Source organism: Biomphalaria glabrata, chromosome 3 (genome assembly GCF_947242115.1).
Source record: "Biomphalaria glabrata chromosome 3, xgBioGlab47.1, whole genome shotgun sequence".
NCBI classification, from domain to species: domain Eukaryota; kingdom Metazoa; phylum Mollusca; class Gastropoda; family Planorbidae; genus Biomphalaria; species Biomphalaria glabrata.
In genome coordinates, this window is record NC_074713.1 from 33,497,003 (window position 1) to 33,641,181 (window position 144,179).

Below are 144,179 nucleotides of genomic sequence, written 5' to 3' on the forward strand. Positions count from 1 at the left end.
TATTCCCCTTTCGGAAAATGATCTGTTTGTGTTTAACTACAGAACAAAGCTAATTGCATATTTTCATGCCACAATGTTTTTGTTCCAAAACTAAAGTCAAATATATACTCTGATAAAGGTTTCTTTAATAGAATAATAACATACATAACAACAGACACGCGACAGTGTCAGAAACATAAATACAACGTAACACAACACATAGTTCATGTAGGAATGGTTTTATTTTTGTCTAATAAAAGGAAACCCGACAAAGAAATGTAATTTCTGTTTAATCTTTGAAGTCCATGTTTTTAGTATCAACAAGTAGGCTCTATACCTTAGCTATTTAATGAATCAGCATTTAGACAGGAGTATGTCCCAAGTATTTCAACAGTAATATAGGGTCTTGGAGGCTTATCTTTAGATGATTTAAGCAAAATAAGCAACATCCACTAATTGAATTGTAGTCAATTTTCAAGAATTTGCAATGAGGAATTATTGAATAGTATTTTTACTGCTCTTCCTATTTCTATCAGGTAGAGGACATGACTTGTCTATTCATTTGTTATGTACACCTGTCTATTTCTATCAGGTAGAGGACATGACTTGTCTATTCATTTGTTATGTACACCTGTCTATTTCTATCAGGTAGAGGACATGACTTGTCTATTCATTTGTTATGTACACCTGTCTATTTCTATCAGGTAGAGGACATGACTTGTCTATTTATTTGTTATGTACACCTGGTTGTTCTGTTTCCTTCTTTTGTACAAGTACAATAACTAGGTTAATAGTTTTATGAAATTAAATACGTATTCTATTCATGTATTGTAGATTCATCTTTTCCAGCAATAGTTTTATTTTTTAATGTAGATGTTTTAATTAGCAATCCACAACTTTAGAGCTAAAATGTAGATGGTTTGATTAGCATTCCACTACCTTGGAGTTAGACAATATACACATGATCACACAGGCTGACGCCTCTGACGGACAGCCATCTTGACACAGGTGAATGCATTGAGCTGCCAATTGTGTCTTGTTGTTGGCACGCTTGGCTGGAGGATAACATTTGTTGTCAATGCTGGCCCCACTTGTCAACGCGCAGTTCTCTGCACACAACTTGCCGTTGTAAATCTGCTTGCCGTAGATCTTGACGCAGCGGAAACACTCCATCAGGCATTCCTTGTACATAGGCAGATCCTCTAGCTCAGCAGCAGCAGACAGTGACGCCCATGACATGAGAGCTAAGCAGACGACAAACTTCATGTTTGAAATGTTCTGAAAATAAATTCAACAGCTTGTGAATTTGGATGAAAACAAACTATATTTAAATACTAGCCAGATATTACCCGCTGACAGCGGAACTTAATTTGTGTATCACTGATCAGTGGCGTCACTAGGGTGGGTGTCACCCGGTGCGGTCAGTTCAGGGTGTCACCCCCCCCCCTCAAAAATATTTCGTGTTTTTGTTTGTTTGTTGTACCATAATACTCATGATTGTTAATTAACTATATTAATTGATTGTTAAACAACTATAAATGACAATTTATCTAAAGTTCAATTTTTGCAACAATGCAACCTTAAGTAAATTACAATGTTTTTCTTTCTTTTCTGGACTTCAAACTTGAAAACATATCAACCTTTTATAATTAATGACTTTAACGATTTCATTTTTAATAAATGTGCCCGCTGTGAAAGTGTCGTCTGTTCATTGTCGAGTTATGCTTTTAGTAAAGAAAAAGTTAAATTAGCCACCACTTGGTCAATAGTTTAAAGGTAGGACTACTCTTATGTATCTTTGACCTTCTAGTACATCTTCCCCCTCAAAAAAATAAAGCAAAGAGAAGTAAAATAAAAGACATTCGGCAATAAATCTTAAGCTGCATCTCTAAAGAGCGAACAAATTATTTCCATTGAACCAAAAAATTTAGGCAAGAATCTTTTTCTGAAAAGATTGTTGACCATATAGATTAAGTGAATACACATCTAATAAATAGCTTTTTGGTTGGTTCTTAACATTTTCTGTACTCCTTTATGGCTCCATACACCGAAGCTGTATTTTTTTAATATCCCTGAGCTCGACATATCATAAATTCAAGCTACCCCCCCCCCTTTCTAGACATTTAATGTAACTAAGTCAATCTCACCAGCTCTTTTCTCCCTTAAAATCTTATAACTTTATGAATCTGATCAGTGTGCACTATGTCAGGTATGCTGTCAAACAAAATAAAAATGTGCTTAAAGTAATTTTAACTATTATAAATATATCCTTTACATGGTTTTCTAAAACATATATACACTTTTCAGTATTAGAGGTACACTTTCAGTTATGGGTTTTATTCACACAACATTTATATCATCTTATGGAAATTCTATATTCAATAAAGACTAAATAAATGAGAATTAGACAAGATCGACTCACAACCAGACACAACAGAATGAGACAACATATGTTCCCGAAACTTAAAGTCGGGACTAGTGAAAACTGTCCCTGCGGAGCATCACCAGAGAATGCTGACCATGCCCTTCCAAGCTGCATACTATATTAAGAGAAAATTTTTATTACACTGCATTATTTTATAGAACATAAACTATACGGAGAACTGGTCATGAAATCTCATATATTCTGATTTTTATAGAAACAATCTGTGCAATTTATCCTTCCATTGTTTTTCTTCTTTACATCAATCATAGCAACGACTTTCTTGTCAATTGTATTAGTAGCCGATGCCCTTGTTTTCCGATTTTCCTATGCTGTTGACTATTCTTCATGCGTCTTTGATGTTCCAATTTCGGACTTTATTTCCACCACTTATTAAGTGACTAATTTGTATTTCATTTCTATAGACTAAGTGGAAGATAGTTGACAACAAAAGACATACAATTTACTTGCTATGAAGTGACTACATCAGCCCCAATAGGAAGCATCAGAACCATTATTTCAACAACTGGCGAACTTTTCTTTTTGTGAAATAGGCACACGACACAAAACTATCACCTAACAAGAAAAAAGTATAAACAATACTTTAAAAACAAGGTTACAAAAGACAGTTTGTGTAGAAACACAAACTCAAAATCGGCCCCCGAAGTGGTCCACCCAGGCAGGCTTATATTTTAAGAAAGAACATCCGAATGAAATTATATCAAAGACAAATGAGAGATACGAATGGAGAAAGAAGGTTAACAGATCGTCTGTAGTGCCCCAACGATCCCGACGATCAAAGGATAGGTGAAAGTGAATATAAAGTTAGATGTGAACCTGGCCTAACTAGTTCCCCTTTCAGACCTTGTGGTCTATAGGGCAGATGATGTAAAGTTCATATGTTTTTGTGGCCTACGGTTAACGAGGGTGTCATGTAGCCAGCACAACGACCAACCGCCTTAACTTTAACCCAACTAATGTCAGGTACCCATTAGAGCTGAGTGGACTCAGGCGCCCAAAGATTCCAAAGTTGAAAATCCCAGTCTTCACCAGGATTCGAACCCGGGACCCCCGGTTTGGAAGCCAAGCGCTTTACCGCTCAATCTCTTATTCCAGAATTTGCAATAGGATAAAGTTCACAAGATTACTATTTGTTTTACAGTAGGTCTAACTTATAAATAACCTAAAATCTGTCTTAGCCATCTTTGTTGAGCCACATTTAGGCTTTTTCAATTTCGGCAGATTCACACTTTATTAATGGGGCCCAGCCACTAGTAACAATTTGTAACCTCTCTTGACTAGCTTTTGGAATTACATGCCTGTATTTCTCTTTAGATTTTATATCGAAAAGGACAATTTTATCGTCAAAATCATCTGTTGAGGGGTTTTAAAATAAAAAATCTCTGGAGTTTTCTTTGTTTTTTTTTAAATTCAAAACCCCATTTAGCTACGGTCATAGAATTTCGTGACTGTAGTTTGCTTTAAAATAATATTGAAGAGAGAGGTTTTCAACTCAAAACGCTCTGTAGGGGAATTTTAAACTCAAAACCAATTGAATGGGTTCTAAATTAAAAAATAAAAGCCATCTGGAGGAGGGGGATTTAAACTCACCCCCCCCCCCCATTAGCTTAGCTACGCTCAAAGAATTTTAGTGTGTAATTTGCTTCTTTTATATTGATGAGGTATTTTTTAGAATCAAAACCCTATGAATGGGGATTTAAACTCAAACCCCCCTTTGGCTACGCTCATAGCATTTTGAGTGCGTAATTTGCTTTTTTTTTTAAATATTGAAGAGGTATTTTTCAGCTTCGAACCCCGCTGGCAGGGGTTTTTAAACTCAAAACCCCTTTGGCTACGCTCATAGATTTTATAGTGTGTAATTTTCTTTTTTTATATTGAAGAGGTACTTTTTAGCTAGAAACCCCAATTGGAGGGGGTGCGGGTTAAACTCAAAAACCCCTTTGGCTACGCTCATAGAATTTTGAGTGTGTAATTTGCTTCTTTTATATTGATGAGGTATTTTTTAGAATCAAAACCCTATGAATGGGGATTTAAACTCAAACCCCCCTTTGGCTACGCTCATAGCATTTTGAGTGCGTAATTTGCTTTTTTTTTTAAATATTGAAGAGGTATTTTTCAGCTTCGAACCCCGCTGGCAGGGGTTTTTAAACTCAAAACCCCTTTGGCTACGCTCATAGATTTTATAGTGTGTAATTTTCTTTTTTTATATTGAAGAGGTACTTTTTAGCTAGAAACCCCAATTGGAGGGGGTGCCGGTTAAACTCAAAAACCCCTTTGGCTACGCTCATAGAATTTTGAGTGTGTAATTTGCTTTTTTTATATTGAGAGGGGGTTTATCGTAATTTTTGGAGGCGGTTTTAAAGTTAAAATCTTCCTTAGCTGTTTTCTTGGAATTTGGGGATTGTCGTTTGCATTTTTAAAAAAAGTTTTGTTGATAGAAGAGGGGGATTTAACTGCAAACCCCTGGTAGGAGGTTTTAAACTCAAAACCCCTGTAGGGGGTTTTAAACTCAAAACCCCTGGTAGGGGGTTTTAAAATCAAAACCCCTGGTAGGGGGTTTAAACTCAAAACCCCTGTAGGGGGTTTTAAACTCAAAACCCCTGGTAGAGGGTTTTTAACTCAAAACCCCTTCGGCTGTGCTGTGGTAAGTTATGATTTAGTATTAAAATCTCACCTAAACTAAACAAAATGAAAGCAAACAAGATTACAAAGAGAGTTTGTGTTGCCACACAAACTCAGAGGCGGTCCCCGTAGGAGACGGATCCCTCTAGGATCCGCATATTGGCTGGTCGACTGAGGATGGCATCGAGCAGGGTATGAAACCGAGACCGTAGAGATAATTAGTCCTGCGCGCTAACCGCACGACCAGGCAGTGCTCTTAATCTAATGACAAACTGGTTACAAACTAATAGCCTACTTTTGATAATATACCTACACATTACGGAATGACAACTACCGGATATGTACAATATGTCAGAAGAGCGATTTTAGATAATCTTTTGGTATTGAGCATTTTCATTTAAATGGAACTAGAATGAGGATGTAGATCTACCTAAATTAAACTACTAATTTAGCACTCTCAATATATCTATATCTACTAGATCTAGTTCTAAAATATATAATGGGGATAATGTAGAAGTAATTTAGACAAGATTTATATATAAACAAAAACCTAGATAATCAATTAATAGACTAATTGCAATATGAAATATTAAAATAGTAGATTAGTTTTAGTATTTTATAACATTGTAATATTGACATATTGACAATCTAGACTTTAGAAATAAAAATCTACACTTTAAGCCTAGAAATTAAAATTACAGATCTTGATCTAGTCTAAATCTTGGCTGTCTGGTAGTGCGGTTTGCGCGCTGGACTGTCGTTTGGATTCATCGATGGTCCCAGGTTCAAACCCTGCCCGCTCCCATCCACCGTCGTCCTACGGGAGGTTTGGACTACAACTCTGAAGGAACATCCGATACATGTAAAACAACAAACATTCTAAACTAGACCAAGAAATTCTAGATCTAGATTCTATAATGATTTTAATTAGAACTTAAATCTAAATTTAATTTTAATAAAAAAAAAATCTAGCTCGTGTAAGAAAAAACATCTAGATCTAGTGTAAAAAATCTAGCTCTAGTGTAAAAAAAAAACAAACTAGATCTAGTGTAAAAAAAACTAGATCTAGTGTAAAAAATCTAGATCTAAATCTAGCTACTATGTCTTTTAAAAATGCGAGTCACATTACGAGGTTTAATATTACTATACCGAGTTGTTTTAGCATTTCAAGAATTTATTCCATATGACGTCAAAGGAAAAAAATCCACTACGTCACACGGCCTAGTTAGACTAAAAAATATCATCTATACGAGCAGCCGGAGATCTTTTAGCATTTCATTTAAAGAATTAACTCCATATGACGTCAAAGGAAAAAAAATTCCATTACGTCACACGTCCTAGTTAGACTAAAAAATGTCATCTATACGAGCAGCTTCTCGAGAGATCATAGACATTGGTAAACCGAGTTTGTTCTTTTAGCATTGCATTTGATGGGCGGTACGTGACGTTTTGGCGACGCCGTTTTGGCCCCGCCGTTTTGGCGACGGGACGTTTTGGCGCGAGCCGTTTTGGCGGATTAAGGATTAAAGACGCTTTTTTTTTGTTTTGTCTGTCAGTGTGTCTGTCCGTAATGTTAATAACGAGAAAAAAAAAAGACTAAAAGCTATTGAAAATCTGATTAAAATTTAATTTCCCTTCCGAAACATCGCATTAGTTTTAAGTTTCTATAATAGATTGTTCCGGATGTTTATATATTTATAGTGAGAGAAAATAAGAATTCCAGATTAATCAAATGCCGTTAATTAAATTTGTGGGATGGTCTGTTATGAAAATTAGATGTACCATAGCCTTATGGAGATTTTTTCAAACCATACTTTGGTGTTAGGAAGTTGTTTTTCTTAAAAATCGTAGCATAATATTAACGATTATTAGAATATAAGTGTAATATTAGTCAATTATGCGATTTCAAACAATCATTTGACATAATTTATTTTTTATAAAACAATATCCGGAACAACTTTATAGTTAATGAAATATAAATAAGTATAGATATTTTTTATTTAGCATTTATATGCCATTTACATTAAAAACCAGAACAACGTTTAAGCATGGAAATAAAATCTAATATAAGTTAAAAGAGCAAACAATATTCATTGGCATGATTTGTTTTTCAAAAAACATTCGGAACAATTTATTATAGATACTTAAAATTATTGCAATATTTCTGAATGAAAAATTAAAGGTTAAATCAGATTTACAATTGCCTCTAGTGTTATTTGTTAATCTAATCATGACAAACAGACCGACCAACAGACAAAACGCAAAAAAATAATCTTCTTTTATTAGGATGGGGCACTAAACAAAAAATAAATAAAATCTGATTTTTTAAAAAAGTTTAAGGAATTGGTTTTGCAACTACTGCTGTTGCGACGTTACGCTACTGCACGAAAGTTGCTGCATTAAAAGTCCATTTTAAAAAAATGTGCGTGATATTTGCATTAAATGTAGGCCTATATTATTAGCCTTTATAAACAAACAGAAATGTTTTCTTTTAATTTTAGCAGCTAGTTGACCAGAAAAAAACATCCTTAACTATTATTTATATTTGTTGTAAACATTTGCTGTACATTTTATAAATATAATATCAGGTGACCGAGCCTCGCTCGGATGAATAATTTGTTAAGGAAGGATATATACCCGAAGTCATTTTGAGAATATTTTTGTACCAGGTGGCCGAACCTCGCTCTGTTAAATAATTTCGGAAGGTTATATACCCGAAGTCATTTTGGGAATATTCTTGTAATTACGAAAATGAACGATCGGATAAAGACTACTAATCTGAAGAGTTGTTTTAGTGTTCTGTTAGTTCTAATTGTAGGCCTAATTGTACATGTCGATTAAATTTAAAGTCTTTTAAGTCCTCCTACAGTCTAAACAAACTACAGCTCACGTCCGTCTTATAGTTTTACAATCTATCTTTTGCGTAAAACTATTGTAGGCTTACTATTATTGGCTTGGAAGAAAGTCTTTGCAATGTAACTTCTCTACGTTATAGGGTAAAACATGCACTTAGTGACAAAGTAAAATGGCGCATTTTTTCTTATTAGACTTAAATCATGGCATTAGTTTTCTAAAGAAACGTTTCCGTGGGGCACCTCTGTTACGCCAAACAATATGCTCGTTACCCATACGGGATACGTGCCCTGCCCAGCCTGACAGTCGGACTATAGGAAGTTCATACCGGCTTTTGCCATCCATCCATCCTTGTGGTACTATGGCCTGCTTTTACACATCCATCCATTCAGATCTCTCCTGGCCCTAACTCCAAGCTTTTTACCGAGGTTTATAGTTAAATCAAAAGAGGCTGCAGTGTACTCAAACTCGTTGACCGCTAGATGGATATCATGTTTAGTGTGAGCAAGTAAGGCGTAGAGAAGCTGTGTTATGACCAGTTCCTTTGTTTTGGTACAGGAGAGGTAGACACTGAAGCATGAACACATGGTAATAATTCACCAGCAAAATAATAATAATAATAAGGCTTGTCTTAGAGTCCGAAAATTAATGAGGATTGCAGCTGTGACCTACATATCTTGCCACATCCAGGGCAAGCATAACCATTGTCCGCGATGCTCGATTAAGATTTTCTTTTAGCGTCTGCGTCTGTCCTCGGCAGCAAATTTTCTTTTGGTCTCAAATGTGTATCCGCGGCCTTTGTATAGAGGGAATTCTTTAAGTCCGACAGTTACGCTGGACAGAGCAGTATCCTATATGGGAGACGAATCTTAGACGAACGCATGCCAAAGGCAGTGTTTTTTTTGGTGAGCTAAAAAGTGGTTGACGTAACACCGAAACCCTTAAAAGACCAGCTTATGGCGCAAACTTGACTTAGCTGACATAGAAGAGAGCACATGGTTGCATGCAACCTCAGAACGAGACAGCTGGAGGTCACCAGCAAAATAAACAACAAAGTAAAAGGTATCTACACCGCTCTACACAATTAAAGTGTAAACAACTTATTAAGCACTTAAAACACAAATATCAGGTGACCGAGCCTCGCTCGGATGAATAATTTGTTAAGGAAGGATATTTACCCGAAGTTATTTTGGGAATATTGTTGTAATTACGAAAATGAACTATCGGGTAAAGACTATCAATCCGAAGAGTTGCTTTTTAGTTCTTTCAGTTCTCAATGTAAGTGTACATGGCGATTAGAATAGAAAGTAGGCCTATAGAAAACCACAGCTCACGTCTTAACGTTTTACATTGCTTCTTTCATGTAGAACTATTGAGCTATTATAGGCTTGTAAGAAAGTCTTTGCAGTGTAACTTCTAAAATTGTTACTTTCTGACATTTAATATTGCAATTAATATATTCATTATGGCTCTGAGACATGGACACTTTACAGAAAAAACTAAGACTTCTTGAGTGCTTTCACCAAAGATGCTTGCGCTCCATCATGGACATACGGTGGCAGGACCGCACTACAAACAGCGATGTCCTTGCCAACGCCGGTATGGACAGTATAGGGGGACTTCTTATGGTCCAACAGTTGCACTGGGTAGGGCACGTATCCCGTATGGGAGACGAACGAATGCCAAGGCAGTCTTTATTGTGAGCTAAAAGGTGGTCGACGTGACAGAAGCGCTCCACGGAAATTCTTCAAAGACCAGCTTAGTCGTCAACTTTCCTTGGCTAACATAGAAGAGAGCACCTGGTTGCATGCGGCCTCCGAACGAGACAGCTGGATGTCTCTCACGAAGGCCGCGGGATACACATTTGAGACAAAAAGAAAATCTGCAGCCGAGAACAAACGCAGACGGCGAAAAGAAAATCTAAATCGGCCACCTGCGGACAATGGTTATGCTTGCTCTGGATGTGGCAAAATATGTAGGTCACAGTTGGGGCTGCACAGCAAAGGGAAATACTGCATTCCTCACTTATCTTCGGACTCGAATTTCATACCATTTTGCAAGAATATCGCTGTTTGTATTGTGGTCTTTGGTGAAGTCGTTCAAGAAGTCTTAGTTGCTTTTTATAAAGTACTCATATCTCAGATCCACATAGAGGGGTTGAGAGAATACTGGTTGAAACTGATTTTTGTAGACAGGCGAGCGATTTATTTCGCCACACTCTCGCTTGAATGCGTCCAAAAGCACGACTATCCATAATCACATATCAAACTCTCTTTAAAACAATGCGTCAATTGATACAATGCTTCCCAGATAATGTGAAGTTATCTACCACTTTAAGGGATGTCTATGGCAGTGATCTTTGGGCTGAGTAGGTTTTATTGGGTGACTTTTGGAACATGACTTCTGTTTTACCGAGGTTTATAGGTTAACAAATAAAAAAAAAGGCAGCAGCGTGATGAAAATTCGTTGACCGCGAGCTGGATATCATCAGGGCCAGCCCTAGGCCTATGTTGTCACAGTGGTGGACCCCGAAGGTTCAAAAGCTCCGCGCTAATTCTAGGTGTAAATTATTAAATTAAACCATTATAATTTATAATAGGGTTCCCGTGGTCTCCTTGTTTTCAAGGAGCTCCTGGAAATCTCCTCCTGAAACACATAAAAATGTCCTTAAAAAGACAAAATTGTCATTTTGGGGTGTCAATCAATATGGTAAACGCCAGTCCTACGCGTGATATAAAAAAACGGCATCGTCAGCTTTCATTTAATAAAAATGTAATGCAAATACGAATTTATTTTCTAATACAAAATCTTTATTTTCACTTATTATCCTTATCAATACCCTTACTGGTCCACGCGCAATCCTCATTTTTTTCACATAGGGCCCCGCAAATGTTAGGGCCGGCCCTGATTGTGCAAGTAAGGCATAAGCTGTGTTATGACCATTTCCTACGTTTTGGTATTGGACGGCAGACTTCGAAGCTTAAACACATTGCAATAATTCACCAGCAAAATAATAACAAAGTAAAAGCTACCTACGGGTGTAAGCAATTAAAGTGTAAACAACTTATAAAGCCTTTAAAACACAATAACTAATCATACATAAAGATATTTCATTATTTTTCTTCCATAGTTTCATAATGGATCAATGTAAATTAAGATGGTGCGCAAATGTTTAATTACGCCAATTGAATCATTAAAACTTTTTCTTGTTTGCGAAGAAATGTCTTAGTGTACTGCTGTGAGCCTAGTGACGTAAGCGGTGTCAAGTTTTTTTTCCTATTGACGTCATACAGAAAATTTCATTCATAAAACATTCTAGCCAAAATAAATTTTTCGATAATGAGAAATTTTCAAACCGATATAACGGTCGACCTTGAGTTTTCCCGATGTGGCCAATGAGTTGAGAATTTTTTTCTCACTATTATGCACATACCGTGAACTTTTAAAGAAAATCGTTAGAGCCGTTTTCGAAATAAAATTTATATATATATATAAATATAAATATATATACATACATACATACAAGAATTGCTCGCTTAAGAGTATAGGATAACTAATCATATATCGGCACATTTAATTTCATTACTTTTCTTTCATAGTTCTATAATAAATCAATCTACATTAAGATGGTGCGCAAATGTTTCATTAGGTCTATTGATTCTTTAGAACTCGTTATTGTTTGCAAAGAAATATTTTAGTGTACTGCGGTAAGCCTAGTGACGTAAGCAGCGTTTTTCCCGTTTACGTCATGGAAAATTTTCATTCATAAAACATTCTAGCCAAAACTAATTTTTCGATAATGAGGCATTTTCAAACCGATATAACGGTCGACCTCGAGTTTTCCCGATGTGGCCAATGAGTTGAGAATTTTTTTCTCACTATTATGCACATACCATGAACTTTTAAAGAAAATCGTTAGAGCCGTTTTCGAAATAAAATTTATATATATATATAAATATAAATATATATACATACATACATACATACATACAAGAATTGCTCGCTTAAGAGTATAATATCAGGTGACCGAGCCTCGCTCGGATGAATAATTTGTTAAGGAAGGATATTTACCCGAAGTTATTTTGGGAATATTGTTGTAATTACGAAAATGAACTATCGGGTAAAGACTATCAATCCGAAGAGTTGCTTTTTAGTTCTTTCAGTTCTCAATGTAAGTGTACATGGCGATTAGAATAGAAAGTAGGCCTATAGAAAACCACAGCTCACGTCTTAACGTTTTACATTGCTTCTTTCATGTAGAACTATTGAGCTATTATAGGCTTGTAAGAAAGTCTTTGCAGTGTAACTTCTAAAATTGTTACTTTCTGACATTTAATATTGCAATTAATATATTCATTATGGCTCTGAGACATGGACACTTTACAGAAAAAACTAAGACTTCTTGAGTGCTTTCACCAAAGATGCTTGCGCTCCATCATGGACATACGGTGGCAGGACCGCACTACAAACAGCGATGTCCTTGCCAACGCCGGTATGGACAGTATAGAGGGACTTCTTATGGTCCAACAGTTGCACTGGGTAGGGCACGTATCCCGTATGGGAGACGAACGAATGCCAAGGCAGTCTTTTTTGTGAGCTAAAAGGTGGTCGACGTGACAGAAGCGCTCCACGGAAATTCTTCAAAGACCAGCTTAGTCGTCAACTTTCCTTGGCTAACATAGAAGAGAGCACCTGGTTGCATGCGGCCTCCGAACGAGACAGCTGGATGTCTCTCACGAAGGCCGCGGGATACACATTTGAGACAAAAAGAAAATCTGCAGCCGAGAACAAACGCAGACGGCGAAAAGAAAATCTAAATCGGCCACCTGCGGACAATGGTTATGCTTGCTCTGGATGTGGCAAAATATGTAGGTCACAGTTGGGGCTGCACAGCAAAGGGAAATACTGCATTCCTCACTTATCTTCGGACTCGAATTTCATACCATTTTGCAAGAATATCGCTGTTTGTATTGTGGTCTTTGGTGAAGTCGTTCAAGAAGTCTTAGTTGCTTTTTATAAAGTACTCATGTCTCAGATCCACATAGATGGGTTGAGAGAATACTGGTTGAAACTGATTTTTGTAGACAGGCGAGCGATTTATTTCGCCACACTCTCGCTTGAATGCGTCCAAAAGCACGACTATCCATACATATCAAACTCTCTTTAAAACAATGCGTCAATTGATACAATGCTTCCCAGATAATGTGAAGTTATCTACCACTTTAAGGGATGTCTATGGCAGTGATCTTTGGGCTGAGTAGGTTTTATTGGGTGACTTTTGGAACATGACTTCTGTTTTACCGAGGTTTATAGGTTAACAAATAAAAAAAAAAGGCAGCAGCGTGATGAAAATTCGTTGACCGCGAGCTGGATATCATCAGGGCCAGCCCTAGGCCTATGTTGTCACAGTGGTGGACTCCGAAGGTTCAAAAGCTCCGCGCTAATTCTAGGTGTAAATTATTAAATTAAACCATTATAATTTATAATAGGGTTCCCGTGGTCTCCTTGTTTTCAAGGAGCTCCTGGAAATCTCCTCCTGAAACACATAAAAATGTCCTTAAAAAGACAAAATTGTCATTTTGGGGTGTCAATCAATATGGTAAACGCCAGTCCTACGCGTGATATAAAAAAACGGCATCGTAAGCTTTCATTTAATAAAAATGTAATGCAAATACGAATTTATTTTCTAATACAAAATCTTTATTTTCACTTATTATCCTTATCAATACCCTTACTGGTCCACGCGCAATCCTCATTTTTTTCACATAGGGCCCCGCAAATGTTAGGGCCGGCCCTGATTGTGCAAGTAAGGCATAAGCTGTGTTATGACCATTTCCTACGTTTTGGTATTGGACGGCAGACTTCGAAGCTTAAACACATTGCAATAATTCACCAGCAAAATAATAACAAAGTAAAAGCTACCTACGGGTGTAAGCAATTAAAGTGTAAACAACTTATAAAGCCTTTAAAACACAATAACTAATCATACATAAAGATATTTCATTATTTTTCTTCCATAGTTTCATAATGGATCAATGTAAATTAAGATGGTGCGCAAATGTTTAATTACGCCAATTGAATCATTAAAACTTTTTCTTGTTTGCGAAGAAATGTCTTAGTGTACTGATGTGAGCCTAGTGACGTAAGCGGTGTCAAGTTTTTTTTCCTATTGACGTCATATAGAAAATTTCATTCATAAAACATTCTAGCCAAAATAAATTTTTCGATAATGAGCCATTTTCAAACCGATATAACGGTCGACCTCGAGTTTTCCCGATGTGGCCAATGAGTTGAGATTTTTTTTCTCACTATTATGCACATACCGTGAACTTTTAAAGAAAATCGTTAGAGCCGTTTTCGAAATAAAATTTATATATATATATAAATATAAATATATATACATACATACATACATACATACAAGAATTGCTCGCTTAAGAGTATAGGATTTTTTTCTCACTATTATGCACATACCATGAACTTTTAAAGAAAATCGTTAGAGCCGTTTTCGAAATAAAATTTATATATATATATAAATATAAATATATATACATACATACATACATACATACAAGAATTGCTCGCTTAAGAGTATAGGATTTGACTTAGTGATACTGAAAATACACAAAAATTGTCCATCTTTGTTAGCATATTGTAACATTGCCTCCCTTACATTTACGTAATTGTTTTAGAAATGATGTATTTTTATGAAAAAATCGCTTGCATAATTAATTTTATAAATTAAACGGTTTGCTTTTAGAAAACCAAAAGTAGCCGTTGCACCTAAACTTTTCAAGCCGCATTTAATGATGAAATAATATTTTACATATCTCTTCTAGTTTTTGAGATCTGAGTGTGACAGACGGACAGACGGAAAGACAGACAGACGGACAGACGGACATTTTGCACAAACCTAATAGCGGCTTTTTCCCCTTACGAGGGCCGCTAAAAATCAGTCACTAAATTCCGTTCCAGTGTCACAATGTGTTGTTCTAAGCAGTGTCACAATCGACTGTTCTAAGCAGTGTCACAATGTGTTGTTCTAAGCAGTGTCACAATGTGTTGTTCTAAGCAGTGTCACAATGTGTTGTTCTAAGACGTGTCACAATGTGTTGTTCTAAGCAGTGTCACAATGGGCTGTTTTATGCTGTGTCACAATGGGCTGTTTTATGCTGTGTCACAATGGGCTGTTTTATGCTGTGTCACAATGGGCTGTTTTATGCTGTGTCACAATGGGCTGTTTTATGCTGTGTCACAATGGGCTGTTTTATGCTGTGTCACAATGGGCCGTTCTCCTCAGTCTCACAATATGCTGTTCTACGCATTGTCACAATGGGCTCGTTTATCAATTGAAACATCTTTATATTACAATCTGTTCGATACAATAGCGAGTTCCAATTGAAACCAATCTCTAAATGAAAACAAACTCCATTTTGAAAGTGTTTTAATTATTCATAAAAAAATATTTGAATCAATCCCGATCTGCTTCATTATTTGAATAATGTATATGACATAATTTATATCCATATACTTGCATACCAAGTAAATCATGACACCTGTATAGATCTAGAGGAAAGTTCACTTATAAACTACAATACCATCTTCTCGAGCTAAAAATTGGACTTATAATGGTTGAAATGTTAAGAATGAACAACTATACAACGATAGTCTTTTAAAAGACAAAAAAAAAAAAGCTACATTTTGGCTATTTGAAGTATTGAATCAATCCTGAGGGTTAGAAAATATTTGCATGAAGTATTGAATCAATCCTGAGGGTTAGAAAATATTTGCATGAAGTATTGAATCAATCCTGAGGGTTAGAAAATATTTGCATGAAGTATTGAATCAATCCTGAGGGTTAGAAAATATTTGCATAAAGTATTGAATCAATCCTGAGGGTTAGAAAATATTTGCATGAAGTATTGAATCAATCCTGAGGGTTAGAAAATATTTGCATGAAGTATTGAATCAATCCTGAGGGTTAGAAAATATTTGCATGAAGTATTGAATCAATCCTGAGGGTTAGAAAATATTTGCATGAAGTATTGAATCAATCCTGAGGGTTAGAAAATATTTGCATGAAGTATTGAATCAATCCTGAGGGTTAGAAAATATTTGCATGAAGTATTGAATCAATCCTGAGGGTTAGAAAATATTTGCATAAAGTATTGAATCAATCCTGAGGGTTAGAAAATATTTGCATGAAGTATTGAATCAATCCTGAGGCTTTGAACCCGTTTTGAAATCCCTAATGCTGAAAACAAACAATGCTACAGCCATGTCCCAGGATGCATTTCATTATGTCTGGTTCTGGTGTTTAGTTTGAAAATATTTATGTACCTGAACAGATTTTCATCTGGAATTGTTTTCAAGGATTATCCTTGTTCTTTCTATCTTGTTTTTTTCTTTCTGTTATCTTTTGGTCCTAACAAGATTCGAACCCAGGACCCAGGGTTCGGAAGCCAAGCGCTTCAACACTCAACTTGGGTCAATGCTGATGAGTTTTATAACTTGGTCAATGTTGATGAGTTTTATAACTTGGTCAATGCTGATGAGTTTTATAAATTGGTCAATGCTGATGAGTTTTATAACTTGGTCAATGCTGATGAGTTTTATAACTTGGTCAATGCTGATGAGTTTTATAACTTGGTCAATGCTGATGAGTTTTATAACTTGGTCAATGCTGATGAGTTTTATAACTTGGTCAATGCTGATGAGTTTTATAACTTGGTCAATGCTGATGAGTTTTATAACTTGGTCAATGCTGATGAGTTTTATAACTTGGTCAATGCTGATGAGTTTTATAACTTGGTCAATGCTGATGAGTTTTATAACTTGGTCAATGCTGATGAGTTTTATAACTTGGTCAATGCTGATGAGTTTTATAACTTGGTCAATGCTGATGAGTTTTATAACTTGGTCAATGCTGATGAGTTTTATAACTTGGTCAATGCTGATGAGTTTTGTAACTTGGTCAATGCTGATGGTTTTATAACTTGGTCAATGTTGATGAGTTTTATAACTTGGTCAATGTTGATGAAGGAGGCGCGGTGGCTAAGCGGTAAAGCGCTTGGCTTCCGAACCGGAGACCGGGGTTCGAATTTTGGTGAAGACTGGGAATTTCAATTTCGGGATCTTCGGGGGCCTCTGAGTACACCCAGCTCTAATGGTTACCTGACATAAGTTGGGGAAAAGTAAAGGCAGTTGGTCGTTGTGCTGGCCGCATGACACCCACGTGGGGAAAGGGGAACTTTTTTACAATGCTGATGAGTTGTACAACTTGGGTTGATGCTGATGAGTTTTATAATTCATACTAACTGGAAGCGGGCTCTTGTGGGCCCGTTGTTTGATAAGCAATGCAAATTTAAATTGTGTTTAAACAGTTACTAACATAAACACCAATAGTAATGAAACTAATCTTTTCGTTTATCGAAGTTATATGACAAACTTTGCAGAACTTTAGGTTAAAAAATCATGAAAATATCAGGAGTGGAATCTATGAATTTTTAACTCCGAATAACCACAATCCGATCTTTCTCCACACATAAATAATTGTCTGCGATGACTCAAGGCAGGAGCTCCTGTCTCCATGAACAAATTAATGAAACCTGTCGGTAACTTGCTCAGTAATCATTTATACGAGCTGTCTATTAAATATTTTTGTCCAATGTGTAAACGTGGTGAATGCAATGTGTGTCAAATGTTTATGTTTTCCTAAAAAAATACAAGGTGCGTCAAAAAATGCCTACACACTTAAAACTGTCATAGAGAATTTATTTCCGGTTCTACAATGCTAAATTTCTGGACATGAAAAGCTTAATGTCAAATTGGAAAAATTAATGTGAGTAATGTTTAAACTGGTGGCCTTCAGCATCAGTAATTGCAACATGGCGGACCTGCGTTTGAGTTTTGAAGAGCGGAAGCAGATAATTAAGTGGTACTGGAAGTTTGAGAATGTTGCTGCGGTACGAAGACAGTGGAGACGTGAGAATGGTACAGAACCACCTTCAAGGTTAACAATTACACGTCTACGAGACAAATTTGAAATTCATGGAACAGTGTGTGATGTGCATTAAGGTTGATCATGGCGACCTCGTACAGCTACAAGTGATGAGTCCACAACTGCGGTCTTGGAACTGTTTCAGCGTTCACCTCAAAACTCGTCAAGGCAAGCGTCACGTGAGAGTGATGTAAGTGCTAGTAGTGTGCTACGCATTGTGAGGAAAGGCAAGTTTCGTGTGTACACTCCAAGGCTGGTGCAACAGCTAAGTGACGACGATCCAGATTGAAGGTTAGAATTTTGTGAATGGGTTCAGGAGAGGGTGAGACGTGAACCGGGATTTATGTGTGGCATAATTTGGTCGGATTTATTTTTCCTATTGGACATTAAGCTTTCCATGTCCAGAAATTTAGCATTGTAGAACGAGACATACATCGTCTATGATAGTTCAAAGTGTGTATACATTTTTTTGACGCACCCTGTGTAAACGCTTTTTAAAAACTTGCGAGTAGATCGTACACCCAAGAATTTGTACATAAGTTTTAACAATATGTTTAATAATCTATCTATCTATCTATCTATCTATCTATCTATATATATATATATATATATATATATATATATATATATATATATATATATATATATATATAATTTATCTTCATGGCTCAGGAGTTTGGACATGCAAGAGAAGTAAAGGAAAGATAACTCTTTTATTTCTGCAAGTCGGAGGAACTAGAGTTACCCTAAGAAAACAAATGAAGGGGGGGGGGGAGAACAAGTAGTATTCACCCGTCACAAAATAGCAGGGCCGGACCGTTGTGACCAAGGAAGATCATTCTTTTTTTTTAATTTCTACCTCACGTAAATTTAGCGGCGAAAAAAGAGAGGGGGGGGGGTAGAACAAGTAATCTACTCTGTATTCGCCAGTCACTAAATAGCAGGGCCGGACTTAACCATTGTGGGGCCCTATGCGAAACGGAATTCGCGGTGCCAAGTTTGGGTAGGGATATGGATTATAAGTGAAAATTAAGATTTTATATTAGAAAATACATTCGTCTTTGCATTTATATTCATTCTTTACTACGTACAGAATTACTTTACGAGCCATGCATGTAGCAAAGTCATACAATATATCATAAAAATTTCCTACATAGATCATGCTTAATAGCAAGAATTACCAAAGGCTTCAATCTATCTTCGAGAATTGTTGACCTCAAGTAATTCTTCATTAGTTTGAGGCGCGAGAAGCCTCTTTCACCAGATTCCAAAATTACGGGATAATGTCGTTTTCCATATAGAATGAGACCCCAAAATGACAATTTTTGTCTATATATTTCAGGAGATTTGTATGAATTTTCTAAAGATTTTACAATTTCAGGAGATTTCCAGGAGCTCCTGGTAAATCACGCGGCCGCGGGAAATGTCTTTTAAGTTATGAAATGGTTTAATGTAATAGTTTATACACCTTGAATTAGCGCGGGTCCCATGAAAGTGCGGGTCCCACTGCGGTCGCATAGGTTGCAGTGGCCTAAGGCCGTATGCTACGCCGCCGGTAGACTAGTAGAAAATATTTTGAAAAATTATGAAGGTCAAACTGTCAAATTTCTAGGAAAATCGTGAAAGCCGTTTTCGAGATCCGTGACTAGGTTTTTCCTGAAATATTTTACTTTCCATCAGTTTGCAAACTGATAAAAGGAAATAAAAAACCAACCAACCAACCAACCAAACAACCAACCAACCAACCAACCAACAAACCAACCAACCAACCAACCAACCAACCAACCAACTAACCAACCAACCAACCAACCAACCAACCAACAAACCAACCAACCAACCAACCAACAAACCAACCAACAAACAAACCAACCAACCAACCAACCAACAAACCAACCAACCAACCAACAGCTCTAGCTTCCTCTATTTTGTACACCAGATACACCAAATGCATTGTTATTCCGCCATGTATGAAAATCTCCGACCTCAGTCTGTATCGTTCCTTTGGACCCAACAGCTGTGTGGAAGGAGGGACAACTGCTGTGTGAATAGAGGGGAACTTCTGTGTGGAAGGAGGGACAACTGCTGTGTGAATAGAGGGGAACTTCTGTGTGGAAGGAGGGACAACTGCTGTGTGAATAGAGGGGAACTTCTGTGTGGAAGGAGGGACAACTGCTGTGTGAATAGAGGGGAACTTCTGTGTGGAGGGAGGGTGAACTGATGTGTGAAGAAAGGGAAACTGCTGAGGTAGGAGGAACTTCTGTGTGAAGTAGTGGCAACTGCTGTGTGAATAGAGGGGAACTTCTGTGTGGAGGGAGGGGGAACTGCTGTGTGAAGAAAGGGAAACTGCTGTTTTGAGGGAGGAGGAACTTCTGTGTAAAGTAGTGGGAACTGCTGTGTGAATAGAGGGGAACTTCTGTGTGGAGGGAGGGGGAACTGATGTGTGAAGAAAGGGAAACTGCTGTTTTGAGGGAGGAGGAACTTCTGTGTGAAGTAGTGGGAACTGCTGTGTGAATAGAGGGGAACTTCTGTGTGGAGGGAGGGACAACTGCTGTGTGAAGAAAGGGAAACTGCTGTTTTGAGGGAGGAGGAACTTCTGTGTGAAGTAGTGGGAACTGCTGTGTGAATAGAGGGGAACTTCTGTGTGGAAGGAGGGACAACTGCTGTGTGAAGAAAGGGAAACTGCTGTTTTGAGGGAGGAGGAACTTCTGTGTGAAGTAGTGGGAACTGCTGTGTGAATAGAGGGGAACTTCTGTGTGGAGGGAGGGGGAACTGATGTGTGAAGAAAGGGAAACTGCTGTTTTGAGGGAGGAGGAACTTCTGTGTGAAGTAGTGGGAACTGCTGTGTGAATAGAGGGGAACTTCTGTGTGGAGGGAGGGGGAACTGATGTGTGAAGAAAGGGAAACTGCTGTTTTGAGGGAGGAGGAACTTCTGTGTGAAGTAGTGGGAACTGCTGTGTGAATAGAGGGGAACTTCTGTGTGGAGGGAGGGGGAACTGATGTGTGAAGAAAGGGAAACTGCTGTTTTGAGGGAGGAGGAACTTCTGTGTGAAGTAGTGGGAACTGCTGTGTGAATAGAGGGGAACTTCTGTGTGGAGGGAGGGGGAACTGATGTGTGAAGAGAGGGAAACTGCTGTTTTGAGAGAGGAGGAACTACTGAGTGAAGGGGAAACTGTAGTGTGAAGGGAGAGGAACTGCTGTGTGGAGGGAGGGGAAACTACTGTGTAAAGGGAGGGGGAACTGCTGTGTGAAGTGAGGGGGAACTGCTGTGTGGAGAGAGGGGGTACTACTCTGTGACGGACTGAAGGAGACCAATGATTTGAATGAAAAAACAAACAAACAAACAAATAACAGCGGATTTAATTTGAAAAAACACCAAAACAACTTGGGCTAGCGCCTCCTATTGGATAAACATACCGTAACCTTTGTACCTATATTTAGCTTGGTACTGAAAATGTTGATTTTAAGTTTTCGAAATTTAAATGCGACAGACGGACAGACATGCAAAACAATACTAATAGCGGCTTTTCATTGCGATGGTCGCTAAAAACAACAACACATACACAAAATGAATGCTAATTTTTTGTATTTCTGCCATGACAAACAAACTCATTGGATAGAGTAATCGTTCTTTTGTCTTGTTCTAATGCAATTTTTTAAATCCTGTTTATCGTCTACAGAGAGTTGTCGCCTCTTATCTGTCGTTTGACAACACTTGACACTTTTCATTCGTTCGTCAAAATGGCTTCCAGATTTTTCCATCAATTGTTCCCATTTTTTAAGTGACATCGCCTGCTACTGGCCAGCCTTGGGAAAAGGGAAGGGATGGGGTAGTCAAAGACACAATCTCTCTTTGTAACTTCACGGAAATTGAAAAGAAAAGAACAATCACATTCAAGAAATCCTTCACACATTTGTATCAACTTCCTCGTACACATTAGCACTGCTAGCTGTAATGTTGAACATATGGACTAAGTTAGTTGTAGTGTTCAACATATGTAGCACTGTTATCCGTAATGTTGAACATATGTAGCATATTTATACGTAATGTTGAACATATGTAGCATGTTAGTTGTAATGTTCAACATATGTAGCAAGTTATTGTAATGTTGAACATATTTCGCACTGTTAGCTATACTGCTAAAAATATGTTGAACAAAGTCCTGGTTACGCCCATGTATGTACTCAGAGTCACTAGCAGATCCAGGGGGAGGGGTTCCGAACCCTAACTTCATGTAAACTCTAACCTTATATTTAAACAAACAAACATCTATCTATCCATATATATATATATAATTCTCTTCTTCCCTAAACAGATCAAACAAGAAGTAAAGGAAAGATCACTCTTTTATTTCTGCGGATAGTCACCCACGAAAAAAAAAAACAAGAAGGTGGGGGGGGGGGGGGAGAACACGTTTTCACAGCTCGCTACGGATGGCTGCGCGCTGGACGGTCAAACCCTGCCCGCTCTCATCCCATGCGGGAGGTTTGGACTAGGAAGTAAACTATCGTCAACTCTGAAGGAACATCCGAAACATGTAAAACATTTTATAAACACCAAATAGCAGGGCCGGACTTAAGCATTGTGGGGCCCTATTCGAAACGGATTTCGCGGGGCCAAGTTTGGGTAGGGAAGCGGACAATAAGTCAAATTTAAGAGTTTGTATTAGAAAATAAATTCGTCTATGCATTTTATTCATTCTTTACTACGTACAGAATTACTTTACGAGCCTTGCGTGTAGCAAAGTCATACAGTATATCATAATAATTCTATTTCCCAAATAGATCCCGCTCAATAGCAAGAATTACCAAATGTTTCAATCTATCTTTGAGAATTGTTGACCTCAAGTAATTCTTCATTAGTTTGAGGCGCGAGAAGCTTCTTTCACCTGTTTACAAAATTACGGCTAATGCATAATGCCGTTTTTATGAATAGCACGTAGGATTGACGTTTTCCATATTGAATGACACCCCAAATTGACAATTTTTTTCTATGTATTTCCGTATTTAAGGACTTTTTCGTATATTTTGCAATTTCGGGAGATTTCCAGAAGCTCCTGGTAAATTGACAGGAGTGCGCGGGAAATCTTTTTTAAGTTATAAAATGGTTTAATTTAATAATTTATACACCTTGAATTAGTGCGGGTTCCATGAAAGTGCTGATCCTTCGGTCACATAGGTTGCAGTGGCCTAAGACCGGCCCTGCTAAAAAGCGGCGTACGCTATGCCGCCGGTCGACTAGTATATTTAATTCTCTTCTTCCCTCAACAGGTCAAACAAGAAGTAAAGGAAAAATTACTCTCTTATTTCTGCGGATAGTCCACGAGAAAACAAGAGTAGTATTCACATTATGGATGACTGGCTGCGCGCTTGACAGTCATTTAAATGTATCAAACTCTGCCCGCTCCCATCCCCCTTTGTCCAGCGGGAGGTTCGGACTAGGAACTAATCTAAGTAATTTACTAAATAGCAGGGCCGGACCGGATTTCGCGGGGCCAAGTTTGGGTAGGGAAGCGGATAATAAGTGAAATTGAAGAGTTTGTATTAGAAAATAAATTCGTTTATGCATTTTATTAATTCTTTACTACGTACAGAATTACTTTACGAGCCTTGCTTGTAGCAAAGTCATACAGTATATCATAATAATTCTGTTTCCTAAATAGATCACGCATAATAGCAAGAATTACCAAATGTTTCAATCTATCTTTGAGAATTGTTGACCTCAAGTAATACTTCATTAGTTTGAGGCGCGAGAAGCTTCTTTCACCAGATTACACAATTACGGCTAATGCATAATGCCGTTTTTATATTTCGCGCGTAGGATTGGCGTTTTCCATATTGAATGACACCCCAAAATGACAATTTTTGTCTATATATTTCCGAATATTTTAATGATTTTTTCGTATATTTTGTAATTTCGGGAGATTTCCAGGAGCTCCTGGTAAATCGACAGGAGGACGCGGGAAATCTGTTTTAAGTTATAATACGGTTTACACCTTGAATTAGAGCGGGTCCTATGAAAGTGCGGGGCCCCCTGCGGTCGCATAGGTTGCGGTGGCCGCCCTGCAAAATAGCGGCGTATGCTACGCCGCCGGTCGACTAGTATAAATAAATAAATAAATACAAATTTTAAGCAGTGTTTCTGAATCATCGGCAGGTAGTCAAAATGAACTCGGCCTATTCATAATAATTCGGTGTAGTTTAAGCAGTCTAAACATGAATTGAAAATGAGTTCTAGACCCAAAGTTATTTCTACATTAGAGAAATGTCATATTGTGAAAAGCTTGTGACTTGACCACTAGAACAAAAGTGTTTGGGCTCAATACTCTTCTCATTGGTTCTAATTATATTTTCAAGTTTCTTATGAATTCTAAAGTTTCCATTACAAAGTCTTTCTGGAAATAATTGCAACAAATTCTTGTCAGAAAATAAAAAATTGAAAAAAAAAAAAAACTGACGGTGGGAAAGAGGAGGAAGGGGTGGTGGAATGAAAATATTTTTTCCCGGTACGTGTCCCATTTCTAATTTATATTTAGTACTAATGATTGCCTTTGTCATTAGCGAGGGGACTTGATATAAAATGTATTAGATAGCTTATATAATTTATAGTAGTGACAGTTGTTTTGACACAGATTGTGTAACTTCTCAACTAAAATACGTCCGCTCCCCATCAAATATATTCTACAGCAGGGGTCTCAAACTCATATCAGCATGTGGGCCACAGTGGAAAGTAACAACCATTCAGCGGGCCACACCACAAAAAGAGAATTTTTTTTTACGTACACTACTGTCACTGCAGTAAAATGCTAAAATAAAATTTTTATAATAATTAATTACATTTAGTGTAGTTTATTACATGCACAGGCAATTTAGTTTACTAAAATAAGTTGACGTTGTCTCTGTCACTAATAAAAAAGCAGAAACTGTAGTTCTTCAGAAAATTAAAAAAAATAAATTTCTAGGCCTACTGCAGATGGCTCGTCACTCATGTTTCTTTCCACTCAACTGAGAGTGTTTGGCAGAGACCAGACCATCGACGTTAGGCCTGAAGTCGCATGTAGTAGCAAGCCGCAAGGTTGCTCTCAGATGTTCATCAGTCAGTCTTGATCGTAATGTTGTTTTGTTAATCTTCATTCTGAAAAAAAAAACTGTTCGCAAACGCACGTCTTCCCAAACATCTCTAGAATTCTAGCATCTGTGCAGAATAAGTTTGGAAACTTCTCTCTGGGAAGAAACTGGTAGAAATCTGGAACACCAACATCAGCGTATTTTTGCTTCTGAACAGTGTCACACTGCAGGTCCAGTAGTTCCATCTGGACTTCCTCTGAAACGTTTTCACGTTAACTGCGAACGGAGTGGCAACAAGGAAAAACTGTGTTTCGAGAGCAGTGAATTGCTGAAAGCGGTGTTCAAAATCTTCCAGTAGTCTGGAGAGGATGTCTACGTAGTCTTTCAGGCGCTGTGGTTCAACCTTAATGATCTGTAGAAAATCAAATGAGCCAGGTTTCCATCTGCTAGCTGAGTGACCCACAAAGTCAGCTTGCATCTGAATGATTTGATGCTGTCAAACATCACGGTAATAAGCTGCTTTGTGCCCTGTAGTTGTGAATTGAGTGCATTGAGATGTTGCGTGATGTCAGTAAGAAAGATCCGACAAAACATTGGGTCACTGAGCTGAGCTGCTATTTCCCGTCTCAGTTCAAAAAATCTCTGCAGCACTTTTCCACGACTCAACCATCTGACTTCCGTTTCTAAATCAGCTAGAAATGACACAAACTGTCTGTGGTTGAGACCCCGTGCAGGTATGAAGTTCACCGTCTTCACGACAACATCCTTCACGTTCTTCATTAATAGACTTTTGCCACAGAGTGCTTCTTGGTGCAGACTGCAGTGTATGGCTGCAAAATGTCCCGCCAAGCTGAGCTGATTCCGTTTCTCTACCATTAATTCAACAACACCAACCTTCTCTGAACACATTGCTAGTGCACCGTCCGTAGCCACTGAAAAAGTTTTTCCCACTGTAGCCCACACACCTGTCAATACAAGCTTCCAGTTCTTGAAACACGTCGGGTCCATTCGTCGTTCCTTTCATGGCTAGTAAGTCCAATAGCTCTTCAACAATGTTCAAGTTTTCGTCGACCCCATGAATGAATACAGCACAGTATGCGGTGTCTGTTACGCCAGTAGACTCGTTCAGTGCAATGGAATATGCTACAAAGTCTTTTGCAGCGGCAATCAGTTGCTATTGAACATTTGTCGCTGACTCGGTGATCCTGCTTGCAACTGTGTTCGCAGACAAACTTATGCCTTCGAAGAGTTTCTTTTTCTCGGGGCAGATAATTTCACACGCCTGTAGCATACACTCTTTTACAAACTGACCTTCAGTGAATGGTCGTGATGACTTTGCTATCATTTCGCTAACAAAAAAAGCTTGCCTTCACAGAATCTTCGCTTGCAGTAGACACACCTCATTTAATGATTTGTGCAGATGTAAATCATTTTACGGCTTATATGTGGTCATTGTAAATTTTATCTAATTTTTTCGAATTCACGGATGTGGCCGCGGGCCACTCAAAATTGTTTCATGTGGCCCGCTGGCCACGTGTTTGAGACCCCTGTTCTACAGTTATATTCTACAGTTATATTCTACAGTTATATTCTACAGTTATATTCTACAGTTATATTCTACAGATATTTGAATCACTTTGTTCACAAACTTTTGCACGCAAATTAAACCGCCTCGTAGATGCTATCGCGCCTCCACACCACGGAATCGGTAAGGGGGGAAGCGACATGATATAAAAATTGGTTACAATATACATAATTAGAATCGATTTATACGATCAGAAAATAGTTTTGAACACAAATTGTGTGATTTCTCTCACCTCCCACATGGATTAGCTAGTGCTTACACTATAGACTTGGAAGCATTAATAAACAATAGTCTAGACTAGAACTTTTGATTTTGTTAGAGAAACAGAATTGATATTGTGTATTAATAAATTGTATAAGTATTTTGTTATGAAAATTATATTCTGTATCGGTTGTCGTTCTTATGTTTACATGTGCTTCCAAACGGCCGAGAGGGAACAGTCTCATTACGAATGTTAGGGAGGAACAAAAAGTTATAGAAAATGAGTAGAACAGAGCTTGATATTGGCTGCCCCGTCCAAAGAGAATCAGAGTAGAACAGAGCTTGATATTGGCTGCCCCGTCCAAAGAGAATCAGAGTAGAACAGAGCTTGATATTGGCTGCCCCGTCCAAAGAGAATCAGAGTAGAACAGAGCTTGATATTGGCTGCCCCGTCCAAAGAGAATCAGAGTAGAACAGAGCTTGATATTGGCTGCCCCGTCCAAAGAGAATCAGAGTAGAACAGAGCTTGATATTGGCTGCCCCGTCCAAAGAGAATCAGAGTAGAACAGAGCTTGATATTGGCTGCCCCGTCCAAAGAGAATCAGAGTAGAACAGAGCTTGATATTGGCTGCCCCGTCCAAAGAGAATCAGAGTAGAACAGAGCTTGATATTGGCTGCCCCGTCCAAAGAGAATCAGAGTAGAACAGAGCTTGATATTGGCTGCCCCATCCAAAGCTCACTTCCCAGGAATCAACCGACTGACTCTATCATGCCTTAAGAAACCACCAGCACCACCGAAGACATAGCCAGACCGTCCGAAACTCAAGCAGATGAAACTACACAAACATACAATCTTAGAGTAAGGAGAACTAGGCCCAACTACAAAGTGTAAAAGCTCATCAGCTTACTAGAATTCTTTTTTTGTTTATTTTACTACTTTCATTTGGTTTTGTTGACTTGACTTTAATGTGATATTTGATCTATCATGATATATTTTAATAAGCTATTTGATTTACCATGTTATATCAACATGTTACATTATGTCATGCTATTCTACATTGTTTGTTTACTTGAATCTCTATTATTATTCTACACTTACTTAATTCTTTCATTGCTTATAATACTAGTTAGCATAATTTGCACCGGGGGTGAATGTTATAAAAATTATATTCTGTATCGGTTGTCGTTCTTATGTTTACATGTGCTTGTAACTCGTCATCGAGAATGTGTTCACGAAATGTGTGTTGTGTAGTCATACAGTGTATTAAAGCCATACTATACAGACATGGTTCTCGACTCTCTTATCTTTATGTTCATAACACTTATATACATAGGTATCATGTCACACATTAGATCTAGCAGTGCAGCTCATGATTTCTACAGAAGTTGTTGCGCAAACTCTTCATAAACGTCTCTTTATTTAACTCTTTACTAACTACATGCAGGCAGAGCCACTAGAAGCTGTTCAAAATAGAGCAAATTAAATGTATTGATGATTATATTTTGACAAATTAAAACGGTCAAACCAGAGCATTCACTGTGTTTAATTAGATAATATATATTTTCCCCAAAGATATACAGCAAACTGTAAAATTTCTAGGAAAATCGTTGCAGCCGTTTCATAGAACTATGTCCAGGTTCTTGAACCCATGAAGAGTTTGCAAGCTGATAAGAGGAATAGTTATAATAATAAAAAAGATTCATATGGAAACAAATAGGGTACAAATAAATGTGTTAGTTGGACATGATCAGTCAGTATTGTGACAGGCTGAAAGAATTGTTCAGGTGACATTTACAAACTCATGACAGACTAAATGTCACAAGGTCATCACATTCATCACGCTAATTAAGTAAGCAATCTTGTCACGTTGACCAACATAATGACAACTATTTAATTAGTTTTTCACCTCACACGTAGCAACAAAAATGTTCTTGAGATAGATACTGAGTTTGGAGAATATAAGAGACACCCAGAACGTCAAGTTTAGATTTGGTTCAGTTAAACATTATCTGTGGCAGGATGGGAGTAGAAATAGTTCAAATCTAACAGTGAATCTCAAGCCTTTATCAAATACTTTCACAGTGAATCTCAAGCCTTTATCAAATACTTTCACAGTGAATGTTATGTATTATCTATTTATCGTTAAAAAGTCTAACAGTGAATGCTATGTCTTTGCTATTTATAGTAAAACTCTAACAGTGAATGTTATGTATGTACTATTTATAGTAAAACTCCAACAGTGAATGTTATGTATCTACTATTTATAGTAAAACTCCAACAATGAATGTTATGTATTTACTATTTATAGTAAAACTCTAACAGTGAATGTTATGTATTTACTATTTATAGTAAAACTCTAACAGTGATTGTTATGTATTTACTATTTATAGTAAAACTCCAACAGTGAATGCTATGTATTAGCAATTTATCGTTAAAAAGTCTAACAGTGAATACTATGTCTTTGCTATTTATAGTAAAACTCCAACAGTGAATTTTATGTATTTACTATTTATAGTAAAACTCCAACAGTGAATGTTATGTATCTACTATTTATAGTAAAACTCCAACAATGAATGTTATGTATTTACTATTTATAGTAAAACTCCAACAGTGAATGTTATGTATTTATTATTTATAGTAAAACTCCAACAGTGAATGTTATGTATTAGCAATTTATCGTTACAAAGTCTAACAGTGAATACTATGTCTTTGCTATTTATAGTAAAACTCCAAGAGTGAATGTTATGTATTTACTATTTATAGTAAAACTCTAATAATGAATGTTATGTATTTACTATTTATAGTAAAAATCCAACAGTGAATGTTTTGTATTTACTATTTATAGTAAAACTCTAACAGTGAATGTTATGTCTTTGCTATTTATAGTAAAACTCTAATAGTGAATGTTATGTATTTACTATTTATAGTAAAACTACAACAGTGAATGTTATGTATTTACTATTTATAGTAAAACTCCAACAGTAAATGTTATGTATTAGCTATTTGTCGTTAAAAAAAGAATGTTGTGTCTTTGCTCCTATTTGTCAACACAACATCAACTCAGACAACTTGGTTGAAACGTGACTGGACAATGACAGTGTCCATAGCCTACAACCAAACTGACCGACTAGACTTTAGGTGGCAGCGTCCGATGACGTCCGAACAAAATATGACCTGGAATTGACCACTGGGTAGTTTTGACGAAATGTACGCACTACTGATTGGAGAATCCGCAACCAAAAAGGCACCGAGTCAAGATTATATCATCAAAGTCCAATGTATAATATTAGCTGACTAGTTGACTGGTTTAGTAGACTCAACTTGTTAATTAGTTTAATTGACTATCTAATTGACAGAATTAGTTGATTGGCTAAGTTAACTGAACTAGTTTACTAGTTTAGTTAACAACAAATTTGACTGGTTTAGTTGACTGAACTAGTGGAATGGTTTAGTTCAGTGATTCCCAAACTTTCGACCAATGTGTACCCCTTCTAGATGGTTCGTAACGATGAGTACCCTTTGCCCCCCCCCCACCCCCAAAGTAATTATTTTTATAACAATCCATATTTATTTTATTTGTTTTTAGGCCTACATACACAAAATAATAATAACTACATAACAATTATGTATTCAATTAGTGAGTTGTTTTTTTTTTTTTAGTAAAAAGAAGTTGTAACATCCCTATCCAGTTCCTGATCAATGTAGAAATGTGTTTTCCAATGTCAAATAGCGCCGTATGTGAGTTTGTACAAACTGAAAATAAACAGGGTTTAAAACGTACGCTATGTATTCTAATTTATAAAACGTATGCTATGTATTCTAATTTTTAAAACGTATGCTATGTATTCTAATTTATACATGAAATGATTCAAAAAATCATCCTAGTTCAACTATGCTCAAAGCGTACCCCCTTCAAACTCTTCCCGTATTCCTGTGGGTAAGCCGTACCCCTTTTTGGGAAACACTGATTTAGTTGACTGAAATAGCTTACTAGTATAAATGACTGAACTAGTTGATTGGTTTAATTGACTGGTTTAGTTGACTGGCCTGGTTAACTGAACTAGTTGACTGAAAAAGTTGACTTGTTTAGATAACTAAACAAGATGTCTCTCTCTATATTAGTTGACTCTGGGTTAGTTACTGAACTAGTTGACTGAAATAGTTGATTGTATTAGTTGACTGGTTTCGTTCATTGAACTAGTTGAACTAGTCTAGTTGACTTAAATTGTTTACTTGTTAAGAACACTAGTTTAGTCTGCAAGAGTTCAGTTTGATATCATAGATTTCACCATATCAAAATTGGTGCCACAAGTTATAAAGTGTAAATTCACAATATCCATATTTAAAGAGCTTAACTCACAACATCCGTGTTTAGTCAATCTATAAGTAACATTTTCATTGAGTAATGATGGAATATATTTCTATGAAGTGTTAACATGTCATAAGAGCTTGTGACTTAAGTTATATGATATATATATATATATACTAGACATATTTTACCCGCGACCCGCGGGTCTTTATTTGCGCATTACTGTCGATATAGTCAATGAGAGTGTTTTGTAAACAATTAAACGAAATAATAATGTAATAAGTAAAGCGAATGTGTCGATGTAAAAATAGTGTGAATGAAGCTATCAAATCAGAATAGCTAATAGGCTTAAATCCATTTTTCCAAATTAAAACATTTGCTTGTAAGCCTACATATATTTGATTAAAAATTGAGATGAATAGACTTAATTTTGTATGTTCATGTGTTAAAGTATAGAGTAGATCTTGAGGTAGACATAGATCTAAATCTACACTAATCTAGTTGCCTTTTATAGAGTTCATTCTGTGTTGCGCATGCGTGACCTTTTTTCATGAATGAATATAGGCCTATCTCAACACGGCTACGCAGCTTTATTTAGCGAACAGCGAACGAATGTATTAAAAATGCTTTAGAAAAACAAATTTGAATGTTAATTTGATTAAAATATGAAATGAGTGGACAATAATTAGTATGTTTATGTGTTAAAGCATAAAACTATCTTTGCGAAAAGAAGTTTTATTATCTTAGAGTTCAATAAGAGTTTTAGACCTAGGCCTAGGAATAGACTCAGTAGAGAGATGTGTTAATCACTGTTAATGTGTAACCATTTGGTAATGTCTAATGAAAGGATGTTCGACAGACTTTACCCGCGGCCTTCGGGTCTAAGTTTGTGTTTACTAATCTAGTGGATTGGATTTAGATGTATGTTAAACTTAACTAATGATCCTTTCAAGTTTTTTCTCTTTCGCTACGAAAATAAAATTAGGTTTGCGAAAATGGGATTACCAGAAGCCGATAAATTCATATCTATTACAAACGAAAAGAAATGTTAAATTTTGTTAAATGAATGGGATTATAAAGTGAACAATTAAACGAAATTATATTTAGTACGCGATTCATGAATGAATATAGATCTAGGCCTATCTCAACTCGGCTTCGCAGCTTTCGTAGGTGAATGTAGCTTTAGAAAACCAAATTTGAATGTTTATTTGATCAAAATATGAAATGAATGGACTTTAATTAATATGTTTATGTGTTAAAGTATAAAACTATCTGTGCGAAGAGAAGTTTTATCATCTTAGAGTTGAATTAGAGTTTTAGATCTAGGGATGGGATTATAAAGTAAACAATTAAACGAATTAATATTTAGTACGCGATTCATTACGGAATTGTCTAATGAAAGAATGTTCGTCAGGAAATCTGTAATCACAGATATAAGGAACTAATTAATGTAAAAAATGCTTTTGAAACACAAAATTGAAGGTTAATTTTATTATATAATGAAATCAATGGATCTTCTTTTGTATTTTCATGTGTCAAAGTAAAAAACTATCTGCGCAAAGGGTATTTCTTAAAATTAGATCTAGGTCTAAATCCTTTATATCTTTTCTCATGTCAACATTGTAGACATGGCCTAGATCCATAAAATACTATAGCTGTAATAGAGTCGGACAACTTTATTTTTTTTGAGGGTCTTAAGTTTGTTTTAGGGCTACAATACATACACTACGGTCTAAGTTGGTACCCAAGGAACATTCCTGCCTAGTTTTATCAAGATTGGTCAAGCGGTTTTGATGTCTATAAGTAACATACATACATACATACATACCCCTCACATTCTACTTTATAATATAGATATATATATTGTTATAAACCTGGTGAAGGCACAGATGGGGGTAGTGGTGTGTGTGTAGTCAGCCGACGCAAATCGCCCCAGGCCAGCGCTAGACGAGCGTTCAACCGTGACGAGTTACGACGATCGTCCGAGACGAGTATCAACATGATGGTTCGGGAAGGATCGACGCCGTGAACAGAGCTCAGGAGCGTCACGAGGGTTGTAGTCATCTGACACCCAGAATGGTCGAGCGACATTCTGTCCGGTTCTAGAAGGCCAGTAGGGACCCTATATAAAGAGCGAAGGTATCAGAGACGAGTCAGTCACAACTTCCCGATCTACAGTTCGTTACAACGGCTCAGTACAAGTCCGAGGCGAGACAGAGAGAGACCAGTGCAAGAGTTGATACGACGGAGAGATATTTGTACAGTCTTGTGTTACGTGCTGACAATTGTACAGTATTGGCTGTTATTTATTGACATTAAACTATTACGTTATTTTGAAGCCCAGAGTTGTCAAGTTCTTTAAGTTGGTGCTGTCTGGTGCAGTTTGCAGAGAGCCTGGATAGCGAGATTCGCAACAATATATATATATATATATATATATATATATATATATATATATATATATATATATATATATATATATATATATATATATATATATATATATATATTTAATATACTTAAATTTAATTTTACTTAGTGAAGATGTACAGCCACCCATTCTGACGAAAACTACAAATATATTTCGAAACATGAACCCAATGTCATGCATTTAAATACATATAGGACATTTTTTGGTGTCAGAAGTAGGGTTAATTGAAATTAAGTCAGTGATCTATTTGATTATTTTTTATTATTTTTTTCTTCACAAAGATTATGCACTTGTCTGGGTTGACTTAGACAATACATAATGTTGACTTAATGATCTTGAGGTGATAAGACAACACTAGCCATGCTGTTCACTAAATAAGCTTGGAATGTAGGCCTACACGACTTAGACAATAGATTCTGTTAACTAAATGAGCTTGGAATGTACACGACTTAGACAATACATTCTGTTGACTAAATGAGCTTGGATTGTACAAGACAACACTAGCCATGCTGTTGACTAGATGAGCTTGGATTGTACAAGACAACACTAGCCATGCTGTTGACTAAATGAGCTTGGATTGTACAAGACAACACTAGCCATGCTGTTGACTAGATGAGCTTGGATTGTACAAGACAACACTAGCCATGCTGTTGACTAGATGAGCTTGGATTGTACAAGACAACACTAGCCATGCTGTTGACTAGATGAGCTTGGATTGTACAAGACAACACTAGCCATGCTGTTGACTAGATTAGCTTGGATTGTACAAGACAACACTAGCCATGCTGTTGACTAGATGAGCTTGGATTGTACAAGACAACACTAGCCATGCTGTTGACTAGATGAGCTTGGATTGTAAAAGACAACACTAGCCATGCTGTTGACTAGATTAGCTTGGATTGTACAAGACAACACTAGCCATGCTGTTGACTAGATGAACTTGGAATGTACACGACTTAGACAATACATTCTGTTGACGAGATGAACTTGGAGTGTACAAGACAACACTAGCCATGCTGTTGACTAAATGAGCTTGGAATGTACACGACTTAGACAATACATTCTGTTGACGAGATGAACTTGGAGTGCGCCTGTCACCAGGGACAATAAACTCAGACTGTTGTTTTTTTTTCTCAAAAGAATGACGTTCTACATATTAAACCAACGAGTGGCCAGGTTTTGCTGACAATGTAGAAACTTGGATTTACTAGAATAGGACAAAACTAAACCCTATCAACTCTAAACAGAAGATATTTGAAAGTACTTTTTAACCAAGTCTCACATAGTAGTAGCTAATAAACATATTTTATTCAAGATGTGGTTAGATGTGGGGGGTCAGTGTGTAGGTGTGGAGTCAGCTTTGCATAAGTATGGTGCCCAGATGTGAATATTTTTGTAATCAGATGTGTATGATTGTGGTAGTCAGATATTTGTGGTGGTCAGATGTTTACATTTATTTGATGATCAGGTATCTATTAACTAATTGGTTAATTGTTTTTTTAGATGACTTAGGATTTGTTAGAAACAATGCATATTTTTAACTTGATCCAAGAATGGGGCAGTGGAAGAAATAACGTGTTCAAAAGTTGTACCAGACAGACAGACAGACAGAGGGAGTAGATAGGAAACGAGATGAGTTGAAAGAAGGCGGGATGGGAGGTGGTCACGTGACGTATGAGTTTCTTTGTCATTTTCTTGAGTATTAAGTACTATTCTAAGACGTTTCCCTTGGTCCCATTGATTACCTTCTCATGACTGGTCTAATTCTTCCATGACTTGATGATAAACTAGTCATTTTTTTTAGAGCCACAAAGATTCTTTTTTTATTTGGTCTGATTCTTCCATGACTTGATGATAAACTAGTCATTTTTTTTTACAGCCACAAACATTTTTAAAATTTGGTCTAATTCTTCCATGACTTGATGATAAACTAGTCATTTTTTTTTAGAGCCACAAAGATCCTTTTTTTCTCTCCAATGTAAATTAATTGCAGTGCAGATCTAATGCGCAGTTTCAGATTCATACATTAAAATTTCTGGTAGACTAGCCATGTATTACTTACTTCCCGCGGGTTGACTAGCGTTATACTGATATAGTCACTGGTATAGTGTATTAGAAACAATTTAACAAAATAATAATGTTAGAATTAAAGCGAATGCGTGAATATAAATTATTATGAATGGAGCTAAAAATAGGTAATCGACCTAATTATGAATTTTATAAGTTTTCTGTACGGCGCATGCGTGACCTTTCGGTAGTGTCTAATGACTAATGTAAGATGCGCGCGATATCGAGCTATTGGGCTAAGTCGCAGCTCTAGTGAACGAATGTATGTAAAAATGCTTTAGAAAAACAAATTTGAAGGTTGATTTGATTAAAATATGAAATGAATGGACTATATTTAGTATGTGCATGTGTTAAAGTATATAACTATCTTTGCGAAGAGTAGCTCTATCATCTTAGACTTTAATTAGATCTAGATGTAGGCTTCGAGAGATTTAAAATTCTACGCATGCGTAACCTTTCGGTCTTGTCTAATGAAAGAAGACCGCGATGAATGGGCTGTACGTCTAGACGTCTAAATTTGCAGATATAAGGATCGAATTTAAGTAAAAATACTTTTGAGACACAAATTTGAAGGCTAATTTTTTAAGTAATGTGTCAAAGTAAAAAACTATCTTTGCAAAGATCTACATGGAGCCTTCGCTCTGCGTTTGCGTGACTTTTCCGCCATGTCTCATGTTTACATGGCTATATGGCCTAGATCCATGAAATAGTAATACTTTCATAGGGTTGGGCAACTTTTTTTTTTCGAGGGTCTTAAGTTTGTTTTAGGGCTACTTTACATACGTTACTGTTTCAATTAGTAACCTGTCAACATTTATGACAAGTTTTATCAAGATTGGTCCAACGGTTTTGATTTCTATTTCTGATATACATACATACATAGGCCTATGCTTTACTTGATATTACTACTATCCCATACACAAACAAAGAAGATGAACATGACGGGGCTTCACTACGCTGATGATTGCGCCCTGCTAGCTCACAATGAACATGATCTCCAGAACGCGGTCAACGAATTTTCATACGCTGCCGCCTCTTTCGGTTTATCTATAAACCTCAGGAAAACAGAAATCATGTTCCAGAAGTCACCCCAATGAAACCTACTCAGCCCCAAGGAAAAGCGTAAACGGTTAGCCTCTTAACATGGTAGACCGCTTCACATATCTAGGTAGTATGGTGTCAAATGAAGCCTCACTTTCAAGGGAAGTTGACCGTCTGGCCAGGGCCAGTAGCGCTTTTGGACGCCTTCAAGCGAGAGTTTGGCGGAATAAATCGCTCCGCCTGCCTACAAAAATCAATGTTTACCAGGCGGTGGTTCTCTCAACCCTTCTATATGGATCTGAGACATGGACACTATACAGAAAGCAACTAAGACTACTTTTACGCTTTCACCAAAGATGCTTGCGCTCCATCATGGATATACGGTGGCAAGACCGCACTACAAACAGCGATGTCCTACGAACGCCGGTATGGACTGTATAGAGGGACCTCTTATGGTCCGACAGCTACGCTGGGCAGGGTACGTATCGCGTAAGGCAGTCTTTTTTGGTGAGCTAAAGGGTGGTCGACGTAAAAGAGACGCCCCACGGAAACGCTTCAAAGACCAGCTTAGGCGCTAACTTGCATTAACTGACATAGAAGAGAGCACCTGGTTGCATGCGGCATCAGAACGAGACAGCTGGAGGTCACTCACAAAGGCCGCGGGATACACATTTGAGACCAAAAGAAAATCCGCTGCCACTAGACATCCAGAACTTTGGAGTAGGGAGGGCGATTTTTTTCCTAACCCTAACACCCAGTAAAATTTCATCCCCTGACATCTACAGATCATTATTTATCAGTGAGGATCGGGGCGAAACCCCGACGCCAAAAGCGTTTTCTTGCATTCTTCACTGCAGTAACGCATTCTCCTGACATCTACAGATCATTATTTATCAGTGAGGATCGGGGCGAAACCCCGACGCCAAAAGCGTTTTCTTGCATTCTTCACTGCAGTAACGCATTCTCCTGACCTAAAGCTCATTATTCATCCTATTATAAAGGACCTTTTGAATAATGTTGAAAAATATTCTAATATACATTTATAGGCCCTTAATACATTGCAAATAAAACCGATTTGTTCCTTGAAAAGATAAGATACCCCACATATTTAGATTAAGGCTTTGAGGATTGCCGCCGAAAAAAAATTATTTGATAAATAATATTCAGTAAAATTCAAGCATAAATTGTGAGTCATAGTCCCAAATTTATTTAACTAGAAAAATATCAGATTGAGTAAAGGTTAAAAAGGCGAGTAGAAAAAGATGATCTGGGTTTAGAACTTACTCGTGACTCTTAGACTGAAACATTTCGTTTGAATTATAACTTTTTCAAAGCAGTCTTTCTTAAAATAATTAAGATAAATTCATGTGAAATTACATAAACTCTGTCTGGAAAGGGGCGGGGCGGTAGAATGAAGATGATTAATCCTCGCTCCTTTTTATAATTTCTGCTAATGATTGCATTTGGCATTAGAGAATAGAGGTGGGTTGACTCGATATAAGAATTGTATTCATAGTATGTATAAATTATATTAGTGACAGATTTTTTTATTTTGTAATTTCCTAACTATAATACAAAAAGAAAAAGTATTGGTTTGTCCGATGGGGGGAAGGTGATTGCATGTACCGCCCCTCCCACCTGGTACAACCCTTTTTCATTTTATATTTACTAATCATTAAGTTTGAGATTAGAGTGTGTGTGCGACATAATATACAAATGGGTTCACATATCAATACGTAGTTTATATTTTATAGATATTCGACTAATTTTGTTCAAATACTATGATTTCTCCATAAAAATAGGTGTGGGGAGGGTATTACATACAATCGCCCCCCCCCCCCTTTTACCCTACTGAATCGACCAAAACACCAGAAGGGGTGCGACATAATATAAAATTTATATATTAATTCAACTAATTGTGTTCACAAACTGTAACATAAAAGTATGACCGCCCCCCCCCCCCCCATAGGCCAACAGGGGAATTAAAATACCAATAACAAGTTTTAATCATATAGATATTTAATTTATTCTGATAGCAAGCTGTGAATTCTATAAATAAATTGAACCGCCCCACACTAGAAAGCTTATGGGGGGGGGGGGATGGATTTATGCCATCCCCCCCCCCCGACCCCACCATATCGGCCAACATACTAGAGGGGGGGGCGAAATAATCTAAAAATAGGTTGAAATATTAGTATATATTATTAACATAAGTAATAAATTTGTATACAAATTGTGTCAATTCCATACTCAAATTCGACCGCATCCCCCTTCGGGAGTGACGGCCAGGGGGGGGGGGGGGTTGGGTGGCGATCGCCCCTACCGCCCTCTGGATCCGCCAGTGTCCGCTGCTGAGGACAGACGCAGATGGCGAATAGAAAATCTAAATCGTTTACCTGCGGACAATGGTTATGCTTGCTATGTATGTGTCAAAATATGTAGGTCACAGGTGAGGCTGCGCAGCCAAGGGAAATGCCGCATTCCTCACTGATCTTCGGACTCATAGACAAGCCTTAATATAGATTTAAAACAAATGGTATCTACTTATATTCCTTCCTAATGAACCCCATGATCGTGGGATTGGGTTGGGGCCAATTGAACACCATAGCGGCACCTACCTTGTGAAATCCACTACAATAATTTGGTTTTTGTATGTTTGTAGTTAATTGAAAGCTTAGTAACACATAAAACATCAGGAGAATAGACCCAAGAGAGATCACTCTATCTTGGAAAACAAATAAAACTGCTTAATCGAATATTGTTATTTCCCTTTAATATTTTCTGATGCCGTGATGGTGGAAACTATATTTAGATTTCGCCAGGTTGGACACAATAGAGGGTGTTTGGGAGAGAGAGGGGGGGGGGAAGTTTTGTTGCAGTCCATACATTTAACAACTTCATTCTAGAATGTTCACACAATTATGTCTCTTTACATGACATCGGAAATGAATTAAGTTTCAGAAATGTGAGGAAAAATTAAAATTGATTCTAGCAGATGTTCATATTAACACATTTCATTCGGAGTTACTCTTGTATACACACACACACCTACACACACACACATATTGCAAAAAAAAATCTTTTTTTACCTCTGAGCAACGCCAATAAATATTTTGTTCCACAATATTTAGGAAATATTTTAAGGATTCAATAAAAAATACTTTGTTGTATTAACGCATGATCACGCCCATATTTTAATATTTTTTCATTAGTTTTTGGACATTTTTTTTGAGATGTTCCAACATGGCGGCCAGTCCTGAAATATCAAGTTTTGAGGTGTATCCGATGTACAGAAGTTTTAATAAACCATGGCATGTTTTAGATCGCACTTTTCAGATGCACACACAACAGTTACATTCGGTCTTGAGGTAAGTCTTTTGAATCCTAGAAGAGGTTCTTTCTAGAGTCTTTCTAGATACCAGTCCTTGCAGCTAGTAGAGAGACATTAGATACCAGTCGTTGCAGCTAGTAGAGAGACATTAGATACCAGTCGTTGCAGCTAGTAGAGAGACATTAGATACCAGTCGTTGCAGCTAGTAGAGAGACATTAGATACCAGTCGTTGCAGCTACTAGAGAGACATTAGATACCAGTCGTTGCAGCTAGTAGAGAGACATTAGATACCAGTCGTTGCAGCTAGTAGAGAGACATTAGATACCAGTCCTTGCAGCTAGTAGAGAGACATTAGATACCAGTCCTTGCAGCTAGTAGAGAGACATTAGATACCAGTCCTTGCAGCTAGCAGAGAGACATTAGATACCAGTCCTTGCAGCTAGTAGAGAGACATTAGATACCAGTCGTTGCAGCTAGTAGAGAGACATTAGATACCAGTCGTTGCAGCTAGTAGAGAGACATTAGATACCAGTCCTTGCAGCTAGTAGAGAGACATTAGATACCAGTCGTTGCAGCTAGTAGAGAGACATTAGATACCAGTCGTTGCAGCTAGTAGAGAGACATTAGATACCAGTCGTTGCAGCTAGTAGAGAGACATTAGATACCAGTCGTTGCAGCTAGTAGAGAGACATTAGATACCAGTCGTTGCAGCTAGTAGAGAGACATTAGATACCAGTCCTTGCAGCTAGTAGAGAGACATTAGATACCAGTCCTTGCAGCTAGTAGAGAGACATTATAGACCAGTCCTTGCAGCTAGTAGAGAGACATTAGAGACCAGTCGTTGCAGCTAGTAGAGAGACATTAGATACCAGTCATTGCAGCTAGTAGAGAGACATTAGATACCAGTCGTTGCAGCTAGTAGAGAGACATTAGAGACCAGTCGTTGCAGCTAGTAAAGAGACATTAGAGACCAGTCGTTGCAGCTACTAGAGAGACATTAGATACCAGTCGTTGCAGCTACTAGAGAGACATTAGATACCAGTCGTTGCAGCTAGTAGAGAGACATTAGATACCAGTCCTTGCAGCTAGTAGAGAGACATTAGATACCAGTCCTTGCAGCTACTAGAGAGACATTAGATACCAGTCGTTGCAGCTAGTAGAGAGACATTAGATACCAGTCCTTGCAGCTAGTAGAGAGACATTAGATACCAGTCGTTGCAGCTAGTAGAGAGACATTAGATACCAGTCGTTGCAGCTAGTAGAGAGACATTAGATACCAGTCGTTGCAGCTAGTAGAGAGACATTAGAGACCAGTCGTTGCAGCTAGTAGAGAGACATTAGATACCAGTCCTTGCAGCTAGTAGAGAGACATTAGATACCAGTCGTTGCAGCTAGTAGAGAGACATTAGATACCAGTCGTTGCAGCTAGTAGAGAGACATTAGATACCAGTCGTTGCAGCTAGTAGAGAGACATTAGAGACCAGTCGTTGCAGCTAGCAGAGAGACATTAGATACCAGTCGTTGCAGCTAGTAGAGAGACATTAGATACCAGTCGTTGCAGCTAGCAGAGAGACATTAGATACCAGTCGTTGCAGCTAGTAGAGAGACATTAGATACCAGTCGTTGCAGCTACTAGAGAGACATTAGATACCAGTCGTTGCAGCTAGTAGAGAGACATTAGAGACCAGTCCTTGCAGCTAGTAGAGAGACATTAGATACCAGTCGTTGCAGCTACTAGAGAGACATTAGATACCAGTCGTTGCAGCTAGTAGAGAGACATTAGAGACCAGTCCTTGCAGCTAGTAGAGAGACATTAGATACCAGTCGTTGCAGCTACTAGAGAGACATTAGATACCAGTTGTTGCAGCTAGTAGAGAGACATTAGATACCAGTCGTTGCAGCTAGTAGAGAGACATTAGATACCAGTCGTTGCAGCTAGTAGAGAGACATTAGATACCAGTCGTTGCAGCTAGTAGAGAGACATTAGAGACCAGTCCTTGCAGCTAGTAGAGAGACATTAGATACCAGTCGTTGCAGCTACTAGAGAGACATTAGATACCAGTCGTTGCAGCTAGTAGAGAGACATTAGATACCAGTCCTTGCAGCTAGTAGAGAGACATTAGATACCAGTCCTTGCAGCTAGCAGAGAGACATTAGATACCAGTCGTTGCAGCTAGTAGAGAGACATTAGATACCAGTCCTTGCAGCTAGTAGAGAGACATTAGATACCAGTCGTTGCAGCTAGTAGAGAGACATTAGATACCAGTCGTTGCAGCTAGTAGAGAGACATTAGATACCAGTCGTTGCAGCTAGAAGAGAGACATTAGAGACCAGTCGTTGCAGCTAGCAGAGAGACATTAGATACCAGTCGTTGCAGCTAGTAGAGAGACATTAGATACCAGTCGTTGCAGCTAGCAGAGAGACATTAGATACCAGTCCTTGCAGCTAGTAGAGAGACATTAGATACCAGTCGTTGCAGCTACTAGAGAGACATTAGATACCAGTCGTTGCAGCTAGTAGAGAGACATTAGATACCAGTCGTTGCAGCTAGTAGAGAGACATTAGATACCAGTCGTTGCAGCTAGTAGAGAGACATTAGATACCAGTCGTTGCAGCTAGTAGAGAGACATTAGATACCAGTCGTTGCAGCTAGTAGAGAGACATTAGATACCAGTCGTTGCAGCTAGTAGAGAGACATTAGATACCAGTCGTTGCAGCTAGTAGAGAGACATTAGATACCAGTCCTTGCAGCTACTAGAGAGACATTAGATACCAGTCCTTGCAGCTAGTAGAGAGACATTAGATACCAGTCGTTGCAGCTAGTAGAGAGACATTAGATACCAGTCGTTGCAGCTAGTAGAGAGACATTAGAGACCAGTCCTTGCAGCTACTAGAGAGACATTAGAGACCAGTCCTTGCAGCTAGTAGAGAGACATTAGATACCAGTCGTTGCAGCTACTAGAGAGACATTAGATACCAGTCGTAGCAGCTAGTAGAGAGACATTAGAGACCAGTCCTTGCAGCTAGTAGAGAGACATTAGATACCAGTCGTTGCAGCTACTAGAGAGACATTAGATAACAGTCGTTGCAGCTAGCAGAGAGACATTAGATACCAGTCGTTGCAGCTACTAGAGAGACATTAGATACCAGTCGTTGCAGCTACTAGAGAGACATTAGAGACCAGTCCTTGCAGCTAGTAGAGAGACATTAGATACCAGTCCTTGCAGCTACTAGAGAGACATTAGATACCAGTCCTTGCAGCTAGTAGAGAGACATTAGATACCAGTCGTTGCAGCTAGTAGAGAGACATTAGATACCAGTCCTTGCAGCTACTAGAGAGACATTAGATACCAGTCCTTGCAGCTAGTAGAGAGACATTAGATACCAGTCGTTGCAGCTAGTAGAGAGACATTAGATACCAGTCCTTGCAGCTAGTAGAGAGACATTAGATACCAGTCGTTGCAGCTAGTAGAGAGACATTAGATACCAGTCGTTGCAGCTAGTAGAGAGACATTAGATACCAGTCGTTGCAGCTAGTAGAGAGACATTAGATACCAGTCGTTGCAGCTAGTAGAGAGACATTAGATACCAGTCGTTGCAGCTAGTAGAGAGACATTAGATACCAGTCGTTGCAGCTAGCAGAGAGACATTAGATACCAGTCGTTGCAGCTAGTAGAGAGACATTAGATACCAGTCGTTGCAGCTACTAGAGAGACATTAGATACCAGTCGTTGCAGCTAGTAGAGAGACATTAGAGACCAGTCCTTGCAGCTAGTAGAGAGACATTAGATACCAGTCGTTGCAGCTACTAGAGAGACATTAGATACCAGTCGTTGCAGCTAGTAGAGAGACATTAGAGACCAGTCCTTGCAGCTATTAGAGAGACATTAGATACCAGTCGTTGCAGCTACTAGAGAGACATTAGATACCAGTCGTTGCAGCTAGTAGAGAGACATTAGATACCAGTCGTTGCAGCTAGTAGAGAGACATTAGATACCAGTCGTTGCAGCTAGTAGAGAGACATTAGATACCAGTCGTTGCAGCTAGTAGAGAGACATTAGATACCAGTCCTTGCAGCTAGTAGAGAGACATTAGATACCAGTCGTTGCAGCTACTAGAGAGACATTAGATACCAGTCGTTGCAGCTAGTAGAGAGACATTAGATACCAGTCCTTGCAGCTAGTAGAGAGACATTAGATACCAGTCCTTGCAGCTAGCAGAGAGACATTAGATACCAGTCGTTGCAGCTAGTAGAGAGACATTAGATACCAGTCCTTGCAGCTAGTAGAGAGACATTAGATACCAGTCGTTGCAGCTAGTAGAGAGACATTAGATACCAGTCGTTGCAGCTAGTAGAGAGACATTAGATACCAGTCGTTGCAGCTAGTAGAGAGACATTAGATACCAGTCGTTGCAGCTAGTAGAGAGACATTAGATACCAGTCCTTGCAGCTACTAGAGAGACATTAGATACCAGTCCTTGCAGCTAGTAGAGAGACATTAGATACCAGTCGTTGCAGCTAGTAGAGAGACATTAGATACCAGTCGTTGCAGCTAGTAGAGAGACATTAGAGACCAGTCCTTGCAGCTACTAGAGAGACATTAGAGACCAGTCCTTGCAGCTAGTAGAGAGACATTAGATACCAGTCGTTGCAGCTACTAGAGAGACATTAGAGACCAGTCCTGGCAGCTAGTAGAGAGACATTAGATACCAGTCCTTGCAGCTACTAGAGAGACATTAGATACCAGTCCTTGCAGCTAGTAGAGAGACATTAGATACCAGTCGTTGCAGCTAGTAGAGAGACATTAGATACCAGTCCTTGCAGCTACTAGAGAGACATTAGATACCAGTCCTTGCAGCTAGTAGAGAGACATTAGAGACCAGTCCTTGCAGCTAGTAGAGAGACATTAGATACCAGTCCTTGCAGCTAGTAGAGAGACATTAGATACCAGTCGTTGCAGCTACTAGAGAGACATTAGATACCATTCCTAGGGCTCTAAGCACTTCAATGTTAATAGTTTTGAAGCTCTTTTGCTTGTAACATGATTTTGTGTTCACTGTGGCGTCCTTGACTTTGTGTTCACTGTGGCGTCCTTGATTTTGTGTTCACTGTGGCGTCCTTGATTTTGTGTTCACTGTGGCGTCCTTGACTTTGTGTTCACTGTGGCGTCCTTGATTTTGTGTTCACTGTGGCGTCCTTGATTTTGTGTTCACTGTGGCGTCCTTGACTTTGTGTTCAATGTGGCGTCCTTGACTTTGATTTTGTTTATTATTTCAATTTCTTGGTTAGTTCTGTTTCTTGGTTTTCTTGTCAATACTTTGTAGAGAAATATTTGATGACCTACATTTTGTACGACGTCGCTCGACATGTCATCCAGGCTAAAGGTCAGGACATGTTTTTTTTAATTCCCAGTTTAGGAGGAAATGTTTTAGCTTTCCTCCCATCTTCAATCACTCACACCCTCTCTCAGCTTTTTTCAGTGCTTAACCCCCCCCTACCCCTCACTCTTTCTCTTTTGAAAAGTTTTTCTTGAAAGTTTTTACTTCATAAATCGAAGTGTATTTTTTTTTAAATTAAACTCTTGAGTTTCCAACTTTCCAAAAACTTCTCGTGTGACAGAAAAACAACAACATTTTCTTCAAGTTTTCGGAGATTTCACAAAGGGTTGGTTTTTTTTTGGTCACAATGTTTCTCAAGAAACTGTTACATCCCGAGACATGATTACACTTGTGTGTGTATGTGTCACTAATATACGTTTAGATCTCGAGAAATGATTACACTTGTGTGTGTATGTGTCACTAATATACGTTTAGATCTCGAGAAATGATTACACTTGTGTGTGTATGTGTCACTAATATACGTTTAGATCTCGAGAAATGATTACACTTGTGTGTGTATGTGTCACTAACAAATTTTTAGATCTCGAGACATGATTACACTTGTGTATGTGTGTGTGTCACTAAGAAATTGTTACATCTTGAGACATGATTACACTTGTGTATGTGTGTGTGTCACTAAGAAATTGTTACATCTTGAGACATGATTACACGTGTGTGTGTGTGTGTGTCACAAACTTTTAGATCTCGAGACATGATTACACTTGTGTATGTGTGTGTGTCACTAAGAAATTGTTACATCTTGAGACATGATTACACTTGTGTATGTGTGTGTGTCACTAAGAAATTGTTACATCTCGAGACATGATTACACGTGTGTGTGTGTGTGTGTGTCACTAAGAAATTGTTACATCTCGAGACATGATTACACGTGTGTGTGTGTGTGTGTGTCACTAAGAAATTGTTACATCTTGAGACATGATTACACTTGTGTATGTGTGTGTGTCACTAAAAAATTGTTACATCTCGAGACATGATTACACGTGTGTGTGTGTGTGTGTGTGTCACTAAGAAATTGTTACATCTCGAGACATGATTACACGTGTGTGTGTGTGTGTGTGTCACTAAGAAATTGTTACATCTCGAGACATGATTACACGTGTGTGTGTGTGTGTGTCACTAAGAAATTGTTACATCTCGAGACATGATTACACGTGTGTGTGTGTGTGTGTGTGTCACTAAGAAATTGTTACATCTCGAGACATGATTACACGTGTGTGTGTGTGTGTGTCACTAAGAAATTGTTACATCTCGAGACATGATTACACGTGTGTGTGTGTGTGTGTGTGTCACTAAGAAATTGTTACATCTTGAGACATGATTACACTTGTGTATGTGTGTGTGTCACTAAGAAATTGTTACATCTCGAGACATGATTACACGTGTGTGTGTGTGTGTGTGTCACTAAGAAATTGTTACATCTCGAGACATGATTACACGTGTGTGTGTGTGTGTGTGTCACTAAGAAATTGTTACATCTCGAGAAATGATTACACGTGTGTGTGTGTGTGTGTCACTAAGAAATTGTTACATCTCGAGACATGATTACACGTGTGTGTGTGTGTGTGTGTCCAGACATTATTGATTGTCTTGAAGTTCACCTTGTAATAATGAAATGAAATACTTTGTATCAGTCTAAGGGGACAACTCTGTTTGATCCACATTATCTGTTAGTCCGTGACACAGGGTCAAGTGTATCGATAATCTCCCCTGGTCCTTGGAGAACATCTCCCACTCTACTCATTAGTTTGACAAGGCCACTATATGCCGGACATAGCGGACATTGATAGTGACATAGCAGGAAGTCAATCAGTTGGTATAGACAATTCCGGCTGCAGTAATATAATCAATTTATCACTTGGTCTGTCTGTTGAAGTAACCATTATTCTACCACCTATCAGCTTTGTTAGCTACAAGAGATATTCAACATTCTACCATCTATCAGCTCTGTTAGCTAGATGATCATGATACATTTAATTCTCATACGAGACCATTCCAAAAATTTAATTAACGGTATTAGATGTATCTATAATACTCTTTTTCTCTCACTATATATAAAAACATCCGGAACAATCTGTTATGGATACTTACAACTATTGCGATGTAAATTAAAGGGAAATCAAATTTGCAATAGCTTTGAGTTGTTTTTATTTTCGATATTAACATGACGGACAGACAGACAGACAAAAGTCCCTGAGAGTGGTTTGTAAACAATTCAACGAAATAATAATGTTATAAGTAAAGCGAATGCGTAAATGTAAAAATAGTATGAATTGTGCTGTCAAAATAGATCTAGCTAAGCGACTTAAATCCATTTTTAGCGGCCCCCGAAAGGGGAAAAGACGCTATTAGTTTTGTGCGAAATGTCTGTCCGTCTGTCCGTCTGTCCGTCCGTCCCGTTTAGATCTCGTAAACTAGAAGAGATATTGAAAATCCGACTTCACAATATTTTAGACCATTCAAAGTTCTGATGCAACGGCTACTTTTTTTTTTCCTGAAAGCGAAAATTCTAATTTTTAAAATCAATTATGCAAGCAGTTTTTTTATTGAGAAAAAGCTAATTAGTATGCATTATATTGTTACGAATCTCACTATCCAGGCTCTCTGCAAACTGCACCATACACCACCAACCTAAAGAACTTGACAACTCAGGGCTCCAAAGTAACGTAACACTTTAATAGTTGAATAAATAACAGCCAATACTGTACAATTGGCAACACGTACACTGTACAAATATCTCTCCGATAACACCGTTCCGCCGTATCAACTCTTGCACTGGCCTCTCCGTCTCGTTCCGGGCTTGCACTGGGTTCAACAGTTCAGGACTGACTTCACACACTAGGCTCGTTGTGTCGGACTCGATCACAGACCAAGATCAAGACGCCAGCCGTCTCAACTGTACTTGACAGTACTCCGCACTGAACCGTCGTAATGCTCCGTACAGACCCACACCGCTGAACTGTGCTGTAGTCGACCGGACTGTAGTGAACCGGGCTCTGAACCCCTGCCGTGAACCTTGCTGTAATGAGCCCCTATTCTCGACCGTCTTGACGGCGACACCTCCGCTCTTATATAGGGTCCCTACTGGCCTTCTCGAACCGGACAGAACGCCGCTCGACGTTTCCAGGTGGTCAGATGACTACAACTCTCGTGACGCTCCTGAGCTCTGTTCACGAACCGCCGTCGATCCTTCCCGAACCGCCGTGTTGACACTCGACTCGGCTGACCATCGTAACTCGTCACGGTTGACCGCTCGTCTAGCGCTGGCCTGGGGCGATTCGCGTCGGCTGACTACAATCACACCACTACCCCCATCTGTGCCACCACCAGGTTTATAACAATATGTTAGACCTAATTTAAGACGAATAGTGATCTTATAAACATCATTTTTGTGCACATTTTTTTTTTTTGAGGATTCGAATACGAGATTGAGCCTTTTCAAAACAATTAACTTATTTAGTTCGAACCGAGGGTCCCGGGTTCGAATCCTGGTGAAGACTGGGATTTTCAACTTCTGAGTCTACCCAGCTCTAATGGGTACCTGACATTAGTTGGGGAAAAGCAAAGGCGGTTGGTCGTTGTGCTGGCTACATGACACCCTCGTTAACCGTAGGCCACAAAAACAGATGAACTTTACATCATCTGCCCTATAGACCACAAACTAGTTAGGCCAGGTTCACATCTAACTTTACATTCACTTTCACGTATCCTTTGATCTGCGGGACGGTTGGGGAACTACACAAGATCTGTTAACCTTCTTTCTCCATTCTTATCTCTCATTTGTCTTTGATATAATTTCATTCGGATGTTCTTTCTGATAATATAGAAGCCTACCTGGGTGGACCACTGGTCGTGCGGTTTGCGCGCTGGACTGTCGTTTGGATTTATCGACGATCGGAGGTTCAAACCCTGCCTGCTCCCATCCCCCGTCGTCCTGCGGGAGGTTTGGACTAGGAAGTAAACTATCTTCAACTCTGAAGGATTATCCGAATTATGTAAAACATTTTACTTCGGGGGCCGATTTTGAGTTTGTGTTTCCACACAAACTGTCTTTTGTAACCTTGTTTCAAATAAAAACATTTGCTTGTTGGCCTACATATATTTGATTAAAATGTGAAATGAATAGACTTCATTGTGTATATGTTCACGTGTTACAGTATACAGTAGATCTTGAGGTAGATATAGATCTAGATCTAGAGGAATCTAGAGTTAAATATTGCCTTGGATAGAGCTCATTTTGCACGTGCGCATGCGTGGCCTTTAAATGAGATGTACGCTAAGGAATGAAACTATTAGAATATATCTTAACACGGCCTCGCACCTTTAGGGCGAACGAATGCATGAAAAATGCTTTAGAAAAACACATTTGAATGTTAATTTGATTAAAATATGAAATGAATGGACTATAATTAGTATGTTATGTGTTTTAAGTTTAAAATATCTTTATGAAGAAAAGTTCTGTCATCTTTAAGTTGAATTAGAGTTTTTGACCTAGGAATAGAAAGATGTGTAACATCACGGTATTGTCTAATGAAAGAATGCTCATCAGGAATTCTACATTCGCAGATATAAGGAACGAATTTATGTAAAAAATGCTTTTGAAACACAAATGTGAAGGTTAATTTTATTAAATAATGAAATAAATGGACTACATTTTGCATTTTCATGTGTCAGAGGAAAAAACTATCTGCGCAAAGTGCAATTCTTAAAATTAGATCTAGATCCTTTCGATCTTTTCATGCAAATATGGTAAACATTGCCTAGATCGATGAAGTTATAATGCTTTCATAGAGCTGACAGCAATGGGGTCTGGGGGAGCACTGTGAGCTCCCCCATAAGCCCCGCCACCAAGCACTATTTCTGGTATTGAAAGCCTAAAACAATGCAAGCACTGAGGTATCTACACTGCATTCTTCTGCTATTAAAAAGTTTTATTTCAAAACCTGTGCTATTCTTACTGACTTAGATCCTCCCGCGCCGTTCGGCTCATTGGGCGACAATCTGTTTCCACAACAATCTGTCACTGGCAATGTCTGAAGCCTCTTCCCACCTGTCCTGAGGACCTCTATGAAAGTGTGACGTGAAGTTGTACTAGGATGTTCCTGTTTGCGATTTCCTCGTAATGGCCCCCATGTCATTGCAACTCTTATTATGCGTAATTCATTTTGTCGGAATACATGTCCCGCAAACCACATGCGACGCTCTGTCACAACCTTACCAAGGGTTCGACTCCCAGTTCGGCATAGGATTTCCTTGATTGAGACCCGATCTCTATAACTTAAGTACAACTGACTCCTAAAATCCGTCTTAGCCATCTTTGTTGAGCCACATTTAGTCTTTTTCAATTTCGGCAGATAACTATCCACTGCACTTTATTAATGGAGTCCATCCACTGGTATAAATTTTGCAACCTCTCTTGGCTACGCTCTTGGAATTAGGTGACTGTAGTTTGTTTTATCCTTAAAATCATCTGTTGTGGGGTTTTAAACTAAAAAAATCCCTGGAGTTTTTTTTTTAACAAATTCAAAATCCCATTTAGCTACGCTCATAGAATTTGGTGAATGTAATTTGCTTTAGAATAATATTGAAGAGGGGTTTTTCAACCTCAAAACTCTCTGTAGGGGGATTTTAAACTCAAAAACATCTGAAGTGGTTTTCAACTTAAAAAAAAAGGAGGAGGTTTAAACTCAAAACTCCCCTTGGCTGCGCTTAGGCAAGTGATGATTTACAATTAAAATCTCACCTAAAATAAACACAATCAAAGCTTAAAATCAGTCACTTAAGTCCGCCTCCCCCCCCCCCCCGCAGGGGGATAACGTTTCGGGGAGGGGTTGAACCCCAACCCCCCCGGTTACGCCCATGATATATATATATTATAAAGTAGAAAGTAAGGCGTATGTGTGTATGTGTGTTACGAATAGAAATCAAAACCGTTTGACCAATCTTGATATATATTGTTTTAATCATGGTGTTGACACAGATTGGTCACATTGCGAGGTAACGCCTCCGCTCTTATATACTGTGTGTGTTTTCAGCCTACGCAAATCGCCCCAGTCCAGCGCTAGACGAGAGGTCAACCGTGACCAGTGACAGTATACGTCAGTTCGGCAATGACCTGGGTGTAAATATTTCGCACGCAAGTCAAGGTAAAAGTGATCAACTGGAGTGGTCAAGCGACGTTCCATCAGGTTCGAGAAGGCCAGTGGAGACCGTATATAAGAGCGGAGGCGTTACCTCGCAATGTGACCAGTACGAGAAGAGAACCAGCACGGTGTGTGAAGTTAGTCCGGAGCAGAGACTAGGTTTTTGTAAAGACAGTGTTAAATGTTGTTGCCAATTGTGATGTATCTGAAATTAAACTGACTGATACTTTGGAGCCCTGAGTTGTGAGGTTCTTTAAGTTTGTTGTGACGTGTGGTGCAGTGAGAAGAGAGCCTGGATAGTAAGAGATTCGTAACTATATATATATATATATATATATATATATATATATATATATATATATATAATATCTTTAAATGAGTTCTAATAGAACTCAGTGCACTAGAGCCTATGAACCCTCGTGTTGTTACTAGCCCATTGTGAAGTAATGGATTTTTTTTTTACCTTTGACGTCATTGTGACAAGTCAAAAACTATTTGTCAGAGTCACTCAAATTTATCACAGCATTAATTATTATTTTTCATTATTTATTTATTTTATTTTAATTATTTCCCCATCCTACCCCTGAATTCTCTACCCGCCCCACCTTTTTCTCTCCAGGCTAGACCTTAGTCCACCACCTTGGAGAAAACTAGGCGAGTCCTTTCATTTATCTGCCCTTGATCGGGGAAAGATAATCACACTATCTCTTTTGTCTTATCCGCCGGATGTCTAACTGACGGTCGCGGTTGACACCACCTTGTGTGGAATGCAAGTCACCCCCCCCCCTTCTCCTACGTCTCTCTTTGATCTAGGAGATTACTCGAGTCAAAGTGCCTCTCGACATACCAATGTGTGACTCCCATCTCAAGTCTAATTCACCCACGTGTAAGATAATTCTTAGCCTAGGACATTTCCTGTTTCCGCCCACATTTTCCAGGCCTATATAAAGTAGATCCAAATCAAATCAGACCCTCTTATTTCTCATTGTCGTTGAGCTATCGAGTCTGGACTACTTCATACATTCTTTCTCCTAGAGGAATACCTGGTGCCTCCCTCAGGTGTCTGCCTATTTATTTGCTATCGAGAATCACCCTTTTATGTGCTTAGTGCTCGTCAGCACTGCACTTGCCTACTGAGATCTACTCAACTCTACCACTTGGCGCTATCGGCATTGCCCGCCTATTCGACAGCCCACCTGTCAACTTATTAGGTGAGACGTCCCTATAGACTCAGATCTGTGCGAGACGTCATAGCTACGCCAACCCTCTGCAACTCACTGGACAGATCCTGTCAACTACGCTGCCCACGGCAGATCAGCTCTGCCCGCAGTAACCTTGTGCCCACGGTAGCCGGCCACCCGCCCTACTGTGCCCACTACAGATATCAGAACTTTGGATTGGAACTCCACAAGAACTGAATCACCGGCGTCCCTCTATCCGCTAGAGCGCCACCTCCAGCTGCAGAACCTCAAGCCAGGACACAGCCAGCTGCGACATCAACAGGAAAACCAGCTAAGTCAGAGGACAAAGTGACATACTCTCTCATTAGGTGCAAGAGTGATGATTAAATCTAGTATTATTTAGAGATAGATGCAAACCCTCCCCCTTTTCATTCTTATATGTATATTTATGTAAATAAATATTCTTTATTTTTAACTTTTGTATCTATCTTTCATTGCTTGTCTCGTTGCGTGTCTGCTCCCGATTCATATGCTGATAGGTTGGTGTGTGATAGCTTTAAAAATAATCATCCCCTAGACATAAAACGCCCCAAACACACGTCACATTTCCCCACCTGTCACAGTCATATGAATGAAGTCTTTAATGTAATGATAAACAAAAATTCGGTGCACCATTGTCTATGAACCCTCGATAGGTGGCTCGTATTGATGAAGGCATTTTTAGTCTAACTAGGTGGTGTGACGTAGTGGATGTTTTCCTTTCACGTCGAATGAATTCTTCAAATAAAATGCTAAAAAACTCGATATAGCAATGTTTATTAAACCTCTTTATCTGACTCGCATTTTCAAAAGGCATGATAGCTATATTTAGATCTAATCTAATTTTGAAAAATAGATCTAGATTTTTAAAAATAGTAAATCTAGATTTCTTTTACTAGATCTGGATTTATATTTTAATTAAAATTGTTGTAGTGTCTAGATCTAGAATTTTTTAGGTCTAGTTTAGACTGATATAGACTAGATCAAGATATAGAATGTCAATTTCTAGACTTAAAGTGTAGATTTTGATTTCCAAACGTCTAGATCAATATTGCAATGCTATAATATACTGAAACTAATCTACTTTTTTAAAAATTTAATGTTGCATTCAGTCTATTGATAGATTCATCTAGGATTTTTTTTTCATTAATCTAATCTAAATTACATCTAAATTATTCCAAATTTATATTGTAGATCTAGTAGATATAGATCTTAAGAGTGCTAAATCAGAAGTTTAGTTTATGTAGTTCTACATCCTTATTCTAGTTCCGTAAAAGTTCCTTTTAAATGAAAATGTCAATAGCTCTGTTGATAGCCGTGCTGATACATCGAAGTACAAGCACGATATATCAATGTAGAAGGAAAACCTATATAGAAAATTTAAAGAAACTAAGGCAGAAAGAGTTTACAAAAAGTATATAAAAATTAAACACTTAACCCAAAAAGTAAGCAGACAGCTGCAGAGTGAATACATAAACAATGTAATATCTAAAGATAACAACAAAAACCTATGGTCATACATTAAGACTAAGAAAATGGAAACAAGAGGCATAGCGCCATTAAAAGATGAACATAACATAATACATAATGATAATGAAACTAAAGCAAACATCCTAAACAAATACTTTTGCATCAGCATTCTCAGCCCCAGGAGACAAAGACATATTACTGAATTTGAACCAAGTAGACAACATAGAAGATATAGTAGTACAAGAAAATGGAATTCAAAAACTATTAGCCAACATCAAACCAAATAAAGCGTCTGGACCTGATGGTATTCCAGCTAGATTACTCAAAGAACTAAGCAATGAGCTAGCCCCAGTGTTCAAAATACTCTTTCAGGCATCGCTTAACCAGGGCAGAGTACCAAAGGACTGGAAAGAAGCTAATGTCACCCCCTATTTAAAAAAAGGAGAAAAATTTGACCTAGAAAACTACAGACCAGTATCATTTACCAGCATCACATGTAAAATCCTAGAACATATAATATGTAGCAACATCATAAACCACTTAGACAAACATAATGTCCTCACCCCATACCAACATGGCTTTAGGAAATATAGATCATGTGAAACACAATAGGACTTATTGATGATTTTTCAAAAGGTTTAAATAATAGTGAACAAATAGTTACTATCTTACTAGATTTTTCCAAGGCTTTTGACAAAGTTCACCAACATAATTTGCTTAAAAAATTAAAATATTTCGGCATTAATGGTCCACTGCATCAGTGGATTAAAGATTTTCTGATAGGGAGAGAACAAACTGTAATAATAAATGGCTCTAAATCAACACCGATAACAGTAAACTCAGGTGTACCCCAAGGAACAGTCTTGGGTCCACTACTATTTTTAATTTACATAAATGAATTTACCAAATTGCATTAGTTCAGGAACAAAAGTCAGATTATTTGCATACGATTGCATAATATGCACAAGACACAGATATTTTACAAAGAGAATTAGATGAATTACAGAAATGGGAATCAAATTGGAGCATGTCTTTCCACCCAGAAAAATGTCAGTTGTTAAGAGTAACAAAAAAACTAAAACAAATTAATTCCACTTATCTTATTCATGGCAAACCAGTAACACAGACTAAAAACGCAAAATACCTAGGTGTTATAATAAATGAAAAACTGTCATGGAATCCACATATTGATGAAACTACAAAAAAATCAAACTAAGCATTAGGATTTATTAAAAGAAATTTCTATAAATCAAATAAGAACATAAAACTAAAATGTTATTTAACCTTGGTTAGGTCAATAATAGAATATGCATCCTCCGTTTGGGACCCCTCAACTCAAGAAAACATTAAGAAACTGGAACAGACACAAAATAGAGCAGTGAGATTCATAATAAACGAATATTCACATTTGACTAGAGTAACACCTTTAGTAAAATCACTAAATTTAGAAAGCCTTCAGGACAGAAGACTCAAACGTAAAGTAGCAATCATACATAAAACACTGAACCATAATCTTCAAATACAAAAACAAAATTTTATAAAATACTCTGAAAGACACAAAGATAAAGGCACATTCCTCGTCCCATATGCTAAGACAAATTTGTACAAATACTCCTTCTTCCCTAGTGCTATTAGAGCATGGAATGGGTTGCCTGAGCTAGCCAGGAAAACCAGTGACTTGGCAGAATTTAAGTCATTGGTTAATATGCATGACTAAATGCATGACGCGTAGGACGTAATCATCTTCTTTTTTGAAGTAACGTCTGTATTATATAAGATAAGAAGATAAGATTATCTAAAATCGCTCGTCTGACATATTGTACATATCCGGTAGAGATGACATGCCATAATGTGTAATATATCTCTTTATCAATAATAGGCTAATAGTTTGTAACCAGTTTGTTATTAAGTAAAGAGCAATGCCTGGTCGTGCGGTTAGAGTGCTGAACTAATTATCTCGACGGTCCCGGGTTGTTTGTTTGATTGTTTTACATGTTTTGGATGTTCCTTCAGAGTTGAAGATAGTTTACTTACTAGTCCAAACCTCCCGCAGGACGACGGGGGATGGTAGCGGGCAGGGTTTGAACCAAGGACCATCAATAAATCCGAAAGACAGTCCAGCGCGCAAACTGCACGACCAGGCAGGGTTATACCCTGCTCGCCGACTTCCTCCGTCGTCCAGCGAGAAGTTCATTATTTTTAAATTCAAACATTCCAAACATGAAAAACAGAAAAAAAATTTTTTGTAAAGGCAAATAAATCTTTGAAACATTATTACTTTTGACAATCAAAATTAAATATCGTCTTTAATATTCCTTGCGAATAGGCGGATCCGACAGGGATCCGACTCCGACGGGGACCGCCTCTGAGTTTGTGTAATTGTAATTTGTAATTTTGTTTGAGGCTTTGAATAAGAGATTGACCTTTTACAGAACGTATAGACCAATTAGATAAGTATTTTAAAACATCAGTTAGGCCTGGTTCACATCGAACTTCTTCTCTTCCACCTATTCCTTGGTCTGCTGGGGCACCACACAAGTTCTCCCAACCTTCTTTCTCCATTTTTCTCTGTCATTTGCTTTTGATAGAATTTTATTCTGATATTTTTTCTGAAAATGTTGAAACCTGCTTTTTACCTGCCTGGTTGGACCTCGGGAGCCGATTTGGAGTTTGTGTTCCCACACAAACTGTCTTTGTAACCTTGTTTTCGGAAGTCTTTTGCAGCCTAGAATATGTTCCCTCCCTTGCCAGCACAGCGCTAACTTAGTGGGGTCCAGTTTCCTGGACTTAAAACTAAAAAATGCATATTCTGTATTAGCCACAGTCCACTATCCTGTTACTCTTCTATTTAAAATTGTAGGTCAAATACCAATTCATTGCACTTTATTTCTGGAGCCCAGTTACTGGAAGATAAACAAATCAATTTGTAGAATGTTTTTTTTTTAAACTCAAATGACTATAGTTTTCATGGGCGGACTGACTATATGGGCATTTTGGCTAATGCCCGATATTGTCCGGTGGGACAACTACTAAATGGGTCATTTTGAAAGACAGTAAATCCCACAAACGATTTTGTAATTTGCTCTTTATGGTCCAATGTTAGTGTCAACCTACTCGGATAAAACTAGAACTGTACTTATACAATCAGTATCGAGTTTCCTAATGTTAAAGGAAAATATCGTAAAAAAAAAAGGTGGGTGTGTTAAACTCGAACCGTGGTTTTAAACCAGTCTCTAATGGTGTGGAAGTACACTGCACTAGTGGCTTGCTTATAGAGGTTCTGGGTTATTTTTTATTTTGTTTTGATTTACATAGTACATTTTTGTTTTCACCCAGAGTACCATCCGACATACCCTGTCGACAGCTTTCTTGAAGTCATAAAGACATGAAAAAGATTTTCTTGGTGTTGAAGGTATTTCTCGCAGACTATCCTTAGGTTTAGGATTTCTTTTGTTGTGCTGCCACGTCGTCTAATACCCGGCCCTTCTCCTGACTGACAGATCTTGTTGCAACTTTTTAATAGTGTATTTATCATTGTTTCTCCTCCAGCCTGTATATTTCATTAGGACTCCGACTGATTTTTACTTTTTAAGTGCTTTCACTGCTGATGCTACTTCCTAGCGAAGAATAGGATATTCGTCGATGTTGGATACTGCAGGTATTTTTTTTCTCTTGAGATTTCAAAGTATACAATTCTGAAAAGTATTCCGTCCATCTTATCACATTCAGTTAAGCGTCTATTGTTTTTGTCTTGTATTGTGTCAGTTCTTCCATGCTTTGAGGTAATGAGGTTCTTTACCTGTCGTTACACTTTTTTAGTGTCGTTCCTGTTTAGTTCCTGCTCAGTTTCTAGACACTTTAACTCTATCCACGTCTTCGTTGCTTCCTTCTTGATCCGTAGGTTGTGTCCCGAATGTTGACACTTCTGTAGTCTTCGTTCAATGGACACATAATGAGAGATACTTTTTCAAATCCATTGTCAAGCTCAAATTCGTAGGACTATTGTGATTCTTAAGATGTTCTCAAGGACTCGTAGGACTATTGTGATTCTTAAGATGTTCTCAAGGACTCGTAGGACTATTGGGATTCTTAAGATGTTCTCAAGGACTCGTAGGACTATTGTGATTCTTAAGATGTTCTCAAGGACTCGTAGGACTATTGTGATTCTTAACATGTTCTCAAGGACTCGTAGGACTATTGTGATTCTTAAGATGTTCTCAAGGACTCGTAGGACTATTGTGATTCTAAAGATGTTCTCAAGGACAAAGACGCCAGAGTTTAATAATGTGCAGACATTCTTTATGTCAGACATGTCAAAGTTTCTCAGGCTTAAGCACCGCGTATTCCCAACGCCACCATTGGTTAGAATGGTCACGTGCGCTCAAACTCCATCTTTGGATTTATTTCCTTGTTGAATATTTGAACAGGCAGTAAGAGATTACAAACAAAAAAAAAAAAGGAAAGTTCTCAAACCTTGAGGTGGATGTCTGTCAGTGCTGTATAGGTTGGAGACACACAAGACATTGAACTAAGATACATTGTATTGTTGTATAATAGAATAGTAGCATCTGTTTCTCATGTTTCCCTATCTTAGCCTTAGTCCTATATCGAAATCATCTGTTTCTCATGTTTCCCTATCTTAGCCTTAGTCCTATATCGAAATCATCTGTTTCTCATGTTTCCCTATCTTAGCCTTAGTCCTATATCGAAATCATCTGTTTCTCATGTTTCCCTATCTTAGCCTTAGTCCTATATCGAAATCATCTGTTTCTCATGTTTCCCTATCTTAGCCTTAGTCCTATATCGAAATCATCTGTTTCTCATGTTTCCCTATCTTAGCCTTAGTCCTATATCGAAATCATCTGTTTCTCATGTTTCCCTATCTTAGCCTTAGTCCTATATCGAAATCATCTGTTTCTCATGTTTCCCTATCTTAGCCTTAGTCCTATATCGAAATCATCTGTTTCTCATGTTTCCCTATCTTAGCCTTAGTCCTATATCGAAATCAGTTTTTTTGTTTTGTTGAAAGAAACTGGTGATTGTTCTGAACGTATTTCCCCCCCCCCATCTATACTATATAAGAAAGTCGCTTGTTGATTGATTCTCTCTGCACTATTTCTCCACTTGGGTTGGGCAAAACAAAAATAAAGAGAACTGATCCTGTTATTACTAACCGTGTGCATATAGAACAACTAAGCACCTTTCAGGACCGAAACGGCAAAGGTTAAAGTTTTAACGAAACATTTTTTCATTCGAAGTTTTGTTCAAATACGTTTTTTAAAAATAAAACTGACATACAAATGTTATACTGGCGACATTCTGATGACATACTTACGACATTCTGATGACATACTGACGACATTCTGATGACATACTGTCGACATTCTGATGACATACTTACGACATTCTGATGACATACTTACGACATTCTGATGACATACTTACGACATTCTGATGACATACTGACGACATTCTGATGACATACTGTCGACATTCTGATGACACACTGATGACAAAATGATGACAAACAGATGACATATTGATGACATTTTGACGACACACTGATGGCATAATGATGACATACTGATGTTATACTGACAAAATACTGATGTAATACTGACGACATACTGATAAAATACTAACGACATACTGAGGAAATACTGACGACATACTGATCAAATACTAACGACATACTGAGGAAATACTGACGACATACTGATCAAATACTAACGACATACTGAGGAAATACTGATGACATACTGAGGAAATACTAACGACATACTGACAAAATACTGATGACATACTGAGGAAATACTAACGACATACTGAGGAATACTGATACTGACATACTGATGACATACTGAAGACATACTGATGACATACTGATGACATACTGATGACATACTGACGACATACTGATGACATACTGATGACATACTGATAAAATACTGACGACATACTGATAAAATACTAACAACATACTGAGGAAATACTAACGACATACTGAGGAAATACTGATGACATACTGATGACATACTGATGACATACTGAGGAAATACTGACGACATACTGATGACATACTGAGAAAATATTGATGACATACTGATGACATATTGATGACATTTTGACGACACACTGATGACATACTGATGACATACTGACGACATACTGATGACCTACTGAGGAAATACTGACGACATACTGATGACATACTGAGGAAATACTGACGACATACTGATGACATACTGAGGAAATACTAACGACATACTGAGGAAATACTGACGACATACTGAGGAAATACTAACGACATACTGAGGAAATACTAATGACATACTGAGGAAAAACTGACGACATACTGAGGAAATACTAACGACATACTGAGGAAATACTGACGACATACTGAGGAAATACTAACGACATACTGAGGAAATACTGACGACATACTGAGGAAATACTAAAGGTGGAGTGTGAAGATGGGGGGGGGGTGAGTGTAAAGGTAGGGGGGAGTGTGAAGTTAGGGGGGGAGTGTGAAGGTAGGGGGGAGTGTGAAGTTAGGGGGGGAGTGTGAAGGTAGGGGGGAGTGTGAAGGTAGGGGGGGAGTGTGAAGTTAGGGGGGGAGTGTGAAGGTAGGGGGGGAGTGTGAAGGAGTGTGAATGTAGGGGGGAGTGTGAAGGTTGGGGGGGGGAAGTGTGAAGTTAGGGGGGAGTGTGAAGGTAGGGGGGAGTGTAAAGGTAGGGGGGGGAGTGTGAAGGTAGGGGGAGAGTGTGAAGGTAGGGGGGAGTGTGAAGTTAGGGGGGGAGTGTGAAGTTAGGGGGGGAGTGTGAAGGTAGGGGGGGAGTGTGAAGTTAGGGGGGGAGTGTGAAGGTAGGGGGAGTGTGAAGTTAGGGGGGGAGTGTGAAGGTAGGGGGGGAGTGTGAAGGTAGGGGGAGAGTGTGAAGGTAGGGGGGGAGTGTGAAGGTAGGGGGGGAGTGTGAAGTTAGGGGGGGAGTGTGAAGGTAGGGGGGAGTGTGAAGGTAGGGGGGAGTGTGAAGGTAGGGGGGGAGTGTGAAGGTAGGGGGGAGAGTGTGAAGGTAGGGGGGGAGTGTGAAGTTAGGGGGGAGAGTGTGAAGTTAGGGGGGGAGTGTGAAGGTAGGGGGGAGTGTGAAGGTAGGGGGGGAGTGTGAAGTAGGGGGGGAGTGTGAAGTTAGGGGGGGAGTGTGAAGTTAGGGGGGGAGTGTGAAGGTAGGGGGGGAGTGTGAAGGTAGGGGGAGAGTGTGAAGGTAGGGGGGGAGTGTGAAGGTAGGGGGGGGAGTGTGAAGGTAGGGGGGAGTGTGAAGGTAGGGGAGTGTGAAGTTAGGGGAGTGTGAAGGTAGGGGGGAGTGTGAAGTTAGGGGGGGAGTGTGAAGGTAGGGGGAGTGTGAAGTTAGGGGGGAGTGTGAAGTTAGGGGGGGAGTGTGAAGTTAGGGGGGAGTGTGAAGGTAGGGGGGAGTGTGAAGTTAGGGGGGGGAGTGTAAGGTAGGGGGGAGTGTGAAGGTAGGGGGAGAGTGTGAAGTTAGGGGGGAGTGTAAAGGTAGGGGGGGGAGTGTGAAGGTAGGGGGGAGAGTGTGAAGTTAGGGGGGAGTGTAAAGGTGAGGGGGGGGAGTGTGAAGGTAGGGGGAGAGTGTGAAGTTAGGGGGAGAGTGTAAGGTAGGGGGAGAGTGTAAGGTAGGGGGGGAGTGTGAAGGTAGGGGGGGAGTGTGAAGTTAGGGGGGAGTGTGAATGTAGGGGGGAGTGTGAAGGTTGGGGGGGTGGGGTGTGAAGTTAGGGGGGAGGTGTGAAGGTAGGGGGGAGTGTAAAGGTAGGGGGGGGGGAATGTGAAGGTAGGGGGGAGTGTGAAGTTAGGGGGGGGAGTGTGAAGTTAGGGGGGGAGTGTGAAGGTAGGGGGGGAATGTGAAGGTTGGGGGGAGTGTGAAGGTAGGGGGGGAGTGTGAAGGTTGGGGGGGGGGGAGTGTGAAGTTAGGGGGGGTTGTGTGAAGGTGGGGGGGTGTGTGAAGTTAGGGGGGGGAGTGTGAAGGTGGGGGGGTGTTGTGAGGTAGGGGGGTGTGTGAGGTTGGGGGGGGGTGTGTGATGTTGGGGGGGGGTGTGTGAGGTGGGGGGGTGGGTGATGGTTGGGGGGTGTGTGAGGTTGGGGGGGGGGAGTGTGTTGTTGGGGGGGGGTGTGAGGGTTGGGGGGGAGGGTGAGGTTGGGGGGGAGTGTGAGTTGGGGGGGGAGTGTGAGGGTGGGGGTGGGTGTGAAGGTTGGGGGGGGTGTGGAAGTTAGGGGGGGAGTGTGAAGTTAGGGGGGGTGTGTGTGGTAGGTAGGGGGGAGTGTGAAGGTAGGGTGGGGAGTGTAAGGTATATACAATTCACGGATCAATGTGGGATATCATTATAATGCGTGGGGTAAAAAAAAAAATTTTTGGGCGACAAAAGAAAACTTGAGTCTATCAAATATAAGAAACAGAACTTTCGGGTATATCTTGTATGGTCGTTTCAACTATTTGATAGTTCACCCTGTTATTTTTTAGCATATACTTGGAAAAGCTAAGCACATTTTGAATAATAATAATAATCTTTATTATCCGTAAGGAAATGTGTTTACATTTTGTGCATTACACCAAACAAAAAACATTATAACTATAGAAAACAAAATGTACATTCACACCAGTTTCACTCATAATTTACATGTGAAGGGTTTATTGGTTACTAGCCTATTATAAATATCACTAGGGTCGATTTAAATTTTTCCAAATCGATTTTTTTTTTTACATTTCCATTCGACTATTTTTTAAAAATCAGGTCTTATTGTGTTAACATTTTATTCATGTTATCCTACAAGTTATAGATCTAGATGTTCCCGAAAGAAATAATCAAAGACATTTTATAAAAGCGAATTCAATGCTGCATTTTTGTTTCAAGACTATGGAGTATCTGTCTGAACCCTGGAGCGTGCATGTGGGCAAAACTAGCAGAGCATGAGATGTAAAGTGTAGCAAGAGATGTAAAGTGTAGCATGAGATGTAAAGTGTAGCATGAGATGTAAAGTCCAGCATGAGATGTAAAGTCTAGCACGAGATGTAAAGTGTAGCAAGAGATGTAAAGTGTAGCACGAGATGTAAAGTCTAGCATGAGATGTAAAGTGTAGCAAGAGATGTAAAGTGTAGCATGGGATGTAAAGTGTAGCAAGAGATGTAAAGTCCAGCATGAGATGTAAAGTCCAGCATGAGATGTAAAGTGTAGCAAGAGATGTAAAGTGTAGCAAGAGATGTAAAGTGTAGCATGAGATGTAAAGTGTAGCAAGAGATGTAAAGTGTAGCAAGAGATGTAAAGTGTAGCAAGAGATGTAAAGTGTAGCGAGAGATGTAAAGTGTAGCATGAGATGTAAAGTGTAGCAAGAGATGTAAAGTGTAGCAAGAGATGTAAAGTGTAGCATGAGATGTAAAGTGTAGCATGAGATGTAAAGTCTAGCAAGAGATGTAAAGTCCAGCATGAGATGTAAAGTGTAGCACGAGATGTAAAGTCCAGCATGAGATGTAAAGTCTAGCATGAGATGTAAAGTCTAGCAAGAGATGTAAAGTGTAGCAAGAGATGTAAAGTGTAGCAAGAGATGTAAAAACCAGCATGAGATGTAAAGTCCAGCATGAGATGTAAAAAGTAGCAAGAGATGTAAAGTGTAGCAAGAGATGTAAAGTGTAGCAAGAGATGTAAAGTCTAGCAAGAGATGTAAAGTCTAGCAAGAGATGTAAAGTGTAGCAAGAGATGTAAAGTGTAGCAAGAGATGTAAAGTCTAGCAAGAGATGTAAAGTGTAGCAAGAGATGTAAAGTGTAGCAAGAGATGTAAAAACCAGCATGAGATGTAAAGTCCAGCATGAGATGTAAAAAGTAGCAAGAGATGTAAAGTGTAGCAAGAGATGTAAAGTGTAGCAAGAGATGTAAAGTCTAGCAAGAGATGTAAAGTCTAGCAAGAGATGTAAAGTGTAGCAAGAGATGTAAAGTCCAGCATGAGATGTAAAGTCCAGTATGAGATGTAAAGTGTAGCAAGAGATGTAAAGTGTAGCAAGAGATGTAAAGTGTAGCAAGAGATGTAAAGTCTAGCAAGAGATGTAAAGTGTAGCAAGAGATGTAAAGTGTAGCAAGAGATGTAAAGTCCAACATGAGATGTAAAGTCCAGCAAGAGATGTAAAGTCCAGCATGAGATGTAAAGTCTAGCATGAGATGTAAAGTCTAGCATGAGATGTAAAGTCTAGCAAGAGATGTAAAGTCCAGCATGAGATGTAAAGTCCAGCATGAGATGTAAAGTCTAGCATGAGATGTAAAGTCTAGCAAGAGATGTAAAGTCTAGCATTAGATGTAAAGTGTAGCAAGAGATGTAAAGTGTAGCAAGAGATGTAAAGTGTAGCAAGAGATGTAAAGTGTAGCATGAGATGTAAAATGTAGCAAGAGATGTAAAGTCTAGCAAGAGATGTAAAGTCTAGCAAGAGATGTAAAGTGTAGCAAGAGATGTAAAGTGTAGCAAGAGATGTAAAGTCTAGCAAGAGATGTAAAGTGTAGCAAGAGATGTAAAGTGTAGCAAGAGATGTAAAAACCAGCATGAGATGTAAAGTCCAGCATGAGATGTAAAAAGTAGCAAGAGATGTAAAGTGTAGCAAGAGATGTAAAGTGTAGCAAGAGATGTAAAGTCTAGCAAGAGATGTAAAGTCTAGCAAGAGATGTAAAGTGTAGCAAGAGATGTAAAGTGTAGCAAGAGATGTAAAGTCCAGCATGAGATGTAAAGTCCAGTATGAGATGTAAAGTGTAGCAAGAGATGTAAAGTGTAGCAAGAGATGTAAAGTGTAGCAAGAGATGTAAAGTCTAGCAAGAGATGTAAAGTGTAGCAAGAGATGTAAAGTCTAGCAAGAGATGTAAAGTCCAGCATGAGATGTAAAGTCCAGCAAGAGATGTAAAGTCCAGCATGAGATGTAAAGTCTAGCATGAGATGTAAAGTCTAGCATGAGATGTAAAGTCTAGCAAGAGATGTAAAGTCCAGCATGAGATGTAAAGTCCAGCATGAGATGTAAAGTCTAGCATGAGATGTAAAGTCTAGCAAGAGATGTAAAGTCTAGCATTAGATGTAAAGTGTAGCAAGAGATGTAAAGTGTAGCAAGAGATGTAAAGTCCAGCATGAGATTTAAAGTCCAGCATGAGATGTAAAGTCTAGCACGAGATGTAAAGTGTAGCAAGAGATGTAAAGTCTAGCACGAGATGTAAAGTGTAGCATGAGATGTAAAGTCTAGCACGAGATGTAAAGTGTAGCAAGAGATGTAAAGTCTAGCACGAGATGTAAAGTGTAGCAAGAGATGTAAAGTCCAGCATGAGATGTAAAGTCTAGCATGAGATGTAAAGTCTAGCATGAGATGTAAAGTGTAGCACGAGATGTAAAGTCTAGCAAGAGATGTAAAGTCTAGCAAGAGATGTAAAGTGTAGCAAGAGATGTAAAGTGTAGCAAGAGATGTAAAGTCTAGCATGAGATGTAAAGTGTAGCAAGAGATGTAAAGTGTAGCAAGAGATGTAAAGTGTAGCAAGAGATGTAAAGTCCAGCAAGAGATGTAAAGTCTAGCATGAGATGTAAAGTCCAGCAAGAGATGTAAAGTGTAGCAAGAGATGTAAAGTGTAGCAAGAGATGTAAAGTGTAGCATGAGATGTAAAATGTAGCAAGAGATGTAAAGTCCAGCATGAGATGTAAAGTGTAGCATGAGATGTAAAGTCTAGCATGAGATGTAAAGTCTAGCATGAGATGTAAAGTGTAGCAAGAGATATAAAGTGTAGCAAGAGATGTAAAGTCCAGCATGAGATGTAAAGTGTAGCATGAGATGTAAAGTCTAGCATGAGATGTAAAGTGTAGCAAGAGATGTAACGTGTAGCATGAGATGTAAAGTGTAGCAAGAGATGTAAAGTGTAGCAAGAGATGTAAAGTGTAGCAAGAGATGTAAAGTCCAGCATGAGATGTAAAGTGTAGCATGAGATGTAAAGTCTAGCAAGAGATGTAAAGTGTAGCATGAGATGTAAAGTGTAGCAAGAGATGTAAAGTGTAGCAAGAGATGTAAAGTGTAGCAAGAGATGTAAAGTGTAGCAAGAGATGTAAAGTGTATCAAGAGATGTAAAGTGTAGCATGAGATGTAAAGTCTAGCACGAGATGTAAAGTGTAGCAAGAGATGTAAAGTGTAGCAAGAGATGTAAAGTCTAGCATGAGATGTAAAGTATAGCAAGAGATGTAAAGTGTAGCAAGAGATGTAAAGTGTAGCAAGAGATGTAAAGTGTAGCATGAGATGTAAAGTCTAGCACGAGATGTAAAGTGTAGCAAGAGATGTAAAGTGTAGCAAGAGATGTAAAGTCTAGCATGAGATGTAAAGTATAGCAAGAGATGTAAAGTCTAGCATGAGATGTAAAGTCTAGCATGAGATGTAAAGTGTAGCATGAGATGTAAAGTGTAGCATGAGATGTAAAGTGTATCAAGAGATGTAAAGTGTAGCATGAGATGTAAAGTCTAGCACGAGATGTAAAGTGTAGCAAGAGATGTAAAGTGTAGCAAGAGATGTAAAGTCTAGCATGAGATGTAAAGTGTAGCAAGAGATGTAAAGTCTAGCATGAGATGTAAAGTCTAGCATGAGATGTAAAGTGTAGCATGAGATGTAAAGTGTAGCATGAGATGTAAAGTGTAGCAAGAGATGTAAAGTCTAGCATGAGATGTAAAGTCTAGCAAGAGATGTAAAGTGTAGCAAGAGATGTAAAGTGTAGCATGAGATGTAAAGTCCAGCATGAGATGTAAAGTCTAGCAAGAGATGTAAAGTCTAGCATGAGATGTAAAGTGTAGCAAGAGATGTAAATTCCAGCAAGAGATGTAAAGTCTAGCATGAGATGGAATTAAAGCTCTTTATTTTTCTAAGGGCTATTAGAAAGTTGATACTAAACTTCACTGGTCAAAAGTATGTGATGCAGATGGGGAACGAAGTTAAACTATGAGGGGCGTGATACTCAAAGTGACAAAAAAAAAAAAGGGGCAAGTTCTGGTGTAATGTTCGTTTTTGGATAAAAATTCAATTTTACCTTCAAAACTGAAATGCTTCTAGAACTCTCTGCGAGATCTCTTTATAGTTGTTGAGCAATGTGTTCTTTTGTGCGTTTTTTTTGTGCGTCTTTCCAGCAGTAATGAGACTGAGAGACAGAGACACCGTGAGACTGAGAGACAGAGACACCGTGAGACTGAGAGACAGAGACACCGTGAGACTGAGAGACAGAGACACCGTGAGACTGAGAGACAGAGACACCGGGAGACTTAGAGACAGAGACACCGTGAGACTGAGAGACAGAGACACCGTGAGACTGAGAGACAGAGACACCGTGAGACTGAGAGACAGAGACACCGGGAGACTTAGAGACAGAGACACCGTGAGACTGAGAGACAGAGACACCGGGAGACTGAGAGACACCGGGAGACTTAGAGACACTGGGAGACTGAGAGACAGAGACACCAGGAGACTGAGAGACAGAGACATTGGGAGACTGAGAGACAGAGACACCGGGAAATTGAGAGACAGAGACACCGTGAGACTGAGAGACAGAGACACCGGGAAACTGAGAGACAGAGACATCAGGACATTGTGTATGAGGATAGCGTGTGTTGTGTATGAGGATAGCGTGTGTTGTGTATGAGGATAGCGTGTGTTGTGTATGAGGATAGCGTGTGTTGTGTATGATGGATAGCATGTGTTGTGTATGAGGATAGCGTGTGTTGTGTATGAGGATAGCGTGTGTTGTGTATGAGGATAGCGTGTGTTGTGTGTGATGGATAGCGTGTGTTGTGTATGAGGATAGCGTGTGTTGTGTATGAGGATAGCGTGTGTTGTGTATGAAAATAGCGTGTGTTGTGCATGAGGATAGCGTGTGTTGTGTATGAGGATAGCGTGTGTTGTGTATGAGGATAGCGTGTGTTGTGTATGAGGATAGCGTGTGTTGTGTATGAGGATAGCGTGTGTTGTGTATGATGGATAGCATGTGTTGTGTATGAGGATAGCGTGTGTTGTGTATGAGGATAGCGTGTGTTGTGTATGAGGATAGCGTGTGTTGTGTGTGATGGATAGCGTGTGTTGTGTATGAGGATAGCGTGTGTTGTGTATGAGGATAGCGTGTGTTGTGTATGAAAATAGCGTGTGTTGTGTATGAGGATAGCGTGTGTTGTGTGTGATGGATAGCGTGTGTTGTGTATGAGGATAGCGTGTGTTGTGTGTGATGGATAGCATGTGTTGTGTATGAGGATAGCGTGTGTTGTGTATGAGGATAGCGTGTGTTGTGTATGAGGATAGCGTGTGTTGTGTATGAGGATAGCGTGTGTTGTGTGTGATGGATAGCGTGTGTTGTGTATGAGGATAGCGTGTGTTGTGTATGAGGATAGCGTGTGTTGTGTATGAAAATAGCGTGTGTTGTGTATGAGGATAGCGTGTGTTGTGTGTGATGGATAGCGTGTGTTGAGGGAGACATTCCGAAGCCTGGCAGAGCCTTGAATCTAACTCACCATCTTTCTTTAATTTTTTAAAGTCTTTTTAGATCTAGATCTCTGTCATAGTAGCGCTAGGCTGTCACTAGACTGTCACTAAACTGTCTCCAGATTGTCACTAGACTGTCATCAGACTGTCACAATGGTGTGTGACAGTCCAATTGAAGACAAAACTCGATTGTATTTTGTTCCTGAGTCTCACTTCTGTTTGAAGTTTTCTCCTGCAGTCAAATTTCTCTTGAATAAATCTCAATTTAATTATAGACCAACATCACTTGGATGTGACGTAATTAGGACTTCATGTAGAGGACAGAAGATTAAATTATCTCCTTCTACAAACTAGAATGGATTTAGCCTAGAGGCACACACACACACAAATGCTATACTGTTTCTTCTCGCATACAAGGGAGACAACCGCAAGTAGAAATATCTAGCGGTTATTCCCCTCAAATTAGATGTCTGTATGCAACAATTAACCTTACTTTACATGAATGTATCTAAAATAATTGCATTTAAGGATACATTTGCATAATTTCCATTTGAATTGTTTAAGGCCAATGAAAAGCACAGTGCACACCGGTATGTGAGAGACACGATGATTATCTCCACATCCGGAGACTGGCGACCTATCGAAGCATTGAAAGTGTTAAGTGTCAGCAAATGTTCGTTTCATTTTAGGTACCAAATATGTCGAAATATTTCTGTCTGATTCGTTACAGATTTTAGTCAGGCCGGATTTGGAGACATAGAGGCCTGTGGGCAAAGAGGAAACAGAGGCCCCTAATAATTTTTCCGTAAGGTCATACAAACATGTATTGCTAACAAAAAATTATTTCAACACAGAATGTAGTATTAACAAAGAATTTTGTAATTTGTTAAAGTCTAATTTATTAAAATAAATGAATGGGACTTAGCAATTTTTTTTCTCTATTACGGGGCCCCTCTCTGAGCTCCACCTGCTCTCCTAAGACTATGTGACAGTGTGATACTGTTGACTCCTAAGACTCTATGTGACAGTGTGATACTGTTGACTCCTAAGACTCTATGTGACAGTGTGATACTGTTGACTCCTAAGACTCTATGTGACAGTGTGATACTGTTGACTCCTAAGACTCTATATGACAGTGTGATACTGTTGACTCCTAAGACTCTATGTGAGAGTGTGATACTGTTGACTCCTAAGACTATGTGAGAGTGTGATACTGTTGACTCCTAAGACTCTATGTGATAGTGTGATACTGTTGACTCCTAAGACTCAATGTGACAGTGTGATACTGTTGACTCCTTAGACTATGTGACAGTGTGATACTGTTGACTCCTTAGACTATGTGACAGTGTGATACTGTTGACTCCTTAGACTATGTGAGAGTGGGATACTGTTGACTCCTTAGACTATGTGACAGTGTGATACTGTTGACAAGTACAAGTAGAACAAGTAACAACCATTTTCAGACAATTTCTGGCGAATCTGAATTTTAGTACTAGCGATTATTTGACTCGAAATGAATGAAAGATTTTTAAGAAAGGAACAACCCCAACCCATTCCCCTCCCAACACCACCACGAAAAAATCGAATGTTCAAGTTAAATAATAGGCCTTTGGACTTAGAAGACATATAATATGGTGCGCAAAAATGTTCTTTAAAAGTCTATTCTTATCTTATCTTATCTTATATAATACAGACGTTACTTCAAAAAAGAAGATGATTACGTCCTACGCGTCATGCATTTAGTCATGCATATTAACCAATGACTTAAATTCTGCCAAGTCACTGGTTTTCCTGGCTAGCTCAGGCAACCCATTCCATGCTCTAATAGCACTAGGGAAGAAGGAGTATTTGTACAAATTTGTCCTAGCATATGGGACGAGGAATGTGCCTTTATCTTTGTGTCTTTCAGAGTATTTTATTAAATTTTGTTTTTGTATTTGAAGATTATGGTTCAGTGTTTTATGTATTATTGCTACTTTACTTTTGAGCCTTCTGTCCTGAAGGCTTTCTAAATTTAGTGATTTTACTAAAGGTGTTACTCTAGTCAAATGTGAATATTCGTTTGTTATGAATCGCACTGCTCTATTTTGTGTCTGTTCTAGTTTCTTAATGTTTTCTTGAGTTGAGGGGTCCCAAACAGAGGATGCATATTCTATTATTGGCCTAACCAAGGTTAAATAACATTTTAGTTTTATGTTCTTATTTGATTTATAGAAATTTCTTTTAATAAATCCTAATGCTTAGTTTGATTTTTTTGTAGTTTCATCAATATGTGGATTCCATGACAGTTTTTCATTTATTATAACACCTAGGTATTTTGCGTTTTTAGTCTGTGTTACTGGTTTGCCATGAATAAGATAAGTGGAATTAATTTGTTTTAGTTTTTTTGTTACTCTTAACAACTGACATTTTTCTGGGTGGAAAGACATGCTCCAATTTGATTCCCATTTCTGTAATTCATCTAATTCTCTTTGTAAAATATCTGTGTCTTGTGTTGTTTTTATTGTTCTATATATTATGCAATCGTCTGCAAATAATCTGACTTTTTTTCCTGAAGTAATGCAATTTGGTAAATCATTTATGTAAATTAAAAATAGTAGTGGACCCAAGACTGTTCCTTGAGGTACACCTGAGTTTATTGTTATCGGTGTTGATTTAGAGCCATTTATTATTACAGTTTGTTCTCTCCCTATCAGAAAGTCTTTAATCCACTGATGCAGTGGACCATTAATGCCGAAATATTTTAATTTTTTAAGCAAACTATGGTGGTGAACTTTGTCAAAAGCCTTAGAAAAATCTAGTAAGATAGCATCTATTTGTTCACTATTATCTAAACCTTTTGAAAAATCATCAATTAGTCCTATTAGTTGTGTTTCACATGATCTATATTTCCTAAAGCCATGTTGGTATGGTGTGAGGACATTATGTTTGTCTAAGTGGTTTATGATGTTGCTACATATTATGTGTTCTAGGATATCTTATATAGTACAGACGTTACTTCTCCTTCGCGTCATGCATTTAGTCCTGCCTATTAACCAATGACCTAAAGAAATACATTCTATTTATTTCTGAAACACGTTGACCAGTGTAAGGTCAAGTTGGAAGATAATATTTCAAAAACAAAAGACAACAACTACGGTTAAACTATAATTTTACCAAAACTAGACATCAACTGTCAAATTTCTAATAAAATCGTTGGAGCTATTTTCAAGAGCCATGTCCAGATTCCAAGTTTTGCCGATGAATTTGCAAGCTGAATAGAGGACTTCTAATAACAGACTATTGTGAAGCATTCTATACACTTGATAGGAGGAAAACAAAGATATCTGGCCACATTCTATACACTTGATAGGAGGAAAACAAAGATATCTGGCCACATTCTATACACTTGATAGGAGGAAAACAAAGATATCTGGCCACATTCTATACACTTGATAGGAGGAAAACAAAGATATCTGGCCACATTCTATACACTTGATAGGAGGAAAACAAAGATATCTGGCCACATTCTATACACTTGATAGGAGGAAAACAAAGATATCTGGCCACATTCTATAAAGTGAAGTTTCACCTTTCAGACCTTGCAATCTTTGGGGGCAGATGATGGTAAGGTCATATGTTTCTGTGGCCAATGGTTAACGAGCGGGGTGTGGCCTGCACTACTGTCTTTACTTTCCCCAACTACAGTCAGGTAGAGAATTTAAAATCCCAGTTTTCACCAAGATTCGAACCCAGGATCCCAGGTTCAAAAGCCAAGCCCTCAACCACCCAGCTACATTCTACACAATCTAAGAAACTTGTTCCTCTGACACTTTGAAGTTTCTTGTTTCTGAATGTAATTCAATGAGTGAACATGGCCTGATGGGACACACATACACTGTCCTTGACCTGATGGGACACACATACACTGTCCTTGACCTGATGGGACACACATACACTGTCCTTGACCTGATGGGACACACATACACTGTCCTTGACATGATGGGACACAAATACACTGTCCTTGACCTGATGGGACACACATACACTGTCCTTGACCTGATGGGACACACATACACTGTCCTTGACCTGATGGGACACACATACACTGTCCTTGACCTGATGGGACACACATACACTGTCCTTGACCTGATGGGACACACATACACTGTCCTTGACATGATGGGACACAAATACACTGTCCTTGACCTGATGGGACACACATACACTGTCCTTGACATGATGGGACACACATACACTGTCCTTGACCTGATGGGACACACATACACTGTCCTTGACCTGATGGGACACACATACACTGTCCTTGACCTGATGGGACACACATACACTGTCCTTGACATGATGGGACACACATACACTGTCCTTGACATGATGGGACACACATACACTGTCCTTGACCTGATGGGACACACATACACTGTCCTTGACATGATGGGACACACAATGTCCTTGACCTGATCTGAGATACACAGTGTCATTGATCTGATTTCTAGATGCACTGACATTCCTTAACATTGGTCAGTATGGAAGAAAGTATTTGAGAATCTTCCTTGATATTCCTATGTTAAGTTATTTATGTGTGTGTGTGTGTGTTTCGCCAACATTTAGAACTATTGAACAAAACAGAAGAGACTCTATCAGCTCTATTGTTTGGAACAATTGAGATTAAGAGAATCAGAAAACTTTTCTCCAAACACGAAAAACATACAAAAAAATATTTTTTTAAAGACAAAACCTCCATTATAAAAAAAAATATAAAAAGTTAATAACAAAATAATTCGCTCATGCCGGGTATGGAACTCATACTTCGGAACCGTCAGGTTGCATCCTCCGCATCCAGGTCCCATGAAGTTCCGACTTGATTAGAGGTATTGTAAAAAAAAAGGAGGCGTGGGAGGTGCTAGTGTATGAAACATTGCTTTGAACATTTCAGTTCAAGTCCGTATGTACTATGTAGGGCTTTTGTGTGGACTAATTCATGAACTGCATCTCTTCAAAGAGAAACATTTGTGTCTGTTCAATGGTGTAATATATGACATCGAAATGGTGACACAAGTGCTTGCTAAATGTTGACATTTGTGTCTGCTAAATGTTGACATTTGTGTCTGCTAAATGTTGACATTTGTGTCTGCTAAATGTTGACATTTGTGTCTGCTAAATGTTGACATTTGTGTCTGCTAAATGTTGACATTTGTGTCTGCTAAATGCTGACATTTGTGTCTGCTAAATGTTGACATTTGTGTCTACTAAATGTTGACATTTGTGTCTGCTAAATGTTGACATTTGTGTCTGCTAAATGTTGACATTTGTGTCTGCTAAATGATGACATTTGTGTCTCTGAAATGTTGATATATGTCTACTAAATGTTGATTCAATAATTACATTCTCATTTATTTAATTTCACTTATACATATTTAAACTGAAAGTTCTTTGATTCTCTCTCTATATAAAGTCCTAGTTAATTTAAAAAAAAACCTCAGTGACAAAATTGTTGGGCACGTCTGTAGCCAGCACCAGATGCAGGAAGTGAGAAAAATTGTACTCAGGAGAATTTCAATTACCCACAAATGCATCAACTATCGATCGTCTTATAAAATCTGTTTTTTTTTATGCCACATTGTGTGCGCGTTATTTCAACGTCAATCTATTGATTGTTCCTACGATAAAGTCATGATTCTCAATCACTACATACATACACTGTACAACAGACCAAAATAATTTTATTTGCGTTATGAGGAGTTTTAAACTGTTTATGTGTAGGCCTACTACCCTTGACCTTCCTCTACATTTTCAAAGCAGCTTGACTCTTCAGACTTGGTCATCATAAAGTAGTTGTATGTTTGAATCCTCGCTCCAGTCACATAATCAATGACATTCAAGAGTGAGGACTTTCCATTTTTTTCTTTAAATACTGCAACTAGTATTGCCATGTTCTATAGAAACAATTGGGGTAGTAGAAGTTGAATGATTCCCTTATATACGTTGTGTAGGACGTCGCTTAAAAGTTTGAAAATAAAAATAGATCACTATAAAACTTTCATTTTTCATAAACACTTCGTTGGCATAGTGGTTAGTGTAGTGTCTTGAGGAGGCTTAAGCCATCGAATTCGAATTCAAGTCGTACAAATTCAAACAAATAATAGGTTTGAAGACATTTAAAAGCGATCACGGTAACATTGACAGGGATAACCCGTTCCCCCCCCCCAATCCCTTTCCAACTGGTCCAGACAAGTGATAGGATCATAGTGCAGTGAGAAAGTGATAGGATCATAGTGCAGTGAGAAAGTGATAGGATCACAGTGCAGTGAGAAAGTGATAGGATCATAGTGCAGTGAGAAAGTGATAGGATCATAGTGCAGTGAGAAAGTGATAGGATCATAGTGCAGTGAGAAAGTGATAGGATCATAGCGCAGTGAGAAAGTGATAGGATCATAGCGCAGCGAGAAAGTGATATGATCATAAATCAGTGAGAAAGTGATATGATCATAGCGCAGTGAGAAAATGATAGGATCATAGCGTAGTGAGAAAGTGATAGGACCATAGCGCAGTGAGAAAGTGATAGGACCATAGCGCAGTGAGAAAGTGACAGGATCATAGTGCAGTGAGAAAGTGATAGGATCATAGCGTAGTGAGAAAGTGATAGGACCATAGCGCAGTGAGAAAGTGATAGGATCATAGCGTATTGAGAAAGTGACAGGATCATAGAGTAGTGAGAGAGTGATAGGATCATAGCGCAGTGAGAAAGTGATAGGATCATAGAGTAGTGAGAGAGTGATAGGATCATAGCGCAGTGAGAAAGTGATAGGACCATAGCGCAGTGAGAAAGTGATAGGACCATAGCGCAGTGAGAAAGTGACAGGATCAAAGTGCAGTGAGAAAGTGATATGATCAGAGCGCATTGAGAAAGTGATAGGACCATAGCGCAGTGAGAAAGTGATAGGATCATAGCGCAGTGAGAAAGTGATAGGACCATAGCGCAGTGAGAAAGTGATAGGACCATAGCGCAGTGAGAAAGTGATAGGATCATAGCGTATTGAGAAAGTGATAGGATCAGAGCGCAGTGAGAAAGTGATAGGATCAGAGCGTATTGAGAAAGTGATAGGATCATAGCGCATTGAGAAAGTGATAGGATCAGAGCGCATTGAGAAAGTGATAGGATCATAGCGCAGTGAGAAAGTGATAGGATCATATTCATAGCGCAGTGAGAAAGTGATAGGACCATAGCGCAGTGAGAAAGTGATAGGATTATATTCATAGCGCAGTGAGAAAGTGATAGGACCATAGCGCAGTGAGAAAGTGATAGGATCATATTCATAGCGCAGTGAGAAAGTGATAGGATCATATTCATAGCGCAGTGAGAAAGTGATAGGACCATAGCGCAGTGAGAAAGTGATAGGATTATAGCGCAGTGAGAAAGTGATAGGATCATAGCGTATTGAGAAAGTGATAGGACCATAGCGCAGTGAGAAAGTGATAGGATCATAGCGCAGTGAGAAAGTGATAGGACCATAGCGCAGTGAGAAAGTGATAGGATTATAGCGCAGTGAGAAAGTGATAGGATTATAGCGCAGTGAGAAAGTGATAGGACCATAGCGCAGTGAGAAAGTGATAGGATTATAGCGCAGTGAGAAAGTGATAGGACCATAGCGCAGTGAGAAAGTGATAGGACCATAGCGCAGTGAGAAAGTGATAGGATTATAGCGCAGTGAGAAAGTGATAGGATCATAGCGTATTGAGAAAGTGATAGGACCATAGCGCAGTGAGAAAGTGATAGGACCATAGTGCAGTGAGAAAGTGATAGGACCATAGCGCAGTGAGAAAGTGATAGGACAATAGCGCAGTGAGAAAGTGATAGGACCATAGCGCAGTGAGAAAGTGATAGGATCATAGCGCAGTGAGAAAGATATAGGATCATAGTGCAGTGAGAAAGTGATAGGATCATAGTGCAGTGAGAAAGTGATAGGACCATAGCGCAGTGAGAAAGTGATAGGATCATAGCGCAGTGAGAAAGTGATAGGATCATAGCGCAGTGAGAAAGATATAGGATCATAGTGCAGTGAGAAAGTGATAGGATCATAGTGCAGTGAGAAAGTGATAGGATCATAGTGCAGTGAGAAAGTGATAGGATCATAGTGCAGTGAGAAAGTGATAGGATCATAGCGCAGTGAGAAAGTGATAGGATCATAGCGCAGCGAGAAAGTGATATGATCATAAAGCAGTGAGAAAATGATAGGATCATAGCGAAGTGAGAAAGTGATAGGATCATAGCGCAGTGAGAAAGTGATAGGATCATAGCGTATTGAGAAAGTGACAGGATCATAGAGTAGTGAGAGAGTGATAGGATCATAGAGTAGTGAGAGAGTGATAGGATCATAGCGCAGTGAGAAAGTGATAGGACCATAGCGCAGTGAGAAAGTGACAGGATCATAGTGCAGTGAGAAAGTGATATGATCAGAGCGCATTGAGAAAGTGATAGGACCATAGCGCAGTGAGAAAGTGATAGGATCATAGCGCAGTGAGAAAGTGATAGGACCATAGCGCAGTGAGAAAGTGATAGGACCATAGCGCAGTGAGAAAGTGATAGGATCATAGCGTATTGAGAAAGTGATAGGATCAGAGCGCAGTGAGAAAGTGATAGGATCATAGTGCAGTGAGAAAGTGATAGGATCATAGCGCAGTGAGAAAGTGATAGGATCATAGCGCAGCGAGAAAGTGATATGATCATAAAGCAGTGAGAAAATGATAGGATCATAGCGAAGTGAGAAAGTGATAGGACCATAGCGCAGTGAGAAAGTGATAGGATCATAGCGTATTGAGAAAGTGACAGGATCATAGAGTAGTGAGAGAGTGATAGGATCATAGAGTAGTGAGAGAGTGATAGGATCATAGCGCAGTGAGAAAGTGATAGGACCATAGCGCAGTGAGAAAGTGACAGGATCATAGTGCAGTGAGAAAGTGATATGATCAGAGCGCATTGAGAAAGTGATAGGACCATAGCGCATTGAGATAGTGATAGAATCATAGCGCAGTGAGAAAGTGATAGGACCATAGCGCAGTGAGAAAGTGATAGGACCATAGCGCAGTGAGAAAGTGATAGGATCATAGCGTATTGAGAAAGTGATAGGATCAGAGCGCAGTGAGAAAGTGATAGGATCAGAGCGTATTGAGAAAGTGATAGGATCATAGCGCATTGAGAAAGTAATAGGATCAGAGCGCATTGAGAAAGTGATAGGATCATAGCGCAGTGAGAAAGTGATAGGACCATAGCGCAGTGAGAAAGTGATAGGACCATAGCGCAGTGAGAAAGTGATAGGATTATATTCATAGCGCAGTGAGAAAGTGATAGGACCATAGCGCAGTGAGAAAGTGATAGGATCATATTCATAGCGCAGTGAGAAAGTGATAGGATCATATTCATAGCGCAGTGAGAAAGTGATAGGACCATAGCGCAGTGAGAAAGTGATAGGATTATAGCGCAGTGAGAAAGTGATAGGATCATAGCGTATTGAGAAAGTGATAGGACCATAGCGCAGTGAGAAAGTGATAGGACCATAGCGCAGTGAGAAAGTGATAGGATCATAGTGCATTGAGAAAGTGATAGGACCATAGCGCAGTGAGAAAGTGATAGGATCATAGCGCAGTGAGAAAGTGATAGGATCATAGTGCAGTGAGAAAGTGATAGGATCATAGTGCAGTGAGAAAGTGATAGGATCATAGTGCAGTGAGAAAGTGATAGGATCATAGCGCAGTGAGAAAGTGATAGGATCATAGCGCAGCGAGAAAGTGATATGATCATAAAGCAGTGAGAAAATGATAGGATCATAGCGAAGTGAGAAAGTGATAGGATCATAGCGCAGTGAGAAAGTGATAGGATCATAGCGTAGTGAGAAAGTGATAGGACCATAGCGCAGTGAGAAAGTGAAAGGATCATAGCGTATTGAGAAAGTGACAGGATCATAGAGTAGTGAGAGAGTGATAGGATCATAGAGTAGTGAGAGAGTGATAGGATCATAGCGCAGTGAGAAAGTGATAGGATCATAGAGTAGTGAGAGAGTGATAGGATCATAGCGCAGTGAGAAAGTGATAGGATCATAGAGTAGTGAGAGAGTGATAGGATCATAGCGCAGTGAGAAAGTGATAGGACCATAGCGCAGTGAGAAAGTGATAGGACCATAGCGCAGTGAGAAAGTGACAGGATCATAGTGCAGTGAGAAAGTGAAAGGATCATAGTGCAGTGAGAAAGTGATATGATCAGAGCGCATTGAGAAAGTGATAGGATCAGAGCGCAGTGAGAAAGTGATAGGATCAGAGCGCAGTGAGAAAGTGATAGGATCAGAGCGTATTGAGAAAGTGATAGGATCATAGCGCATTGAGAAAGTGATAGGATCAGAGCGCATTGAGAAAGTGATAGGATCATAGCGCAGTGAGAAAGTGATAGGACCATAGCGCAGTGAGAAAGTGATAGGACCATAGCGCAGTGAGAAAGTGATAGGATTATATTCATAGCGCAGTGAGAAAGTGATAGGACCATAGCGCAGTGAGAAAGTGATAGGATCATATTCATAGCGCAGTGAGAAAGTGATAGGATCATATTCATAGCGCAGTGAGAAAGTGATAGGACCATAGCGCAGTGAGAAAGTGATAGGATTATAGCGCAGTGAGAAAGTGATAGGATCATAGCGTATTGAGAAAGTGATAGGACCATAGCGCAGTGAGAAAGTGATAGGACCATAGCGCAGTGAGAAAGTGATAGGATCATAGTGCATTGAGAAAGTGATAGGACCATAGCGCAGTGAGAAAGTGATAGGACCATAGCGCAGTGAGAAAGTGATAGGATCATAGTGCATTGAGAAAGTGATAGGACCATAGCGCAGTGAGAAAGTGATAGGATCATAGTGCATTGAGAAAGTGATAGGACCATAGCGCAGTGAGAAAGTGATAGGATCATAGTGCATTGAGAAAGTGATAGGATCATAGTGCATTGAGAAAGTGATAGGATCATAGTGCATTGAGAAAGTGATAGGACCATAGCGCAGTGAGAAAGTGATAGGACCATAGCGCAGTGAAAAAGTGATAGGATCATAGTGCATTGAGAAAGTGATAGGACCATAGCGCAGTGAGAAAGTGATAGGATCATAGTGCATTGAGAAAGTGATAGGACCATAGCGCAGTGAGAAAGTGATAGGACCATAGCGCAGTGAGAAAGTGATAGGATCAGAGCGTATTGAGAAAGTGATAGGATCATAGCGTAGTGAGAAAGTGATAGGATCATAGCACATTGAGGAAGCTAAAAGCATAAACAAAGCGCTAAACAACAAACAATTAGTATCGCAAATTTATTATTAATAGTGTAATTCTACGAAAATTTCAATGACATGATTGATCCAAACTGATCCAAACTAATTGATACAATTACGCTTAAATTAAGTTTTGTTTTAGAGATTATATTTTATCTCGTACTGCCAAGATCTATGTATTAGGTATGCACTATTCATTGGTTCAACACTTCACACTTGTATCCAATGAGACATTAATAGGGGGGGGGGGGGGAAAGGAGGCATATAGTTCATTTTATCTCTGTGTTTTCAAAGCTAGAAAAAGTTTATTTTACCTTGGTGTTTTCAAAGCTACAAATAGTTCATTTTATCTCTGTGTTTTCAAAGCTAGAAAAAGTTCATTTTATCTCTGTGTTTTCAAAACTACAAATAGTTCATTTTATCTCTTTGTTTTCAAAGCTACAAATAGTTCATTTTATCTCTGTGTTTTCAAAGCTACAAAAAGTTCATTTTATCTCTGTGTTTTCAAAACTACAAATAGTTCATTTTATCTCTTTGTTTTCAAAACTACAAATAGTTCATTTTATCTCTGTGTTTTCAAAACTACAAATAGTTTATTTTACCTTGGTGTTTTCAAAGCTACAAATAGTTCATTTTATCTCTGTGTTTTCAAAGCTACAAATAGTTCATTTTATCTCTGTGTTTTCAAAGCTACAAATAGTTCATTTTATCTCTGTGTTTTAAAAGCTAGAAATAGTTCATTTTATCTCTGTGTTTTCAAAACTACAAATAGTTCACTTTATCTCTGTGTTTTCAAAACTACAAATAGTTCACTTATCTCTGTGTTTTAAAAGTTACAAATAGTTTATTTTACCTTGGTGTTTTCAAAGCTACAAATAGTTAATTTTATTTCTGTGTTTTCAAAGCTACAAATAGTTCATTTTATGTTTGTGTTTTCAAAGCAACAAATAGTTCATTTTATCTCTGTGTTTTCAAAACTACAAATAGTTCATTTTATCTCTTTGTTTTTAAAGCTACAAATAGTTCATTTTATCTCTGTGTTTTCAAAGCTAAAATAGTTCATTTTATCTCTGTGTTTTGAAAGCTACAAATAGTTTATTTTATCTTTGTGTTTTCAAAGCTACAAATAGTTCATTTTATCTCTGTGTTTTCAAAGCTACAAATAGTTCATTTTATCTCTGTGTTTTCAAAACTACAAATAGTTCATTTTATCTCTGTGTTTTTAAAACTACAAATAGTTTATTTTACCTTGGTGTTTTCAAAGCTTCAAATAGTTCATTTTATCTCTGTGTTTTTAAAGCTACAAATAGTTCATTTTATCTCATTGTTTTCAAAGCTACAAATAGTTCATTTTATCTCTGTGTTTTCAAACCTAAAAATAGTTCATTTTATCTTTGTGTTTTCAAAACTGCAAATAGTTCATTTTATCTCTGTGTTTTCAAAACTACAAATAGTTCATTTTCTCTCTGTGTTTTCAAAACTACAAATAGTTTATTTTACCTTGGTGTTTTCAAAGCTAGAAATAGTTCATTTTATCTCTGTGTTTTCAAAACTACAAATAGTTCACTTTATCTCTGTGTTTTCAAAACTACAAATAGTTTATTTTACCTTGGTGTTTTCAAAGCTACAAATAGTTAATTTTATCTCTGTGTTTTCAAAGCTAGAAATAGTTTATTTTATCTTTGTGTTTTCAAAGCAACAAATAGTTCATTTTATCTCTGTGCTTTCAAAGCTACAAATAGTTCATTTTATCTCTGTGTTTTCAAAGCTACAAATAGTTCATTTTATCTCTGTATTTTCAAAGCTAGAAATAGTTCATTTTATCTCTGTGTTTTCAAAACTACAAATAGTTAATTTTATCTCTGTGTTTTCAAAACTACAAATAGTTTATTTTACCTTGGTGTTTTCAAAGCTACAAATAGTTCATTTATCTCTGTTTTTTCAAAGCTAGAAATAGTTCATTTTATCTCTGTGTTTTCAAAACTACAAATAGTTCATTTTATCTCTGTGTTTTCAAAACTACAAATAGTTTATTTTACCTTGGTGTTTTCAAAGCTAGAAATAGTTCATTTTATCTCTGTGTTTTCAAAACTACAAATAGTTCATTTTATCTCTGTGTTTTCAAAGCTACAAATAGTTTATTTTATCTCTGTGTTTTCAAAGCTAGAAAAAGTTCATTTTATCTCTGTGTTTTCAAAACTACAAATAGTTCATTTTATCTCTGTGTTTTCAAAACTACAAATAGTTCTTTTTATCTCTGTTTTGAAAACTACAAATAGTTCATTTTATCTCTGTGTTTTCAAAACTACAAATAGTTTATTTTACCTTGGTGTTTTCAAAGCTAGAAATAGTTCATTTTATCTCTGTGTTTTCAAAATTACAAATAGTTCATTTTATCTCTGTGTTTTCAAAGCTACAAATAGTTTATTTTATGTCTGTGTTTTCAAAGCTAGAAAAAGTTCATTTTATCTCTGTGTTTTCAAAACTACAAATAGTTCATTTTATCTCTTTGTTTTCAAAGCTACAAATAGTTCATTTTATCTCTGTGTTTTCAAAGCTACAAATAGTTCATTTTATCTCTGTGTTTTCAAAGCTACAAATAGTTCATTTTATCTCTGTGTTTTCAAAGCTACAAATAGTTCATTTTATCTCTGTGTTTTCAAAACTACAAATAGTTCATTTTATCTCTGTGTTTTCAAAACTACAAATAGTTTATTTTACCTTGGTGTTTTCAAAGCTACAAATAGTTCATTTTATCTCTGTGTTTTCAAAACTGCAAATAGTTTATTTTATCTCTGTGTTTTTAAAGCTACAAATAGTTCATTTTATCTCTGTGTTTTCAAAACTACAACTAGTTTATTTTATCTCTGTGTTTTCAAAGCTAGCAATAGTTCATTTTATCTCGGTGTTTTCAAATTTACAAATTAATTTTAAATTATTATTTCTAAATAAAAACATGGAAAATGAAAGCAAAATAGAAACAGTCATAGGAACATGTATTGGACAACTATTCCAATGTTACCCAACAGATACACTGGTAGAATAAATCAATACAAGTAGGGAAGGTTTTTGTTTATCTTTGGAAAGTATGACTAGTTGGTGAACAGGGTAGAGAGACAGAGAGAAATAAATAGAGACACAGAGAAAGACAGACACACACACACACACAGACAGAAAGTGAGACAGAGACAGAAAGAGATACACAGAGAGATCGACAGAAAGTGAGTAGAGAGACAGAGAGAGACAAACTGAGAGAGAGAGGTAGAAATTGAGATTTCTCCGAAGGTCCTAAACAAAACTAGAATGATGGTCGAGAATGTTTAGCTAATTATGACGCTCTGATTGAGAAAATATTTAGTATTACAATTTTTGGGGTGAATAGCGAACTTAGAATTCTTAAAGACCATTGAGTTTGCCACTATTCATTAAGAGTGCTTACTTAAATGAACGATTAAGGATGTTCTCTTAGACCCGTCTGCTACATTTGTATGGAGAAAACTGAACGGACTGTTGATCAAAATACTAGAAACGTTGGCGCATTGTTTTCATTTCGAAAATTAAGTTCTTATAAAAAAGTAAACAACTCCAACTGTAAATACCATCTCAATATTTCTGCCCAGTTTATTGTTCACGTGGAAACTTGAAACCAAAGAAAATTTACAAGAAGGAGTTTCAAAAGAAAATAAATCAACCAGTGGCTAACAGGAAGTGTACCGGTGACTAACAGGAAGTGAACCAGTGACTAACAGGAAGTGAACCAGTGACTAACAGGAAGTGAAGCAATGACTACAAACGCAACATAAACTTAAAAGTGTTTGAACACTTACTTGAGCAGCTGATTGAAACACAGATTTACTTTCGTCTAGGTTTTTGTTGTTTCCAAAGAACTTCCAAGTCTGATCTGCTTCTGTTTGCAAAGAGTCTTGTGGCTATTTATTGGACCCTGTGGGTACGATCTAAAGCCACTAATAGCTTGGTTTTAATCTAATCTTGGGAAATGTTTTGGTTTAGTCTTTTAATGATGCCACTTTGTGCTGTCAAGTTAGAGAATCGAGTCACTATGACACTAAGATAGCACTACACTATTGAAGTGAGCCCTGGATTAGAGAGTAGCACAAAGTAGAAACTTAGTTGAAGGTTTCAAGAACAAATGTTTTGTCTGTCAGATTGTCCTCTCACGGGAGGGGAGCGGGCGAGGAAACTTAGCCACGTGACTTGATCTGGCATCTCGAATGACACTGCGAGCAGTGAGAAACGACATCATGTGACAACTGCCTGTGACACATACCCAGCAGGCTCCAGTACATAGTTTATATCTATAGATCCTACAATTCAATGTCTTTTATATCGACTGTAAACTGAAGTCTAAAGGAATCAGGTCTAGTTCAAAACAAACACAATATTCTGAGGCAGTTATGTCAATAACTTTTTGTTTTTTCATTTCTTGTAATATCTCAAGACAAATTACAGTCATTGATGTTTCTGTTGAGTTTTTGTTTTTATTCCTGTCATAATTAATTTTATTTTTATTTATAGCTTTCTTTCCGTCTATTGACATCTCATTGACAACGTGCTTTTGTTTCACTACTTGCATGTTTTGTTTCACTACGAGCATGTATTGTTTCACTACTTGCATGTTTTGTTTCACTACTTGCATGTTTTGTTTCACTACTTGCATGTTTTGTTTCACTACTTGCATGTTTTGTTTCACTACGAGCATGTATTGTTTCACTACTTGCATGTTTTGTTTCACTACGAGCATGTATTGTTTCACTACTTGCATGTTTTGTTTTACTACTTGCATGTTTTGTTTCACTACTTGCATGTTTTGTTTCACTACTTGCATGTTTTGTTTCACTACTTGCATGTATTGTTTCACTACTTGCATGTTTTGTTTCACTACTTGCATGTTTTGTTTCACTACTTGCATGTATTGTTTTACTACTTGCATGTTTTGTTTCACTACTTGCATGTTTTGTTTCACTACTTGCATGTTTTGTTTCACTACGAGCATGTATTGTTTCACTACTTGCATGTTTTGTTTCACTACTTGCATGTTTTGTTTCACTACGAGCATGTTTTGTTTCACTACTTGCATGTATTGTTTCACTACTTGCATGTTTTGTTTCACTACGAGCATGTATTGTTTTACTACTTGCATGTTTTGTTTCACTACTTGCATGTTTTGTTTCACTACTTGCATGTTTTGTTTCACTACGAGCATGTTTTGTTTCACTACGAGCATGTATTGTTTCACTACTTGCATGTTTTGTTTCACTACTTGCATGTTTTGTTTCACTACTTGCATGTTTTGTTTCACTACTTGCATGTATTGTTTCACTACTTGCATGTATTGTTTCACTACGTGCAAGTTTTGTTTCACTACTTGGATGTTTTGTTTCACTACGAGCATGTATTGTTTCACTACTTGCATGTTTTGTTTCACTACGAGCATGTTTTGTTTCACTACTTGCATGTTTTGTTTCACTACTTGCATGTATTGTTTCACTACTTGCATGTTTTGTTTCACTACGAGCATGTTTTGTTTCACTACTTGCATGTATTGTTTCACTACTTGCATGTTTTGTTTCACTACGAGCATGTATTGTTTTACTACTTGCATGTTTTGTTTCACTACTTGCATGTTTTGTTTCACTACTTGCATGTTTTGTTTCACTACGAGCATGTTTTGTTTCACTACGAGCATGTATTGTTTCACTACTTGCATGTTTTGTTTCACTACTTGCATGTTTTGTTTCACTACTTGCATGTATTGTTTCACTACTTGCATGTATTGTTTCACTACGTGCAAGTTTTGTTTCACTACTTGGATGTTTTGTTTCACTACGAGCATGTATTGTTTCACTACTTGCATGTTTTGTTTCACTACGAGCATGTTTTGTTTCACTACTTGCATGTTTTGTTTCACTACTTGCATGTATTGTTTCACTACTTGCATGTTTTGTTTCACTACGAGCATGTATTGTTTCACTACTTGCATGTATTGTTTCACTACTTGCATGTTTTGTTTCACTACTTGCATGTTTTGTTTCACTACTTGCATGTTTTGTTTCACTACGAGCATGTATTGTTTCACTATAGCATGTATTGTTTCACTACTTGCATGTTTTGTTTCACTACTTGCATGTTTTGTTTCACTACGAGCATGTTTTGTTTCACTACTTGCATGTTTTGTTTCACTACTTGCATGTTTTGTTTCACTACTTGCATGTTTTGTTTCACTACTTGCATGTTTTGTTTCACTACTTGCATGTATTGTTTCACTACTTGCATGTTTTGTTTCACTACTTGCATGTTTTGTTTCACTACTTGCACGTTTTGTTTCACTACGAGCATGTATTGTTTCACTACGTGCATGTTTTGTTTTACTACGAGCATATTTTGTTTCACTAAGTGCATGTTTTGTTTCACTACTTGCATGTTTTGTTTCAATACAAGCATGTTTTGTTTCACTAAGTGCATGTTTTGTTTCACTACGAGCATGTTTTGTTTCACTACGTGCATGTTTTGTTTCACTACGAGCATATTTTGTTTCACTAAGTGCATGTTTTGTTTCACTACTTGCATGTTTTGTTTCACTACGTGCATGTTTTGTTTCACTACGAGCATATTTTGTTTCACTAAGTGCATGTTTTGTTTCACTACTTGCATGTTTTGTTTCACTAATTGCATGTTTTGTTTCACTACGTGCATGTTTTGTTTCACTACGAGCATATTTTGTTTCACTACGAGCATGTTTTGTCTCACTACAAACCCGTTTTGTTTCACTTCGAGCATGTTTTGTTTCACTACGTGCATGTTTTGTTTCACTACGTGCATGGTTTGTTTCACTACAAACCCGTTTTGTTTCACTTCGAGCATGTTTTGTTTCACTAAGTGCATGTTTTGTTTCACTAAGTGCATGTTTTGTTTCACTACGTGCATGTTTTGTTTCACTAAGTGCATGTTTTGTTTCACTAAGTGCATGTTTTGTTTTACTAAGTGCATGTTTTGTTTCACTACGTGCATGTTTTGTTTCTATACGTGCATGTTTTGTTTCACTACGTGCATGGTTTGTTTCACTACTTGCATGTTTTGTTTCACTACTTGCATGTTTTGTTTCACTACTTTCATGTTTTGTTTCACTACGTGCATGTTTTGTTTTACCTAGACAGGAAGTCACTAGATGTGACATTAAGAATCAACAACTAGACAGGAAGTCACTAGATGTGACATTTAGAATCAACAACTAGACAGGAAGTCACTAGATGTGACATTTAGAATCAACACCTAGACAGGAAGTCACTAGATGTGACATTCAGAACCAACACCTAGACAGGAAGTCACTAGATGTGACATTCAGAACCAATACCTAGACAGGAAGTCACTAGATGTGACATTCAGAATGAACACCTAGGTAGGAGGTCACTAGATGTGACATTAAGAATGAACAACTTGACAGGAAGTCACTAGATGTGACATTCAGAACCAACACCTAGACAGGAAGTCACTAGATGTGACATGTGACATTCAGAACCAACACCTAGACAGGAAGTTACTAGATGTGACTTGTGACATTCATAATCAACACCTAGACAGGAAGTCACTAGATGTGACATTCATAATCAACACCTAGACAGGAAGTCACTAGATGTGACATTCAGAAAGATCACCTAGACAGGAAGTCACTAGATGTGACATTCAGAAAGAACATCTAGACAGGAAGTCACTAGATGTGACATTCAGAAAGAACATCTAGACAGGAAGGCCAAAGATATTTTAATCAATCAATACAACAACAATGTTATTACATCCTAAGGAATTCTTGAATTGCTTCATTTAGTTTATCTTTCTGTTTGTATCTGAGAGATGTCGCGGGGGAAATGTCGCGGGGGAGATGGAGTACATGATTTATTGCAAGCAGAGAGGCCTGGATTACTTACCATTTGACTTTCTTGTACATCTTGTAACAGAATTTGGTTTTAGTCATTGTGTGAATAGAACTTACTGAAGACACAATATGTAGAGACACAAGTTGTAGAGACACAATATGTAGAGACACAATATGTAGAGACACAAGTTGTAGAGACACAAGTTGTAGAGACACAAGTTGTTGAGACACAAGTTGTAGAGACACAATATGTAGAGACACAATATGTAGAGACACAAGTTGTAGAGACACAAGTTGTAGAGACATAGTTGTAGAGACACAAGTTGTTGAGACACAAGTTGTAGAGACACAAGTTGTAGAGACACAAGTTGTAGAGACACAAGTTGTAGAGACACAATATGTAGAGACACAATATGTAGAGACACAAGTTGTAGAGACACAATATGTAGAGACACAAGTTGTAGAGACAAAAGTTGTAGAGACACAAGTTGTTGAGACACAAGTTGTAGAGACACAAGTTGTAGAGACACAATATGTAGAGACACAATATGTAGAGACACAAGTTGTAGAGACACAAGTTGTAGAGACACAAGTTGTTGAGACACAAGTTGTAGAGACACAAGTTGTAGAGACACAAGTTGTTGAGACACAAGTTGTAGAGACACAAGTTCTACTTATTGAAAGGTGGACTACCTAACATTGTAGAGACACAAGTTGTAGAGACACAAGTTGTACTTATTGAAAGGTGGACTACCTAACATTGTAGAGACACAAGTTGTAGAGACACAATATGTAGAGACACAAGTTGTAGAGACACAAGTTGTAGAGACACAAGTTGTAGAGACACAATATGTAGAGACACAAGTTGTAGAGACACAAGTTGTAGAGACACAAGTTGTAGAGACACAAGTTGTAGAGACACAAGTTGTAGAGACACAAGTTGTAGAGACACAAGTTGTAGAGACACAAGTTGTTGAGACACAAGTTGTAGAGACACAAGTTGTAGAGACACAAGTTGTAGAGACACAAGTTGTTGAGACACAAGTTGTAGAGACACAAGTTGTAGAGACACAATATGTAGAGACACAATATGTAGAGACACAAGTTGTAGAGACACAAGTTGTAGAGACACAAGTTGTAGAGACACAAGTTGTACTTATTGAAAGGTGGACTACCTAACATAGGTTACTCCTGAAATCACTTTAAAAAAAAAGGTTTGTGGTATACGGTCGTCCCTGATGGCGAATATCAAAATGTGGGGGCGGAATGGAGCAAATCCTACAGTGGCCAATGTGCTAGTATTGATTGTTCTGGCCTGTTTATCCTCCACCGAGGATCGCATCGGTCTGGGGGCAGTGGCGTAGCAAGGTACCCGTGGGCCCGGGTTCAAGAATAAGATGAATGTAAAGGGAGACAAAACAATTGAGTCGTTTGATGTGTCGGTACATTTATTATCAGACATTACAATGCAAGTAGTGTACCATTGTATTTCTAAGTAACTCGTAGCAATGTCTATACGTTTGATTCAGTTAGAACTCGTCTTCAAAGTCAATGTTTGTACAATTTCTGAACAGAATAAAACGACTTTAAGATGTTTCAAATGAATAAAGAAATGTTTGATGAGTTCTACATTCAACACATTTGCATAGCTAAAATAGACCTCTAGGTGAAAACTTTTAAATATTGATACAAACTAGAATTAAATTCTACTTCCATTATTTAACAGAAAATAGATCAAACATTTTTCTGGCCAAGTAGAAAAGTTAGTAACCATAGCAACTATTTCTAAAATTTTGTCTGTTTCTCGTTCAATAGAGAGAACTCCAAATGAAAAGCCAATCTGCTCTATGCCATGGAAATTTTTACATTATTTTGAACAATCGAAATTCTGAAAATGACCAAGGCAGACGAGCCACGGCTAAGTTACAACCCCGGCAGAAAGTTAATAACCAACATTCAGGTAGGGACCCGTTATACCCTAGACGCGATAAACTCCACCTGACAAACACTATGCTGAAAACAAACTGATACAAACAAGGTGAGAAATAAGAAGCATGCTGTGACATGTTTAGAAAACAGGATGATCAAATGTAGCTGTCTATGATAAAAACAGCCAAATCTCATGTAGCTGTCTATGATAAAAACAGCCAAATCTCACGTAGCTGTCTAGGATAAAAAACAGCCAAATCTCACGTAGCTGTCTATGATAAAAACAGCAAAATCTCACGTAGCTGTCTAAGATAAAAACAGCCAAATCTCATGTAGCTGTCTATGATAAAAACAGCCAAATCTCATGTAGCTACCTATGATAAAAACAGTCCAATCTCATGTAGCTGTCTATGATAAAAACAGCCAAATCTCATGTAGCTGTCTATGATAAAAACAGCCAAATCTCATGTAGCTGTCTATGATAAAAACAGCCAAATCTCATGTAGCTGCATGTGATAAAAACAGCCAAATCTCATGTAGCTGTCTATGATAAAAACAGCCAAATCTCATGTAGCTGCATGTGATAAAAACAGCCAAATCTCATGTAGCTGTCTATGATAAAAACAGCCAAATCTCATGTAGCTGTCTATGATAAAAACAGCCAAATCTCATGTAGCTGTCTATGATAAAAACAGCCAAATCTCATGTAGCTGCATGTGATAAAAACAGCCAAATCTCATGTAGCTGTCTATGATAAAAACAGCCAAATCTCATGTAGCTGCATGTTATAAAAACAGCCAAATCTCATGTAGCTGTCTATGATAAAAACAGCCAAATCTCATGTAGCTGCATGTGATAAAAACAGCCAAATCTCATGTAGCTGTCTATGATAAAAACAGCCAAATCTCATGTAGCTACCTATGATAAAAACAGTCAAATCTCATGTAGCTGTCTATGATAAAAACAGCCAAATCTCATGTAGCTGCCTATGATAAAAACAGCCAAATCTCATGTAGCTGTGTATACTCAAAGAAAATAAACAGCCAAATCTCGTAAACAGACTTGTTATGACGTTATGGACGGCTTCTTTTAAGGATTGCATTCCTGGACAATACCCTATGGCAATATCATCTGGGTCAGGTGTGACTAGAGAATGGAGTCATCATACAACTCTTTGTCGTTTGTACTTGAAATGAAACTGGCCATTAACTGGGCATTAACTGGGCATTAACGCCTCAAACATCATGACAATATTTTATGTCCATGAGATCAATGAAGTAATTGTGAAACAATGAAATTGATAGTCCCGTGAAATATGTTGATTTTGAAAGCTGATTTTGAAAGTCTTCTCTTAAATCTTGAATTTTGATTTTTTTCTTCACAGTAATTAGTGGTAGTCGTATCAAATTCCCTAATCACACTCAGCAATGGTGTAGTATGACAAGACTGTATATCAACAGTATCAACTGTATCAACTGTCCAAGATCGAGCTACTTCAGTTCAGCAGCCGCATTTCTTACTTTTTAAAAGTCATTTCTTCAATGATTAACTTCAGTCTAGCTCTTCAGTTGACTTTCTGTGTAATGTACGTCTTGTTGCTCACTTTCAAACATTTTGGACATACCTCTGACTGCGCTGACCATTGTGTACTCAACACTAAGCAGAACGAATGTTTCTAATTGACCTCTACTATTGACCTCTACTATTGACCTCTACTATAGTTTCCATGTTGTTGTTTTTTTCCTTTGAGAAACACAAAGTAATTTGTGTTAGCAACTTTAGGACATCAAAATATCTCATAGCTGTTAGAAAATCATTCCTTGATGATCACCTTGTGGACAACCTTTTTTAAGTTTCCTATTTATTTATGGGGATATTTCATTACTAAGAGCGTTTGTTCAGCCAATTTTGCAGACATATGGTCTCCTAAATATGAAAAAGTAGAAATGACTCTTTAATTTCTATTTTTGCGGTTTTCCTACCTAGAAGATGACACAAAACATATATATATAACTCATGCTAATTTAATTAACTCTTGAGTGCTCTTTTCTTAATGAAAGAGTAAAATGGCGCGTATTGGACTTTCTGTAGTTCCAGTATTTGTGTCAGAACTGCACCGCCCAACAGGTCTAGTAGTTCGTTTTGGATCTGTGGGGCTTTGTTTGCATGTCAAATTTCAATATTCATAGCAATTTTAAATAAAATCTAATTTAGAAGTTTTTGATAAATATAATGGTATTAACTTTCTTTAAAACTATGAACCAAACTAAGCATTGGTCAAAGAAAGACAATATTACAAGATCAATGTGGACATTTCTCTATCTTCTAAATTTTTGTTATATACCAGCTCTCCAATTCGGTTTCGCCATTCATTGGAATAGCATAAGCACAAAACATATGGGACATACTCTGATGTTTCTTTTGCTTGCTTAATATTTAATGATACTTTTTTTGTTTGTTTATTTGTTTAGATTTCATCTCCCTTTTTTCTGTTGTAAAAATTTTGTACACAATACAGTACAATGTGATGAATACTTTCATGATCACAGTTTTATAATGACATTTATTTAGTAAGTTAAAATCTCAGGCTTAGTATAGAAATTCAAATTTATAGGGTTATAAAAGAAATATATATTTAAAAAATTTAAATACAAAAAATAACAGAAACATATTGAGCTTTGAAAATTTTGAATAATTAGCAGACGTGTCGAAACATAAATTCGTGACCATCCCTATAGAGTATAGAGTATAGTCCTAATTGTTATTGTTAGCCCGCTCCTTTCCTTATTGTTTCTGTACAACACATGAAGATATTTTCTAAAGCAAACTCTCTCTCTTCCCCCTTCCCTTTAAAACGAATATTTCAAATGGCTTATGTACATACATGGATACAAAGAATGGAATTAGCTGGCTACCACAGTCTCCTTAGACGTACACTTAGGGCTAGCCACCGTCACAATAAACCTGACGGAGGACAGTTCCTTACATTACATTACAGTCATCCAAGCCGCTGGTATATTAACTCACAACTTCAAACACGGGTTAATGTTTTAAAACTAATATAAAATTTAGAATATTTTGAGGGAGCTATAACTTTTTACAAAAGTGCAATTACTTGTTTCTTTCCATTAGTGCCATCCCTAGAATAAGTTCTCACGTGGGCCCCAAATGGTCATGAGTACCGAACCCAAGTGCAAACAAACCCCTTTGCGCCATTGTTGCTACGCAACAGGCTGTGGGCTCCTAATGGTCGTGGGCCCGGGTTCATTGAGCCCCTTCGCGCCATGGATGCTACGCCACTGTCTGGGAGGCGATGCAGGAGCTCCAATGATTTTAACCATTTCTCAAGTACGACTCTCGTATGGCAGTGGTAGCCTGTTGAAACAGACTAAGGGCCACGTAAATGGACATGGTAAGCACACCTTCTCGAGTTAGAGCATCAGTCGCCTTGTTGCCCCTCATGCCGCAATGCGAGGGTACCCACTGCATGAAGACCACAGCTCCAATACATTTCATAGATTGCTATTTGTAATGCGGCATTTTCATTAACACCTTTGGTCTCTTCCACCATACATGATATTCAACTTAAACCTGTGCTTCAGTGTGATGTGATATTCAACTTAAACCTGTGCTTCAGTGTGATGTGATATTCAACTTACACCTGTGCTTCAGTGTGATGTGATATTCAACTTAAACCTGTGTTTGAGTGTGATGTGATATTCAACTTAAACCTGTGCTTCAGTGTGATGTGATATTCAACTTAAACCTGTGTTTGAGTGTGATGTGATATTCAACTTAAACCTGTGTTTGAGTGTGATGTGCTATTCAACTTACACCTGTGTTTCAGTGTGATGTGATATTCAACTTACACCTGTGCTTCAGTGTGATGTGATATTCAACTTACACCTGTGCTTCAGTGTGATGTGCTATTCAACTTAAACCTGTGTTTGAGTGTGATGTGATATTCAACTTAAACCTGTGTTTGAGTGTGATGTGATATTCAACTTACACCTGAATTGAAGCATGCCCTGGTATTCAACATAAACCTGCACTCAGCTCAGTCCTCGCGTTCTATTTGGCATTTTTTTTTGCTTTATCCGTCATTTGAGATCCAGGTAACATACAGACATAACATACAGACATAACATACAGAAATAACATACAGACATGACATAACATACAGACATAACATACATACATTACAGACATAATATACAGACATACAGACATAAAATACAGACATAACATGCAGACATAGAATACAGACATAACATACAGACATAGAATACAGACATAGCATACAGACATAGAATACAGACATAACATACAGACATAGAATACAGACATAACATACAGACATAGAATACAGACATAACATAGAGACATAGAATACAGACATAACATACAGACATAACATACAGACATAGCATACAGACATAGAATACAGACATAGAATACAGACATAGAATACAGACATAACATACAAACATAGAATACAGACATAACATACATACATAACATACAGACATAACATACAGACATAACATACAGACATAGAATACAGACATAACATACAGACATAACATACAGACATAGAATACAGACATAACATACAGACATAGAATACAGACATAACATACAGACATAGAATACAGACATAACATACAGACATAGAATACAGACATAGCATACAGACATAACATACAGACATAGAATACAGACATAACATACAGACATAACATACAGACATAACATACAGACATAGAATACAGACATAACATACAGACATAGAATACAGACATAACATACAGACATAGAATACAGACATAGCATACAGACATAACATACAGACATAACATACAGACATAGAATACAGACATAACATACAGACATAGAATACAGACATAACATACAGACATAGAATACAGACATAGCATACAGACATAGAATACAGACATAACATACAGACATAACATACAGACATAACATACAGACATAGAATACAGACATAACATACAGACATAACAAACAGACATAGAATACAGACATAACATACAGACATAATATACAGACATAACATACAGACATAACATACAGACATAACATACAGACATAACATACAGACATAACAGACAGACATAACAGACAGACATAACATACAGACATAACATACAGACATAACATACAGACATAACATACAGACATAACATACAGACATAACATACAGACATAGAATACAGACATAGAATACAGACATAACATACAGAAACATATTGGGCTTTGAAAATGATGATCTCAATAACTTGATCTGTGGCTGATGTCATGTCTGTATAATGAAATCATTTCCAGTAATCTGTCTTGAGTTTTAGCTTCAATTATTGATCGTTGACAGGGGGGAGGCAAGTATTTACCACTTTACCACAAGAGCAATCCGAAACAAAGTGACGCTTTCCAGTTCTCTCCCCCTGCATATCTCCACAAGACTAGGTCCGTAGAACGACTGAATCTATACAATGCTTCTTGTAGCGTGTATTCATGAGCCCGTTACTGGCTTTTTAATAGTGTGGACCACTAGTAGCAAGTGACAGGTACAAAGACATTATGTGGTGGGGTGGGGGTGGTGTGACGTGAAAGAGAAGGGGGGGGGGTGATTGGTAAATCTATAGAACTGATTAGCCCAGTCCTGATTGTGTGGGAAGTGGGGAGGGTAGTTTAGGCCCGTATGTTTTAGGGTTTAGGTTTGGCATATTCACATAATGTCTGTCTGGGGCAGAAAATACAACTTGAAGACTTTAAAATGTCACGAAGACATTACTAGAGTCCAAGTCTTAGAGTCCAAGTCTTAGAGTCCAAGTCTTAGAGTCCAAGTCTTAGAGTCCAAGTCTTAGAGTCCAAGTTTTAGAGTCCAAGTTTTAGAGTCCAAGTCTTAGAGTCCAAGTCTTAGAGTCCAAGTCTTAGAGTCCAAGTCTTAGAGTCCAAGTCTTAGAGTCCAAGTTTTAGAGTCCAAGTCTTAGAGTCCAAGTCTTAGAGTCCAAGTCTTAGAGTCCAAGTTTTAGAGTCCAAGTCTTAGAGTCCAAGTCTTAGAGTCCAAGTTTTAGAGTGCAAGTCTTAGAGTGCAAGTCTTAGAGTGCAAGTCTTAGAGTCCAAGTCTTAGAGCTCAAGTTTTAGAGTCCAAGTCTTAGAGTCCAAGTCTTAGAGTCCAAGTCTTAGAGTCCAAGTCTTAGAGCTCAAGTTTTGACTGGAAGAAGGAATCCATTGAAAAGTCAATATATTTTTTTGCCTAATCCTCAAAGTTTCATTAAATTAGGTCAAACAGGCAGAAATAGTTTCTGGGCCTAAAGGGATTGTCATTGTAAAGACAGGAATCGGTTCTTGTTGACCCTAATGTGGACATTTAGTAACAGAACTCGTTTAGATTGGATAGTTCTAGTAGGTCCACTGTTTTGTCAAGAATGAGCTCAAACCAACATGCTAGTAGGTTGTATGGTAGGTTGATATATCTCTGACCGGCGAGAGACTCAAGAACAACATTTCGCTTAGTTCAGAGAGGGTCATAAAAAATAAGAATTGTTACAGTGTTCCTTCTAGACCTTGCGATCTAAGGGGCGGAGGACGAAAAGGTCACCCGTTTCTGTGGACCAGGATTAACGAGGGTGTCATGTGGCTAGTACAACGATTAACCCCCTTTACCATCCCTAACTATCCTTTAGAGTTTAGTGTGGACTCAGAAGTGACCTAATAAATCCAGAAAATGAAAATCCCAGTCTTTACCGAGATTCAAATCCAACCCCCTCGGTTGGAAAGCCAAGCGCTTAACCACTAAACCACCACGCCCAGAGTGGGAGTATCAATGACAGAGGCTAAAGTGAGTATGAGCTCAGAGTGGGAATATCAATGACAGAGGCTAAAGTGAGTATGAGCTCAGAGTGGGAATATCAATGACGGAGGCTAAAGTGAGTATGAGCTCAGAGTGGGAGTATCAATGACGGAGGCTAAAGTGAGTATGAGCTCAGAGTGGGAATATCAATGACAGAGGCTAAAGTGAGTATGAGCTTAGAGTGGGAGTATCAATGACGGAGGCTAAAGTGAGTATGAGCTCAGAGTGGGAGTATCAATGACAGAGGCTAAAGTGAGTATTAGCCCACAATTTTAGTCGAGATAGGACACGTGTAGATCAAGGAAAAAATGATTTATCGATTCCTTCACTCTATTACTATACAGTTAGTTGTAACCTTTAACCTTGTATGTTTGACAAGTTTCGTTTGTTTCTTCAGAATTAAAATCATTACACCTTAGCCCGAACCTCCCACAGAACGGGAGGTAGAGGCGGGCAGTTCGAACCCGGGACCTTATCGTATACTACACGACCTTTATTCACTATAGTAATAAAAGCATTTATACATTTCTTTAATTTTAAATTTAACTCTTATAACTTCTTTAGTTCTAAACTTAACTCTTATAACTTCTTTAGCTCTAAATTTAACTCTTATAACTTTTTTAGCTCTTAACTTAACTCTTATCACTTCTTTAGTTCTAAGCTTAACTCTTATAACTTCTTTAGCTCTAAATTTAACTCTTATAAATTTTTTTAGCTCTAAACTTAACTCTTATCACTTCTTTAGTTCTAAACTTAACTCTTATCACTTCTTTAGCTCTAAATTTAACTCTTATAACTTCTTTAGCTCTAAACTTTTACTCTTATCACTTCTTTAGCTCTAAATTTAACTCTTATAGCTTCTTTAGCTCTAAACTTAACTCTTATCACTTCTTTAGCTCTAAATTTAACTCTTATAACTTCTTTAGCTCTAAACTTAACTGTTATCACTTCTTTAGCTCTAAATTTAACTCTTATAACTTCTTTAGCTCTAAACTTAACTCCTATCACTTCTTTAGTTCTAAACTTAACTCTTATAACTTCTTTAGCTCTAAAATTAACTCTTATCACTTCTTTAGCTCTAAATTTAACTCTTTTCACTTCTTTAGCTCTAAATTTAACTCTTATAGCTTCTTTAGCTCTAAACTTAACTCTTATCACTTCTTTAGCTCTAAACTTAACTCTTATCACTTCTTTAGTTATAAACTTAACTCTTATCACTTCTTTAGCTCTAAACTTAACTCTTATCACTTCTTTAGCTCTAAGCTTATCTCTTATAACTTCTTTAGTTCTAAACTTAACTCTTATAACTTCTTTAGCTCTAAACTTAACTCTTTTCACTTCTTTAGCTCTAAACTTATCTCGTATTACTTCTCTAGGTCTACCAGATGAAATGTTTCTGTTGCCAATCTGTACTTTTTGTATCGGTTCATTTTGGTGCGTGCTCTAACCCTAGCTCCAGAGAAGGAGCAGTCTATAAAGATGGTGTCGACTATTGCGTCGCAACCATTTCCTGGCACTAGACCAAGTCTGTACAAACACATGTTTTGACCGTGCCTTTTTAAAAACCAAAGTTACAAACCAAGAATTCAGTTTCGTTTCATTTGAACTTGACCAATAAAACATCAAGTGCAATATCTGATCAAGAGACTAAACTAAAGTACACTAGGTCATTCTATTGTATGTGACGTTTCAATGCATCAGTATATTTGATTCTTGTTATATTGTTACTTGTTAAGTATGAACACAGAGTCATAAGGCCTTTCTGTGATCTTGTGGGAAGTATCAACACAGAGTAATAAGGCCTTTCTGTGATCTTGTGGAAAGTATCAACACAGAGTAATAAGGCCTTTCTGTGATCTTGTGGGAAGTATCAACACAGAGTAATAAGGCCTTTCTGTGATCTTGTGGGAAGTATCAACACAGAGTAATAAGGCCTTTCTGTGATCTTGTGGGAAGTATCAACACAGAGTAATAAGGCCTTTCTGTGATCTTGTGGGAAGTATCAACATGTCAGATTATACATTTACAACCATCTTTCTAAATAATCAAGATGACATCGATGTCAAAGAATTGACATTGATGCCAGGTAGTTGCTAAATATAGTTATAGAAATATTAATTGGATAAGTGCACACGTCAAGTGTTCAGTGTCACGGTTGATTGAGTTGGGGAAAATAATCAAGCAATCTAGAGTGAAGTCATGGGTTGGATTTACTAAGCATGCTCTGGCTAATGAATCTATACAACTTACATGCACATAAACACATTATACGTGTGTGTGTGCGCTAATATGTGTGTTTATCATTAAAATAATACAAATATATATACACACACACTTATAGACACAAATTATTTCTAAAAAAAGAGAAAGGGATGGATACCGAGGGAAAGAGAGAGACAGAGACACAGAGAGACACAAATAGACAGAGAGACAGAGAGACACAAATAGACAGAGAGACACAGAGAGACAGAGAGACAGAGAGACACAAATAGACAGAGAGACAGAGAGACACAAATAGACAGAGAGACAGAGAGACACAAATAGACAGAGACAGAGAGACACAAATAGACAGAGAGACAGAGAGACACAGAGAGACAGAGACACAGAGAGACACAAATAGACAGAGAGACAGAGAGACACAAATAGACAGAGAGACAGAGAGAGACACAGAGAGACACAGAGAGACAGAGACTCAGAGACAGAAGAAATGCTAGAAAGAAATTACTTGAACATTTAAGTTTTAAAATTCTTTAATTTTTTTGTTTGTTCAGAAGATATCACAAATAGAAACATTATTTTCTTTTGCAAAGCTTAGTTCAACTCACTTTGTCTGTCTGTCTCTCTGTTTGTCTGTCTGGTAAAAAGCGTGTACACGTTATTTCTCCCACACCCATTCTCGGATCAAGTTGAAACTTTGCACAGTTATTCATTAACATAGAAAAGACATTAGACATTAACCAATTAGAAAATTAATTACTGGTAATTCATTCTTTTGTTTGAAAGCAACAAGAAGACTAATACTTCTTCACGTGTTCGGATCAAGTTGATACTTTCAAGTAATATTTATTGTACCTAACAAAAGATGAATCAATAAACAAAAATACTCAATTAATTAATTATTGGCCAGTTATTATTTTGTTTGATATCGAATAAGGGAAATAACTTCTACATTATTCAAAATTCAAGTGCTTCCCCCCACCATGTCCTAACAGTTTGCTGTAGTCAATATTCTAGAAACAGAAAGAAACTCGTATCTCAAGATATCCTGTTCTAGCCCATCGCTTTGTCTACAGAATTATTGCCCTTGACATCCTTGGACGTTGTTTTCTTTCATTGGCCTCATTAAAGTCATCGATGATTAATTTGTCTTATTACTGACCACTGACAACAAATTACGAGGTCATTGCAGTGACTTAGCACTTGTGTCACTTGAATAGGTTTTTCTATTCAAATCTGTACTACTGAGCTTCTGTGATAGTTGCTATGACAATCACTCAGCTACAAAATCTTGAAGCTAAAGTATTGATTGATGAAGCTATATTCAGGAAAACTTGACTGTTCATGCACTGGCCTATATCAGCACAGATTACCTTTCAATCATATGTCAACTAAAACCTTCACCTTCTCTGCAGCACACCGGAAGTCAAGAAGTTGTTTTTTTCAAATCTCCGCAAGAAATAGATTGACTCTCCTCCCACCTACACTCTTGTATTGCACATCTTGACCCTCCTCCCGCCTACACACTTGTATTGCACATCTTGACCCTCCTCCCCCACCCCTACACACTTGTATTGCACATCTTGACCCTCCTACTTCCTACACTCTTGTATTGCACATCTTGACCCTCCTCCCCCCTACACTCTTGTATTGCACATCTTGACCCTCCTACTTCCTACACTCTTGTATTGCACATCTTGACCCTCCTACTTCCTACACTCTTGTATTGCACATATTGACCCTCCTCCCTCCTACACACTTGTATTGCACATCTTGACCCTCCTCCCCCCTACACACTTGTATTGCACATCTTGACCCTCCTCCCCCCTACACTCTTGTATTGCACATCTTGACCATCCTACTTCCTACACTCTTGTATTGCACATCTTGACCATCCTCCCCCCTACACACTTGTATTGCAAATCTTGACCCTCCTACTTCCTACACTCTTGTATTGCACATCTTGACCCTCCTCCCCCCTACACACTTGTATTGCACATCTTGACCCTCTTACTTCCTACACTCTTGTATTGCACATCTTGACCCTCCTACTTCCTACACTCTTAAATTGCACATCTTGACCCTCCTACTTCCTACACTCTTTTATTGCACATCTTGACCCTCCTACTTCCTACACTCTTGTATTGCACATCTTGACCCTCCTACTTCCTACACTCTTGTATTGCACATCTTGACCCTCCTACTTCCTACACTCTTGTATTGCACATCTTGACCCTCCTCCCCCCTACACACTTGTATTGCACATCTTGACCCTCCTATTTCCAACACTCTTGTATTGCACATCTTGACCCTCCTACTTCCTACACTCTTGTATTGCACATCTTGACCCTCCTACTTCCTACACTCTTGTATTGCACATCTTGACCCTCCTACTTCCTACACTCTTGTATTGCACATCTTGACCCTCCTACTTCCTACACTCTTGTATTGCACATCTTGACCCTCCTACTTCCTACACTCTTGTATTGCACATCTTGACCCTCCTCCTCCCTACACTCTTGTATTGCACATCTTGACCCTCCTCCCCCCTACACTCTTGTATTGCACATCTTGACCCTCCTCCCCCCTACACACTTGTATTGCACATCTTGACCCTCCTCCCCCCTACACTCTTGTATTGCACATCTTGACCCTCCTCCCCCCCCCCTACACACTTGTATTGCACATCTTGACCCTCCTCCCCCCCTACACACTTGTATTGCACATCTTGACCCTCCTACTTCCTACACTCTTGTATTGCACATCTTGACCCTCCTCCCCCCTACACACTTGTATTGCACATCTTGACCCTCCTACTTCCTACACTCTTGTATTGCACATCTTGACCCTCCTCCCCCCTACACTCTTGTATTGCACATCTTGACCCTCCTACTTCCTACACTCTTGTATTGCACATCTTGACCCTCCTCCCCCCTACACTCTTGTATTGCACATCTTGACCCTCCTACTTCCTACACTCTTGTATTGCACATCTTGACCCTCCTCCCCCCTACACTCTTGTATTGCACATCTTGACCCTCCTCCCCCCCTACACACTTGTATTGCACATCTTGACCCTCCTCCCCCCTACACACTTGTATTGCAGATCTTGACACTCCTACTTCCTACACTCTTGTATTGCACATCTTGACCCTCCTCCCCCCTACACACTTGTATTGCACATCTTGACCCTCCTACTTCCTACACTCTTGTATTGCACATCTTGACCCTCCTACTTCCTACACTCTTGTATTGCACATCTTGACCCTCCTCCCCCCTACACTCTTGTATTGCACATCTTGACCCTCCTACTTCCTACACTCTTGTATTGCACATCTTGACCCTCCTCCCCCCTACACTCTTGTATTGCACATCTTGACCCTCCTACTTCCTACACTCTTGTATTGCACATCTTGACCCTCCTCCCCCCTACACTCTTGTATTGCACATCTTGACCCTCCTCCCCCCCTACACACTTGTATTGCACATCTTGACCCTCCTCCCCCCTACACACTTGTATTGCAGATCTTGACACTCCTACTTCCTACACTCTTGTATTGCACATCTTGACCCTCCTCCCCCCTACACACTTGTATTGCACATCTTGACCCTCCTACTTCCTACACTCTTGTATTGCACATCTTGACCCTCCTACTTCCTACACTCTTGTATTGCACATCTTGACCCTCCTCCCCCCTACACTCTTGTATTGCACATCTTGACCCTCCTCCCCCCTACACTCTTGTATTGCACATCTTGACCCTACTACTTCCTACACTCTTGTACTGCACATCTTGACCCTCCTACTTCCTACACTCTTGTATTGCACATCTTGACCCTCCTCCCCCCTACACTCTTGTATTGCACATCTTGACCCTCCTACTTCCTACACTCTTGTATTGCACATCTTGACCCTCCTCCCCCCTACACACTTGTATTGCACATCTTGACCCTCCTACTTCCTACACTCTTGTATTGCACATCTTGACCCTCCTACTTCCTACACTCTTGTATTGCACATCTTGACCCTCCTCCCCCCTACACTCTTGTATTGCACATCTTGACCCTCCTACTTCCTACACTCTTGTATTGCACATCTTGACCCTCCTCCCCCCTACACACTTGTATTGCACATCTTGACCCTCCTCCCCCCTACACTCTTGTATTGCACATCTTGACCCTCCTCCCCCCTATACACTTGTATTACACATCTTGACCCTCCTCTTTTCTACATACTTGTATTGCACATCTTGACCCTCCTCCCCCCTACACTCTTGTATTGCACATCTTGACCCTCCTCCCTCCTACACTCTTGTATTGCACATCTTGACCCTCCTTCCCCCTACACTCTTGTATTACACATCTTGACCCTCCTCCCTCCTACACTCTTGTATTGCACATCTTGACCCTCCTCCCTCCTACACTCTTGTATTGCATATCTTGACCCTCCTCCCCCCTATACACTTGTATTACACATCTTGACCCTCCTCCCTCCTACACTCTTGTATTACACATCTTGACCCTCCTACTCCCTACACTCTTGTATTGCACTTCTTGACCAGATTTTCTATCAGTAATATTTAAATGAGAGAAGAGGTCAACTAAAGAGGTTTATTTGTTTTGGGAGAAACAAGGGAGACTCACCAATAATAGAGAGAAGAGGTCAACTAAAGATGTTCATTGATTTTGGGAGACACAAGGGAGACTCACCAAGTCTAGAGAGAAGAGGTCAACTAAAGATGTTCATTTGTTTTGGGAGAAACAAGGGAGACTCACCAAGAATAGAGAGAAGAGGTCAACTAAAGATGTTCATTTGTTTTGGGAGACACAAGGGAGACTCACCAAGTCTAGAGAGAAGAGGTCAACTAAAGATGTTCATTTGTTTTGGGAGAAACAAGGGAGACTCACCAAGAATAGAGAGAAGAGGTCAACTAAAGACGTTCATTTGTTTCGGGAGACACAAGGGAGACTCACCAAGAATAGAGAGAAGAGGTCAACTAAAGACGTTTATTTGTTTCGGGAGACACAAGGGAGACTCACCAAGTCTAGAGAGAAGAGGTCAACTAAAGACGTGCAATGCTCTTCTAGTTTTATTTCTCAATTGTTTATTTCTGGTTTTCTGTTGACTTTTAGAAATGAAAAGAAAAAATTTGTTTCTATTGAGACGTTGTTCAACAAGCGAGCCATTTTGTTTTAGTAAGGTCTGAAATATTCAAAGTTTGTTGGCTTTGTTTGTTTTTGTTTGTTTTGTTAGGCATTTTATTTTTTTTGTTTGTTTTGTTTTGTTAGGTATGTTTGTTTTTCACGTTTGTTTTTGTTTGTTTTGTTTTGTTTGTTGGTTTTGTTTGTTTGGCGTGTTTGTTTCTTTGCTTTGATTTTTTTTTTTGATTTTTTTGCTGTTAGTTTGTTTCTTTTGTTTATTCGGCATCTCTGTTTGTTTTGTTTGTTTTGCGTGTTTGATTGGTTTGTTTCTTTGGCATGTTTATTTGTTTTGTTTTATTAGGGATATTTGTTTTTTGTTTGTTTTGATTGTTTTGATTGTTTGGTCATTTTTATTTTGTTTGGTTTTGTTTTGTTTGTTTTTTATGTTAGGCATGTTTTTTTTTTGTTTTTTTTTCAGCATGTTTGTTTTTTTGTTTTACATGTTTGTTTGTATTTGTTGTTTGTTTGTGTTTTGTATGTTTGTTTTGTTTGTTTAGCATGTTTGTTTCTTTATTTTGCTGTTTGTTTGTTTCTTTTTTTTCATGTTTGTTTTTGTTTGTTTATATTGCTGTTTGTTTGGCAAGTTTGGTTTGTCTGTTATGCATGGGTTTTTTTTTCGTTTGGCGTGTTTGTTTGTTTTGTTTGTTTGGCTTGTTTGTTTTTTTAGTTTGTTTGGCTTGTTTTTTTTTGTTTTGGTTGGCTTGTTTTTTGTTTTGTTTTTAGGCATATTTGTTTGTTTTGTTTGTTTGGCTTGTTTGTTTGTTTGGCTTGTTTGTTTGACATTTTTGTTTGTTTTGTTGTTTGTTTTTGTTTCTTTGTTTGTTTTCTTTTGTTGTTTTCGTTTGTTTTGTTTGTTTTGCATGTTTGTTTGTTTGGTATGTTTTGAAAGCTGTTCAGAGTTGATGATCCTATCTAGCAAGTCTCAGGATGGCAGACGATGATGGCGGGAAGAGTCCAAACTCTTCAGAAAACAGTCCAGAGCGCACACCACATGCAGCCATCTCAAGGTCTTCACAGTGCAATATATTGACTATTATTGACAGTAACATAATATATAAATGCATAAATAAATCAAAGAAAAAGATACAAAGATAAATACATTTGTATAAGTTAAATTTAGAAGATGTATTAACTTTATATATAAGAAGTGCTATCTAAGTATATAAGAAGTGCTACCTGAATATACAAGATGTGCTATCTAAGTATATAAGAAGTGCTACCTGAATATATAAGAAGTGCTACCTGAATATATAAGAAGTGCTACCTGAATATATAAGAAGTGCTATCTAAGTAGATAAGAAGTGCTACCTGAATATATAAGAAGTGCTATCTAAGTATATAAGAAGTGCTACCTGAATATATAAGAAGTGCTACCTGAATATATAAGAAGTGCTATCTAAGTATATAAGAAGTGCTACCTGAATATATAAGAAGTGTTATCTAAATATATAAAAAGTGCTACCTGAATATATAAGAAGTGCTATATACGTATATAAGAAGTGCTACCTGAATATATAAGAAGTGCTAAGTATATAAGAAGTGCTACCTGAATATATAAGAAGTGCTACCTGAATATATAAAAAGTGCTGCCTGAATATATAAAAAGTGCTACCTTAATATATATAAGAAGTGCTACCTGAATATATAAGAAGTGCTTCCTGAATATATAAGAAGTGCTACCTGAATATATAAGAAGTGCTACCTGAATATATAAGAAGTGCTAACTGAATATATAAGAAGTGCTATCTAAGTATATAACAAGTGCTACCTGAATATATAAGAAGTGCTATCTAAGTATATAAGAAGTGCTACCTGAATATATAAGAAGTGCTACCTGAATATATAAAAAGTGCTATCTAAGTATATAAGAAGTGCTACCCGAATATATAAGAAGTGCGATCTAAAATGCGCCATTATGTAATAGACTAGGTGGGCCCCTGTCTGTTTCGATGGAAAAAGGAGACAATGTTTGCAAGAACTTCTTGGCTCCATGAATGAGTTCATTTCCTAGGGGAGATAACTCATGTTCATATTTATTTAGTGTCCCAAATGTCATCAAGAAATTATTACATTTTTACCATCTATGGTAAGATTCTATTAATGATAGTTGGCTAAAACTCTTTAACAAAACAAAATAAGCTAAAGTGGCTCCTATTGTTTATACCCCTCCACCTGACATCCCCCCACACCCACACTATCAGCAACAGCTGCACGCACACACACACACACAGTGCCAAGAAACAAAATGTTTTCAATCAGCTGCGGACGTTTTGTTGCGAGTCGCAAAGCTCAGAGGTCACGCTCGGGTAATCGATAATCAATCGAATCTCGATAGGTCCCCTTCAGGTAATTTGAGGGCTTTATTGAGCTGATATCATTAGTCGACTGACTATTAGTTTAGACGGAACCTGTTGTTAACTGAGTTGTAGCTGGCCATGTGTGAGTGTGAGGCTGTCGCAGAGCTTTGAGGCGTCACCTCGATAGAAGGATTTCTACTTCATGGCAGACACGGCTCAGTTCAAAGTAAGTGATTTGGTGTGTGTTCAGTTGGGATAGACTCACATGTTCTTGACACGGTGTTCAACTAATGGAAACATTGAACTGATATGTATTGAAGTCAAGAGTAGGTCTAAACATAGACATGTCTAAAGGAAAACAACATGACATCAAATGTCAGCTCTGTTATGAAGAAAAGTGTCATATGACATTTAAGAGAGTCGTTGTGTATATTTTAAAGTGCTAGTCAGGTCTTGTGTTACTTTAAGACAGCCTATGTTTTTTACGTTGTCTTATTCTGTCTGTTAGTTTGTCTCGTTTAGAGCCACAACAACTTCAAGACATTGTAGTCACCTTATGTCACTCTTGTCTATCACACACCACAACAACTTCAAGACATTGTAGTCACCTTATGTCACTCTTGTCTATCACACACCACAACAACTTCAAGGTATTGTAGTCACCTTATGTCACTCTTGTCTATCACACACCACAACAACTTCAAGACATTGTAGTCACCTTATGTCACTCTTGTCTATCACACACCACAACAACTTCAAGACATTGTAGTCACCTTATGTCACTCTTGTCTATCACACATCAAAACAACTTCAAGACATTGTAGTCACCTTATGTCACTCTTGTCTATCACGAACCACAACACTATCACGAAATGTCATAAATATTTACTTTTCTAAAGAGAACTTTAAAAAAATAAGTTTAGGGTTTATTAAATGCATTTTTACAACTCATTTTTAAACAAAAAATCGCACGGTCAATCCATGGTGCACTTTTATTAATTCAATGTTATTCCAGTCTTAGCGGTCTCAAAATAGTGTTTTTGAAAGAAGCTCATGCTCGCAATATTGGTCTCCTGGCTAATACCTGGACACATTATCCTGGCTAATACCTGGACACATTATGCTGGCTAATACCTGGACACATTATCCTGGCTAATACCTGGACACATTATCCTGGCTAATACCTGGACACATTATCCTGGCTAATACCTGGAAACAAATGCGACTCCGAACTAACTCATCTGATCCTAAACAAATGCGACTCCGAACTAACTCATCTGATCCTAAACAAATGCGACTCCGAACTAACTCCTCTGATCCTAAACAAATACGACTCCGAACTAACTCATCTGATCCTAAACAAATGCGACTCCGAACTAACTCCTCTGATCCTAAACAAATACGACTCCGAACTAACTCATCTGATCCTAAACAAATGCGACTCCGAACTAACTCATCTGATCCTAAACAAATGCGACTCCGAACTAACTCCTCTGATCCTAAACAAATACGACTCCGAACTAACTCCTCTGATAATAAACAATGCAGATGTTAACATTGGTTTCAACGACACAGGGCATGAGATTCGCCAATGGGAAGAAACAAAACACTCCACGGAAACTTCTCGACTTTATTACATGGTGACAATATTGACAAGGCTGTGTCATTGTAGCACCTTCATGACTCTGTGTCATTGTAGCACCTTCATGACTCTGTGTCATTGTAGCACCTTCATGACTTTGTGTCATTGTAGCACCTTTATGACTTTGTGTCATTGTAGCACCTTCATGACTTTGTGTCATTGTAGCACCTTCATGACTTTGTGTCATTGTAGCACCTTCATGACTTTGTGTCATTGTAGCACCTTCATGACTCTGTGTCATTGTAGCACCTTCATGACTTTGTGTCATTGTAGCACCTTCATGACTCTGTGTCATTGTAGCACCTTCATGACTTTGTGTCATTGTAGCACCTTTATGACTTTGTGTCATTGTAGCACCTTCATGACTTTGTGTCATTGTAGCACCTTCATGACTTTGTGTCATTGTAGCACCTTCATGACTTTGTGTCATTGTAGCACCTTCATGACTCTGTGTCATTGTAGCACCTTCATGACTTTGTGTCATTGTAGCACCTTCATGACTCTGTGTCATTGTAGCACCTTCATGACTCTGTGTCATTGTAGCACCTTCATGACTCTATGTCATTGTAGCACCTTCATGACTTTGTGTCATTGTAGCATACACCTTCATGACTTTGTGTCATTGTAGCACCTTCATGACTTTGTGTCATTGTAGCATACACCTTCATGACTTTGTGTCATTGTAGCACCTTCATGACTTTGTGTCATTGTAGCACCTTCATGACTTTGTGTCATTGTAGCATACACCTTCATGACTTTGTGTCATTGTAGCATACACCTTCATGACTTTGTGTCATTGTAGCATACACCTTCATGACTTTGTGTCATTGTAGCATACACCTTCATGACTTTGTGTCATTGTAGCACCTTCATGACTTTGTGTCATTGTAGCACCTTCATGACTCTGTGTCATTGTAGCACCTTCATGACTTTGTGTCATTGTAGCACCTTCATGACTCTGTGTCATTGTAGCACCTTCATGACTCTGTGTCATTGTAGCACCTTCATGACTCTGTGTCATTGTAGCACCTTCATGACTTTGTGTCATTGTAGCATACACCTTCATGACTTTGTGTCATTGTAGCACCTTCATGACTTTGTGTCATTGTAGCATACACCTTCATGACTTTGTGTCATTGTAGCACCTTCATGACTTTGTGTCATTGTAGCACCTTCATGACTTTGTGTCATTGTAGCATACACCTTCATGACTTTGTGTCATTGTAGCATACACCTTCATGACTTTGTGTCATTGTAGCATACACCTTCATGACTTTGTGTCATTGTAGCATACACCTTCATGACTTTGTGTCATTGTAGCATACACCTTCATGACTTTGTGTCATTGTAGCATACACCTTCATGACTTTGTGTCATTGTAGCATACACCTTCATGACTTTGTGTCATTGTAGCATACACCTTCATGACTTTGTGTCATTGTAGCATACACCTTCATGACTTTGTGTCATTGTAGCATACACCTTCATGACTTTGTGTCATTGTAGCATACACCTTCATGACTTTGTGTCATTGTAGCACCTTCATGACTTTGTGTCATTGTAGCATACACCTTCATGACTTTGTGTCATTGTAGCATACACCTTCATGACTTTGTGTCATTGTAGCATACACCTTCATGACTTTGTGTCATTGTAGCATACACCTTCATGACTTTATGTCATTGTAGCATAAACCTTCATGACTTTGTGTCATTGTAGCACCTTCATGACTCTGTGTCATTGTAGCACCTTCATGACTTTGTGTCATTGTAGCATACACCTTCATGACTTTGTGTCATTGTAGCATACACCTTCATGACTTTGTGTCATTGTAGCATACACCTTCATGACTTTGTGTCATTGTAGCATACACCTTCATGACTTTGTGTCATTGTAGCATACACCTTCATGACTTTGTGTCATTGTAGCATACACCTTAATGACTTTGTGTCATATGTTGTAGCATACACCTTAATGACTTTGTGTCATATGTTGTAGCATACACCTTAATGACTTTGTGTCATATGTTGTAGCATACACCTTAATGACTTTGTGTCATATGTTGTAGCATACACCTTAATGACTTTGACATGCCTGTTGTTGACAAATGCCGACCATGCAGAAACGCGGTTGAGTCAATCGAGCTCATATGGCAGGATGCTCAGCTTAATCAAAATCTGACTTTTTAGATCACCATAACCAAGTAGCGAAACTAATCCCTCAACAATAGGCCTAGACACCTGGTTTTGACACCTGTCCTTATCTTGTACACTTTCTTACTACAGATACTTGTCACAGAAGGTCCTCGAGTCAACCGATTACCTAATATGCTGGAATAGACATATTTTGACTAATTTACTGTTTCAATCCGCAACCATCATTGACATCGCCGTACCACTATCCCATAATATAAGGAGAACTAAAATTAAAAAAAAAAGAAAATATGGGAACCTTCGCTTGGAGATGAAGCGTTTATGGAAGTTGTCTAAAATCACAATTTACCCTGTTGTTCTATCAACTGAAGAGATAATGACGCTGCCCTCACAGGTAACTGCAAGGCACTTAGCATCTCTAGGAAGATTCTTGTTGCCTGTCAGCGGGCGGTACTGCTGCAGACCTGCCACATCACCAGACAATCTCTCAGTGGACTCTGTTAAAGGGAGACTACAATGAATTTTTATTCTCTTTAACAAAGCTCGACCCTGGCTGTGCCAGAGAATGAATATTAATTCGTTTTTAACATAATAAAAATAAAATTTGAACTACAATGAATAAATGCAGAACATCATGAAACTGGTGATAAATGATTCTCTGCTATTAAAAATATTTTCTCTACGTAATCTCTAAACATTGTCCCATTTTTATTTCAGTCTTTTGGAAGAAAGATTAGCCGGAAACAGGTTCACACAGGACTCCTAAGCCACAGACAAAAGACTCAAGATGAAGTCTTTCTAACTGTAGCAGACAAGTCGCGACAGAATTCTTGTCTTCCACTTACACCTTCTCCAACGTGGGAGGAAGATTTGGAGCTCGAGAATCCAGGCAATCTTTTGTTTTCAAAGTCATTTTTCAATCTTTCAACTCTCCCCTAGTTATCCACTAACTTTGCAAGCTGAGAGTATTGGAGTGCAGTGCCCTCCATCATGTAGATAACATGTCTGTGTTACAAATAGTACTATTCTAGTGAACTCTCATGTGGATGTTCACCTGATATAGTCGGTAAGGTATACGCTAGTCTTAGAGAATCATTTCTGGTTCATTGCACTGGCAGATCCCGGGGAGGGGGCGGTAGGGGCGATCTCCCCCACTTGACGAATTTGAGTAAAATCTCCATATTTGTATATGAATTCTTTACTTATGCTAATAATGTCTACTAATTATTTAAATCAATGTTTAGATTATTTCGCCCTTTCCTTCTAGTATGTTGTCCAATTTGTTGGGATAGAGGTAGGGCGATCCCCACCCCCCTCGACCCTAACCCTTCCAGTCCATTTTTTTTGTAGAAATTTCAAGTTGCTAACAGATTTAGTTACATATCTCTATGATGCTACTTATTGATATTTGAACTAATCTTTATAGTATGTCGCCCCCCCCCCCCTTTGCTGGTATGTTGGCCGATTCGTTGTGGCGGAGAGGGGCGATGACATCTACACTTTGAGTGGGGTGGGGGGTGGCGGCCAATTTTTGTATGCAGAAATCCAAGTTTGTGAACAAGACTAATGTCCAATGCAATGAGTAGCAACCATTATAAACTGAAGAGAAGACTCTTATATGACTCATCGTTTTCACTATACCGCCCCCCTCCCCTTTTCGGACGAAAATGTGACTATTAAAATAGAATAGTCAAATATGGCGATAATTACGTATGAATTTGTCCTAATTATTTCAAGAAAGACTTTGTTTTGGAAAATTTAGAAGAAACTTAAAACTTACAGTTTATACTTGGATCCAAAAATAAAATTAAAAAATTAGACAGGAATCAAATTGGTGTATTTCATTTCTAATTCTTCTTCTGATTTTTTTTTTAGAGCCTGAATGTAAAGTTTGTAAAAAAAAAAAAGTTACAAACCTTGAACATAATGGACATCATTCACCAATTGTAAACAAACAACATTTAACCACGTGATTCTCCATCTCTTCTCAACAATTTACGTAATACATAATGGCTATCACGTTTCAGGTTTTTTTCCGTTGTTTTATCAGTATGATCACGTGGGTAAATGTTGTTTGTTTACGATTGGTGAATGAGGCCAATTAATCATTTATTAATGAACGTCATTTTCCAATATTATTTTTTGAAGACTTTTTTTTTCGGCGGCGACCCTCGAAGCTTTAATTTAAACTTTATCCATCTGTAGGGTATCTTTTCATTTCAAGGAATTCATGGGTTATATTTGCAATGTAGTTAGCTGTTAAGACCTATACATTCATATTAGAATTTTTAAAAGAAAAAACATTTTTCAAAAGTTTCTTAAAAACTAAAACATTCTGCGCGCGTGAAAAAGGTCGACTAGCTTTTCACCATCGTACTATTGGCGTCTTACGCTGACAAAAACATACTATACATACTTCTACTAAAGACTTACGCTACTATCTATCTATCTATCTATCTATCTATCTATCTATCTATCTATCTATCTATCTATCTATCTATCTATCTATCTATCTATCTATCTCTTTCTCTCTCTCTCACTATATATATATATATACAGTGAGAGAGAGAGAGAGAGAGAGAGAGAGAGAGAGAGAGAGAGAGAGAGAGAGTCGTAAACGTCTCTACTGTTTACCCGTTGTGACGTCACACAATTAGTTCGTCTAACCTACTAGACCACCAGAGTTCCGCTGTCAATGTTCTAATCAATAATCTAAATTAGCCGTGATTGGTGGTTCGATACTTTTTCTCCGGGTCAAAATTTGAATACAACGAAACTTTGGACTATACACACTGGGGAAAAAATTTTCTAGAAATCTGTTTGGTCATGCGGCCGCGTTCAACTGTAAATGTATAGAACTCAAAAATACCATTTGGCAGACCTTGTCAATCCCGTATTAGTTTTAAGTAGTCCGTCTGTCACGTTTAGATCTCAAAATTAGAAATTTAGTTGCAAGGCTACTTTGTCTCTTCTGAAAGCGAACTAATTTTGTTTTACAAAACTTATATCAACTCACTCTGTCTGTCTGTCTGTCTAGTAAAACGTTTGTACACATTATGTCTCCGACACCCAATCTTGGATCAAGCTGAAATTTTGCACAATTTTTATTTTACCTGACAACACAAGAATAAAAAAAATAACCATTAAGTTCATTAACTATATCTTGAACAAGGGAGAGAAATTGTACTTGACTGAGGTGATGGTAAGAGCAAATCTAGTTCCCTTTAAAGGTCGCCTATTTAAAGTAAGTTTGAGCCAAACAATAGATAAGTACACAATGTTCTATTTTCAAAAACACCTCACTAGCAGAGTGGTTAGAATGTCGGCTTCAATCATGAGTTTGAATTCAGGTCGTCCCCCAATTGTTTTGATAAATTCTTTTGTAAAACGATTACGGTAAAATTCCCTCGAATATCAATATGCCATTGATATTTGTAGCCTATACCGAGCCATTGATATCTGTAGCCTATACCGGGCAATTGATATTTGTAGCCTATACCGGGTCATTGATATTTGGAGCCTATACCGAGCCATTGATATCTGTAGCCTATACCGGGCCATTGATATTTGTAGCCTATACCGAGCCATTGATATCTGTAGCCTATACCGAGCCATTGATATCTGTAGCCTATACCGGGCCATTGATATTTGTAGCCTATACCGGGTCATTGATATTTGGAGCCCATAACAGGTCATTGATACCTGTAGCCTATGCCGGGCCATTGATATTTGTAGCCTATAACAGGTCATTGATATTTGGAGCCTATACCGGGCCATTGATATTTGTAGCCTATACCTGGCCATTGATATCTGGAGTCTATGCCAGTCATTGATATTTGGAGCCTATACCGGGCCATTGATATTTGGAGCCTATAACAGGTCATTGATATTTGGAGCCTAAACCGGGCCATTGATATCTGGAGTCTATGCCAGTCATTGATATTTGGAGCCTAAAACAGGTCATTGATATTTGTAGCCTATACCGAGCCATTGATATTTGTAGCCTAAAACAGGTCATTGATATTTGTAGCCTATACCGGGCCATTGATATTTGTAGCCTATACCGGGCCATTGATATTTGTAGCCTATACCGGGCCATTGATAACTGGAGTCTATGCCAGTCATTGATATTTGTAGCCTATACCGGGCCATTGATATCTGGAGTCTATGCCAGTCATTGATATTTGGAGCCTAAAACAGGTCATTGATATTTGTAGCCTATACCGAGCCATTGATATTTGTAGCCTAAAACAGTTCATTGATATTTGTAGCCTATACCGGGCCATTGATATTTGTAGCCTATACCGGGCCATTGATATTTGTAGCCTATACCGGGCCATTGATAACTGGAGTCTATGCCAGTCATTGATATTTGTAGCCTATACCGGGCCATTGATATTTGTAGCCTATACCGGGCCATTGATATTTGTAGCCTATACCGAGCCATTGATATTTGTAGCCTATACCGGGCCATTGATATTTGTAGCCTATACCGAGCCATTGATATTTGTAGCCTATACCGGGCCATTGATATTTGTAGCCTATACCGAGCCATTGATATTTGTAGCCTATACCGGGCCATTGATATTTGTAGCCTATACCGGGTCATTGATATCTGGAGTCTATGCCAGTCATTGATATTTGGAGCCTATGTCAGGTCATTGATATTTGTAGCCCATAACAGGCCATTGATATGTGTAGCCTATACCGGGTCATTGATATCTGGAGTCTATGCCAGTCATTGATATTTGGAGCCTATAACAGGCCATTGATATTTGTAGCCTATAACAGGACATTGATATTTGTAGCCTATACCGGGTCATTGATATCTGGAGCCTATGCCAGTCATTGATATTTGCAGCCTATGTCAGGTCATTGATATTTGTAGCCTATACCTGGCCATTGATATCTGGAGCCTATGCCAGTCATTGATATTTGGATTCTATGCCAGGTCATTGATATTTGTAGCCTATACCGGGTCATTGATATTTGTAGCCTATAACAGGCCATTGATATTTGTAGCCTATACCGGGTCATTGATATCTGGAGTCTATGCCAGTCATTGATATTTGGAGTCTATGCCAGTCATTGATATTTGCAGCCTATGTCAGGTCATTGATATTTGTAGCCAATACCGGGCCATTGATATCTGGAGTCTATGCCAGTCATTGATATCTGGAGTCTATGCCAGGTCATTGATATTTGTAGCCTATACCGGGTCATTGATATCTGGAGTCTATGCCAGTCATTGATATTTGGAGCCTATGTCAGGTCATTGATATTTGTAGCCCATAACAGGCCATTGATATGTGTAGCCTATACCGGGTCATTGATATCTGGAGTCTATGCCAGTCATTGATATTTGGAGCCTATAACAGGCCATTGATATTTGTAGCCTATAACAGGACATTGATATTTGTAGCCTATACCGGGTCATTGATATCTGGAGCCTATGCCAGTCATTGATATTTGCAGCCTATGTCAGGTCATTGATATTTGTAGCCTATACCTGGCCATTGATATCTGGAGCCTATGCCAGTCATTGATATTTGGATTCTATGCCAGGTCATTGATATTTGTAGCCTATACCGGGTCATTGATATTTGTAGCCTATAACAGGCCATTGATATTTGTAGCCTATACCGGGTCATTGATATCTGGAGCCTATGCCAGTCATTGATATTTGGAGCCTATGTCAGGTCATTGATATTTGTAGCCTATACCGGGCCATTGATATTTGTAACCTATACCGGACTATTGATATCTGGAGTCTATGCCAGTCATTGATATCTGGAGCCTATGTCAGGCCATTGATATTTGTAGCCTATACCGGACTATTGATATCTGGAGCCTATGCCAGTCAATGATATTTGGAACCTATGTCAGGTCATTGATATTTGCAGTCTATACCGGGCCATTGATATTTGTAGCCTATACCGGGTCATTGATATTTGGAGTCTATGCCAGTCATTGATATCTGGAGTCTATGTAGTCATTGATATTTGAGCCTAGGTGACGTCAAACTTACATGACTGATCCAAAGTAATTGATACAACTACACTTCGTATATGCAGACCGTTTTCATGCGATGTTCATGGTGGCCGTATTGAGTCACGTGACAGGCAGGAGCTCGTTCATTGGGTGGAACTGATTATTACGGATAATAAAGATTATTATTATTATTATTATTATTATTATTATTATTCTAACGCCCACAGTTTCTAGGGAAGGATATATAAATAATATATATGATGATATATTATGCCATGTCATTGAAAGGGACAAAGCATTAAACTTGACTTGTTTGTAGCAGTGATCTGGTCAAGTATTAGTTCAACAGGCGTAACACAGTTTCTGTCTAGGGCTTTTGAAATAAAGTCGTCTGGTCACTTGACCGATCAAATAAAAAGATTAGTCTCAATGTGATCACGTGACTATAAGACAACCCCCAAGGGAAGACAACCCAAAGGGTGGATTATCTTTTCAAGTTCTTTTTTTTTTATTTTAGATTTATCTTCAACTCTAAAATAAGTTTATGTTTACATCTTTAAAAGTTTAACTTCACATTCTAAATTGTTTAACTTCACATCCTAAATAGTTTAACTTCACATCCTAAATAGTTTAACTTCACATCCTAAATTGTTTAACTTCACATTCTAAATAGTTTAACTTCACATCCTAAATAGTTTAACTTCAAATTCTAAATAGTTTAACTTCACATCCTAAATAGTTTAACTTCACATCCGAAACAGTTTAACTTCACATCCTAAAAAAAGTTTTCTTTATTCCAAAATGATGGGGCAAAACAGAACAGAAACAATCTAAAGAATACATTTCCTTGTACCTAGAGGGCTCATGCGAATACCACTTCAAATATCGACACACACACACACAACTAAATATTTCTATCATTGAACTGAAACATTATTTGGTGAGAAATGGGAAAAAAACAAACAAATAAAAACACAAACTGAAGAGCTTCTATTTGTGATACAAAAATGTGAACTGCTCTTAGGAAACAAACTTTGATTTGTTTTGAAGTTAGACATATTGAAATAAGACGTCATTGTCTCTGTCTTGGATCATCCTTTGAAAGGAACGTAGGAATTTGTGTTTTTATTGAAGCAACAAAAACACATGATAGAGATAATGTAAGATAATGTTCAGATAATGTAAGATAATGTTCAGATTATGTAAGATAATGTTCAGATAATGTAAGATAATGTTCAGACAATGTAAGATAATGTTCAGATAATGTAAGATAATGTTCAGATAATGGTTTAAATAATGCTATTGCAAGAAATTATTGACCAGACATGTTTAGGCTTTTAGGTCTAGTCAAGTCAGGTTTTATTGACGAGACATGTTTAGGTCTAGTTAAGTTTTATTGACGAGACATGTTTAGGTCTAGTCAATTTTTATTGACGAGACATGTTTAGGTCAAATCAAGTTTTATTGACGAGACATGTTTAGGTCTAGTCAAGTCAGGTTTTATTGACCAGACATGTTTAGGTCTAGTCAAGTCAGGTTTTATTGACGAGACATGTTTAGGTATAGTTAAGTTTTATTGACGAGACATGTTTAGGTCTTGTCAAGTTTTATTGACGAGACATATTTAGGTCTTGTCAAGTTTTATTGACGAGACATGTTTAGGTCTAGTCAAGTCAGGTTTTATTGACCAGACATGTTTAGGTCTAGTCAAGTCAGGTTTTAGTGACGAGACATGTTTAGGTCTAGTCAAGTTTTATTGACGAGACATGTTTAGGTCTAGTCAAGTTTTATTGACGAGACGTGTTTAGGTCTAGTCAAGTTTTATTGACGAGACATGTTTAGGTCAAATCAAGTTTTATGGACGAGACATGTTTAGGTCTAGTCAAGTCAGGTTTTATTGACCAGACATGTTTAGGTCTAGTCAAGTTTTATTGACGAGACATGTTTAGGTCTAGTCAAGTTTTATTGACGAGACATGTTTAGGTCTAGTCAAGTCAGGTTTTATTGACGAGACATATTTAGGTCTAGTCAAGTCAGGTTTTATTGACCAGACATGTTTAGGTCTAGTCAGGTTTTATTGACGAGACATGTTTAGGTCTAGTCAAGTCAAGTTTTATTGACGAGACATGTTTAGGTCTAGTCAAGTTTTATTGACGAGACATGTTTAGGTCTAGTCAAGTTTTATTGACGAGACGTGTTTAGGTCTAGTCAAGTCAAATTTTATTGACGAGACCTGTTTAGGTCTAGTCAAGTCAAATTTTATTGACGAGACATGTTTAGGTCTAGTCAAGTCAAGTTTTTATTGACGAGACATGTTTAGGTCTAGTCAAGTCAAGTTTTATTGACGAGACATGTTTAGGTCTAGTCAAGTCAAGTTTTATTGACGAGACATGTTTAGGTCTAGTCAAGTTTTATTGACTAGACATGTCTGGTTATAGAGTGAAGTCAAGTTTTAATGGCTAGACATGTTGGGGTTAAGTCAGGTCAAGTTTTATTGACTATGGTTGTAGAGTGCTTTTGTTTTTGATTGACTAGACATTCTTTGAGAAGTCTTTGAAATGTTCAGTTCAATTTGTATTTCTATGACATTGTATGGACATGAACATTTTGTTCACACGCACTTAACTGACATTGAGTTCAACTTGACCTGATGTTCTTATCAGTTTTCCATACGCATGGACGTCATTACTAGATGAGCCAGAAATGAATAAAAAATCTGGAAAATAGATCCACCTTAAGTTCAGTCTTTTTTAGAAACAACATTTGAATCAGTATTCTATTCAATGAATTAAAAGAAATTTCTATAAATCAAATAAGAACATAAAACTAAAATGTTATTTAACCTTGGTTAGGCCAATAATAGAATATGCATCCTCCGTTTGGGACCCCTCATCTCAAGAAAACATTAAGAAACTGGAACAGACACAAAATAGAGCAGTGAGATTCATAACAAACGAATATTCACGTTTGACTAGAGTAACACCTTTAGTAAAATCACTAAATTTAAAAAGCCTTCAGGACAGAAGACTCAAAAGTAAAGTAGCAATTATACATAAAACACTGAACCATAATCTTCAAATACAAAAACAAAATTTAATAAAATACTCTGAAAGACACAAAGATAAAGGCACATTCCTCGTCCCATATGCTAGGACAAATTGGTACAAATACTCCTTCTTCCCTAGTGCTATTAGAGCATGGAATGGGTTGCCTGAGCTAGCCAGGAAAACCAGTGACTTGGCAGAATTTAAGTAATTGGTTAATATGCATGACTAAATGCATGACGCGTAGGACGTAATCAACTTCTTTTTTGAAGTAACGTCTGTATTATATAAGATAAGATAAGAAGTCAGTTAATAAATGGAAAATATATTCTATAATGATCCATTGACACTTTTACCATTGTGACATTAGATGCAAATTTTTTTTTTTACCAATGCGCGAATCAATGAATGAAGCTTGAGTTATTAATGAATAAGTCCATGACCTTTTTGAAAGACCTACCTCCCCTGAAGTTTTTCATTGAAAAGTGGTGTATTGTTTTCAAAAATCTGCTTGCATAGATAATTTTAAAAATTAGATGGTTCACTTTCGGAAAAGAAAAAAGTAGCCGTTGCATCAGAACTTTGAATGATCTAAAATATCACGATGTCCGATTTTCATTTTCTCTTCTAGTTTCTGAGATCTAAACGGGACGACGGACAGACGGACGGACAGACGGATAGACGGACAGACAGGCCATACAAAACTAATAGCGTCTTTTCCCCTTTCGGGGACCGCTAAAAATATTTTTTAAAGCTAACTTTCTGCATTGCTTCTTTTAAGACAGTGTGTGTGTGTGTGTGTGTGTGTGTGCTCACAAAGTATTTTAAAACGAGCCGGTAGTGTAGACACTGGATCTCTTGAAATACTGAAACAGACTTCTGATCCCCGACACAATAGGACGTAGACAGTCAAGGTTTAAATGTTAAGTCTTTGAGAGAGAATTGTGGGAGATTTGAAACTTCACGTTGTGGAAAGTGTCTGTAGGGCACTTAATCAAAGGGGAGAGAATCCATTTAACGTATTTTGATGGAGCCAGAAGCGCTCCTGGGAGAGGACTCCGTTCATTTATTGAGATCGTCCATTGTTTGTGTGATAGGACGGGGGGAGCGAGGAGGATAATTATAACTCCAAAGATTTTGTTCTGGAATCCTGGGGACCCAACAAGATAGTGATTACAGTTGATAAGAGGCTCTGGCTAATGGAGACATAAAACTTAATGTTTCTTGTGGGGGTGGGGGGGGGAGCCTACTAAGTAAACATTGTTGAAACGTATTGGGAAATAGTCAAGAAATGAAATATCTGAATTTAGTAAATATGAAATGGTACATGACATACGCTAGTCTATTTATCTATCTATCTATCTATCTATCTATCTATCTATCTATCTATCTATCTATCTATCTATCTATCTATCTATCTATCTATCTATATCTATCTATCTATCTATCTATCTATCTATCTATCTATCTGTCTGTCTGTCTGTCTATCTATCTGTCTGTCTGTCTGTCTATCTATCCATCCATCCATCTATCTATCTATCTATCTATCTATCTATCTATCTATCTATCTATCTATCTATCTATCTATCTATCTATCTATCTATCTATCAATCTATCTATCTATCTATCTATCTATATCTATATATATATATATATATACAAGCAGAACTTTTTTTTATGACGGTATGCACCGGTACGGCGTGCCGGCACCTTTTTGAAATAATGATGACTTTTCTTGTATTTTAACGTACATTATTAATTTTTAGTAGTTAAAAGTGAGGCAATCAACTACTTGAGTACCGGCACCTATTTTTTTTATATATAAATCTAATCTCTCATAGGTCCTGTACAGAAGCCCAGTATTGATGACGTCAAAAAGAGTCTGTATCAAAGGGAATGTATCAAGTTAGGGATTACACCTGTGGGCTCATTTCTCAGATCCCCGACCAGAACAGAATTACGTATTCGTCATTACAGCTTGGGGCCCGAGGGCGCCAGGGCGCTGGCTGTACCTCTCATGGTATGTTGTCAACAATCACTTGATAGGTTTCTGCGTGTTGATGTCTCGCCATGAAAACTTAAAAAGTTATTGATCAATTCTGAGTTTGTATGAACCAAACAGAGGGAGTAAAAATAATTATACCAAATACTTTAAAACAAAGATTATATTATGAGTAATTGTATCAATTAGTTTGGACCAGTCATGGAATGAAATTTGTAATAGATTTTAGATTTAAACTAACAATAATCAATCTGTGAGATTAGAAAGAGAAATAATTTACCAAAGGTTTTTGTTTAGCTCGATTTCATGCTTTAAACTTTCTATCACTTTGTCAGCACCGGTTGGGAAAAAAGGGGGGAGGAGAGAAGAAGGGGGAGGGGTATCTGTGTGGACGTTACTGGGATAGCTTTTTGAATGTATTATATATATATATTATATATATATATATATATATATATATATATATATATATATATATATATATATATATATATATATATATATATATATATATATATATATATATATATATATATATATAAAGTTGTAAGAACTCGATAGCTCAAGCCGCCTCAAGCCGGTGGTGTGTTGTTTTCAAAAATCTGCTTGCATAGATAATTTTAAAAATTAAATGGTTCACTTTCGGAAAAGAAAAAAGTAGCCGTTGCATCAGAACTTTGAATGATCTAAAATATCATGATGTCCGATTTTCATTTTCTCTTCTAGTTTCTGAGATCTAAATGGGACTGACGGACGGATAGACAGGCTACACAAAACTAATAGCGTCTTTTCCCCTTTCAGGGGCAGCTAAATATCTTCCACATCCGTTGCTTAAAGTGGATTTTAAAATAAAATAACCATTGAGGAAGCACTGCGAAGAGCAGGCAGCCAGGACATCAGCCTGTAGACGCATTGGCTGGCTTGGTCATGTTCACAGAATGAAACAAGGTCGACTCCCATAACACTTTCTGTAGAGTGATGTCAAGAAGATTGGAGAGCTACTGGCAGCTCACTTTTAAAATATACTGATGTTTGCAAACGAGACATGAAGCTCTACAAAATTGACACCATCAGTTGGGAAAATGAGGCACTGGACAGATCCAGATGGAGAGCCAACATAAAGGAAGTGTCCTGAATTGCAGATAGCGTATACACCAGACGTAGAAACAAGGGTGAAAGTGCTAGAGATTACAGATTCCCAGCCTGTGACCGCTGTTGCGTATTAAAGATTGTCCTCTTAAGTCACAAAGCTACAAAGGGAAAAAGATTGTCTCTCGAGACGTAAAATGCTAAGGACATTTGTTGTTCAAGTCAGGAAGTCTATATGAAAGTGGCAAAACATTAAGTGGCGCCCTGGGCTGCTGGGTAACTGAACTCATTATTTAAAGTTATTAGGTGAAGCAATTTGTTTGTATATGGTTTTATTTATTTCTCTTCAAAGCTCGACTCGGCAATGACTCATTTAGACTTAGAAGGTAATGGACTCGGACACGAAGGTTTGGCGAACATGATGGAAATGTTGATGGAGCACTGTTCTCTAACACATCTGGTAGGTCATACTTCACACACACCTGGTAGGTCATACTTCACACACACCTGGTAGGTCATACTTCACACACACCTAATAGGTCATACTTCACACACACCTGGAAGGTCATACTTCACACACACCTGGTAGGTCATACTTCACACACACACCTGGTAGGTAATACTTAACACACACCTGGTAGGTCATGCTTCACACACACCTGGTAGGTCATATTTCACATACACCTGGTAGGTCATATTTCACACACACCTGGTAGGTCATATTTCACACACACCTGGTAGGTCATACTTCACACACACACCTGGTAGGTCATACTTCACACGCACACACCTGGTAGGTCATACTTCACACGCACACACCTGGTAGGTCATACTTCACACACACCTGGTAGGTCATACTTCACACACACCTGGTAGGTCATACTTCACACACACACACCTGGTAGGTCATACTTCACACACACACACCTGGTAGGTCATACTTCACACACACACACACACCTGGTAGGTCATACTTCACACACACACACACCTGGTAGGTCATACTTCACACACACACACACCTGGTAGGTCATACTTCACACACACACACCTGGTAGGTCATACTTCACACACACACACCTGGTAGGTCATACTTCACACACACACACCTGGTAGGTCATACTTCACACACACACACCTGGTAGGTCATACTTCACACACACACACCTGGTAGGTCATACTTCACACACACACACCTGGTAGGTCATACTTCACACACACACACCTGGTAGGTCATACTTCACACACACACACCTGGTAGGTCATACTTCACACACACCTGGTAGGTCATATTTCACACACACCTGGTAGGTCATACTTCACACACACCTGGTAGGTCATACTTCACACACACCTGGTAGGTCATACTTCACACACACCTAATAGGTCATACTCCACACACACCTGGTAGATCATACTTCACACACACCTGGTAGGTCATACTTCTAACACACCTGGTAGGTCATACTTCACACACACCTGGTAGGTCATACTTCACACACACCTGGTAGGTCATACTTCACACACACCTGGTAGGTCATATTTCACACACACCTGGTAGGTCATACTTCACACACACCTGGTAGGTCATACTTCACACACACCTGGTAGGTCATACTTCAAACACACCTGGTAGGTCATACTTCACACACACCTGGTAGGTCATACTTCACACACACCTGGTAGGTCATACTTTACACACACCTGGTAGGTCATACTTCACACACACCAGGTAGGTCATACTTCACACACACCTGGTAGGTCATACTTCACACACACCAGGTAGGTCATACTTCACACACACCTGGTAGGTCATACTTCACACACACACACACACCTGGTAGGTCATACTTCACACACACACCTGGTAGGTCATACTTCACACACACCTGGTAGGTCATACTTCACACACAGTTGGTAGGTCATACTTCACACACAGCTGGTAGGTCATACTTCACACACACCTGGTAGGTCATACTTCACACACACCTGGTAGGTCATACTTCACACACACCTGGTAGGTCATACTTCACACACATCTGGTAGGTCATACTTCACACACACACACACCAGGTAGGTCATACTTCACACACACCTGGTAGGTCATACTTCACACACACACCTGGTAGGTCCTATTTCACACACAGCTGGTAGGTCATAATCACACACACCTGGTAGGTCATACTTCACACCATGGGGGTCTTGGGGAGCTCGCAGCGCTCCCCCAGCGCTAGGCGAAGCACTATTTCTGGTATTGAAAGGCAACAAAATGCATATTCTGAGGTATCTACAGTGCATTATCTTGCTATTAAAAAGTTTTATTTCAAAAACCTAATGTGCTATTCTTACTTACTTAGACCCTCTAGCGTCGTTCTGCGCATTTTCCGGCAAGCTGTTTTCGCAACTCTTATTTTGAGTAATTCATTTTGTCGGAGAACATGTCCTGCAAAACCTCATGCGACGCTCTGTCACAACCTTACTAAGGATTCGACTCACAGTTCGGCATATGATTTCTTTGATTTAGAACCGATCTCTAAGACTGACTCCTAAAATATTTCTTAGCCATCTTTGTTGAGCCACATTTTATGTTTTTCAATTTCGGCAGAAGACTATTCACACTTTAGGCCTATTAATGGAGCCCAAGCCACTGGTAGAAATTTGTAACCTTTCTTGACCACACTCTTGGAATCACATGCCTGTATTTCGCTTTAGATTTTATATCGAAAAGAATTTTTTTTTTGTCAAATCATCTGTTGAGGGGTTTTAAACTAAAAAATCTCTGGAGTTTTTTTGTTTTGTTTTTTAATTCAAAACCCCATTTAGCTACGATCATAGAATTTGGTGACTGTAGTTTGCTTTAGAATAATATTGAAGAGAGAGGTTTTCAACTCTAAACGCTCTGTAGGGGAATTTTAAACTCAAAACCATCTGGAGGGGTTTTAAACTTTAAAGAAAAAGCCATCAACTCAAAACACCCTTTGGCTACGCTCATAGATTTTATAGTGTGTAATTTGCTTTTTTTTTTATATTGAAAAGGTACTTTTTAGCTTCAAACCCCAACTGGAGGGGGGGGGGGTTAAACTTAAAACCCCTTTGGCTACGCTCATAGAAATTGATTGTGTAATTTGCTTTTTTTTATATTGAAGAGGGGGTTTATCGTAAATTTTGGAGGGGGTTTTAAAATCAAAATCTTCCTTAACTGTGCTGTTGGAATTTGGGGATTGTTGTTTGCATTTTTTTGTTTTGTTTTATAGAAGAGGGGGATTTAACTGCAAAAACCTCTGGTAGGGGGTTTAAAACTCAAAACCCCTGGTAGAGGGTTTTTAACTCAAAACCCCATCGGCTGTGCTGTGGTAAGTGATGATTTAGTATTAAAATCTCACCTAAAATAAGCAAAATGAAAGCAAAAATCAGTCACTTAATTCCGTTCAATTCATTTTGAGGGGGGGGGGGGTTGAACCCCAAGACCCCCCCCCCCCGGCTACGCCCATGCTTCACACACACTTGGTAGGTCCTACTTCACACACATCTTGTAGGTCATACTTTTCACACATCTTGTAGGTCATACTTTTCACACATCTTGTAGATCATAATTTTCACACATCTTGTAGGTCATAATTTTCACACATCTTGTAGGTCATACTTTTCACACATCTTGTAGGTCATAATTTTCACACATCTTGTAGGTCATACTTTTCACACATCTTGTAGGTCATACTTTTCACACATCTTGTAGGTTATAATTTTCACACATTTGATTAATTATAATTCTGAGAACTACTATTGCAAGATTATGGTCTATGTGATAGTGTTGAAGTATTGCATGATAATGTTTGATTAGCTTTCAATGTTTTACTTTCATTTTCAGAATTTGAAAAGGAATAATTTAAAAAGTGCTGGTGCCGCCATGATCAAACAAATAGTGGAAGCCAACAAATTAATTATCTCATTAAATGTAGCAGGTAAGTAGCCAATCAAACTAACTGGAAATACAGTTCAATAGTCTGTCAAATAGTCAGTTAAATAGTCAGTTCAATATTCTCTAGTTGTTTAATGAGTCAATATCTCTAGTTGTTTGATGAGTCAATATCTCTAGTTGTTTAATGAGTCAATATCTCTAGTTGTTTGATGAGTCAATATCTCAAGTTGTTTAATGAGTCAATATCTATAGTTGTTTGATGAGTCAATATCTCTAGTTGTTTGATGAGTCAATATCTATAGTTGTTTGATGAGTCAATATCTCTAGTTGTTTGATGAGTCAATATCTCTAGTTGTTTGATGAGTCAATATCTCTAGTTGTTTAATGAGTCAATATCTCTAGTTGTTTGATGTGTCAATATCTCTAGTTGTTTAATGAGCCTATATCTCTAGTTGTTTGATGAGTCAATATCTCTAGTTGTTTAATGAGCCAAAATCTCTAGTTGTTTAATGAGCCAATATCTCTAGTTGTTTAATGAGTCAATATCTCTAGTTGTTTGATGAGTCAATATCTCTAGTGCTTTAATGAGCTTATATCTCTAGTTGTTTGATGAGTTAATATCTCTAGTTGTTTGATTAGTCAATATCTCTAGTTGTTTAATGAGCCTATATCTCTAGTTTTTTGATGAGTCAATATCTCTAGTTCTTTAATGAGTCAATATCTCTAGTTGTTTAATGAGCCTATATCTCTAGTTGTTTGATGAGTGAATATCTCTAGTTGTTTGATGAGTCAATATCTCTAGTTGTTTAATGAGCATATATCTCTAGTTGTTTGATGAGTCAATATCTCTAGTTCTTTAATGAGTCAATATCTCTAGTTGTTTAATGAGTCAATATCTCTAGTTGTTTAATGAGTCAATATCTCTAGTTGTTTAATGAGTCAATATCTCTAGTTGTTTGATGAGTCAACATCTCTAGTTGTTTGATGAGTCAATATCTCTAGTTGTTTGATGAGTCAATATCTCTAGTTGTTTGATGAGTCAATATCTCTAGTTGTTTGATGAGTCAATATCTCTAGTTGTTTGATGAGTCAATATCTCTAGTTGTTTGATGAGTCAATATCTCTAGTTGTTTGATGAGTCAATATCTCTAGTTGTTTGATGAGTCATTATCTCTAGTTGTTTGATGAGTCAATATCTCTAGTTGTTTGATGAGTCAATATCTCTAGTTGTTTGATGAGTCAATATCTCTAGTTGTTTGATGAGTCAATATCTCTAGTTGTTTGATGAGTCAATATCTCTAGTTCTTTAATGAGTCAATATCTCTAGTTGTTTGATGAGTCAATATCTCTAATTGTTTGATGAGTCAATATCTCTAGTTGTTTGATGAGTCAATATCTCTAGTTGTTTGATGAGTCAATATCTCTAGTTGTTTGATGAGTCAATATCTCTAGTTGTTTGATGAGTCAATATCTCTAGTTGTTTAATGAGTCAATATCTCTAGTTGTTTGATGAGTCAATATCTCTAGTTGTTTGATGAGTCAATATCTCTAGTTGTTTGATGAGTCAATATCTCTAGTTGTTTGATGAGTCAATATCTCTAGTTGTTTGATGAGTCAATATCTCTAGTTGTTTGATGAGTCAATATCTCTAGTTCTTTAATGAGTCAATATCTCTAGTTGTTTGATGAGTCAATATCTCTAGTTGTTTAATGAGTCAATATCTCTAGTTGTTTGATGAGTCAATATCTCTAGTTGTTTAATGAGCCTATATCTCTAGTTGTTTGATGAGTCAATATCTCTAGTTGTTTGATGAGTCAATATCTCTAGTTGTTTAATGAGCCTATATCTCTAGTTGTTTGATGAGTCAATATCTCTAGTTCTTTAATGAGTCAATATCTCTAGTTGTTTAATGAGTCAATATCTCTAGTTGTTTGATGAGTCAATATCTCTAGTTGTTTGATGAGTCAATATCTCTAGTTGTTTGATGAGTCAATATCTCTAGTTGTTTAATGAGTCAATATCTCTAGTTGTTTGATGAGTCAATATCTCTAGTTGTTTAATGAGTCAATATCTCTAGTTGTTTGATGAGTCAATATCTCTAGTTGTTTGAGTAGTCAATATCTCTAGTTGTTTAATGAGTCAATATCTCTAGTTGTTTAATGAGTCAATATCTCTAGTTGTTTGATGAGTCAATATCTCTAGTTGTTTAATGAGTCAATATCTCTAGTTGTTTGATGAGCCAATATCTCTAGTTGTTTGATGAGTCAATATCTCTAGTTGTTTGATGAGTCAATATCTCTAGTTGTTTAATGAGCATATATCTCTAGTTGTTTGATGAGCATATATCTCTAGTTGTTTGATGAGTCAATATCTCTAGTTGTTTAATGAGTCAATATCTCTAGTTGTTTGATGAGTCAATATCTCTAGTTGTTTAATGAGCCAATATCTCTAGTTGTTTAATGAGTCAATATCTCTAGTTGTTTGATGAGCCAATATCTCTAGTTGTTTGATGAGTCAATATCTCTAGTTGTTTGATGAGTCAATATCTCTAGTTGTTTGATGAGCATATATCTCTAGTTGTTTGATGAGTCAATATCTCTAGTTGTTTAATGAGTCAATATCTCTAGTTGTTTGATGAGTCAATATCTCTAGTTGTTTGATGAGTCAATATCTCTAGTTGTTTGATGAGTCAATATCTCTAGTTGTTTGATGAGTCAATATCTCTAGTTGTTTGATGAGTCAATATCTCTAGTTGTTTGATGAGTCAATATCTCTAGTTGTTTGATGAGTCAATATCTCTAGTTGTTTGATGAGTCAATATCTCTAGTTGTTTGATGAGTCAATATCTCTAGTTGTTTGATGAGTCAATATCTCTAGTTGTTTGATGAGTCAATATCTCTAGTTGTTTGATGAGTCATATCTCTAGTAGTTTGTAGTGAGTCTTTTTAAATTGTATTTCAACATTATTTACAAAAATGTTCCCTAGTCAAGTTGAATGTTTGGCTGACCTCCCACTTTGTCATTGTTAAAGACTGAAATAAAAAAAAAGACTTTGAATCAGTCATTCCTTTACATCTATGCATTGTGTCATAGTGACATCTACTCCCAGTCATAAGGTTCCAGCATCCATACCCCCCTCTCTCCTTGCATCGCATTCTATTTCCTCACCTTCATCAACAGTCACTTTTTCGGTCGACATAGTCACTATCCACTATCAACATAGTCACGTGATAAAGCATTATAGTCACTTTCTATAGTGTTGTAACTCTGTTCCTTCCTGACTAACCATTGTGTTTCCACGTGCGAAGTAAGGTGATTTTTGTTTATGATTTTGAATGTAAATGACCTGAACTAGTGTGTAAATTACCTGAACTTGTTTGTAAATGACCTGAACTTGTTTGTAAATGACCTGAACTTGTTTGTAAATGACCTGAACTTGTTTGTAAATGACCTGAGCTTGTTTGTAAATGACCTGAACTAGTTTGTAAATGTGAAACTTTAGTTATGATTTTGGATTTCTCGACTGCGGATTGAGGATGGTTTTCTTTAATTTGTGTTAGTGAATCGGGATATGTAAATTTGATTTGGAGATTGTGACATTATTTCTTTTTATCGGGGATATTGATTAATCATAGTTGGATTGTGCTTCTGCAATCGAAGAGATACCAGCGATGCTGAGACTCGGTGAGTTATTTTCTTTTGTCCAAGCGCACGTCTTAACCCTTTCAAGGCAGAGTCACTTTCTATATCAAATAATCATGTTCTATATTAATTAACATAATCTGTACATTTTATTATTTAAATTTAAAAAAAGTAGATCTAAAGGAAACACAATTAGACAGTGACCTGGCAAGACTTGAGAAGATTATTTCCGGTCTGTTTGGAGAACATTTGAGTGAAGTATTCTGTCAGTTCAGTTCTCTCTTGGAGGATACAGGGAATTAAGTTTCCTTTGACCCCGTGACCTAAATCTTGTCTTGAATGTTCACACATACCTACATATTGTGCAATGTTCAGTGAAATTTACACTGGATTGGTTCATCTGACTGTTGTGACGGACGTTAAGCCGTTAAACTGACATTAGAAAGGAAGCTGGGTAAGAATCAGATCAACAGAATGATGAGATAGATGGCGCTGTCCCAAGCTGCTAAATGTAATTATCTCCTTCCTCCAAAATATGATGGGCACTGTGCAGTTCATCTTGAGTTATTTATAAAGTCTGTGACGTTGTTTTTTGTTTTAAACTTACCTCCCCTGAATTTTTTTCTTTTAAAAGTGGTGTATATCTATGAAAAATCTGTTTGCATAATTAATTTAAAACAATTAAACGACTCACTTTCGGAAAAGAAAAAAGTAGCCGTAGCATCAGAACTTTGAAAGGTCTAAAATATTATAATGTCCGATTTTCAAGTTTTTAAAAATGTATGAGACCTAAACGGGATGGACAGACAGACCACAGAAAACTAATAGCGGTTATTGCCCTTTCGGGGGCCGCTAAAAAAAAGCGAAAGTAACACAATAGATGAAAAGCTTGACTTAGAAATGAAGCGGCTGAGTAAGCTCATTCTCATTAGAACATTTCCAAGTGTCATGCCAACTGAAGGTCACAGCGACAGAGAATTACAAAGACGTTGAATAATAAAAATAACACTAATCATAATAAAAACATCTTGTTTAGCATGGGCGTAGCCAGGGGGGGGGGGTTTGGGGTTCAAACCCCCCCCCCCCCCCCCCGAAATGAAATCCCCCCCCCCCCCAGGTGGGGGGAATCGGAATTTAGTGAATGATTTTTTTGCTTTGATTTTGTTTATTTTAGGTGAGATTTTAATACTAAACCATCACTTGCTCCAGCACAACCAATGGGGTTTTTATTTTAAAACCCCCTACCAGGGGGTTTTGAGTTTAAAACCCCCTACCAGGGGGGTTCGAGTTTAAAAACCCCTACCAGGAGTTTTGAGTTTAAAACCCCCTACCAGGGGTTTTTAGTTTTAAACCGCTTACTTGGGGTTTTTGCTGTTAACTCCCCCTCTTCTATAAAACAAAACAAAAACAAAAAGGCAAACGAAAATCCCCTAATTCCAAGAGCACAGTTAAGGAAGATTTGATTTTAAAACCCCCTCCAAAATTTACGATAAACCCCCTCTTCAATATAAAAAATAAGCTAATTAGGCAATCAAAATGTTATCAGCGTAGCTAAATGGGTTTTGACATAAGTTTGAGTTTAAACCCCACTTCAGCGGGGTTTGAAAGTAAAAAATACCTCTTTAATAATAAAAACAAAACAAATTATACACTCAAAATGTTATGAGTGTAGTCAAATGGGTTTTAAGTTTAAACTCCCCTCCAGTGGAGTTTGAAGCTAAAAAGTACCTCTTCAATATAAATAAAAGCAAATTACTCACTCTAAAATCTATGAGCGCAGGCAAAGGGGTTTTGAGTTTAAACCCCCCGCTAGGGGGGTTTGAGGCTAAAAAATACATCTTCAGTGTAAAAAAAAAGCAAATTACGAACTCAAAAAGCTATGAGCGTTGCCAAAAGAATTTGAGTTTAAACCCCCATTCAGAGGGGTTTAATGCTAAAAAAAATACCTCTTCAATATAAAAAAAAAGCAAATTACACAATAAAATTATTTGAGCGTAGCCAATCCAATCGGGGGTTTTGAGTTTAAACCCCTCTTCTACAGATGGAAATTGTTTAAAGTTTAAAACCCCTCCAGATGGTTTTGAGTTTAAGATCCCCCTACAGAGCATTTTGAGTTGGAAAACCCCCAACAGATGATTTTGACGATAAAACTTCTCTTTTCGATATAAAATCTAAAGCAAACTACAGTCACTTAATTCCAAGAGCGTATTCAAGAGAGGTTGCACATTTTTACCAGTGGCAGGGCTCCCTTAATAAACTGCAGTGAATAGTAATCTGCCGAAATTGAAAAACACTAAATGTGGCTCAACAAAGATGGTTAAGACAGATTTTAGGAGTCAGTTATAGAGATCGGGTTTAAATCAAGGAAATCCTATGCCGAACTGGGAGTCGACCCTTTAGTAAGATTGTGAGAGAGCGATGCATGAGGTTTGCTGGACATGTTCTCCGACAAAATGAATTACGCATAAGAAGAGTTGCAATGATATCCTAGTACAACTTGACGCCCTTATTCATTGAGGTCCTCATGGCAGGTGGGAAGAGGCTTCAGACATTACCAGTGACAGATTTTTATGGAAATAGCTTGACGTCTAATGCTCCGAACAGCGCGGTAGGGTCTAAGTCAGTAAGAATAGGACATTAGGTTTTTGAAATAAAACTTTTTAATAGCAGGAAAATACACTGTAGATACCTCAGAATATGCATTTTGTTGGTTTTCAATATCAGAAATAGTGCTTGGCGGCGGGGCTTCGCCCCGCGCTGGGGGAACTCCTAGCGCTCCATCAGACCCCCTTGCTAGTATTGGCGGGGAATCTACAATTTTTCCGCTAACTCATGGAAGAACCTATTCTAGGGCACAATAAACGTCTTCCGAAAGAATGAAGGGTCAGAATGCAATAAAGATTATGTATACACACACACACACATAAATACATATAAAAAAAAATTCGCGGGGGGGGGCAAAAAAAAAATCCCCCCCCAAACCCCCCCCCCCCCGAAAAAAAATCCTGGCTACGCCCATGTGTTTAGGTCTCATAAATTTTTAAAAACTTGAAAATCGGACATTATAATATTTTAGACCTTTCAAAGTTCTGATGCTACGGCTATTGAGAAAAGAACAGGTTTAATTGAGAAAAGAACAGGTTCAATTGAGAAAAGAACAGGTTCAATTGAGAAAAGAACAGGTTCAATTGAGAAAAGAACAGGTTCAATTGAGAAAAGAACAGGTTCAATTGAGAAAAGAACAGGTTCAATTGAGAAAAGAACAGGTTCAATTGAGAAAAGAACAGGTTCAATCGAGAAAAGAACAGGTTCAATTGAGAAAAGAACAGGTTCAATTGAGAAAAGAACAGGTTCAATTGAGAAAAGAACAGGTTCAATTGAGAAAAAAACAGGTTCAATTGAGAAAAGAACAGGTTCAATTGAGAAAAGAACAGGTTCAATTGAGAAATGTACACGTTGTTCCACCCATTGATTTCAACAATATTTCAGGTTTTGCTAATAGTTTTATATTTCTTCCTCAGCTAATGAATTTGTTGACAAAGATGGCGTCGTCTTGGCGGAAATGTTGAAGGTAGGAATGTGAACAAAGTCTGTCAAGTAGTTCTTCTTTCTGAGCTTCTGACACCAATGATAATGTTGTCAAACTTTAAACATGATAAGTCATCATTTAGATCTTTTAAAATAAAACATTGTTAGCCTGAAAGCATTAAGACAATAACAGAGAGACCCAATATAGACTTACAATAAAAATGCTACAACAATCATGTTAGTACAGTCCAACATACACTTTCCACACAGAAAGTGATTGTGGTAGAATAAAAAGATACAATTAATTTTGTTCCATAACCTGTTCAAGATAAACCATTTTACTAACATAATAGTATCATTAATTCCAGAGGTATGTCCATGTATTTCATCAAAAGTCTTTGATTCTAATCTTTGTTTTTAGTCAAGCAATCACCTCAAGTCATTGGACATTTCAGACAACCAATTCAGTCATATGACTGGAAAACATTTAGGCGAAGCACTAGGTAAATATGACTTAACATAACACTATTACAGATTTTCTTATCTCGTAGTTTTAGAGCTTAACAAATAATATGACAGCATACACAGTTTTCATTCAAAGTTAGAGACTTTGTCTTGCGAAAAACAAACACCAAAACATTCTTGATATAAATAAGCTTAGAAAAAGCTCAACTTGCTTCTTTTTTCTTTTAGCTCAAAATGAAACTCTGGAGACTTTAGATATTAGTTGGAATCAGTTTCGTGAAGGTGGCGCTGCTTGTCTCATGGAAGGTGTTAAGGTAATCAGTTTTAGAGATGTCAATCTGTTGGTCAAGTGTCACGTAACAGGTCACAGAAACATTGACATGACTTAGGCAACAGTTGGCATTAAATGTGTACAGTGGAAAGGTGACATGACTGAACAAGTTTCAGGTGACAGCTAACAGACACGTTGGACAGGTGGCATGACAGTCAACAGTGAACATGTGATGTGCTAAGACACAGTGGACAGGTGATACGCCTGACCACAATGGACAGGTGATGTGCCAAGCCACAGTGGACAGGTGATACGCCTGACCACAATGGACAGGTGATGTGCCAAGCCACAGTAGACAGGGGATGTGCCAATCACAGTGGACAGGTGATACGCCTGACCACAATGGACAGGTGATGTGCCAAGCCACAGTAGACAGGGGATGTGCCAAGCCACAGTGGACAGGTGATACGCCTGACCACAATGGACAGGTGATGTGCCAAGCCACAGTAGACAGGGGATGTGCCAAGCCACAGTGGACAGGTAATGCGACAGTCCACAGTGGACAGGTGATGTGCCAAGCCACAGTGGACAGGTGATGTGCCAAGCCACAGTGGACAGGTGATGTGCCAAGACACAGTGGACAGGTGATGTGTCAACCACAGTAGACAGGTGATACGCCTGACCACACTGGACAGGTGATGTGCCAAGCCACAGTGGACAGGTAATGCGACAGTCCACAGTGGACAGGTGATGTGCCAAGACACAGTGGACAGGTAATGCGACAGTCCACAGTAGACAGGTGATGTGCCAAGACACAGTGGACAGGTGATGTGTCAAGACACAGTGGACAGGTGATGTGTCAAGACACAGTGGACAGGTGATGTGCCAAGACACAGTGGACAGGTAATGCGACAGTCCACAGTGGACAGCTGCTGTGACAGACAACAGTAAAGTGCTGACATGTTAGACTGACAGTAACATCTGACTCGAGTTTCCTAATGACAGTTTTGTCTTTGCCTCGGCAGGAGAACATCACTCTGAAAGCATTGAATTTGTCTTTCAATTCTTTTGGTCGAGGTCTTTGTGAGAAACCTTACGATGGCTTGAGTCAAGCTCTAGCGGTCAACTCCAGTATGACCTCATTGGACGTGTCTAACAACAGACTCTCAGATCTAGACTTTATGATGGTGGCTAAAAGTCTGAAGACCAACGAAGCATTAACCAGTTTAAAGGTGAAATCTAGTAGTGAGCTTGGTCAATCACTAGTATAAGTTGTTGCATTAAGCATTACACTTTTATTCTGGCCAGATTTCAATGACAGAAGTCCATTGGCTAAATTTGAATTTTCCACTTAACACTTAACGAGAAAGTAGAAAAAACATTTCAGTTGTTGTTACTTTCTAAATGACACGTGATTAACTGACCATTAAAATACTGAATTCCTGCAAGAATCTCAGAGCTTCTGGTTCTTTCACCTTAACAGCAGATCTGTAGCTCCCACACTCTGCTATTCTGTTATTCGACTAAATAAATGTATCAACAGGTTTATCTTATCAGAATGCTAAACTAAGACATTTTAAAAGTATTTATCACAAACAAGTCAAAGTTAAAAAACAAAAACAAAATAAAAACCACACAACAGACAAACAAAAAACCAAAAAAGCTACAAAGAGAGTTTATGTGGAAACACAAACTCAAAATCGGCCCCCGAATGGTTTCACTCAAGTCTGCTTTCAATATTTTCATCAAGAATCTCAGAAGCTATGAACTACAAACTATCGACAACCACAACCTTATCTCCGCCAATACAAACTAAAGAGACGTTTGAAGTATCCAAAGGGTTGCCAATACTTGTGTAATGTTTGGCCGACTGACACCCCAGGATACCGAGATGGATTGATCTTAGTCTCTTATCTTAAACAAAACACAATAACTGATATTGTTGAATGATTATTTAATTGTCGGTTTTGTAAGGGTCCAATCTCTCATTCATTTCCTTTAAATGTTTAATTATATGTCATGTATTATATACTATGCTCTGCATTACATTTGTATATTATCAAAACAAAAAACAAAAAACTGCTTTTTAAATGATATTCGCCTAATATACATACTGAATTCATTATTTCTCCTTTAAAAACAAAAGTAAAAAATTTATTTAAAATGTAAGTAGCTTGCATAACAGAAAACACTTTATTTAGTCATACAAATTTTTGTTATAACATTATTTTGGAAAAAAAAAACACAAAACTGTTTGCATAAATCTTCAAAAATTAACCACTTTTAGTGCATACATTTTAATTAAGTCTCCCTTGAATTTTTCTAACATAGTGAATAGCTGTAAAAATGAAACATTCAACAGAAATGAGTAACAGCACCAGGGACCAAGTTTTTGAAGAGAGAAAGTAGTGAATTAAAATGCTACGAAAATAAGGGCATGCGCCGACCGAGGCTCGAACCTGTGACACTGGATTCGACACCACCGCCCAGCGATAAAGCACCAAGCCGACACAGACCACTTGTTTCGCTTGGTGCGTTATCGCTAGGCGGTGGTGTCGAATCCAGTGTCACAGGTTCGAGCCTCGGTCGGGGCATGCCCTTATTTTCACTACTTTCTCTCTTAAAAAAACTTGGTCCCTGTCGCTGTTATTTATTTATGTTTAATATATGTATGTATCATTTGTTTCCTCACCTAGCTTCAACTCTAGGTTTACTGTAAACATGATGCATGAAAAAGAAACAACCCTCTCACATACTTAAATAAAAAAAAAAAAAAGAAATTGTTCGCTTTGCTTCAGAACTTTGAAAGGTCTAAATTCTAAAATATCATGATATCATTTTCTTTTCTAGTTTTTGCGATCTAAACGGGACGTCCGGACAGACAGACCACACAAAACTAATAGCGGCTATTCCCCTTTCCGGGTCCGCTGAAAACATAAATTATTCATGATTCAGTGTCAAGGGGAGAAAACTCATTGTCATCATTCGATGTGTATATTTTTAAACAAGCTGGCAAGGAGAGTTGTCTCGCTTGCATTTCACTTAGTCTTGTCATCAAGACGTTTCCCAGACTATTCTAGAAGTTTTATTTTCATTCCAATATTTTTGTCACGTCGTCTGCGAAGTCTAGTTCAATAACTAGTAGATGGGGGGATCAACTGTCGCGCAAACTTAGAGGGGCACTCATTTCAACTAACGAGGATGTTATGTGGCCAGTAAAATGGTTTCTTTAATTGTGATGTCATTACCATCCAGCATCCAGTATCAACATAAAAATGCTAATTATTTTTTTTAAACTGTAAACCATTTCAGAAGTCACTTCAAATTTGATTTCAACATTTATGTTTCAAATTAAACTAAATGACTTTTTGTTCAACAATTCAGCCTGGTCTAGTGTTCTACGCTTCCGACTCGCGTGGTGATAGTTCCGAGTTTGAAGTCTATACCCTTTCATTTCATGATGTCATGAATGAGCTTTGAACTCTATACCCTTTCATTTCATGATGTCATGAATGAGCTTTGAACTCTGTACCCTTTCATTTCATGAAGTCATGAATGAGCTTTGAACTCTGTACCCTTTCATTTCATGATGTCATGATTGATGTTTGAACTATTTAGTTTGTATTAATCTTTCTATCTGAAGGCAAGTTCAAAACTTATAAAACAACAAAACTGACACTAGCTATGACTTACAAAACAAAGCAGACACTAGCTATGCCTTACAAAACAAATCAGACACTAGCTATGTCTTACAAAACAAATCAGACACTAGCTATGCCTTACAAAACAAAGCAGACACTAACTCTAACAAAACAAAGCAGACACTATCAGAAACTGATAAGTTCAAATAAAATTGTTCTCTCAACTTTCCATCTCGTCAGTTCAAGATCTGAAAGTGGTATTTTTCTTATTAGCATGCAATGAATTAATTATCTCATGGATACTCAAGTTACGCAACTGACATGATTGGATCAGTGTTTCTCAAACTGTGGGTGCAGACCTAGGTGCTGTATAGGGCAGTTTTGTTTTTATGGACTCAAGATGAAATCTTGTGGTATTAGCAGTAACATTGAGACGCACTGAGTATCAAATCATCCAATACAAACGTGATGGAAACAAATGTTTACACAATATAATGATTCAATTCAAAATGTTTTCATCTTTTAAGTAGAAACATTGTTTCCTCCTTTTTTTTTTTGAAGAGGACATTTCAATAGTGGTCCTACTGAACACCAGGACAGTCGTAGGTCACTCCATTACATACGTGCATGATCGACTGGCTCGAATGTTTATCACACTTCAGTCTTGTCCCATCTCAATACTTCTGAATTGAATGTCACGTAAATAAATGTTTGAGAAACACTGGAGTCATTTATTTGAGACTAATACGCTTTATTTCTACTGAATTTTACTTGCAGACATTTCTTGGTTACATTGTGACACACGGACAAACCAACACGCTGCCAGTGGATTGGCGTTAGAAGCCTAACGTTATGGCGCAGCCGTTAGGGCGTACAATGTTTGAGTCACATGATCTGTGTTCATTTCATTATGTCTTAAACAAGAATGATGCATATCTATGAGTGTGTGTGTGTGTGTGTGTGTGTGTGTTCCAACGTATTTTTTTATGTCAGATACAAATACTTTTAGTGTGTCCATTAGATTGGGGATTGAAGTTTGTAATTAGTGTGTGTGTGTAAGTGTGTGTGTGTAAGTGTGTGTGTGTGTAAGTGTGTGTGTGTAAGTGTGTGTGTGTGTAAGTGTGTGAGTGGGTGGATTGAAGTTTGTAATTAGTGTGTGTGTGTAAGTGTGTGTGTGTGTGTAAGTGTGTGAGTGGGTGGATTGAAGTTTGTAATTAGTGTGTGTGTGTAAGTGTGTGTGTGTAAGTGTGTGTGTGTAAGTGTGTGAGTGGGTGGATTGAAGTTTGTAATTAGTGTGTGTGTGTAAGTGTGTGTGTGTGTGTAAGTGTGTGTGTGTGTAAGTGTGTGAGTGGGTGGATTGAAGTTTGTAATTAGTGTGTGTGTGTAAGTGTGTGTGTGTAAGTGTGTGTGTGTGTAAGTGTGTGAGTGGGTGGATTGAAGTTTGTAATTAGTGTGTGTGTGTAAGTGTGTGTGTGTGTAAGTGTGTGTGTGTGTAAGTGTGTGAGTGGGTGGATTGAAGTTTGTAATTAGTGTGTGTGTGTAAGTGTGTGTGTGTGTAAGTGTGTGTGTGTGTAAGTGTGTGAGTGGGTGGATTGAAGTTTGTAATTAGTGTGTGTGTAAGTGTGTGTGTGTGTAAGTGGGTGGATTGAAGTTTGTAATTAGTGTGTGTGTGTAAGTGTGTGTGTGTAAGTGTGTGAGTGGGTGGATTGAAGTTTGTAATTAGTGTGTGTGTGTAAGTGTGTGTGTGTGTGTAAGTGTGTGAGTGGGTGGATTGAAGTTTGTAATTAGAGTGTGTGTGTAAGTGTGTGTGTGTGTGTAAGTGTGTGTGTGTGTAAGTGTGTGAGTGGGTGGATTGAAGTTTGTAATTAGTGTGTGTGTGTAAGTGTGTGTGTGTAAGTGTGTGAGTGGGTGGATTGAAGTTTGTAATTAGTGTGTGTGTGTAAGTGTGTGAGTGGGTGGATTGAAGTTTGTAATTAGTGTGTGTGTGTAAGTGTGTGTGTAAGTGTGTGAGTGGGTGGATTGAAGTTTGTAATTAGTGTGTGTGTGTGTAAGTGTGTGAGTGGGTGGATTGAAGTTTGTAATTAGTGTGTGTGTAAGTGTGTGTGTGTGTGAGTGTGTGAGTGGGTGGATTGAAGTTTGTAATTAGTGTGTGTGTGTAAGTGTGTGTGTGTGTAAGTGTGTGAGTGGGTGGATTGAAGTTTGTAATTAGTGTGTGTGTGTAAGTGTGTGTGTGTGTAAGTGTGTGAGTGGGTGGATTGAAGTTTGTAATTAGTGTGTGTGTGTAAGTGTGTGTGTGTAAGTGTGTGAGTGGGTGGATTGAAGTTTGTAATTAGTGTGTGTGTGTAAGTTTGTGTGTGTGTAAGTGTGTGAGTGGGTGGATTGAAGTTTGTAATTTGTGTGTGTGTGTAAGTGTGTGTGTGTGTAAGTGTGTGAGTGAATGGATTGAAGTTTGTAATTAGTGTGTGTGTGTAAGTGTGTGTGTGTAAGTGTGTGAGTGGGTGGATTGAAGTTTGTAATTAGTGTGTGTGTGTAAGTGTGTGTGTGTGTGTAAGTGTGTGAGTGGGTGGATTGAAGTTTGTAATTAGTGTGTGTGTGTGTGTAAGTGTGTGAGTGGGTGGATTGAAGTTTGTAATTAGTGTGTGTGTGTGTGTGAGTGGGTGGATTGAAGTTTGTAATTAGTGTGTGTGTGTAAGTGTGTAAGTGGGTGGATTGAAGTTTGTAATTAGTGTGTGTGTGTGTGTGAGTGGGTGGATTGAAGTTTGTAATTAGTGTGTTTGTGTGTGTGTGTGTGTGAGTGGGTGGATTAAAGTTTGTAATTAGTGTGTGTGTGTGAGTGGGTGGATTGAAGTTTGTAATTAGTGTGTGTATGTGTGTGTGTAAGTGTGTGAGTGGGTGGATTGAAGTTTGTAATTTGTGTGTGTGTGTGTGTGTAAATGTGTGAGTGGGTGGATTGAAATTTGTAATTAGTGTGTGTGTGTGTGTGTAAGTGTGTGAGTGGGTGGATTGAAGTTTGTAATTAGTGTGTGTGTGTGTGTAAGTGTGTGAGTGGGTGGATTGAAATTTGTAATTAGTGTGTGTGTGTGTGTGTGAGTGGGTGGATTGAAGTTTGTAATTAGTGTGTGTGTGTGTGTGTAAGTGTGTGAGTGGGTGGATTGAAGTTTGTAATTAGTGTGTGTGTGTGTGTGTGAGTGGGTGGATTGAAGTTTGTAATTAGTGTGTGTGTTTGTGTGTGTGGGTGGATTGAAATTTGTAATTAGTGTGTGTGTGTGTGTGTAAGTGTGTGAGTGGGTGGATTGAAGTTTGTAATTAGTGTGTGTGTGTGTGTGAGTGGGTGGATTGAAGTTTGTAATTAGTGTGTGTGTTTGTGTGTGTGGGTGGATTGAAATTTGTAATTAGTGTGTGTTTGTAAGTGTGTGTGTGTGTGAGTGTGTGAGTGGGTGGATTGAAGTTTGTAATTAGTGTGTGTGTGTGTGTGGATGTGTGAATGGGTGGATTGAAGTTTGTAATTAGTGTGTGTGTGTGAGAGAGATTGGGTGGATTGAAGTTTGTAATTAGTGTATGTGTGTAAGTGGGTGGATTGAAGTTTGTAATTAGTGTGTGTGTGTGTGTGTGAGAGTGGGTGGATTGAAGTTTGTAATTAGTGTGTGTGTGAGTGGGTGGATTGAAGTTTGTAATTAGTGTGTGTAAGTGTGTGAGTGGGTGGATTGAAGTTTGTAATTAGTGTGTTTGTGTGTGTGTGTGTGTGAATGGGTGGATTAAAGTTTGTAATTAATGTGTGTGTGTGTGTGAGTGGGTGGATTGAAGTTTGTAATTAGTGTGTGTGTAAGTGTGTGAGTGGGTGGATTGAAGTTTGTAATTAGTGTGTGTGTGTAAGTGTGTGTGAGTGGGTGGATTGAAGTTTGTAATTAGTGTGTGTGTGTGTGTGTGTGTGTGAGTGGGTGGATTGAAGTTTGTAATTAGTGTGTGTGTGTGTGTAAGTGTGTGAGTGGGTGGATTGAAGTTTGTAATTAGTGTGTGTGTAAGTGTGTGAGTGGGTGGATTGACGTTTGTAATTAGTGTGTGTGTAAGTGTGTGTGAGTGGGTGGATTGAAGTTTGTAATTAGTGTGTGTGTGTGTGTGAGTGGGTGGATTGAAGTTTGTAATTAGTGTGTGTGTGTGTGTAAGTGTGTGAGTGGGTGGATTGAAGTTTGTAATTAGTGTGTGTGTGTGTGTAAGTGTGTGAGTGGGTGGATTGAAGCTTGTAATTAGTGTGTGTGTGTGTGTGTAAGTGTGTGAGTGGGTGGATTGAAGTTTGTAATTAGTGTGTGTGTTTGTGTGTGTGGGTGGATTGAAATTTGTAATTAGTGTGTGTTTGTAAGTGTGTGTGTGTGTGAGTGTGTGAGTGGGTGGATTGAAGTTTGTAATTAGTGTGTGTGTGTGTGTGGATGTGTGAATGGGTGGATTGAAGTTTGTAATTAGTGTGTGTGTGTGAGAGAGATTGGGTGGATTGAAGTTTGTAATTAGTGTATGTGTGTAAGTGGGTGGATTGAAGTTTGTAATTAGTGTGTGTGTGTGTGTGAGAGTGGGTGGATTGAAGTTTGTAATTAGTGTGTGTGTGAGTGGGTGGATTGAAGTTTGTAATTAGTGTGTGTAAGTGTGTGAGTGGGTGGATTGAAGTTTGTAATTAGTGTGTTTGTGTGTGTGTGTGTGTGTGTGAATGGGTGGATTAAAGTTTGTAATTAATGTGTGTGTGTGTGTGAGTGGGTGGATTGAAGTTTGTAATTAGTGTGTGTGTAAGTGTGTGAGTGGGTGGATTGAAGTTTGTAATTAGTGTGTGTGTGTAAGTGTGTGTGAGTGGGTGGATTGAAGTTTGTAATTAGTGTGTGTGTGTGTGTGTGAGTGGGTGGATTGAAGTTTGTAATTAGTGTGTGTGTGTGTAAGTGTGTGAGTGGGTGGATTGAAGTTTGTAATTAGTGTGTGTGTAAGTGTGTGAGTGGGTGGATTGACGTTTGTAATTAGTGTGTGTGTAAGTGTGTGTGAGTGGGTGGATTGAAGTTTGTAATTAGTGTGTGTGTGTGTGTGAGTGGGTGGATTGAAGTTTGTAATTAGTGTGTGTGTGTGTGTAAGTGTGTGAGTGGGTGGATTGAAGTTTGTAATTAGTGTGTGTGTGTGTGTGTAAGTGTGTGAGTGGGTGGATTGAAGCTTGTAATTAGTGTGTGTGTGTGTGTGTAAGTGTGTGAGTGGGTGGATTGAAGTTTGTAATTAGTGTGTGTGTGTAAGTGTGTGAGTGGGTGGAAGGAAGTTTGTAATTAGTGTGTGTGTGTGTGTGTGAGTGGGTGGATTGAAGTTTGTAATTAGTGTGTGTAAGTCTGTGAGTGGGTGATTGAAGTTTGTAATTAGTGTGTGTGTGTGTGTGTGTGTAAGTGTGTGAGTGGGTGGATTGAAGTTTGTAATTAGTGTGTGTGTGTGTGTGTGTAAGTGTGTGAGTGGGTGGATTTTAATATTGACCAAAGTCATACGACGATAGAAAACACATTGATTAAATGACAGCGAAAAAGAAATCGATACAATTTTGTTGTTGACGAGAAAATGATTTATTTTTACCTCCTACTAAAAGAGAACTGATGAACGTCCTGTGTGTAGCCTCGTCTATAATTGATGGGAAACATATCATGATCTCAGTTAGAAATGTGACATTTCATAATGTGTATCTTTGACATGTTTCGGATGTTCCTTGTTGGTAATGATCTACGCCGTGTCTTGAATAGACTATGTTCCAAATGGAGGTCATAATTTAGACTTCCAGCAATGCGCTGTGTCCATCCATAAACATTTCAACTTCCAGCAATACGCTGTGTCCATTCATAAACATTTCAACTTCCAGCAATACGATGTGTCCATTCATAAACATTTCAACTTCCAGCAATACGATGTGTCCATCCAGAAACACTTCAACCTCCAGCAATGCGCTGTGTCCATTCATAAACATTTCAACATCCAGCAATACGATGTGTCCATGCATAAACATTTCAACATTCAGCAATACGATGTGTCCATGCATAAACATTTCAACTTCCAGCAATACGATGTGTCCATGCATAAACATTTCAACTTCCAGCAATGCGCTGTGTCCATCCATAAACATTTCAACTTCCAGCAATACGCTGTGTCCATGCATAAACATTTCAACTTCCAGCAATACGGTGTGTCCATTCATAAACATTTCAACTTCCAGCAATACGATGTGTCCATTCATAAACATTTCAACTTCCAGCAATACGATGTGTCCATTCATAAACATTTCAACATCCAGCAATACGATGTGTCCATTCATAAACATTTCAACTTCCAGCAATACGATGTGTCCATTCATAAACATTTCAACATCCAGCAATACGATGTGTCCATTCATAAACATTTCAACTTCC

The 144,179-nt window shown here is 38.1% G+C and overlaps 2 protein-coding genes across 4 annotated transcripts in view; one reads left to right on the forward strand and one right to left on the reverse strand.

The window, feature by feature from the left end:
* Positions 1 to 202: 202 nt before the first annotated feature.
* On the reverse strand, positions 203 to 84,267 carry LOC129925251 (uncharacterized). 2 transcript variants are annotated; one of them, XR_008777079.1, is made up of 2 exons: positions 83,800 to 84,267; positions 203 to 1,257 (listed from the first exon to the last, which is right to left on the reverse strand). XR_008777079.1 is itself a non-coding variant. In XM_056024635.1 (2 exons), exons 1-2 carry the CDS (start codon positions 39,288 to 39,290, stop codon positions 904 to 906), a joined length of 429 nt encoding a protein of 142 aa, XP_055880610.1. In that variant the 5' UTR covers positions 39,291 to 39,360; the 3' UTR covers positions 203 to 903. The 2 variants fall into 2 exon arrangements, 1 of the variants encoding a protein (XP_055880610.1); XM_056024635.1 differs by lacking the exon at positions 83,800 to 84,267 and adding an exon at positions 39,216 to 39,360.
* Positions 84,268 to 106,452: 22,185 nt separating this feature from the next.
* Positions 106,453 to 144,179, forward strand: part of LOC106079545 (leucine-rich repeat-containing protein 74B-like) — a 43,860-nt gene continuing 6,133 nt past the window's right edge. Inside the window, exons 1-9 of one of the 2 annotated variants that reach the window (XM_056024639.1) lie at positions 106,453 to 106,611; positions 110,898 to 111,069; positions 121,057 to 121,235; positions 122,659 to 122,766; positions 126,175 to 126,268; positions 133,389 to 133,438; positions 133,817 to 133,898; positions 134,089 to 134,174; positions 135,157 to 135,363. In XM_056024639.1, the coding sequence (XP_055880614.1) occupies positions 106,588 to 106,611; positions 110,898 to 111,069; positions 121,057 to 121,235; positions 122,659 to 122,766; positions 126,175 to 126,268; positions 133,389 to 133,438; positions 133,817 to 133,898; positions 134,089 to 134,174; positions 135,157 to 135,363 (1,002 nt within the window). In that variant the 5' untranslated portion in view covers positions 106,453 to 106,587. Of the gene's footprint in view, positions 106,612 to 110,897; positions 111,070 to 117,214; positions 117,332 to 121,056; positions 121,236 to 122,658; positions 122,767 to 126,174; positions 126,269 to 133,388; positions 133,439 to 133,816; positions 133,899 to 134,088; positions 134,175 to 135,156; positions 135,364 to 144,179 lie in introns of those variants that run through there. The other variant, XM_056024640.1, reaches the window with a different exon arrangement.

Coding starts and splice junctions, on each gene's coding strand:
- LOC129925251 (XM_056024635.1), bottom strand. CDS start 39,290: ATGTTTTATGTGTTACTAAGCTTTCAATTAACTACAAACATACAAAAA. Junction 1,258..39,215: donor ATTGTAGTGGATTTCACAAG/GTAGGTGCCGCT, acceptor ATTTATTTTCAG/AACATTTCAAACATGAAGTT.